The 144,179-nt window shown below is 34.5% G+C and overlaps 4 protein-coding genes across 10 annotated transcripts; all 4 read left to right on the forward strand.

Annotated features, from left to right (window-relative positions):
* The first annotated feature begins 9,426 nt into the window (after positions 1-9,426).
* LOC127174318 (QRFP-like peptide receptor) lies at positions 9,427-10,988 on the forward strand. The gene has a single exon (XM_051124701.1). It carries the CDS (start codon positions 9,427-9,429, stop codon positions 10,705-10,707), a length of 1,281 nt encoding a protein of 426 aa, XP_050980658.1. The 3' UTR covers positions 10,708-10,988.
* A 14,906-nt stretch (positions 10,989-25,894) lies between these two features.
* On the forward strand, positions 25,895-45,234 carry adam8b (ADAM metallopeptidase domain 8b). Its single transcript, XM_051124804.1, has 23 exons — positions 25,895-26,033; positions 26,674-26,756; positions 26,881-26,987; positions 27,125-27,203; positions 28,018-28,094; positions 28,229-28,412; positions 28,503-28,565; positions 28,738-28,809; positions 28,940-29,109; positions 30,989-31,070; positions 31,198-31,340; positions 31,681-31,858; positions 32,024-32,113; positions 35,519-35,714; positions 38,503-38,605; positions 38,761-38,929; positions 39,013-39,093; positions 39,178-39,262; positions 40,324-40,438; positions 41,028-41,187; positions 43,630-43,677; positions 44,599-44,673; positions 44,828-45,234. The coding sequence occupies exons 1-23, from the start codon at positions 25,943-25,945 to the stop codon at positions 44,882-44,884; spliced, it is 2,508 nt and encodes an 835-aa protein (XP_050980761.1). The 5' UTR covers positions 25,895-25,942; the 3' UTR covers positions 44,885-45,234.
* A 5,339-nt stretch (positions 45,235-50,573) lies between these two features.
* Positions 50,574-118,056, forward strand: exoc6 (exocyst complex component 6). 7 transcript variants are annotated; one of them, XM_051123847.1, is made up of 24 exons: positions 50,574-50,760; positions 64,971-65,142; positions 69,569-69,616; positions 69,749-69,839; positions 70,326-70,371; positions 74,202-74,406; positions 75,754-75,903; positions 76,925-76,993; positions 80,490-80,573; positions 80,649-80,695; positions 81,566-81,686; positions 87,409-87,480; positions 87,646-87,743; positions 87,828-87,933; positions 88,310-88,419; positions 92,652-92,763; positions 92,852-92,986; positions 95,236-95,415; positions 96,003-96,032; positions 101,847-101,988; positions 105,838-105,911; positions 114,656-114,768; positions 115,041-115,052; positions 116,956-118,056. In XM_051123847.1, the coding sequence occupies exons 1-24, from the start codon at positions 50,579-50,581 to the stop codon at positions 117,086-117,088; spliced, it is 2,532 nt and encodes an 843-aa protein (XP_050979804.1). In that variant the 5' UTR covers positions 50,574-50,578; the 3' UTR covers positions 117,089-118,056. The 7 variants fall into 7 exon arrangements, with proteins under 7 accessions (XP_050979804.1, XP_050979805.1, XP_050979806.1 ...); XM_051123851.1 differs by lacking the exon at positions 50,574-50,760 and adding an exon at positions 52,504-52,654; XM_051123848.1 differs by lacking the exon at positions 115,041-115,052.
* Positions 118,057-127,598: 9,542 nt separating this feature from the next.
* Positions 127,599-130,188, forward strand: LOC127173832 (cytochrome P450 26A1). Its single transcript, XM_051123854.1, has 7 exons — positions 127,599-127,861; positions 128,001-128,225; positions 128,505-128,786; positions 128,865-129,020; positions 129,105-129,239; positions 129,331-129,483; positions 129,570-130,188. The coding sequence occupies exons 1-7, from the start codon at positions 127,673-127,675 to the stop codon at positions 129,906-129,908; spliced, it is 1,479 nt and encodes a 492-aa protein (XP_050979811.1). The 5' UTR covers positions 127,599-127,672; the 3' UTR covers positions 129,909-130,188.
* Positions 130,189-144,179: the final 13,991 nt, after the last annotated feature.

Raw genomic sequence — 144,179 nt, forward strand, 5'->3', positions numbered from 1 at the left:
TTTGCCATTTGTGTTGTGTTAAGATGTTTAGTATTAGTCTTTTGGAGCCACAAACTACTTAATTAAATAAAAGTAACCAAAACTCAAATATGAAAAAGAAATCCTACTCCTAATGTTCAATTTGAACTTCCAATTTTACCATAATCGCCTCAGAGCCTCAAAACTGTCAGTTCCATCAATCACAGTATTGATTCTGGAGGCAGTCACACATCTGGACAATTTGAGTTTGCTATAAATAGACCCCTTGGGTGATTCTCAGTAGATGTGGGTGAAGATGGCACACGCCTTTTAGGCATCTTGTCTATTCTCTCTATGAAATGAAAAATGTATACCCATCAAAAAGCAATCCAGAAGGTTTTGTGTCTCTGGCCTTCAGACCAACCCCAGTCAGCTGTCACTTTGCACTCTGGTGTTATTCTAGAGAACGCAGATGTTTCAAGCCGGAAGATTACTCATGTCAGCGATTCTCTTCTGACTCCCAGCATTTGCAGGAGCTCGGCACAGCACAGCTTGCCAGGATGATAAACACAATAAATGACTCACCACTAAAGGTATTACCTTGTGAAAGAACCAAGCGCCATCTCACCAATCGAATCCAAATATCTTGTGGTGCTTTCAGATGGAATCTTTGAAGAATAATGTGTGAAAGAAGCAGGTGGTGAATGAAAAATAGAGAGGGTGGCATTTTCAAGCCACAAATAGTCTTGAAACTGTCACTGGATGTTGAATAAACTGAACGCTGCTGCTGGTTTATGGTTTGAGGTCACTGGTCTGTGGAATGAGACCATCTGCAGAGATGAAACCTGATCACTCAAGACTTATAAAACAGGAAATCACAGCAGGAAACAACTGATATCATTTAATTTCACATGACCCTCTTGACTGCTGATTGTGCTTCTCTTTAGAGTGCTGGTTCAAAAAAATGATACTCCTGCACTGCTTGACATATAATTAGGTTTTTGACATTGTGTAGCATAAAGTTGCATGACAAATGTGCCTTTTTTGAGGGTCAGTTTTGCATGCATGTTTAACGTCAGTTCTTCAGGCTTTTTATGTCATGACAAGCATGAATTTTGTTTTTTTATCATTCATAATTTTTCTTTTTTTTTTTGATGCATGGTCAAGTATGGTGACCCATACTCGGAATTTGTGCTCTGCATTTAACCCATCCAAGTGCGCACACACACAGTAGTGAGTACTGAACAAACACGCACACGGCGCCCGGGGAGCAGTTGGAGGTTCAGTGCCTTGCTTAAGGGACTCACCTCAGTCGTGGTATTGAGGGTGGAGAGAGCGCTGGTTATTCACTCGCCCCACCTTCAATCCCTGCTGGACCTGGGACTCGAACCCGCAACCTTTCTAAAGAATGTAGAATGTACAAGAATGTACACTACCAGTCAAAAGTTTTTGAACAGTAAGATTTTAAATGTTTTTTAAAGAAGTCTCTTCTGCTCACCAAGCCTGCATTTATTTGATCAAAAATACTGCAAAAGCAGTAATATTGTGAAATATTTTTGTTATTTAAAGTAACTGGTTTCTATTTGATTATATTCTTCAGTCTTCAGTGTCACATGATCCTTCATTAATCATTCTAAAATTCTGATTTGCTGTTCAAGAAACACTTATTATTATGATCAATTTTAAAACAGTTTAGTAATTTTTTAGGATTCTTTAATGAATAAAAAGATCCAAAGATCAGCATTTATCTAAAATAAAAAGCTTTTGTAACATTATACATTATACCATTCAAAAGCCTGAAGCCAGTATATATATATACACTGACCAAAATTATAAATGCAACACTTTTGTTTTTGCCCCCATTTTTCATGAGCTGAACTCAAAGATCTAAGACTTTTTCTATGTACACAAAAGGCCTATTTCTCTCAAATATTGTTCACAACTCTGTCTAAATCTGTGTTAGAGAGCACATCTCCTTTGCCGAGATAATCCATCCACCTCACAGGTGCTGATTAGACAGCATGATTATTGCACAGGTGTGCCTTAGGCTGGCCACAGTAAAAGGCCACTCTTAAATGTGCAGTTTTACTGTATTGGGGGGGTCCCAGGGGGTCCGAAAGCCAGTCAGTATCTGGTGTGACCACCATTTGCCTCACTCAGTGCAACACATCTACTTTGCAAAGAGTTGATCAAGTTGTTAATTGTGACCTGTGGAATGTTGGTCCACTCCTCTTCAATGGCTGTGCGAAGTTGCTGGATATTGGCAGGAACTGGAACACGCTGCCGTATACGCTGATCCAGAGCATCCCAAACATGCCCAATGGGTGACATGTCCGGTGAGTATGTTGGCCATGCAAGAGCTGGGATGTTTTCAGCTTCCAGGAATTATGTACAGATCCTTGCAACATGGGGCCGTGCATTATCATGCTGCAACATGATGTGATGGTCGTAGATGAATGGCACAACAATGGGCCTCAGGATCTCATCACAGTATCTCTGTGCATTCAAAATGCCATCAATAAAATGCACCTGTGTTCGTTGTCCATAATATACACCTGCCCATACCATAACCCCACCGCCACCATTGGCCACTCAATCCACAACGTTGACATCAGCAAACCGCTCACCCACACAACACCATACATGCTGTGTATGACGCCATCTGCCCTGTACAGTGAAAATCGGGATTTATCCGTGAGGAGAACACCTCTCCAAAGTGCCAGACCCCATCGAATGTGAGCATTTGCCCACTTAAGTCGGTTACGACGACGAACTGCAGTCAGGTCGAGACCCCGATGAGGATGACGAGCATGCAGATGAGCTTCCCTGAGATGGTTTCTGACAGTTTGTGCAGAAATTCTTTGGTTATGCAAACTGATTGTTGCATAACCGGTTGTGAGGCCGGTTGGATGTACTGCCAAACTCTCCAAAATGCCTTTGGAGACGGCTAGGTACAGAAATGAACATTCAATTCACAAGCAACAGCTCTGGTGGACATTCCTGCAGTCAGCATGCCAATTGCACGCTCTTTAGAAAACTTGCGACATTTGTGGCATTGTGCTGTGTGACAAAACTGCACATTTTAGAGTGGCCTTTTATTGTGGCCAGCCTAAGGCACACCTGTGCAATAATCATGCTGTCTAATCAGAATCTTGATATACCACACTTGTGAGGTGGATGGATTATCTTGACAGAAGAAGTGCTCACTAACACAGATTTAGACAGATTTGTGAACAATATTTAAGAGAAATAGGCCTTTTGTGTGCATAGAAAAAGTCTTAGATCTTTGAGTTAAAGCTCATGAAAAATGGGGGCAAAAAAACATTAAAAATCTTACTGTTCAAAAACTTTTGACTGGTAGTGTACATTTTCAAAACTGATTATAATTTAGCATTGGCAGCAATCTGTTCTAGAACAAAAAAATCATGGCTGTGTCACTGGACAGGCACTGTTACAAACTATAAATTTTATGTCAATTATGTTAGTTAGGTAATGCAAGTATATTTTCTAAAATAACAACTGTACCTGCATGCTGTAACATTTAGCAACAAATGTGATTTGAAACATACTTGCATTATTTGCTACTGAATTATAATGTTCTAATTACATGTTACAATGAAAAAATGTTTGAAGGGTAGTTTAAGGTTATAAATCTTGTGTATATTTGAGATGTTTTGAAGAATGTTGGAAATCAAACAGTTGACAGTATTGACTTCCATAGTATGTTTGGTTACCAACATTCTTCAACACAAAAAAGAAACTCATACAGGTTTGAAACAACTTGAGGGTAAGTAATGACAGAATTTTCTTTTTAATGATATGGAGATTAAGATATGGAGCAATAAAGAAAAAAAAATCTTCATTGTGCTAACCTTGATTAATTTTCCCGCAGTCTGATTGTTATTCATGTAGACCTTAATTATACTACTTCTAAATCAATAACATGCTTTGCATATTAGGAATGAGATTTGTTTTTTCAAACTCTGTCAAATTTTAAACAGTTTGCTGTTTGTGAGACACAAGGTTTGATTCTGTTCCTGTGTGAAACTGAAATGATAATTTAAAAACACACACCCAAATATGGTGAGAAAAATCTTTTTTTTTTTTGTCTCTTCACATTAGCAGATGCATTTTAGTTGTTAAAATCAGTACTTGGCTGTTCTCAGCATATACAGAAGACAATAATACATACACTTCAGACTTTAAGCAACATAGTATAGAACTAACACTACAATATTCATATTACAGACAAGAACTTGTTGCAAATGTGTAATTTCAGAAACACTTTCTCAGTCATGATACACTATATTATGACCAAATTTACCTTACCACCTTGTTCTGGCACTAGTGATACAGTGTCATTTTCCTTGCAAGATTTAATTTTAGATCAATTTCTGAAAGCCAAGATGTCAGCCTCTCATGTGTAATTTGCCCATGAAATTGTTTGTAGTTCAGGAAAATCACATTTCTAACACTAACATTTGAAATCAAATAGTCAATATCTTGCAATAAACTGCAAATAGTGAGCTTCCTATTATAAAGTTTGGTGCAGATGAATTGTCTTGTGAAAGTTTTTCTAGTGTTTTTCTAGTTTGAGTCTAGAAAAAAAAGTTTTTTAAGTAAAAAGGTTACATCTGTCAACATTAGTTAATACACTATATAATAATTTTACAGCATTTACTTTTCTTGGTTAATGTTAATTTATGCATATTCTTTACTAATACATTTTAAAACGTGATCTTGTATTTTAACATTAATTTAAGTTTATGCCAAATTAATTTATTAAATGTCAATTTAATATGTTTTCGTAAGGTTTTACCTTCTTACCTCATGTTGATGTATGCAGTGAATACTGCTTTCAATACTATAGAGTATCTCACAAAAGTGAGTACACTACTCACATTTCAGCAACGTTTTTAGTATATCTTCTTAAGGAACAATACTATAGAAATGAAACTTGGATATATTTTAGAGTAGTCGATGTGCAGCTTTTATAGCAGTGTATATTTACTGTCCCCTGAAAATAACTCCACATACAGCCATTATTGTCAAAATAGCTGGCAACAAAAGTGAGTACACCCTAAGTGATAACAGCAATATGTAATTTAACCATGCAAAGCCACATGTCCTATTCATCATGTTCATGTTTTTGTCTGCTTGACAGAACCATACAAAGTTGTATATCTTGTATCAGAGCAGTTAAAATTTGGTGCTTTGAGTACAATTCTCTCATACTGACCACTGGATGTTCAACAAGGCACCTCATGGCAAAGAACTCTCTGAAGATTTGAGAATTAGAATTGTTGCTCTCCACAAAGATGGTCTAGGCTATAAGAGGTTCAGTAACAACCTGAAACTGAGTTACAGTACTGTGGCCAGGGTCATACAGAGGTTTTCCAAGACAGGTTACATTTGGAATAGGCCTTGCAAGGGTCGATCAATGAAGTTGAGTGCTCGTTCTGTGCGTCAGGTGCAGAACCTGGCTTAAAAAAACAGATGCATGAGTGCTGCCAGCATTGCTTTAGAGGTTGCAGAAATAGAAGGTCAGCTTGTCAGTGCTCAGACCATACGCTGCACACTGCAACAAGTCGGTTTGCAATGGCATCATCCGAGAAGGAAGCCTCTTTTGAAGCTGGCTTACAAGAAAGCCTGCAAACAGTTTGCTGAAGACAACCTGTCCAAGAGCATGAATTACTGGAACCATGTCCTATGGTCTGATGAGACTAAGATAAACTTGTTTGGCTCAGATGGTGTCCAGCATGTGTGGTGATGCCCTGGTGAGGAGTACCAAGAAAATTGTGTCTCTCCTACAGTCAAGCATGGTGGTGGTAGCATCATGGTCTGGGGCTGCATGAGTGCTGCTGGTACTGGGGAGCTGCGGTTCATTGAGGGAAACATGGATTCCATTATGTACTGTACATTTCTGAAGCAGAACATGATGCCTTCCCTTCAGAAACTGGGCCGAACAGCAGTTTTCCAACATGATAATGACCCCAAACACACCACCAAGATGACAATTGCCTTGCTGAGGAAGGTGCAGGTGAAGGTGATCTGACCTGAACCCTACTGAGCACCTATGGGGCATCCTCAAGCGGAAGGTGGAGAAGCACCATGTGTCTAACATCCAGCAGCTCCATGATGTCATTATAGAGGATTTGAAGAGGATCCCAGCAACAACCTGTGCAGCTCTGGTGAATTCCATGCCCAGAATGATTAAGGCAGTGCTAGATAACAATGGTGCTAACACAAAATATTGACACTTTGGACACAGTTTTGACAAGTTCACTTAGGGTGTACTCACTTTTGTTGCCGGGTGTTTTGACAATAATGGCTGTATGTTGAGCTATTTTTAGGGGACAGTATATACAAGCTATATAAGCTAAACAAGCTGCACATTGACTACTCTAAAATATATCCAAGTTTAATTTCTATAGTATTGTCCCTTGAGAAGATATACTAAAATGATTGCTGAAATGTGAGGGGTGTACTTACTTTTGTGATATACTGAAAAATGCTATTGAGAGAAAAATGACTGAAAATTGCATCAAACAAGTTTAATAAAGTCATTTAGCCAGTGATAAAAACTCTATTTTTCCAGGATGGCACTTTTATTATTATTAACAGCAGAACACAATGAGAAAAATAATCATTGTGACCCTTAAAATGCATTGAGCTTATTGAGAAAGGGACAAACTGCACCACTGCAGTGCATTTATATCAGGCATTGCTTTGTGATGTAGGTAAAGTAATAAATATGTGGGCTATTTGTTGCGTCAGATGTGTTGGAACTTGTCGAATGAATGTGTTCGCAAGACGGTGACGCTCCAGTCACATCATTTGCTTTCCTATCGACCTTAGTCAAGCAGTGTTCTTCTAGTGTCTAATATGATGATCAAATCATTATTAGTTTCCATATTAGTCATGCTGTAGGTTGGAGCTGACATGTCAGCATGATGTGAATGAGTGAATTAAAACACTTTGACAGCAGGCCTGTTATGTAAGTCTGCTCATCCGTGCTGCTTGGTGGATTGGAACACAATGTGTTAGTTTTGAGGTGTGTGAAGAAGAAATTATAAGGCTATTTTCCAACCCTTTTTTCCCCTGTTCAAAATATTAACAGTTGCAAAGGCAATTTGGGCAAATGTATTATTCATCATATATAAAATAAGACAACAGTAACAGAAATTTCTTTTAGAACACATCATATTGACTGTAACCTGTGGCCTCGAGTGGCTTTTATAAACAGTGGCAGCAGTGATATGATAAAAGACACAAATGTTCAATAGATAATTACATTTATTCTTAATGAACGATTCTTCTGCCAAAAGATATAGCTCATTAGCTTCCGACTGGAGCTGTTTATAGCAACGGCTTCGAACATGACCAATGCAATTAGATTTTATACACGAAACTATTCATTTTATATGTTTTTCTGTTTTATAAGTAGCTCTTTTAAATGCGCTGAAAATAACAAAGCTGCAAAATCACTGTAAAAAGGCAAAATAAGCAGCTGACTGGCCTGGTTTGATGACCTAATATTGATTCAGCCCTACAAACGGTTAATTTAGTCAATAGCAAAGCCAGTAAATTTAGACAATACCACTAAGTGCAAAGCATCATTAATATAAAGACAGCTGCTTTGAGTGTGTTAATCTGAAAACATGTACGAATCAATGCGGATGAGAAGATGACGCCTGGTGCTCATGACAGAAAATACATTTTCATGATCTTGTTTATTATACATCTCTATATTTGGGTAGTAACACAGAGAGAGAAGTGAGAAAGAGAAAGCGAGAGAAATTAGTGTGTGTATGTGTGTGTGTGTCCATAATTCTTCCTGTGTAGCGGCTATTTGCCTTTAATGGAGGTGCGGAGCAGTAATACACATACACACATTTATTTAGCTATCTGAATGAGGACATTTCATAATTGTTTTTATACAAAGCTAAATATACAATTTTGTGCATAGTTAGGACTAAAAACATATATATATATATATATATATATATACCAGTCAAACTAATATTTTTTTAAAGAGATCTCTCCTGCTTACCAAGCTTGCGTTTATTTGATCCAAAATACAGCAAAAGCAGTAATAATGTAAAACATTTTTACTATTTAAAATAACTGTTTTCTATTTGAATATATTTTAAAATGTAATTTATTCCTGTGATCAAAGCTAAATTTTCAGCATCATTACTCCATTCTTCAGTGATCCTTCAGAAATCATTTGAATATGCTGATTTGTTGTTCAAAAACCATGTATTATTATTAATATTATCAATATTTAAAACAGCTGAGTACATTTTTTTCAGAATTCTTGAACAGAATGATGAATAGAAAGATCCAAAGATCAGCATTTATCTGAAATATAAAGCTTTTGTAATATTATACCGTTCAAAAGTCTGGAGTCAGAAGGACAGACATTAATACTTTTATTTAGCAAGGATGCTTTAAATTGATCAAAAGTGATGTTAAAGACATTTATAATGTTACAAAAGATTTTTATTTCAGATAAATGCTATTTTCTGAACTTTCTATTCATCAAAGAAACCTGAAAAAATAAGAATAATACATGTTTTTTAAGCAGCAAATCAGAATATTAGAATGATTTCTGAAGGATCATGTTACACTGAAGACTGGAGTAATGATGCTAAAAAATCAGCTTTGAAATCACATGAATAAATTACATTTTAAAATATATTTAAATAGAAAACAGTTGTTACAAATAGTAAAAAATATTTCAAAATGTTACTGTTTTTGCTGTACTTTGGATCAAATAAATGCAGGCTTTGTGAGCAGAAGAGACTTTAAAAAAAACTGAAAATCTTACTGTTCAAAAACTTTTGACTGGTAGAAAGTATATATAATTTATACTGAAAACATGCATTATACATCTAACAGCATGTGAAATGTGAGGTACAGCAGTATAGATAGATAGATAGATAGATAGACAGATAGATGGTTAGATAGATAGATAGATAGATAGATAGATAGATAGATAGATAGATAGATAGTAAAATTAAACTATTTTATTAATAGTCAAATCATTGTCTTGAATGAATAAATATATGAATGAATATTTATATTTATATTTTACACTGTAATTTATTATATTCATATTCATTCAAAATAATTAATTAAGGAATATAGGCTACTCTGTAATTTATACTTAAAACATGCATTAGACAACAGCATGTGAAATAGATAGATAGATAGATAGATAGATAGATAGATAGATAGATAGATAGATAGATAGATACCCAAAGACATTCGTACAGCGAAGCTGCGTTCCATTGATTCTTTTAATTACCTACACGCGTTGTTATTTGAGATGTAACAAGTTTTGGAATATTTGAGTTTTTTTCTTCAGTGAATCATTGCTCTTTTATCATATTCCTGAGGGTGGGGGCGTCATGGAGATCCTCAAGAAGCGGATGGTCAGATGAAATGGCACACAGAGGAAACATGAACACCTCGAGCGTTTACAGCACATTCGGACGCTTCTTCCCCAACAACTTTTCTCTTTGGGAGCACCTCCAGAAGAACTGGACTACTCGTGATCTGACGCCCTTCTCCATTGATTTTCTGTTTGCGGGTCATGAACCAGATACTATAGTTTTAATGGTGATGTATGTGATATCTTTCGTGACCGGACTGGTGGGGAATATCATGGCTCTGTGGGTCCTGACGCGCCGGAGGAATCGCTTGTCTGGAGCTTCAGCCACCAGGAGACTCCTGGTCAACCTGGCGGTGTGCGACATGATGGTGGTGTGCGTCTGCATGCCAGTAAATTTAGGACACCAGGTGTATAACGCCTGGGTGTTCGGAGACTTTCTGTGTCGAGCCGTGCCGTTCGTTCAGGCGGTTTCAGTCTCCGCGAGCGTTCTGAGTCTGGCGGTGATCAGTTTGAACAGATACTACAGCGTCCACAGCCCGCTGCACGCCAGGTCTTTCTTCACAGCCAGCAGAATGATATGCATGATAGCTGTGGTGTGGGTCGTGTCTTCTGCACTATGTTTGCCGTTATTTTTCATGAACACAACTAAGACGCTTTCCCTTCTGGACGGGCTGCACACAGTGACCGTGTGCGTGGAAAGCTGGTCTAAAGTCAAACTGCGCCAGGGCTACAACTTTTTACTCTTCTGCGCGTTGTATGGATTCCCGGTGGTCTTTAACCTAATCATTTGTTTCCTGACCGGATGGAAACTGAGTAGAGGAGGCACAGCATCAATATCAGATCCCAACCAGCTCGCTCTGACCTCTTCTTCCACATCACGCCTGAAAACGCGCAAGAGGATCGCCAAAATGGTCTTCGCACTCGTGCTGCTCTTTACTTTCTCCTGGCTGCCACTGTACGCCGTGGACATCTGGATCGATTCCAACATTCCCAGCTCTCCTGATCGAAACGACGAGCTGAGCAACGTTGAGCATCATTGGATTCTCCAGACCAGACCCTTTGCGCAATGGCTGGGTCTCACCAACTCATCACTCAATCCTCTCTGCTACTGTTTTATTGGAAACTTGTACAGATCGGCCAAAAGGTTCAGAGAAAGCTACAGGGAGAAGATGTCATCTGTCTTGAGTCTGACCAATAAATCTTCAATTAGGAATTCGGCGTCTAGTAAAATCCAGCAGCGCAGCTCTGGCTCATCCAGGAGATTTGCTTCGGAAACAAGGAGCTATAGTGTTTTTAAACTGACCAGAAGTAAAAGCTTGTCTTCGACGACCGTGTGTGAGAGTATTTGACTTGGGGAGCATGAGAACGCACAGAGAAGACTTGAAACAAATGGAAATGTTAATAGGGTGATGCTTTATAATAACTTTAATTGATAAGTCATTATCAAACATCATATGCTGCTTAATAGAATAGTAGTTTTAAAAATATTTTTTTAAACTTCATTTGCCTGCTGTATGAAACAATGACATGCGTCTATTATGCATTTATTTATTATTTGCATTTTTATAATTAAATACATTTTTCATTAAAAAATTGAGCATAATTTGAATGAAAAGATGAATATTTTGTCATGTCCCCCTTTTCAGTGTTGACTTAGACTTATAATGCATAATGTAAAATTCTTAATAAATTAAAGATGTTTTAAAAAGTTATTAATTAAAGTTATTATAGGGTGTTAATGTAAATTATATATTTATTTTGGCTATTTTGTTGTTATTAATTTCAGTTAAATAAATGAATTCCAGATTTGTTCTCAGTCCGCATGAGTGGAAAATTGTGGTCCGATTTACAGGGACAAACCTAGAGCGTGTGGATCAAGTCAAGATTAATGCTACCGCTGAGAGGCTTTAGCCTAACGTGTGGTTGTCTGTTATTCCCACCAACTCCTCGCTGGCAGAAATCTGAAGAGCCCTGAATAATAAATATTCCTACTGTTATACATTTTGACTGTATCACTGCACCATGTTTACAGTCTTCCTGAAAACTGAAGTCACACATTTAATTTCAAATTAGAGTTATATAAAAAAGAATAATGCTATTGTCCCGGTGTTTGCTGTCACACAAGAAAATGGCTCAGTTGGAGATTAATGGATTTATTTAAGATAATTTCCTTATTCTGCTAGCGTGACTAATAAAGATGATAATTTGTTGTCACTTAGATTGAGCACAGATCTACACTCTCTTAATGAAGGGTATAATTTTGACAAACACATCTCTACGATCTTCTGTGCAATTCAATTAATTTAACAATAATCCGGACAAATTGCATTCTAAGATTATCATCAAGTGCAAAAGATTTACTGTGCATGAAGAAATGATCTGTGCAAGCATACTGTCTATATTTCAGAAACTATAATTATGCCAGCTTCGCATCATTAACTGAAAAATGACTGTGCATAATTTGCTTAGAAATGAATCTTGGCAAGATAGAGGTACATTACAAATGTGTGCTAAATGTTGTACATTTGACATAGGCATCACTTTAAATGCAGAATCTATTATAAATACACAAATAAGCAATGTAGTTCTCTGCATTCGGCTCATTTTATTGTTTTTGAGACAAACCTTAGTATTTAACTTTCAATTAACCAGTAAACCGATAGTATTGCCATCTAGTATTGTGTCTCAAGCTTAAAATGTGCACACATCGATAAAAGGATAGATTTTGATATCTCTGCCTTGCAAAGCTGAAAAATGCTGTGCTTGAATGTAAAAACATTGGGTTTGAATAATGTACCGTCTCATTTTTCAAACAATTTAAATGTAAAAGCTCATCCGAAACACTAAAAAACTATCTCTGCATTTTTTTGCAAGTATATTACAGCTTTTTTCTCTCATTCTCATTATCAGTATTTACATTTGTTACTGTTTATAGCAGTGGAAATAGAGTGACTAGGGCCTCTGTTTTGCTCTAAAAGATCTCAAGAGTGTCCTATGATTACATTTATTTAAACTGAATGTCTAGTACAAATGGGCTCCTGTCAGTCATTGAAAACAAATGAGTGCCATAATGGATGTAGTGCCTCTGTTAATAACCTCAAAGAGCCTGTGCCGTCAACAGTTCAATCTTGTTTCAAAGCAAAAGGAATGTCAGGGGACAGAACACATCAGTTGGTGTGGCTTTAAAAGAGTATTTGAAAGTCTTATTTTAAACCGTTACTGCATCTTAATAATTCACACCTGATGTAGTGAATAAATGGCATGATATTTAATATTTTAGGCTGCTCATGTGCATAGACAGTCTATGAATGAACCGAAATTTCCTGCGATAACCGAAGTCAGTGTTATTCAGTGCGGTTGTTCATTGCTGCCACATTCGCTTTGTAGTTTGCTGATGGAGGTGAAACTTGTGAGTACACTCAATAAATTATAGTTTGCTTTTCATTGGATTTTGGCTGCAGTTAGTCTGTCTCTCTCTCATCTGGACATCTAAAGCTATCCATCTGTAAAACACGAAATGGGCTTCCTACCTCATATCTCTTCAGTCCAGCTGCTGAGTCTAATTTAATGTGTCAGTGCTCAGTGGGTTCTTTTCAAAGGTCCTTTTTATATCTGATCAGTTTAATTGTCCACCTAAAATGGAAAGAATGGGTTTGTAGGTAAGTTTCTAAATGAAGAATATTCAACAACAACACAAAAGACTTTTGAACCCTCTGTCATTAACTGACCAGCTAAAAGGCAGCAGAGTACAATGACACTAAAAGACAATTTTAGAGAAAATTTGCAGGACACTTATTTACCCTCAGGCCATCCAAGATATATATGAGTTTGTTTCTTCATCAAAACAGATGTAGAAAAATGTGGTACTATATCACTTGCTCACCATTGGATCTTCTGCAGTGAATGGGTGCCGTCAGAATGAGAGTCCAAATAGCTGATAAAAATATCCAGTCGATGGACTGGAGTCATGTGGATTACATAGACAGGATGTTTTTATCAGCTTTTTGGACTCTCATTCTGACGGCACCCATTCACTGCAGAGGATCCATTGGTGAGCAGGTGCCTAAAGTTTATGTTCAGTAAAAATATTTTTATAAATTTATTTATTATTTTGTTTAGGCAAAATTTGAGTAAAGAGAAATAAAAAAGAAACTTGTTTTTATGTTATATATGTGACCCTGGACCACAAAACAGTCGTAAGTAGTACAGGCAGCAATGGCTGACAATACATTGTACGGGTCAAAATGATCGATTTTTCTTTTATGCCAGTAAAGATCATTTTCCATGAAGATATATTGTAAATCTCCTACCATAAATATCTCAACTTAATTTTTGATTAACATGTAAAGGTTATTATGGCAAAAGGCTATTGTAATAAATACAGGGTCAAAAGCCCAACATCAAGAGGCTTTTAAGTAAGACTGAAGGGCTTTATTTTGCAATAACAACCAGATGGATATATTATCCCACTTAGTACATGGCTACTTGCCACAAAACTAAATAATTAGACATGAAACATTGATTCAGTTGAAATATTTGAACACAAAACTTCTGTGAAGAAAGCCATTGCTAGCAAGTGGCAAATTCAAACTAGACGGCATTTCACCACATTAATAATTATAGTGATAAATGACATTGATTTAAGATTAAACTGATTTAAAATCTTACATGTTTGTTTTATCTTACAATCCATTACAATCATCGCAAAATGGCAGCAGCTGCGTTTGTATGAAACGAGAGAGCGGGTCTGCAATACCAGGATGACATAATTATATAACTGTAGTCTACACAGAATATTGATTTAGTTTAAATATTTTATTATCCAACCAAACGAAAAGCTTCCATGAAGAAAAATGTTTTGTGTGAAAGTGAATAGTGCCGACTGCAGTTACCCGGATGAATCTCTGTGTTATTAGTTTTTACCGGTTTTACCGGTTTTACCGGTTGTCGGGGAATAACATTCCTTGGAATGTGTTGACTGACCAATCAAAATCGAGTATTCCACGGAGCCGTGTAATAATTTGCAATAACAACCAGCTGGATGTAGATTATCCCGCTTATTACACAGCTGCTTGAGACCAAAAGTAAATAATTAGACATAAAAGATTGATCTGAAATATTTGAATGCAAAGCTTCAGTGAAGAAAGCAGTTGCCAGCAAGTGGCAAGTTCAAACTAGACGGACATTTAAGGGATAAGGTGCAGTTATACAAATTATTACACAACATTTCACCACTTAAATAATTATGGCGATAAAAGATATTGATGTTAGACAAAAATAATCTCAAACCTTGGAATGTGGTGACTGACCAATCAGAATCGAGTATTTGACGGAGCCGTGTAATAATAGTTTATACAGGTTGTAATCAGGGAATAACCAGTGCTGGGGAGTAAGTAGTTACATGTAACGCAATTACGCAATTTAATTACAAAATAAATGTAATTGTAATTAGTTACAGTTACTGAGAAAAAATGTGTAATTAAATTACAGTTACTTTTGAAAATGTTAATGATTACAAAGTGGGCTACATTTACATTTTTTCACACACACAGATTTAATTGACTTCTTTCATAAATTGCGTTGACTGCTCTAAAATGAGACACCAATGTTTCAGGAGTTTAGAACAGAATAGGACACATGCTTATTCGATAACTGTTTTATTTCCTATTTGGGTTTATGCGTATGCTTTATTTGTTAAAATTGATTTATTTTGTCCAAGGCGCTGTTAGATGGCAGTGTTTCCTGTCATAACTATGCAAACTTTTGATTTCAAAACCAGTATCATAGCTATTAAACTATTTCTTGTTATGATTTTAAATCTGTATTTAACCTCAGAATGATCTTAAAATAAATAAGAGGTGTTAAGTCTGAATTTGTGGTGGCTGTGCTTTAAAATTAAAATATTACACGGCTCTGTGGAATGCTTGATTCTGATTGGTCAGTCATGACATTCCAAGGTATGTTATTCCCTAATAAAAACTGGTAAAAGCTAATAACACTGACTCATCCAGGCGCTATACGCTTGATTTTGTTTCTGGTGGAAGCTTTGCGTTTGGTTAGCTAATAAAATATTCTATCTCAATTCAATATTATGTGTACAATTTCTTAATTCTGTCATCCTGGTATAGTGGACTCGCTCTCGTTTCATACGAACGCAGCTGCTGCCATTTTGTTTTGTACACTGTAATGGTTTATAAGATAACTAACAAACTAGTACTGTTAATACTTAATTATTTATGTGGTGAAATGTTGTGTAATAAAAGTGGTACCCCTGCACCGTACCCCTTAAATGTCCTTCTAGTTTGAACTTGCCGCTTGCTAGTGACTGCTTTCTTCATGGAAGCTTTGCGTTCAAATATTTCAACTCAGATCAGAGTTTGTTGTTTATTTACTTTTGTGGCAAGAAGCTGTGTAATAAGTGGGATAATGTACATCCAGCCAGCTGTTATCGCAAAATAAAGATGTATATTATCCCTTACTTATTAAAATCCTAATTCAAGTGATGAGGGATTTTGAAAATCACAATAATCAGTGTTATAGAGTGCTACTAAGGTTAACACTGCCTGGTTTAAATGTTTCAAAGAGATTAACAGTTGAAAATATTAGAAATTTAGAAAAGTAATCAAATGTAATAAGTTACATTAATAAAGTAATTAAAAGTTACACTACTTATTACATTTTAAACAGGGCAACATGTAATCTGTAACCTATTACATTTCCAAAGTACCCTTCCCAACACTGGGAATAACACACCTCCAACATTAAGTGTTTTGACTGACCAATCTGAATCGAGTATTCCACAGAGCTGTGTAGTAATTTTAAATAATATCCTTTCACATATTATTTACTGTTGATTTAAAGACCTCATAAACATTAACTCATAAACAAGTCTAACTTAAAATATCCATGATATTTTCTGGGATTCTCATTAGTTATGAATCTGCCACATGTAAAAAAAAAAACAAAGTCATTAATTGTTAATGTTTCATTTTATTGCATGCAGTGACTTCGTGGATCAGGTCAGTTTTGGAATATAGTGACAGACACTTGTTTATGAAAACGTGGTGGTGTTTTTGTTGTCATTTGTTGCCAGTTCTTGTCTGTTTCAATACCAAAGCTATATTCTCAACAAACTGCATTTTGATCTCTTTGTCCCCAAACAAACTTTTTCCCATTTTGAAAGTCACAGTGTGTTTTTTTCCTAATCTGTCATTTATGTTCATTTCACTTTTCTGGATCAATCCAGAATAATTGCATAGCTTCATTACAACAATCACAATTGGAAACAGTGTCTAAACATGGGACATAAGAGTAATTAAGTCAAAAAAAGAGGTGCATAGTTTATGATAATTTAACCTGAGAGCTGTAATCAACCATAACAGAGTTGGAATCATTTGCAAAGAGCTGCACAGAAGCAGGAGAATGAGGTATATGACACAAAGGAGTAGATTTGCATATAAATGTGAGTTTAATAGTAAAAGACAGGCACATTTACATAATTGCACATCATTATTTTGTGCTATGTTTATTTAATTTTACAGTGATTATGTTATTATGCCTTTGCCTGCTGAATATATTACAAGTTAGCTTTATTTTTTGACCTAAATACTTCACTTCTTTTTATACTTTACAAGTTCACAAAATTTATTTTGCCAAGAAATTAATTCCCAGAAATGCACTGAGCTCTATTCCCACTGAAATGCTTTTAAATACAAATGAATGATTCTTTCATCAGTGCAATAATTTCTTCCGTGTTCTAATTTTAGAACAAACAGGGTTCTTAATGTGTCAGGTCATCTAAAGAAACAGCACACTAAAACATCCATTGCCTACTTTTATAGTGAGAAGCTGATATGAAACTGTATATATTTCAAATCTGAAATGGAATGACTCACACTCAGGAATTTAGTCATCAATGAAACAAACTGATGAATGTTATATGGCATTGCAGTCCTCCTGGTTCAGTGTCAGGGACATCTAAATTTGCAATGTGTTTTTTCCGCAGCATAATTGCTTATGCTTGGCATCCTGGATTCCCAGTGAGTGCAATAGAAGGGTAAAGATGAGTGGGTCATTGATGGGGGCACATCTCATTTTGTTGGCTTGCCACAAACATGTTAAAATGAAATGATGGGCATTTTTTGAAATAGAGGGCAAAACTCTTGTTTTGAACTTGTGCACTTGAGACATCTTAAGATACAGAAGCAATTTCAGCTGTTAGATGAACAGCAGGTGTATTTTCTTGTGAAAAAGACATACACTGTATGACATTTTACAACAAGAGCACTTAATATGAAAATATAATTTCAAATATATAAAAAAAAAAAAAGACCAAAAAATGTCAAACTTGATCAAATTTCACACTGAACTCAAAATGGACTGGACAAAATTATTGGCACATTGTCAAAACTGTAAGAAATAATTGCTGTTTAAGCATATGATTCTCCTGTAATCTGTATTTAGACACACCTGTGGCAAGTAACTGGCGTGGGCAATATAGTAATCACACTTGCAGCCAGTTAAAATGGAGAAAAGCTGACTCAGCCTTTGTGTTGAGCATGGAGAAAAGAAAGAAGTGTAAAGAGTTGTCTGTGGATTTGAGAGAAAAAATTGTGGAAAAACATGGACAGTCTCAAGGCTACAAGTCCATCTCCAGAGATGTTCCTGTGTAAAAAGGGTTTACAGTCCATGGCACTGTAGCTAACCTCCCTGGACGTGGACGGAAAAGCAAAATTAATGAAAAATTACAACAAAGGATAGTTTGAATGGTGGATAAAACCCTGATTAACTTCCGAAGCTGATCTGCAAGCTGATCTGCAGACACACAGGGTACAACAGTGTCAGCTCGCACTATCTGTCGCCATTTGAATGAAAAGGGACGCTATGGTCGGAGACCCAGGAGGACACCACTGCTGACACAAAGGCATAAAAAAGCAAGACTGGAGTGTGCCAAAACTTATGTGACAAAACCACAATCCTTCTAGGAGAACGTACTGTGGACAGATGAGACAAAAGTAGAGCTTTCTGGTAAAGGACATCATTGCACTGTTTACAGAAAAAGAAATGAGGCCTTCAAAGAAAAGAACACAGTCTATACAGTCAAACATGGTGCACTGTAAAATCCAATAGTTTACCTTACTTAGATATAATTAGTTATCTTTACTTAGTTGCTATACTTACTAGGTTTTATTAAGTTACAGCTACTTTCAAGCGAGTAAAACAATTTACTTACTACTTTGAGTGATGCTTACTTAAAATATTCAAGTAGCCACAAAGGAACCAATGACATTAATAAACCAGTGAGAGGCAGCAGTGCACTAATATGTTGCTAATTTGCAAAATAACAACAGAAGAAGAGGAAAATAAATTTTTTGAGGTGGCAGTTGTTAATCTGCAGTTATTTTTCACTAGTTACATTCACTCATTTCCCAAAGTCATCCTGAATGTTGTTTCAATACAACTATATATTTGAGAGGACATCACATAAGCTGACTTCATTAATGTTGATTTTCGTAAAATGTTGTTTGTGTGTCTTATTTTATTTATTTATTTATTTATTTATTTACTTACCATTATAGTGATTAATGTTCCGTTTGGTTGGGCACTTGGAACTTTGTTTTTCTTATTATGATTTTCTTTCTATTGATGCAGCAATGCAACATGAAGTCATAACTTTTGATTTCAAGAGAAGAGAAGTAATAAGTAGGTTGCTTTTAGAATGTAACCTTCTAATTCTGATGTTTTGATTAGCTAAATATTTTAATTCTTTAGCTAATGTATTTTTTTTATTTATTAATGATCTTTTATAATTTATTGTTCTTCATAAACACCTTGCGAAACTTTATTGGGTTGAGACAGTCCTTTAATATTTGTGGTAATGTTAAGGCTCAAGTCACAGACTTCAACATTCAGCACGTGAATCACAACAATGGTAACAATTCAATTGTATTTATTTTTATTAATTGTGACAATAACCATTATATTATTTTATTTTCTCTTTTTGTTGTGCTACTACTGACACAAGTCAGTAAATAAAATTAGCAAATAAAAACAACAACAGTAAAACAAAGCAATTGCATAATTTATTCATGCCGCAATGCACTCTGGGAGTCAGTGAGTAGCTATACTAAGTCAAGTGTAAGCCTAAAGTAAATGATTAAGTACCCCCTACAGTTCTTTTTTAGTTACTAGAACTCTTGTGTAAGTAAACTATACTAACTAAGCATTTGTCAGTACGACATACTATTCCTATTTCACTTTTGCATGCTTTTTTTAAGTAAGCCCAACTAATTAGATTTTACAGTGTGGAGGTTCAGAGATGTTTTGGGGTTCTGTGTTGAATTGTATCAGATTTGACTTTTCTTCTCTGTTTTTTGTGTTGTTCCAATACAAACAAAAACAAAACAAAAAAATAAATAAGTAAACGTGAGTACCAACACATTTGGCAACTGCAACAATTTTCTGAGAGAAGAGAGATAATCCATCCACCTCACAGGTGTGGTATATCAAGATGCTGATTAGACAGCATGATTATTGCACAGGTGTGCCTTAGGGTGACCACAATAAAAGGCTACTCTAAAATGTGCAGTTTTATCACACAGCACAATGTCACAAATGTCGTAAGTTTTGAAGGAGCATTCAGTTGGAATTCTGATTGCAGGAATGTCCACCAGAGCTGTTGCCCGTAAATTGAATGTTGATTTCTCTACCATAAGCCGTCCCCAAAGGCGTTTCAGAGAATTTAGCAGTACATCCAACCAGCCTCACAACCACAGACCACATGTAACCACACAAGCCCAGGACCTCCACATCCAGCATCTTCACCTCCAAGATCGTCTTAGACCAGCCACCCAGACAGCTGCTGCAACAATCGGTTTGCATAATCAAAGAATTTCTGCACAAACTGTCAGAAACCATCTCAGGGAAGCTCATCTTCATGCTCGTCGTCCTCATCGGGGTCTCGACCTGACTGCAGTTCGTCGTCGTAACCATTCATTCACATTCAATGGCGTCTGGCACTTTGGAGAGGTGTTCTCTTCACGGATGAATCTTGGTTTTCACTGTACAGGGCAGATGGCAGACAGTGTGTATGGCATTGTGTGGGTGAGCGGTTTGCTGATGTCAACGTTGTGGATCGAGTGGCCCATGATGGCGGTGGGGTTATGGTATGGGCAGGCGTATGTTATGGACAACGAACACATTTTATTGATGTCATTTTAAATACACAGAGATACTGTGACAAGATCTTGAAGCCCATTCTTGTGCCATTCAATCACGACAATCACCTCATGTTGCAGCATGATAATGCACGGCCCCATGTTGCAAGGATCTGTACACAATTCCTGGAAGCTGAAAACATCCCAGTTCTTGCATGGCCAGCATACTCACCGGACATGCTCTGGATCGGCGTATACGACAGCTGTTCCAGTTCCTGCCAATATCCAGCAACTTCGCACAGCCATTGAAGAGGAGTGGACCAACATTCCACAGGCCACAATCAACAACCTGATCAACTCTATGCGAAGGAGATGTGTTGCACTGCGTGAGGCAAATGGTGGTCACACCAGATACTGACTGGTTTTCGGACCCCCCCCCAATAGGCCAGAAAAGGCACACCTGAGCAATAATCATGCTGTCTAATCAGCATCTTGATATGCCACACCTGTGAGGTGGATGGATTATTTCGGCAAAGGAGAAGTGTTCACTAACACAGATTTAGACAGATTTGTAAACAATATTTGAGAGAAATAGACCTTTTGTGTACATAGAAAAAGTCTTAGATCTTTGAGTTCAGCTCATGAAAAATGGGGGCAAAAACAAAAGTGTTGCGTTATAATTTTGGTCAGTATATATGTATATATATGTGTGTAAAAACATAAATCACATTTGAAAAAAAACATTATCTGTTTTCTATAACATGTTTGAATGTGAACATATAACACATCTGAATAAAATTCAGCTAAGAACATGCATTACAATTGTAGGCCTATACATAATTTTGAAATATATTTTGGTATATGGGGGTTGAATCTAAATATATTATGTGTATATATAATGTATGTGATTCCATATGTTTTTAGGAGAGACAACAAAAGTATAGCTTCTCTGGTTTGTAGCCTAAATCCTCAAGGCTGCAGTTTTGGAAGTCTTTGCCCATCTGTGGAGAATGTGATGTCCTTTTAATCCCGCTGTCAGGCACACGGGGCCTAGGCCAAGCTGGGAAAAGACTCCCAAAACTCCAGTCTCCATAACACACCACATGACAAGCAAATCAGGAAGTATCCTGAAATATATCATCGCACTGGACGTTTTTTTGGACGAGCAAGGCAAGCCAGCAATGACCACTATCTGAGGAAGGTAAACAATGCTGATAAAATCATTTAATTTAAACTTTCCTTGATTTTAGATGCCCTGTCCATTAAAAAATAAAAATAAAAAAGGTAACACTTTAATTTAAGGTGTCCTTGTTACACGTTACATGTATTTACTATTATAATAACAATTAATTATGCATAATTACATGCAAGTACATGCTAAGCCAACCCCTAATCCTAACCCTAACCATATAGTAAGTACATGTAGTTATTTAATATTACTCAGTGCTTAAATACATAATTACACTGTGCCAGAACACCTTAAAATAAAGTGTAACCATAAAAAACACTATAGGTTACAAGGGATCCATTAAACTGCAAGCAACTGTAAGTAATTTTAGAAACAATGCAAGTGCAAAATAATTAATAGAAATAATTTAATATAGAAGAAGTCCAGTAGGTGGAGGTATTGCCCTAAACGTTTGCTTACATTTTAACAACCAGCAGTAAAACCCGTTGTTTCTGACCCTCAAAAACGCTAAAAACTCAGTATTTCAGACTGGTCTAGCTAGTGTGCATGTGAAACAAGTAAATGCTGAGGGGAAACCCATTTGATTTGCGACTCGGTTCCTAAAAACATCGAAGAAAATTTCACACGACAATTCTGAAAGAGGCGAACCCTGGTGAAAAAACCAGCATGTTTTGATGCTGGGATGCTGGTTAGGTATGTTTTGGTGCTGGTTTAAGCTGGTCCTTTGCTTTTTTATGCTGGTCCTTTGCTGGTTTATGCTGGTCCTTGACCAGCAACGTGACCAGCATAAACCAGCAAAGCACCAGAATAACCAGCTAAGGACCAGCTTAAACCAGCATCAAAACATATCTACCAGCATATGCTGTTTTTTTCACCAGGGAAAAACAGCAGGAGGATTTAAAATGAGCCAGTGAGGGCAAAGAAGAATAAAAATTGTGAAAAATGTATGCGTAATGTTTAATAAGAATAATTTTTATATTGATATTAGCCTAATTTTTCAAGATGTACAATTACTAGATTATCCATGCATCATGTTGAAATGGAAATATCAGGCTTTTGAGGAACGTTTATTTGTCACATCTCTCACATTATTAGTCTTTTTGCATTGCATTGTTCTGCACCTCACAGTTAAAGTTACAGAACTCTGAATAAAATTAAGCATTAAATATCAGCTGTATTTTCCAATCATAGGCTAAAACATAGCCTATGATTGGAAAATACAGAGTGACATCTGGTATTTATATGCATTTTTTATAAGTAGTCTGCTATAGGCCTACTTTTAAAAAGATCTCAATGATTTTTACATTACAAATCTTAATTTTGCCCATATAAATACCATGTTTGAGACTATTGCTTGGTTTAGACCTCTGAATAAAATGTAGGTGTCTTTTCCTTCTCAAGTAGAGCCTGAAAAACATTATTTTGTTTACTTTTAGGTAAGTAATTTTGTGTATGGGTGCCACTTGATATATCAAGTAAAATCTGGCTCCTGAAGTAAAACCAGTCAAGAAGCGCTAATCTAAAGTGCTAACATACTGGCCGTGAAATAAATACACACTGCTTTTGTGAACAGTGTGAAACAGGCCTGAGAACCAACACTTCCTCTGTGACAGTTCTGTAGCTGCGCCACAGAAGATGATCAATACAGTCTGAAATTATATAAAGGAACTACTAAAAGCTTTAGTGACAGCACTAACACCACTGTTTTGTTTTTTTTTTAGAATCACTGAAATACTATATATATTTAAACAGTTTGAATTAGTTTTTGTTTTTGTATTTTGTCTTTTTTACATTTCACATTTTTACATGTATTTTAGTCATTTTGTTATGTTTTTGATTTTTTATCTAGTTTTTAATAGTTTTTTCTTTCTTTCTTTTTTGTTTTAGTTATTTTAGTGCATGAAGTTAAAGTAAATAAAAATGAAAAATGTTGTTTTGGCAACCTGAAATAACTCTGGCTCACACAAATATACTTCAACTTGGGAGAGTACATATTACTCACCGTGCCTTCCGAAAGGATCATTTCCATCTGCCATAATATGATGCATCGTATTTTTTATTTCTGATATCAGCAGGATTTGTGCGTATGATGGACTGCTCCTTAAAAAGGACCATTTGTCTTCTACAGCCTGTTAAACAGACTTGCCTCTGATTGCAAAACTTTGTGTAAATTAAGATGACACATTCTACATTTAATGAGTCAGTGAATCACACAAGCAACCATTGTGAACGCCAGCTGCAATTTCATGCTAATTATTGCAATTAAGGAAATTGAAAAAAATCCAAGCTTCTGGCAAAGAGACTGACTAAAAGGGACATTTATATAAAAACATTTTGAAAAAGCATCTATTGACAGCATAATTAACTCCTCAGAAATTCATAGCTGAAGCAATGTAACCAACTTTTGTGAACATAATGCTTGTGCATAATCTATTTTCTGTATTATTTTTACAAGTATTTTGAATTTTACACTGCATTGTGTTGTGTTTTAGATTTGTCCATCAAATTAGTGGATAACATCCCAGTAATGAGCCGCCAGTGCTTTTTCTGTTATTTTACGTCATTTTGTTATTTTATTTATTTTTTACAGTGTAAAATTGCAGACTCTTTCTATACCCATCTCCCATTTTAGGGAGATAATCATTACTTTTTGATTACAGTGCCGCATCAGATTATGTACATTAATATTTATATTTTTCCATGAAGTTTAATTTATAGTGGAACTACCCGTTTTTTTGTTATTTGCCTTTCTGCTTTTTGCTTTACTGTTGAATGATTCTCTGGCATGGAGTATGGAAATCCAAAAAATAATCTTGCTTTTCACATCATTCACAGAGTATGATTTTTGGTACTGGTCCACTGCCCCAAGTTGATATTCTTCTAAATCTGGTTATTTCCAGCAATCTATAAGAAAACAAGAATTTAAAGATGAAATGTCAAATGCAAAAATGTCAACAGCAAAAAATATCAAGCAATTTTGCAAGAAGAGACGCTGTAAATAAATACATTGCGAATTAATGTGCAACGCCTGTAAAATGTTTTATGGCTGAATGAGACCCGTAAGGTTTGCATAAAGTACAGCATGGCAGAAATATGTCTATGTGTATATGATCTGTCCTCTAGTGGTTGTGATATGCAAGTGAAATATAAATTTGTCGTCAAGATCATAATTCCTTATTTTATAGGCTTTAACGTGATGATGTATAAAATAATTATAATATTATATTATTAAACAGAAAATGTAAGTGCAATCAGGTCACCAATTAAACAATATATGCGTTAACTTGTTTAGGCTCCATTAGGGACATTTATTTTGAAAAATAAATAAATACAAACATAAATAAAAACTAGACACTATAATGTCCAGAAGGACATTTGGGTTTATTTGAACCTTAATTTCAGTATTGCAGCAGTACATTCTGCTATTACTAAGTAACGCAAATTACTGTTCGGTTCTAAAAGCATAAATATTGTTTTTAAAACACACTTTATGCATTAAATCTACAATATACATCAATTACAGAACAATGAGGAGATATGTATGAAATAAACGAAATAAAAATCTATAACTAAATGTTAAACCGACGCTTTAATACGTGACATGTGGTTCCTGTAATGTTGTGAGTCATTGTCATTACGGGATATGTTGCGGTTTGTCCCGCCGGGTGGTAAGTAGGAAACACAGCTGAGTTCATGCAGGGGCGCTCGGAGGCACCAGTAGGGAGGCCCAGATCAGCGATTGCTCTGTTGAGCAGCATTCAAATCTCAAGTCGTGTTTTGCACACTAAAATCTGAAATATTTGAATTCTATACATTTCAAATATTGTAATCTTTCATTTTTCTAACACGAAAATATAAATTCACCCCAGCGGCCTATAGAAAACAATTTTTAAAACACATTATCGTATAATCACACTCGAATGTGATTGGCTCTCCAAGACCAGCGCTGAGAAAAGTATTAGCTACCACGTGACAACGTCGTCAAAGATGTATTTCAGCAGCGGTACGGACAACAATTTACACATACATAATAACACTGAGAAACTATATTTTGATATGGAATTAAAAATAAACTGTTAAATTAAAATAATAATTATTTCGATTCTTCGTGACGTCTGTAAGCTCCGCCCCCTTTGAAACTTCTGTTGCATGCTATTGGTCATTCTACTTGCTAATTCTGTTTGTGGGTTTGTTCTGATAAAGTGAAAATTCGGCGGAACTCAGAAGTTATCTTTTGGCATGTTGTTCGCCAGACATGAACACTACCGCACAGTAATCATGCCGTGTTCTGCCTTCACAGCTCTTGTGCTTTGCTGTCTTTGCCTTTGGGGTATGTATCATATTCCGTTAATTATGTAGAAATATGTTTTATTCCTTAATGCATGTAATTCTAAAGCAATCTGAAATCTTAAATCTGAAAGATTTAACTGGTCGCTTTTGTGTATTTTATGATTTTATGTATATATTTTATTTACTTTGCTGCGATTGGAATACTCATAAAACGGTATATAGTGATGGAGGAACTTTTCTGTCCTTTAGGTTATTTTATAGAAAATGTATTTTTATTATTTGTAACTTTTTATTTTGGCCATTTAATTACTGTTTTTCCTATTTGTAAATGTGGGAAAATGTTTAGAAGAACGCAGTAATTTTCGTAGTTTGGCCTTGTTCCAAGTAGGTTAATTAAGTATTTAAAACGTTTAAAAAGTTTTTTATTAATTCTTATTATTTTGTTCTGCACTTTGAAGACCAGAAATGTTCATTTTAAGATTTTTACAACTCCGCATGATTTGTAGAGTAGTTGTTACCAAACCATTTTGTAATATACACTTAACATACAGACACTGTTTTATGGCTAGTAAAGTTTTTTCTTAGATTTAGGCATCCTGTTTGTCTTTACAGAATGCTGTTAACTTTTGTGGATGGTATGAGTTGTGCATTTATCAAAATATCTTCTGATTCTTCATCAGGATGTGTGGCAGAGAGTATGCGTACATTACCTCATGTAGAGCAGTTTGATGTGGTGACACCTAAAAGACAGAGCGTCAGTAAGGTACCTCTATTTGCAACTTGAATCTTACTATTACAGTCTGAATAAAACTTTTTATTTTTAGTTTTAGGATAAAGGCAACTATAAGTGCTGTTTATTTGTGGATTAACACATCAGTCTTCTGCAGGTACAGTCTGATAAAAGTCCACAAAGCCATGAGACGTATCCTGACAGACTCACGTATAAATTATTCTTTGAAGGGAAAAACCATGTGATTCATTTGGAAAAAAACAGGTGAGCGCTGCGTTTGGGCGTGTAGTATTCCAAAGTCTTCCCTGGAAGCTTTCTGTACATTTCATTTTGATGTGTAATAGTGTGAAAAACACCATTGTACTCTACGTAGTCCTAAAAAAATATTTGCTGTGATTTAGGGAACTCATTGGACATAATTTCACTGAATTTTACTATCAAGATGATGGACTGATTGTGAGCAGAAATCCAAATTTAAAGGTAATACTAGCATATGTTCCATACCATTCATATAGTATATAGCATATACAGTTGAGCCTGCAAAATGTTAATCATTTCACCAAAATAAGAGGGATCATACAAAATGAATGTTATTTTTTATTTAGTACTGACCTGAAAAAGATATTTCACATAAATTATGTTGACATATAGTCCACAAGAGAAAATAATAGTTGAAATTATAAAAATGACCCTGTTTAAAAGTTTACATACACTTGATTCTTAATACTGTGTTGTTACCTGAATGATCCACAGCTGTGTTTTTTTGTTTAGTGATAGTTGTTCATGAGTCCCCTGTTTGTCCTGAACAGTTAAACTGCCTGCTGTTCTTCAGAAAAATCCTTCAGGTCCCACTAATTCTTTGGTTTTTCAGTATTTCTGTGTATTTGAACCCTTTCCAACAATGACTGTATGATTTTGAGATCCATCCTTTCACACTGAGGACTACTGAGGGACTCACATGCAACTATTACAGAAGGTTAAAATGCTCACTGATGCTTCAGAAGGAAAAACGATGCATTAAGAGCCGGGGGTGAAAACTTTTGAACAGAATGAAGATGTGTACACCTTTCTTATTTTGCCTAAATATCCACTTTTTTCATGTAGCACTGCCCTTAAGAAGCTAAGAAGTGTGAAAAAATGGCAAAATCATACATTTTGCAGATTCTGCAAAGTGTATGTAAACCGTTGGCCACAACTGTATATTGCAAATTGTGTTAGTATTTTATTGAAGCTCCCTTATTTAAGCTGGATGTAATATGATCAGTATTATATCATAATTTTGTGTCTTTCGTAGGAAAATTGCTACTATCATGGCCATATTCAGGATTTGGAAGATTCCTCAGTCAGCGTGGGAATCTGTTCTGGAATGAGGTATCACATGCTCCTTTTGCATCAAGTTCATTACAAGATGCTTTTCATACATTTCCTGATGGAAATGCACAAGCATTAAAGGTCATGTTTGTATGAATGTTCTTGAGCAGCAGCATTATATATTCTGTCCACAGAGGTTTTGTTCGAGTGAAACAGCAAGTATATCTGATTGAGCCCCTGACCAATCACACTGATGGAGACCATGCACTTTATAAGCACGAACATCTGAGGTGGAAGAGAAGCTCTTGTGCTGAACCAAGCACCACAGTTTATGACCATGAACCACCAGTGGCAGCCCCCTTAAAGTCTAGCACATGGGTAATAATAACATTTTCCGTCACAATTCTAGCTGCTCTGCATATGAATGAAATGATGCATGGATTTTAATTTGTTGATATATCCTCTTAGAAAACAAAGCAGTTTCACACTCCAAGATATGTGGAATTGTTTCTTGTGGTGGATAACACTGAGGTAAGAATTTAAGCTTGTACATGTGCTGTATTTGTAAGCAGTCAATTGTTATTGTTTTTCACTGACTGATGGTGATTCCAATACACTTCATTTTTTGAAAATTTACATAAAATTGAGTGAGGCCACTACTACTGGTTAATACAAAAGCTAATAGGAAAAAATTCTCTTATAGTACAGAAACCATGGATCGAACATGGACATTGTCAGAGCCAGGATGCTGGAGGTTGCAAATCATGTTGACAAGGTATATATATTCATATATTTTAATCTAATAGAGTTAACCCTACAAATATAATGTTTACTTGTGTAATATGTGAAAAGCAGTTTAAAAATGTCATAAGGCATGCAAGATGAACATTTTATTCTTTGCTCAGTTGTATCGACCCCTTAATATCCGGGTTATGCTGGTTGGTCTTGAGGTCTGGACGACACAGGACCAAATTGTGGTCAGTGTGAGTTCGGATGACACTCTCAGTCGGTTTATTGAGTGGAGAAAGAGCAATCTGCTTAAAAGAGTCAAGCATGACAACGCTCAGTTTGTGACGTGAGTATGACCTAGTTACCCATTTACTCTGCTGGATGACTAAGACCTTCACCATGCTCTAGCGTAGCAGAAACTAGACTACTTTACTATAATGCTGACACTTTACTACATTTCTTGTCATTAGTTAATTACATTGGGTAAGATGAATTAGCAATGAACAGTAGTACTAAAGCACTTATTAATCATAATTAATGTAAACATTTGCCACATCTGTTTTATATCTGTTAACATTAGTTTATGCGCTGTGAACTAACCAGAAACGACAATGAATGATTTTTTAAAAGAAGTCTCTTCTGCTCACCAAGCCTGCATTTATTTGATCCAAAGTACCACAAAAACTGTAAAATTGTGAAATATTTTTACTATTTAAAATAACTGTTTTCTATTTGAATATATTTTAAAATGTAATTTATTTCTCTGATTTCAAAGCTGATTTTTTAGCATCATTACTCCAGTCACAGGATCCTTCAGAAATCATTTTAATATTCTGATTTGCAGCTCAAAAAACATTTATTATTATTATGAAAACAGCTAGAAGTAGAATATGTTCAGGTTTCTTTGACGAATAGAAAGTTCAGAAGAACAGTATTTAACTGAACTATAAATCTTTTGTAACATTATAAATGTCTTTATTATCACTTTTGATCAATCTAAAACATCTTTGCTAAATAAAAGTATTAATTTCTATAATCCCACCCCCCAAGCTTTTGAATAGTATAGTGTATAATGTTACAAAAGCTTTTTATTTCAGATAAATGTTGATCTTTGGATTTTTCTATTCATCAAAGAATCCTGAAAAAATGTACTCAACTGTTTTAAATATTGATAATGATAAAAAGTGTTTCTTAAACAGCAAATCATAATATTAGAATGATTTCTGAAGGATTGTGTGACACTAAAGACTGGAGTAATGATGCTGAAAATTTAGCTTTGATCAAAGGAATAAATTACATTTTAAAATATATTCAAATAGAAAACAGTTTTTACATAGTAAAAATATTTCAAAATTGTACAGTTTTTGCTGTACTTTTGATAAATAAATGCAGGCTTAGTGAGCAGAAGAGATGTCTTTAAAAAACATAAAAAATCTTTTTACACAAAACGTTTGACTGGTAGAGTATATTAACAAAGAATAATAAATGCTGTAAAAATATAGTTCTCATTATTATTTCATGTTAGCTTATGCATTAACTAATGTTGAGCATATTCTAAAGTGTAAAAATATATGGATTTATTTTACATTAGTATACTAATAATAAACCTTTTATTGTGCTGCTTTATTAGGCTTGCCACGATAGACGGTGTTGACGGTGTTACCGGTTTTAAGACGCAACACCGGTGACATCACTTTTCCACCGTGACACCCTCCCCACATTTTTTTTTTTTTAAGTATTCGTTTTTTTATTAAATATTTATTTGAATTAAATGGAAAATATAATTCTAAATAATTTACTTAAGACGAGAGCATGCACTATAATTAAAAACTGAACATGGCTACAATGCGTCATATTTCATTTATCACGTGAGGAGAACGAGAGGAGTCGAATTTACAGAAAGAGAATGGCGTTGTGTTTTTTTTTTTCGTTATGTTAATAAAAGTTCTGTTTAATATCAGTGATTTTTTTTTTTTTTGTACTTTCGTTGTCGTCCATTCAAACAATTGACGCCGAATTGCCAATTCCCGCAAAACTGAAAGTGAAAGTATAATACGCACGCATTTATAAGCTATTTAAACGCAGGAAAAAAGAGGAAAAGAGGAAACCCCCACCCCCACGGTGATACCGGTATTACCGGTGTTGTCACGTGTCGATTAACCGGTGGGGAAATTTCCTCATCGTCACAACCCTATGCTTTATATGTTGCTTTTTTTTTCTTTCAGTGGAATTGATTTTTTGGGCGACACAGTCGGGCTGGCAAACAAATTTGCAATGTGTGCCGAAAGCTCAGCAGGAGTCAATCAGGTATTCATGATCTGAGTTAGTGATGATTTTCTGTTAGCAAATTATCTCCTATATTAAAACAATAAAGATTCTTTCTTTAAAGACATGGTATAATTGGTATAAATGTTTTTATGTTGTTATTTTTCAGGATCATAATCAGAATTCACTGGGCCTGGCATCCACGATCGCTCATGAGATGGGTCACAACATGGGCATGTCCCATGATGAAAATCACTGCACGTGTGGCTCATCAGAGTTCAATTCTCTCTGTATCATGACAGAACGTGTGGGGTAAGCCGACCACTCTCTCTCTTAGCAACCACAAAGTAATGCCTATGCAAATCAGTAATGTCATATTATCTGCACATGCATTTTTTTAAAATATACTTTTAAGATTTAAAGAACACTACAAGTGCACATTAAGTGTAATTAAGTGCACTACTTCACAAGGGTAGTAACACAAGTGCATGAAAATCTTTTAACCTTTTAATTTCACTGTCCTGAAAACACAATGTGAGCCATCTATTGCAGTTAGATCAACAATCAACAGAAAAGTGGGGTTTATTCTGCCTAGTACCAGTGTATTGTATACACTGTACAAAAATGACATACTCTGACCTTGTCTACCTAGCACGCAGTTCCCGGAGCTGTTTAGTGACTGTAGTCTGGAGCAGCTGAGTGTGTTTCTAGACAACGCCAACCCCAGCTGCCTGCTGGACACCCCCAGCTCATCCAGACTGTACAGGGGATCTGTCTGTGGTAATGCTTTCCTGGACCCTGGAGAGCAGTGTGACTGTGGAACAGCGAAGGTATTACACACACACATCCTCTGAGTCTGTAGTGACTCAATCTAGCCCAGCTGATGTAGCTCAAATGATCCTGTTTTAATGACATCATTAATGCATTAATGTAGGTTTATCTTTGACTCACATCTGATGTCTCACTAATGACTGTGATTTAATGTCTTGTGTAAGGAATGTGAAAATCCATGCTGTGATCCCATGACCTGCAGGCTCACTGAAGGCTCACAGTGTGCTCATGGAGACTGCTGTGAGAATTGCCAGGTAATGTCCATAATGTTCATGTCTTTTTTGGCACTATGAAAATGGCATTATGAACGTACATTTTACAGTATATGTGACCCTGGACCTCAAAACCAGTCATAAGGGATAATAGGACAATGTTCTTTTAAACTATTTGAAAATCTGGAATCTGCAAAAAAATCAAAATACTGAGAAAATTGCCATTAAAGTTGCCCAAATGACCTTCTTAGCAATGCATATTACTAATCAACAATGAATTTTGATATATTTATGGTAGGAAATTTACAAAGTATCTTCATAGAACATGATCTTTACGTTATATCCTAATGATTTTTGGCATAAAATATTAATTTTGACCCATACAATGTATTGTTGGCAATTGCTACAAGTATACCCATGCTACTTAAGACTGGTTTTGTGGTCCAGGGTCACGTATCTGCATTAAAGGAATGGTTCACCCAAAAATGAAAATTCCCTCAATTTACACTGCCCTCCAAAAGTTTGGAAACACCCCTGGCACATTAGTGTTAACAACACTAGTGTTGTTATGGACAATATCAGCATAAATCCTTATCATTTTTTGGTGCAAATACATTAAAGTAACTTGACATTATCATTAAAGACCAGCAATAATAATTTTCATTTTGATTACATAATAATGCCAATATATACACATGTCAAAGTCAGAAATGCCCCTTTGCCAGCTGTGATGCCTGGTTACTGGTTTAAACTTGGCCCAGGTTTTTAAAATATTTTTGGGTCAGCACACTTTAATAGCTTCAACATTTGATTGCCAATTAAGTTTAGAATACAATGAATTTAGGCCCAGATAATGCAGAGCTGTAATAGCTGCTAATGGTGGATATTTTGATGAATTGAAAATGTAAGTTTTTTCTATGTATAAACTGTTTTATGTAATAAAATATGTTTTTGTAGTTTGTGTTGTCCCTTATCAGTGCAAAATGATCACAAATTATCGCCAGTATTGTCCAAAACCCCACATTTCTAGGACGTTTCCAAACTTTTGGAGGGCAGTGTACCTTCCTTCAGAGCAGAGGTTTAGCAGAATGTTCATACTGTTCTTTTCCATATAACAGAAGTAGATTGGTCAAACTGCTAAAAAAAACACCAAAAAATACCATAAAAGACTTATGTGAAGGACAGATTGAATATATAAGTTGTTATTCACTAAAAACTCTAGTGTAAGTAAAAGTGGGGGAATAAATAATTGTCTTAATTACTTACTTAGTACTTAAACTCAACATTAAACAGCATTTGGAAGAGATTTTACTATCCTAATTTGACATATTTCTAGGTGAACCAGCATATTTCATGAGAAACAAATATGTAAGGATGGGACAATCTTCTTCTATCCCAGTTTATTGTCCAGATACAATTACAAGTGAACGCAATCAGCGATACTATCTGTGCGACCAATGAAAGTTTTAAAGAAACAATTTGAAAACAGTCATTGTTACTGCATGATTACTGTTTTTAATTGCTGGAAAACCATGTTTCTCAAAGGCTGCATTAGAGTGGGATTTCCTGTTTGTTAGGCGGCAACCCTAACTAAGTTAATTACACAGCACCAACATATAGTTTTCCCTAGTGGCAGATGGAATCACTAAAAGGCATGCGTTTTCAAATATCAGACAAGCTTTTGTATTTTTGGGATGGTAGGAGTTCTCATGACTCTATCCAGAGCCTACTCTAATGTCTTTGTTGGACACTTGGATGATTTTTCTTCCTGGCTTTTGTATGACCAGCACTGTGACAAAGAGACTTTCTTATGTATCAGCAGAATAGAAGAACTGAAGCACTATTATGGCCTCTTTTCCTAGAGTGAGAGAGCAAAGTCACTGATAGAGGGTCAGCATTTGGGTTTTGAACCCTGGATGTGTAAATCAGACTGGACTGCTGGCTTTGACTTGACATATAGCGTGGGTGGCGTCAAAAAAATTTCAAATGTCATGCAGGCTTCTCTTTTAGGTGTTTTTTGCTTTTAGGGTGGGAGGAGGGTGGTGCAGAATGCACTCACAAAATTGCCAGAAGTCACGCTTGTAATGGAATTGGTGGACTTCCTTTCCTAAAGTGAGCCAAGAAAGTCACTGGCAGAGAAGCACCACTGGGATTCAAACCCAGAATCTGCAAATCATAGGTTTGAGTCGGATTTGAACCTAGAACCTCATGTTTACGAGACACGCATTCGAACCAACTAAGCCATGGTTGCTAAGTGTTATTCACCTTGCATAGAAGGGTAACTCAGACGAGCAAAAAATCAAGGAAAGTGGAAAAAGGGCCATTAAAGGACTAGTTCACTTCCAGAATGAAGATTTCCTGATAATTTACTTACTCCATGCCATCCAAGATGTTCATGTCTTTCTCTTTTCAGTCAAAAAGAAATTAGTTTTTGAGGAGAACATTCCAAGATTTTTCTCCATTTAGTGGACTTCAACAGTCACCAAGGGGTTTAAGGTCCAAATTGCAGTTTCAATGCAGCTTCAAAGGGCTCTACACAATCCCAGCTGAAGAATAATTTTCTTAAAAAAATAAAATAAAATTATACTTTTAACCACAAATGTTCGTCTTGCACTAGCTCTGTGATGTGCATACACGTTGGAGAAGTTGTGTGCGATTAGTTCTTTGTCTGTGTATTTCGGTTAAAAAAGTAATTTTCGGTCATTTTTTCGGACTTTCTTTGCACTTTCACTTTGTAAACACTGGGTGGGTAGTTCCATCTACATGAGGTCAAGCTAGTGCGAGATGAGCATTTGTGGTTAAAAATATCAATTTGTATTTTTCTTAGAAAATGACAGATTCTTTTGCTAGATAAGACCCTTTTTCCTTGGCTGGGATCGTGTAGAGCCCTTTGAAGCTGCACTGAAACTGCAATTTGAACCTTCAACTTGTTGCCCACCACTGAAGTCCACTATATGGAGAAAAATCCAGGAATGTTTTCCTGAAAACCTTAATTTTTTTCGACTGAAGAAAGAAAGATGTGAGCATCTTAGATGATATGGGGGTGAGTAAATGATCAGGAATTTTTTATTCTGGAAGTGAATTTCTCCATTGAAGAGCTTATAAGTGTTTGCAAATATCAAACAAGACACACAAGAGGAAGAGTGGCAAAGAGATTCTGGCGGGACACAAACCCTCAGCCGTTGAACAGCCTCATTTTACAACCTAGAATTCCAATCTGTAAATCAGACTCAACTGCAGGACTTGACTTGTTATATATTGTGTGAGTGGCATAAATGTAATGTAAGCTTCTGCTCTTGTTAGTTTTTTATGAGGGGGGAAGAATCACTCATCAAATTGCCCAAAGTTATAACAACGATGGGACTTGAACCAGCAACCTTTGCATGTGTAGTGTTAACAGTAACTCTAGGTGAGGTTGTGATTTTCTGTTCTCTCATTCCATGCCAGATAAAAAATGCTGAAAGCTTGTGTCGAGCAGCTGAAAATGAGTGTGACGTTCCAGAGTACTGCACAGGGCTGTCAGCGCAGTGCCCAGAGAATGATTTTAAGATGAATGGCGTACCTTGCAGCTCTGGCCCGGGTTACTGCTATAATGGCCAATGCCCCACTCACCTCCAGCACTGTCAAAGACTTTGGGGAACAGGTAAGCATGAGTTTCTTGTCCAAAATTCCAAAATTTCTCCAAGATCTATGACTTTTACAAAACAGTATTCCTGGAGTAAGTACTTTGATCAGAAGTTTAGATCTGTGTTGCCAAGTCTGTAGTTGTTTTTGATGTCCACAAGTAGAAGCGACCCCAGTAATGTCATATTTAACCCCTGGGATGTAAATTTATCAGGGGAACCCAGACAAAAAGCATGTATTTTGCACCCTGGAACCCCTGGATTTTTAATGGGGGATCCCCCTCGAAATGCAATTGGGCGCGTTTTATTGTGAAAACCTGGCAACCCTGGTTCAGTTGTAGGTTGTAGTTGGAAGTACAATAAACTAGTATTATATACTGTATACTACTATATAATATATGATTATTATTGATTAGGTATTGTTCATTGATCATGCTCACTAAATCAGTTGGAGTGATTATCACTGAACCATGATTTATTACTATTGTTACGTCCAAATGAAATAGTTAATCTAAAGGGATAATTACGCACCCTCATATTGTTCCAAACCCATAAAGCTTTTGACCCTGCATAGACAGCAATGCAACTACCATGTTCAAGTCCCAGAAAGATAGTAAGGACATTGTTAAAATAGTCCATGTGACATCAGTAGTTTAACTGTAATGTTTTGAAGCTACGATAATACTTTTTGTACAGGAATGCTTTTTATATCCAATTTAATTTAAGTGTATAATTTGGGCCAATTATTTTTAAAGTACTAAACGAATAGTTAAAGTGCTCCTATTATGCCATTTTAAAGGTTGCTAATATTGTTTTATGACTCTCCTAAAACAGGTTTACATGTATGCAAGGTCAAAAAACACTTTAGTTTCCTCCAAAAATTATTTAATTTAATTTGACCTCATTTCTAAATGATTCGTAAATGACTCGTGCGAAGCAGTTCGTAGAATCAGTCTCTCTAAACCCCTCCTTTCTGTGAGGTCAGATGGTGCAGTCTTTTATGATTTGTTTACCACGTACTGCGCGTGTCGGGAAAACGAAACGTCCATTGCCATAACTGAATGACAGCCCTGGAGACTTGTCAATACATAGAAAGGATGGGATCGATTTTACCATACCAATTCGAGCAGGAGTCTGACGATGTAACGGCTGAAGTGGCTGATCGACAAGTTAGCACGGTCTACCATGGAAAGTGCTCGCAATTCGCTTATGTAAGCGAACCGGGCACACCTCTATGTTGTAAATTTCAACATTGTATAATGAATTAATGCGGAAAGCTGGCCACTGGGTTCAGTGCAGCCCTTCAGAGCGCAGCGGCAAAAGTTCAACTAATTTGAACTTTGAGCGTGGCTTGTGCTTGCGCTTTGGTCGACGCAGAAACAAGCCGTCCTCGCGGAGAGGTAAATAACTGCAGCTCCAAATGGGGGCGGGAACTCCAAAACAGGGTGGGCGCTCCAAAATAGGGCGTGGCTTCCTCCCTTTGACAGACAGGCACATGACATGCATGTGCAATTTCCCCCCTCAATCCACTTCAGCGCAAACTCTGCCCCACATCTGATTTTAAAGATTTTATTGGTTGTGTCAATCGCAGTGTTGCTTAACTGGGACGGCTCGCGGGAGAGCTCGTTGGTGATTCCCGTTATCATTAACACCTGGCCACAAGCTTTGGGGCTCTGCTCTCACAGAGCATATTTATTTATATAGCATAGTTTATTTTATTTGAGATCAACTACAAACTGTTTATTTTATAAAGTTTAGTTTTAAAATGTAAGTCAATAACAATAGGCTGAAGCCAGAGCCAATGGGGAAAGTCTTTGCGTGATGAGACCCCGCCCCATTTTTGAGGTTCTGCCCACTTTTGGAGTTCCTGCCCCATTTTGGAGATCTCCAGTCTGCAGTTTTATATACTTGTCCTCGCACGGCGCAAGCAATTGAAATGAATGGGTTTCATAGCGCAGCACTTTCCGCATTTGGTGTGAAAGCCGCTTCGTGCAGCATCCTTTATAATTACTTCAACTAATGAGACAGACAGACAGTCAAGCTGCATCCATCACAAATTTTTAGACTACAGTGGGCCCACAGCTGAACAACAGAACTACACAAGCGTGAGTTAGCCGGTTGGAAGTGAATATAAAACAAATTTACTCTCACAGCGTAGAATACAGCGTTTTCTCAACATGACGTAAACCACATGGAAATTTTACTGTTTGTGGGCTTGCAAGTTTGCAACGTAGAACGTGGGCGGACATTATGCAAATGTGTTACTTTGTGACGTATAGCCGTAACAGGATAAGATTCGAATACCTGACGACTCGTTCAGGCGATTGTAAGCCGACTCTTTTTTTTGATAGACAATAACTTTATTTATCACGCACTGTCGGCGTCACAACTTTGCAGATAGTTTATGTTCACATACAGCTACGTGACACACTGCATGAAAGGTCATATTTTAAAAGGCATAATAGGAGCACTTTAATATAATTAAGGCTCCAAACCATTTAAAGTGCCCCAAAATGTCCAAACAAGTCAGTGTTCACCAAAACTGCATGGTTGCCAGCATTCTTCAAGTCTGAAACAGTATGAGAATGAATAAAGACTTTTCTTTTGTGTGTGTGTGAAACAGTGTAATTAAATTCCATATGATTCCCACAGCCAAACTACTTTACTAAAACACTAGCGTTTGTTAATTTTCACAAGCTGGGTTGATTTTCTCTACCTTGTTATTTTAGTATCCTGCTGTACATAATGACTCATATCAACACAGTATAGTTATCTGATTCAATGTTGTGTGTCTGATTATTTCCCTAGGTGCTAAAGTGGCTGCTGATGCGTGCTTTCTTCAAAACACATTTGGAAAAAATGATTCTCACTGTGGAAAGACCAAAAATGGCTACAGAGCCTGTGCAAAACAGTATGTCATCTTTTTTCATTTTCTGACTCAAAATAGCAAGTCATTGCAAAATGACTTTTTCCAGCATCAGTATTTATCATAGCACCCATTTCTTTTAAGACTAACCTAATACATCAAGCATAGATTACATTAAATGTGCTTTTTCCCTTATATAGAGACATGTTTTGTGGGAAGATATTTTGCGATGGAGGAAATGAGTACCCCGTTACTGGTCAGAAAGCTGTTATAGTAACATTAAGGGGGTTTTGCAACATAGCTGGGGACCAATCAAAAGAGGATGCGCTTAGTATGGTTCCTACTGGCACAAAATGTGGACACAATAAGGTAAGCGAGTAAGAATGTTATTTAGACTGTGATGGCAGGACTTGTAGGTACAAATATGAAACCTCTGAGTCGTGTTTCAACAGGTTTGCTATGATTATATGTGCCAAGACCTGAGTGTTTATGGTGGTGATGAAGACTGCTCACTGAAATGCAATGGTAGAGGGGTGAGACCAAACCTCCACTTCATTCCTTTTAAAAGAATTTAATAATAAAAAAAATAGAGTGTCATTTTTGTCTTATTTTTGCAGATTTGCAATCATAAAAAACAATGCCATTGTGAGCCTGGTTGGGCACCTCCTTACTGTGAAGTTAGACATTCTGAATTTAAACCAGGTAATCAAACACGCTCCTTTTTTTAAGAAAAGCATAAAAATGGAGTTAAAGGAGAAGTCCACTTCCAAAACAAAGATTTGCATATAATGTACTCACCCCCTTGTCATCCAAGATGTTCATGTCTTTCTTTCTACAGTCATAAAGAAATTATGTTTTTTGAGGAAAACATTTCAGGATTTTTGTCCATATAATGGACTGATATGGTGCCCCGATTTTGAACTTCCAAAACGCAGTTTAAATGTGGCTTCAAACGATCCCAAATGCAGTTGTAAACGATCCCAGCCGAGACAGAAGGGTCTTATCTAGTGCAACGATAGGTTATTTTCATTAAAATAATACAATTTATATACTATTTAATATCAAACGCTCATCTTGTCTTACTCTGCCTGGACTGTTTTTTTCTGGTTGATGACAGTTAGGGTATGTCGAAAAACTCCCATCTCATGTTCTCCCTCAACTTCAAAATCATCCTATATCGCTGTTTTACCTTTTCTGTTAAGGGTGTTTGATCTTCTTTGCATGTTCACTTTGCAAAGACTGGGTCGGTACTTCTGCAGCGATGTAGGATGATTTTGAAAAGATTTTTGAAGTTGAGGGAGAAAATATGATTGGAGTTTTTCGACATACCCTAAATGTCTTGAGCCAGAATACACAGAACGTTTAAGAATAAAGGCAAGACGAGCGTTTAAGAATAAAAAGTATTTGTATTTTTTTTTTATGAAAATAACCAATCATTTCACTAGATAAGACCCTTCTTCCTCGGCTGGGATTGTTTACAACCACATTTGGGGTCGACTGAAACCGCATTTAAACTGCATTTTGGAAGATCAAAATCAGGGCACCATAGCAATCCATTATATGGAGAAAAATCCTGAAATGTTTTTCTCAAAAAACATAATTTCTTTATGACTGAACAAAAAAAGACATGAACATCTTGGATGACAAGCGAGTGAGTACATTATATGTTAATCTTTGTTTTGGAAGTGGATTCTCCTTTAAAATAGAGTACCTATAGTAATGTACTATTGTGACAAATTCTACTCTTCTTTCCAATTTTTTAGGACAAGCAAAGATCATTGGCATCTCAGTAGCAGCTGCAATCGCTCTACTTGTAATTGTACTATGTGGAATCTTGCTTTACCGTAAAAAACGGAAAACCATCATCAGCCACAAGACGTGAGTTGTCTTGATTGAACTGCAAGTGAACATTTTACAGCCAGAAATTTTTTTGTTGGCCATAAAAATGTTTTGCTAAATTTTTCATTTTAAAAAATAAATGTTAAGAATTTTTTAAAGACATTTTTTTCCTGTTTTGCCTTAGTTTGAAGAATGGATAGATTGTTTTTGACTCTATGACAGTGGGATTTTCTTTGCATGTTTGAAACAAACAGCACAGCTCATATGTAAGATCATCATCTGTGCCAGTGATGAAAATAGGAAGTTTCTTATTTAGTTTCAAGAAGCTGCTTCACTACATGGTTCTAGAGAACTATGATTTTCTGAAGAAAAACACTTTTTTTTTTATCTTAAAAAAAACATGATGATAAATCTTAAAATATTCACCTCATTTGACTTTTTTATGCTTTATGTGCAAAACTTTTTAATGAAGGAATATATTTAAAAATGCGGCGTGTTGCATAACTACCATCCATCTGATTTCTTGTAAATGTCTTGCAAATGTATTAGTTAGAAGGTGTGAGTAGCTGTGAGTAATCTAATTATAGTAGTCTGTGCATTCATGTCGCATCCGTTTGCTTGTCTGCAGAAAAACTCCATCTTCAGGGCAGTTGAACCTTCTTTTTGAGAACAACAGTGCCAAGAAGGACCGTCCTGAGATCAGCCAGCCCATATTCATGGGGACCACCATAACTCAACCTTGCACCCCTGTAACTGCTAGATTGGGCCCGACCCGTCCTGCGCCCCCAGTTAGTAGAACCTTCATTATAATACTGTCCATTTATTATCATCTTAACGTCAATAACTCTTTTCTCACTAAATGAAATTTAGATTTATATGTGACCCTGGACCACAAAACCAGTCATAATTATTAAAATTATAGTTTTTTCTTTTGTGTAGTAAGTAAAGTTCATGTAAAGATCATGTTCCATGAAGATCATTTTTAAATTTCTTACCGTAAATATATCCAAACTTATTTTTTAATTAGTAATATACATTGCTGTGAACTTCATTCTGACTTTAAAGGCGATTTTCTCAATATTTCGATTTTTTTGCAACCTCAGATTCCAGTTTTTAACATTGTTGTATTTTGCCAAATATTGTCATATACTAACAATCCATACATCTATGGAAAGCTTATTTATAAATAAGCTTTTTATAATTATTATTATTAAAAAAAATTTGACCCTGTGACTGGTTTTGGTTTTGGTTTTGGTTTTGGTTCTGGTCCACTTTGTAGTTTATTCTAGTTAGGAATGCCCATCTAGATGAAAGGAGACCTTTTGGCAAACATGTAATGCTCTCAGTTTGTACATGCCGTTCAGGGCTGGGAAAATCTAAAATGATTCATACAGTAATAATAGACTGGCATGGAAAAACCTGTCCAGACACATGAATGGATCTGGAATAAGAATTTCTGTCTGTCTAAAAATGTTAAGTACTAATTATTTCTTGAGCAAGTTGTTAAGGCAGTCAGCTTACAAAGTGTTTTGCAGTCTGGTCTATAATATACAGTTGAGGTCAAAAGTTTGCATCCCACTTTCACAATCATTAAAAATGTTAATTATTTAACCAAAATAAGAGGGATCACACAAAATGCATGTTCTTGTTTATTTAGCACTGACCTGAATAAGATATTTCTCATAAAAGATGTTTACATATAGTCCACATGACAAAATAATAGTTGTATTTATAAAAACGACCCAGTCCAAAAGTTTACATACGCTGGATTCTTAATGCTGTGTTGTTACCTGAATGATCCACAGCTGTGTTTTTTTGTTTAGTGATAGTTGTTCATGAGTCCCTTGTTTGTCCTGAACAGTTAAACTTCCCGCTGTTCTTCAGAAAAATCCTTCAGGTCCCACAAATTCTTTGGTTTTTCAGCATTTTTGTGTATTTGAACCCTTTCCAACAATGACTGTATGATTTTGAGATCCATCTTTTCACACTGACAACTGAGGGACTCATATCCAACTATTACAGAAGGTTCAAACGCTCACTGATGCTCCAGAAGGAAAACGATGCATTAAGAGGATGGAAACTTTTGAACAGAAAGAGAATTTGTACATTTTTCGTATTTTGCCTAAATATCATATTTTTTCATTTAGTTTTGCCCTTCAGAGGCTACAAAATATACTTACATGCTTCCCAGAAGACAAAATAAGTTAAATTTACCCTGATCTTCAAATTCAAAAAGTTTCCACCCCCTGGCTCTTAATGCATCATGTTGCTCTCCGAAGCATCAGTGAGTGTTTAAACCTTCTGTAATAGTTGCATATGAGTCCCTCAGTTGTCCTCAGTGTGAAAAGATGGATCTAAAAATCATACAGTCATGGTTGGAAAGGGTTCAAGTACACAAAAATTGAGAAAAACCACAGAATTTGAAGGACCTGAAGGATTTTTCTGAAGAACAGTAGACAGTTTAACTGTTCAGGACAAACAAGGGATTCATGAACAAAACACTAAACAAAAAAAAACACAGATGTGGATCATGGAGCATTTAAATATAAGATAAACAAATTATTAAAAGCAAATCAAATTTGTAATCATGTGTAAATGTAGTTTTTTTACTGCCATTATTATCTTTAATAGTGTTATTATATGTAATTGTAAATGTTAGTGTATGTTTATGCGTGATTACTTACTGTGCATCAGATTTTAGGTTGCCTTTTTAAAATCTGGCAAGGGGCAACCAATGAAAATTAGCCATTGGGGCTAACTCTGGCTTATTTACAGTATTTTACTGTTGATTAATGAGCACTGACCCTATTAAATAAATAAATGAAATGTAGGTAACAACACGGTATTAAAAATCAAGTGTATGTAAACTTTTGAATGGGGTCATTTATATAAATTCAGCTATTATTTTCTCTTGTGGACTATATGTAATATATCTTTTATGTTAAATGTGATAAATGATATTCAGGTCAGTACTAAATAAACAATAACATGCATTTTGTATGATCCCTCCTATTTTGGTAAAATAATTAACGTTTTTAATGATTCTGAAAGGGGGATGCAAACTTTAGTCCTCAACTGTATCAGGTATATGAACAGGTCAAAGCTAAGGATAGGGTTAAGTACTTAGTAGTTTTACCAATTATGTCCTTCTAGGAAGGATGAGAATTAAGCAGTCTTTTCACCTTTCTGTAGAAAAAAATAAAAATACATTTGTCCTCTTATTCCTGCAGCCTCCAAAAAAGCCACCATCACCATCACAGCAGACCATAGTTAAACAGGTAAGATCAATTACTGATAGGATAAATCCACTTTTTTTTGTATTATTAAAAATACAATTAATGATATTTAAAATAGTTCACCTAATAATGAAAAGAATGAAAATTCATATGGCAAAATAATAGATTTTCAGATTTTTAAATATATTTCCATATATATATATATATATATATATATAAATATATATATATATATTTTTTAACATATCTCCAGTCTAAATATATTTCAATTATTCTATTTTATTTTTTAAAAACAAAATATGTCCAGTTGTTTTTTCAAGATTTTAAATGTGTTTTGCAATATATTTCAAATCGCATTTGAAAGTTTAAATGAAATGTATTTTCTATTTAAAAATATATTTCCTTAAGCCAAACTGTTTACATATATATTTAAACATTTATTCTGGTCAAATAAAAAATATATTTTTTTTAATGCCATATAGAAATCTCTACAAAGTCAATCAGCTTAAAAAAAACATGCACTATAAATGTATCATAAAAGTAGTATAAACAGTAGTATATTTAGTACTTATTAAACATTGCTATTTCCAACTAATATTGAAACTGAATACATGTTCTCTTGTTCAGTTTACATTTTCAAAGAACGTGCATAAAACCTTTTATTTAGTTGATGTAGAATGCATACAATTACAGGTCATCTAGGGTCAAGTTCATCCAAATGCATTAGTTGAGTCATCTGTGGCTTCCTGTTCATTACCACTGAAATTGATTTCCGCTCATCCTCTAGTTTGTAAAAGCTTGTATTTTTGGTATGATACAGTGACACAATTAGACACAGTATCCACCCAATTTCAGTAGGATGTAGGTTTTGTAACAGAGCAATTTCTTGTTTAAGTGGTTTCATTGTGTTTGTGAACTTGTTGAAACATTCTCTCGGCTTGAAAATTGTCTGTTTAATTGTAGGGGATCAAGCCGACTCCACCTCCTGTTCCTCCATTCAAACCATCTTTAGCAACAGGATCTTGGAGGACAGATCAAGTGAGTTTCTTACATTTACTGTGACAGTAATATTATCACTTATGCTTACATATAACAGTTTATCTTGTGAAGTCAATGTGATGATTCATTTGTGAGCAGCCCAAGTGCTTCAATATCAGTATAAGAAATCATACATTCACTTTTCACAATGCAGGTCACAGGAGACACAGTGAAGGTTGTGTTGAGACCACCCACCATTCCAAGAAGATGACTAGATGTGCAATCATCATGTGACTCATTTAAACAAATTACAGTCCTTCTTGTTCACTTTTATAGTGTGGGAGTGGCAATGCTTTAAACAATGCTTTAAAAAACACACACATACACTGTTGGGCTTGGCCTTGAGTAAGAGCTGTTGTCTGTTAGTGTATATATGATGATATATTGTATATGTAAAACAACTGAATGTATGGCTGGAAAAATAATCAACAGGCCAAAATGCTTTATACTGTAATTAATTTAATTTAACATTTACAGACTATTGTGACTATTGTCACTATTGAAGTGAATGTATTTAACACTTTTTTTTTTAACTTTTTAAATAAAAGTTTTTGTATTTCCTGCCCTGCCTTTGTTTTAAATTACTTGCAAATGGAGAATCTAATGTCACATGCAGAATATTAGTAATAAATGCATCTTATATAATAAAGATGCAATGTTTTTTTATGTTAACAAAAAATGACTATACACTGTGAAAACTGATTTTTCAGAGTTGTAAATAAAACAGATTTAGTCTTTCTGCTTCAAAATTTCATTTTTAAGTCAATGTGAAAATTACAGGTTTAATTATTTGAAAAGGTCACATTAGGCATTTCACATTAGGCATTATTGTCATATCAATAAATGGCTCTTTAGTTATAAGTTAAAACGGAAAGCTTCAAACGGCTCAAAGTTTTTGTTGTTAAACATTATTATGATAATAACTAAATCTTATTAATGTTTGCTAACAATAAATGTTTCTAATAAACTGCAATGAAAGAGTTCATTTGCAAAAACAGATTCTTTGTTTTTAACAAGTTTCAAAAATGATGTTTTTTGCATTGTACATTTCAATTAATCTCAGTCAAATTGCAGTTGGGTTATTTTGATTAAGTAAAAATAACAAAAAATGACTAACACAATAAAACAAAAACATGACATAAAAAATTATATTTGAAAATAAAAAAAACAGAGTAATCTGTTTGCAAATATATTCTTCAAATATTATATTTTGAGGAGAGAGAAAAACTTAAAAAATAAGTTTACTTTCAGAATAAAAGTTTCCTGATAATACTCACAAGATGTTCATGTTGTTCTTTCTTCAGTCGAAAAGAAATTAAGGTTTTTGAGGAAAACATTCCAGGTTTTTTCGCCATATAGTGGACTTCAATGGTGGCCAACATAGTCGAAGATCAAAATTGCAGTTTCAACGCAGCTTCAAAGGGCTCTACACGATCCCAGCTGAGGAATAAGGGTCTTGTCTAGTGAAACAATCTGCCATTTTCTTAAAAAAATATAAATTTATATACTTTTTAACCCCAAATGCTCATCTTGCACTAGCTCGACCTCATGCATTACATAGTCACGTTGAAAAAGTCATGCGTGACAAAGGCACAAATACATAGCAAACATGCAAAGAAAGTCAAACGACCTTTACAAAGGTAAAAACAGCAATTCTGGATGATTTTGAAATTGGAGGTAAAAATGAGATGGAGCTATCTTTTTGAACTAATGTACACTAATTGTATTTTTTATTTTTTTCATAAAATGATCAATCTCTTCACTAGATAAGACACTTATTCCTCGGGTGGGATCGTGTAGAGCCATCTTAAGCTACACTGACACTGCAATTTAGACCTTCAACCCATTGGCCACCATTGAAGTCCACTTTATGGAGAAAAACTCCAGAATGTTAAAGGAGAAGTCCACTTCCAGAACAAAAATTTACAGATAATGTACTCACCCCCCTTGTCATCCAAGATGTTTATGTCTTTCTTTCTTTAGTCGTAAAGAAATTATGTTTTTCTGAGGAAAATATTTTTCTCCATATAATGGACTTCAGTGGTGCCCCAAGTTTGAACTTCCAAAATGCAGTTTAAATGCAGCTTCAAATGATCCCAAATGCAGTTGTAAACGATCTCAGCCGAGGAAGAAGGTTTTTAAAATTCTAAAAATTCAAAAATTCTAAATATTGAGAAAATCACATTTAAAGTTGTCTAAATAAAGTTCTTCACAATGCATATTACTAATAAAATTTTTTTTTTTTAGGAATTTTATAAAATATCTTCATGGAATATGATCTTTACTTAATACCCTAATGAATTTTGGCATAAAACAAAAATCTAAAATTTTGACCCATACAATGTGCTACAAATATACCCCAGCGACTTAAGACTGGTTTTGTGGTCCAGGGTCACAAATTTAAATTATTACGACAGATGTGAAGGGGGAGAAGAATTTATACATGCGTCATGTTTAGTCGATAAAACACTTCCGCAAAGGATACACCTGTGTATCCTCACTCATGACTCCTCAGGAAGCCTCCTCCATCCTCGCCTCCTCACGGTACAATTAGAGAATTGAGATGTCCTACAAGATGGCTGAGCTCGATCGGTTTCCGGGTCATAGGATGAAGGACGGAGGAGCGAGGAGACGAGGAGGGATATTGTGAAGCACCCCTCGTGTTGTCTTGTTCTGCCTGAACTGTTTTTTCCGGTTCAAGAAAACCGGTGTTTTTTCCGGTGTGTGTTGGCAGTGTATGTACACATCTACCCTATAATGATAAAAATCCATGCAGTGGTTTTTAATTAATTGACAAGTTGATTGACAATTTCCTCAGACCAGCTGTCACAGTCCAGTAACTTTCCTTGTTTCGATGCCGAAGCAGGGATGTAAGTTAGACAACAATATCTCAGATTGAGTTGTGTTGCTGAATGTAATAATGAACATAGTGGTCGTCATTTACTCCCGACATCTGATCCGCTGAAGATGCAGTAGATTATATTTGTTTGTGAAGGGAATGCGCCTCCCGATCTACATATATCCGTCTATGTTCGCTCAAATCATTCGTGATCCAGCTTCACTTACAGCAGAAGTGTGTTTAAGCATTTTTTAATGAATCTTTGCGGTCGCCTTTCCTTATAATGTGGTAATTAGGAAGTTTAGCGTCTAAACGCTGCTAAATGCGGCTAAAGTAAACAAGATCGTCTTTCCACAGAGAGAAGAGAGGGGCGGGGGCGAGCAGAGCTCATTTGCATTTAAAGGAACAACCCCTTAGAATGAGATGATTTTTGCAGAGCTCATTTTTGACAAGGTAAAAAGGGTATTGTTTTACAAAACGATTGAGAATTTTTAATCAAAGTATATTAGAGACTTTTCATTAAGACCCTAAAGAATTATATCAACTTGTGGAAAATGGGCATCAGATGACCCCTTTAAAAATAAAGGTGCTTTAAAAGGTTCTTCACAGCATAACCATTTTTGGTTCCACAAAGAACCATTCAGTCAAAGGTTCTTTAATGAACCATCTCTTTCTTACCTATTATATTCTGAAGAACCTTCTTTTGTCACAAAGAATCTTTTGTGAAAGTTTCTTCAGATGTTAAAGGTTCTTCATGGAACCATTAAGACAAAAAACGTTCTCCTATGGCATTGTGAAGCACCTTTTTTTAAAGAGTGTACGCGGAAGTACCAATTCAGTCTTTGCAAAGTGAACATGCAAAGAATATCCAACACCCTTAACAAAAAAGGTAAAACAGCAATGTAGGATGATTTTAAAGTTGAGGGAGAAAATGAGATGGGAGTTTTTCGACATACCCTAACCGCCATGAACCGGAAAAACAGAGCTCATGCAGGGCAAGACAAGACGAGCGTTTGAGGTTAAAAAGTATTTATTTATTTTTTTTTAAATAACCAATAGTTTTGCTAGATAAGACCCTTCTTCCTCGGCTGGGATCATTTACAACCGCATTTGGGGTCGTTTGAAGCCGCATTTAAACTGCATTTTGCAAGTTCAAACTCTGGGCACCATAGAAGTCCACAATATGGAGAAAAATCCTGAAATGTTTTTGTCAAAAAACATGTTTTCGACTGAAGAAAGAAAGACATGAACATCTTGGATGACATGAGAGTGAGTAAAATAACAGGAATTATCAACATTTTTATTCAGGACGTAAACCAATCCTTCAATAAACAGCCAGAAAAAGAGCACAGTTTGCACCCGTAATGACCTTACACCCTACTCCCTAACTCCTGACCGGCTCAGATTAAACTGCACTTGTCTGATCCTGTATTTAGTGCTAAATTTTCCCAGACCTTTCTGACGGGCCGTACACTGACTCACGCGTGGCTTTTTGATTCTTTCTGATGTGTGTTTAATGACTCACTGTGATTCACAGGTGCAGCTGTTTAGTTATCCTGTGTGTGAACACGGAAATACTGCACATCCTGGGCTCCTGTGAGAGGATAAAGTGATGCACTTTAAAGTGGTCTATGGTTGTCTTGACATTGTGGTTAGATACCTGACATCTGAGTAAAAGAAAATATTTTTGAAGTTCATAAAACAGATATTCAAAGAAAAGCCAGTGGTGTAAAAAAAAAAAAACACTAGTGACATCACACCTCTGTCATTGTACTCTGTCATATGAAGTCATGTGATTCAGCTATTGTCTTAACACAAGATTTCATTATCTTCACTATTTCAAAGTGACTCAATTTTTTTCTTGTGTTTTGTAATTAAGAACAATGTTTGTTCTGCTTCTATGAGAAAACTTTCGCAGTGCTTTTCATTTTGAAATTTCTACTCAGTTTCAAGTCTTTAGAACCACAAAAAATGTGTTCTGGATTGCACAGAAATATTTCTTTTTAATAAGAAGAAATGTTTCTTGAGCAAATCAGCATATTAGAATGATTTGTGAAGGATCTGTGACACTGAATACTAGAGTAATGATGCTGAAAATTCAGCTTTGCATCACGAGTAAATGAAATTTTAAAATATATTTAAATAGAAAACAGTTCTTTTAAATTGTTGTAATATGTTACTGTTTTTATTAATAGTATCAAAAAGAAAAGAGGTTGCTAACTGATAATGAAAATGAGACAAAGCAAACACAAGCTTTTTTTTGTAAAAAAAAAAAAAAAAAAAGTGTTCATCTCGTTTCCTGGTTGTTAGGTCAAAACCTCTTCTTGTTGTTTTGAAGCAGAGAGGAAACCGTTTGTTAAGACATCAGTTTGCAAACAGAACAGTGTTTTGTAATCTGTGTAATTTGTAAGATGATTCCTCTTATATGTAATCAAACAGCTGATGGTGTAAATATTTTTTATTTTCCTGTTGAGTTCTTCTTTTGTTAATTTCTCATGAGCAGTATCCAAGTGCAAATATTTAAGACATGTTTTACGATTTGAGTGTATTCTTACACTCTTAAAAATAAAGGTGCTTTAAAAGGTGCTTTTAAAGGTGCTTCACAGCGATGCCATAGAAGAACCATGGAGTCAAAGGTTCTTTAAAGAACTATTTCTTTCTTACCTTTTTTATAATCTGAAGAACCTTCTTTTGCCACAAAGAACCTTTTGTGTAACAGAAAGGTTTTTCAGATGTTAAAGGTTCTTTATGGAACCATTTAGATAAAAAAGGTTCTTCTAAGGCATCGTGAAGTGCCTTTATTTTTAAGAATGTACGAATGGTTTTAATATATTTATTAATGTATAGCGTGTATTTACAATACCACACTTCTGAGTCTTTTATTGTAACTCAGATACCATAAAAATTCAGATCGCGGTCTAGTAGTGTGATAAATCTTGAGGCACAATTGGGAAATATTTAACAGGACAGCACTTTAGCCTGTTTTGTTGGATTCAAAGTACTAGAGATCACAAGGTCTGTCCCTTTTCCTTAGTTGCAGTTTTCTGCTGACCATAGTATATGTGTATGTCCTGCTGGAAGCACGATTGTCCCAGTCTAACACACAGACTAGCAGATATGTACGGCAGCAGCAGCAGTCTCAAGATTCCCACAAGTCCTCAAGAAGAGGACAAAGGAGAAGGAAAGGTGTATGGGAATGTTTTTGCAGAACTGGAGTCAGTAGACCTGCCCCTAGGAACAACTTTAAGGTAGAGTGATTGTTATGTGTTATAAAATGTGACCACGGACCACAAAACCAGTCATAAGGGTCAATTTTTTTAAATTGAGATTTATACATCAAACATTGATGTATGGTTTGTTAGGATAGAATGATATTTGGCCGAGATACAACTATTTGAAAATCTTGAATCTGAGGGTGCAAAAAAATCTAAATATTTTGCCGTAAAAGAAAAATCAATAATTTTGACCCATACAATATATTGCTGGCTATTGCTACAAATATACTTGTGCTACTTAAGACTGGTTGTGTGGTCCACGGTCACAAATAATTGTGTTTTTGATGGATGCTTTAACCATATGTGGTATTTCCCCACAATTATATGTATATAGTATGACTTAGGCCTGTTTGTTAGGCAAAAAGCAAAGTAGTATTATATTATATATCAAAGTAGTATTATATTAGTAATATAATAAATAAAATATAATAATATTAAATAAAATTATATAAATTAAATAAAATTGTACAATTATGACAAAAAAATAAAACAAAATAAATGTTTTTAAAACAGCTTCTAATATATTATTTTCATTTTTACAAACTGGGAATATACTGCATACAATTAAGTAATTACAAAAAAATGAGTTATAAAAATGTTTACTGGTAGTGTATACAGGCATATGAATATATACATATTTAATACCCCATATTTTAGTTGAAGATATATTATAATAGCAGTACTGTGAATTCAAAATGAATGTATTTACTATGGGTTTGAACCTATGGGTTTTAATGAATATTGCAGATGTCTAAAATGAAATAATTCGTAAATACTGAATAATAGCCCCATGAATTACAGTAAGCATCATATTAAAATTATATTAATAATAATAGGCTATTAACACTAGTAAAAACAGAAGTCTAATTTTATTTTTTCACTTAAAAAAACAATAACATAAAATAAAATAAAATAAAATAATACAATTAAATAAACACTACCAGTCAAAAGTTTTTGGACAGTAACTCTTCTGACTATCTGCTCACGAAGTCTGCATTTATTTGATCCAAAATACAGCAAAAGCAGTAATACTGTCAAATATTTTTACTATTTAAAATAACTGCTTTCTACTTGAATATATTTTAAAATGTAATTTATTCTTGTGATCAAATCTGAATTTTCAGCATCATTCTCCAGTCTTCAGTGTCACATGATCCTTCAGAAATCATTCTAATATGCTGATTTGCTGTTCAGGAAACATTTATTACTATTCAGTATGAATTTTAATTTATTTATTTTTATTTTTTGGGAGAAAGAAATTATAGATATTAATACTTTTATTTAGCAAGGATGCTTTAAATTGATCAAAAGTGATGATAAAGACATTTACAATGTTACAAAAGATTTCTATTTCAGATAAATGTTGTTCTTCTGAACTTTCTATACATATATATACACACACATTAATAATAATCCTAATTAACGAATAAATTACACAATTTTACATAAACTTTACATAAAATTACATAAGGGACTGACTAAATTTTACAACTGTTGATGTTCAGATAATATTCAGATAGATATTTTTCCACCTAAGGTCAAGAGTAGACACCCTTGCGCACTTTTCTATAACATTCGACTTGTTTTAGCTCTGCATAGCCCTTAGCTCACTGACAGAGTCCCAAAACAGTGACCTCTATCCAGCTTTTTGTCTGGCTCGCAACCCCCGTGAGCTGCCGGGCTGCTGCAGCTCCACCTATCGGTGGACCCGAGTTCCTGCATCTCTGTCGGCATTGTCACAAGTGAACACTGTGACGATTAGAGCCAACATGGCGGAGAGCGAGAGCTTGGAGACTATCACCGAACATGAGCGAATATTACAGGAGATCGAGAGCACGGACACTGCGTGCGTGGGGCCGACGCTACGGTGAGAGATGAGCATCGTCTGCTCTTATTTACCGTTCAGATGGTGATGTGATGTTTTCTCCTGTCTGATGGATGGAAAGCAGGCCTTTGTTTGCTAAAGATGCAGCTCAGCAGGACTTTATGTCAGTGCTGGTGAATCTATCAAATAAAGTGGTGATCGAGTCGATGTGAATTTGTGTTTTTCCGGTTGAATTCGTTGAATGATCGCTGTATGCTGTACTGACACTGCACACAGATTTCAAACACACAGTCAATGACACAGGCTGCTGCTTGCTGTTTTCCTGTCATTCATCGAGTACGATTGGAGGATGTTTTGTGTGAATTATCTAACTATCTATAATAATTTGCTTAGCATCTGCCTGTCTGTTTGCTTTAATAAAATAAGCTGTAAACATCTGAGGTGAAGCAGTACAGGCCCAGTGACGGTGTCACTGCGTTATAAATATGATGGAGCTGTCGACAGGTGGAAAGCTCCAAGCAAAATAGCTTTAGTTTTGCCAAATGGACGTCCGTTTCAGGTTAAATTCTTCTGTGTACAGCCCATTTCCTTTTCCAAACTCATTTCAGCTGCGGAAGAATGAAAGCTGACAAAATTTGAGTGGGTGTGGCGTTAGTAAATGAGTCTGGGTTGAGCCGGACATTAATATTCCGCCCTGAGCTCAGGTTTATCTGCTCATGTGATCTGTGTTTGTATAATTTCAGTATGGCTCTGACAATTTGATGATTTCAGCACAGCTGCATTTCACCATGTTTTTTTTCGGTAGAAATCGTGACTTCATGATGATGCTTTTTTATTTCAGTAAAGATTTGCTGTCTTTGGCTTTATGATTTTAGATGAAATCATGATTTCGGGAACTGTTAGCTATGTCCCAATATGATTTCAGATACAATCATTTTGCTAGCGTTCATCTGCATCCCATCATTAGATCTTTGGCTTCATGATTTCTGATCAAATTATAATTTTGTTAGCACTTAACTATGTCCCATCATTAAAGTCTCTGGCTTCATAGTTTCTGATCAAATTCATGATTTCATTAGCACTTAGCTGTGTCCATGAAATCTTTGGCCATGATTTATGATCAAATGATCATTTTATCCCACTAAGGCAGGGGTGCTCAACCCCGGTCCTGGAGATCTACCTTCCTGCAGAGTTCAGCTCCAACCCTGACCAAACACACCTGAACCAGCTAATTAGGATCTGAAGGAGCACTTGATAATTACAGACAGATGTGTTTGATTAGGGTTGGAACTAAACTCTGCAGGAACGTAGATCTCCAGGACCAGGGTTGAGCACCCCTGCGCTAGGGAATCTTTGGATGTATGATTCGGTAGCACTCAGCTACATCCCATTTCATGTCATCTTTGGATTTACGATTTCTGACAAATTTATGATTTCGGTGGCACTCAGCTATCCAATAATGAGATGTCTGACTTCATGATTTCAGATCAAATCATGATTTTGGTAGCACTTAGCTGTGTCCTGTTATGATCAAATCACGATTTCGGTAGAGTAGTTGCCAGTAGATCATTGGCTATATGATTCCGTAGCACTCGGCCCATATCCCATCTCATGTCATCTTTGGCTTTATTATAAAATGTATAATTTTGGTAGCACTCAACTCTCTCCAGTAATGAGATCTTTGGCTTCATGATTTAAAAAAAAATCATGAATTTGGTAGCATCATGACTTTGGCTACATGATTTCTGGTCAGATAGTCATTTTGGTGGTGTTTGGTTGTGTCCTATACATGATGTTTTAGAATTAATTTCTGAGGATATCATAGTTTTGGTAGCACTCGGATATGTCCCATCATAACATCATTGGCTTCATGATTCTCGTCAAATCATGATTTTGGTAGTGTAATCTGCGTTCCATCGTGACATCTTAGGCTACATGATTTCTTGTCAAATGATGATTTTGTTAGCATTCAGTTGTGTCCCATACATGATGTCTTTTGAGTTTTTGTAGCACTCATCATGATATCATTTTCTTAATGATTTCTGATAAAATCATGATTTTGGTAGCACTCAGCCATGTCCTGTAATAAGTTTTTCAATATTTCTGAATATATATTTGTAAAATTGTTTTAAGTAGCACTCAAATGTCTCATGACATCTTTGTCTTCATGATTTCTGATAGTAGGTAGTGTTAATCTGCATCTCTTCGTGACATCGTCACATCTGATAAAATCATGATTTTGGTAGTGCTCAGCCATGTCCTGTAATAAGATCTTTATGATTTTTTGATCACGTTTCTGTACAAATATTTTAGGTAGCGCTCAACTGTGTCATGACAGCTTTGTCTTCCTGAATTCTGATAAAATCTTGATTTTGGTAGTGTTCATCTTGTGGCCCATCATGACCTCAGTGGCTTTGTGATTTCAGATAAAATCATGATTTCGGTAGAGCTCATCATGCGTCCCATCATGACATGATTTTTGGTCAAATCATGATTTTGGCAGTGTTTGGTTATGTCCCAAACATGATGTCTTTTGACTTAATGTTTTGGTAGCGCTCAGGTCCCATCATGACATCTTTGGCTACGTGATTTCTCGTTAAATCATGATTTTGGTAGTGTTCAGTTGTGTTCCATGATGTCTTTGAGTTAATGATTTCTGAGGTAGCTCTCAGATATGTCCCATCATGACATCTTTGGCTACATGATTTCTCATCAAATCATGATTTCAGTAGCGTTCATTTGTGTCTCATACATGATGTCTTTAACATGATTTATTTGAATATCATGGTTTTGGTGCTCATATTTGTCCCATGATGACATCACTGGCATTGTGATTTCTGATAAATCATGATTTTGGTAGCACTCAGCCATGTCCTGTAAAAAGATGTTCACGATTTCTGATCTTATTTCAGTTAAAATGTTTTAGGTAGCCCTCAACTGTATCATGGCATCTTTATCTTCATGATTTCTGATAAAATCATGATTTCGGGAGTGTTCATCTACGTCAGATCATCTTGGTTAAATGATTTTTTTTGTCAAATCATAACTTTTGTCACATTCAGTTGTGTCCAATGCGTGATGTCTTTGACTTAATGATTTCTGAGAAAATCATTGTTTTGGTAGCGCTCATATATCTCCCATCGTGGCATCACTGTTTTCATAATTTCTGATAAAATCATGATTTTGGTAGTGCTCAGCCATGTCCTGTAATAAGATCTTAATGCTGTGTGTTAAAATGTTTTAGGTAGCGCTCATCTGTGTCATGACGTCTTTGTCTTCCTGATTTCTGATAAAATCGTGATTTCAGTAGTGCTCATCATGCATCCCATCATGACATCCTTGGCTACATGATGATGGTGCTCAGATATGTCCCATGATGACATCACTGGCATCATGACTCTGATAAAATCATGATTTTGGTAGCACTCAGCCATGTCCTGCAATAAGATCTTCATGATTTCTGATCATGTTTCTGTTCAAATGTTTTAGGTAGAACTCAGTTGTGTCATGGCGTCTTTGTCTTCATGATTTCAGATAAAATCATGATTTCGTTCGCGTTCATTTGTTCCTTTGTGTGCCATACATGATTTATTTGACCTAATGATTTCTGAGAAAATCATGGTTTTGGCAGCGCTTAGATATGTCCCATCATGACATCATTTCTGATAAAATCTGATTTTTTTTTTTTTTTGTAGCACTCAGCCATATCCTGTAGTACGCTCTTCCTGATTTCTGATAAATGAATAAATCATGATTTCAGTAGTATTCATCTGTTTCTCATTGTGATTTCTGTTCGCTATTTTTGATCATGATTTCTGTTAAAATGTTTTAGGTAGCAGTCAACTATGACATCACTGTCTTCAAGATTTCTGATGAAATCATAATTTCAGCCATGCTCAGCTTGATTATTACAGTAGAAATCATGATTTCAGCAGAAATACATTGACCTTTTGCACCGAGTTGATTCCCTCGTCTAAATCTCTAGACATATTGAGAAGAAAACTATTAACTGTCAAAATACTGCTAGCCCCTTAGGCTATAACCTAAACCTCTAGAAGCCATGATTCACTTTGTCAGTTGTTGTAAATAAAATGTTTTAAAATGTTTTTCTCTTATGCAACATTAGTTCTAGATGACTTGTTGTAGATGGTTAATCTGTTGATATTGAACTATGTAACAGTAGTGAGTGATTAATTCATTTAGACAGAAACCATACCAGCTGTTGATAAAGTCCTAGAAAGCAGGTCTTCAGGACATGCAAATTTGTTAACATTCCAGCACACACAGCATGTCCTGAGGCCACACGTTCCGTGCTGACAGTCACGCTGATCGTTACAGATATGACAGCTTTTCTCATTCCACAGATTTCAGATATGTTACCTCCTAGCACACATGACATGTTGTTTACATACAGTAATGGAGGCAAGTCTTTGAAGAAAAGGCTCACCTGCTTTTTACAGTTATACCTCGTAAGCTCAAGTCTTACAGTTGTTTCCCAGGACACATTTGATTCAGCTGACTGAATCAGAATCATATTAGATTAAAATTAAACCTTCATTGTTTTTAATTTCATGACTCCATGAAGGTCCATCAAGTAAAAAGTATAATATAAAAGAACATTTTATTATATAAATATACACAGTGTACGTAACCATTACTTAAACGTTATTTAAAACCATAACCACTATTTAAAATATATATAAAAGAAAAGTTTTCAAATCAAAGACACTTTTTTTTTAAACATATATTGAATATTTTGTAATATTGAGTTATGTTGTTATAATATTGTTATTCCAGTCGACACTCTGCACCTTACCATGTGATAATTATCTGTTAACATTAAAATTAAAATTCACCCATTATATTTTCTAAATGCATATTTTTGATATAAATATATAAATTAATTCCTTGAACTGCATTAGGAGTTACTTCGCATTTACATTATTTCAGAACACCTAATATCTGCAAAAACCCTGGAATAAACCTTATTTCCTGTGCCTGTTCAACTTAAGTGCATGTCAACACAGTGACTGACCCTCATTCAAGCTCATGTTACAGTAGGGTGTGGTTTGGTTTCATTTACTGCCCTGTGGTTGTTGTTAGATGTATGCAGACGTGTAATGATCTGTGTTTTGTGTTTGAGCTGTAAGAGGAGAGGCTTGACTTTTACTCGCTCTGTATTTCAGTTTCCTTCAGTACCTCCTGGCAGTTGTCCGGAACTTGCTGCTCTTTGGTCTGTTGAATTCAATAACAGGAAGGAGGAAACTCGTTGTGAACGTGGTCCTGCTGATAGTAGTTCTGTGTGCATGTGTGCAGATTCGCAGAAAGGATATCCCATTATGGGGCGTAATATGACCTTCTGAAAAGCAGTGGAAGTGGGTACCGATTTTAGAAAGCTTAGTTTTCAGTAGAAATTGACCCTCAGCATTTTCCATTTGGGTGGCAGGAAAGGGCTGACCAGATAACTGCGCTGCAAAAAAAGTGCAAATGGTTTTGTAAAGCTGAACATATCTTCATTGGTCTATAATTTACATACAATACAAGCACAGTTTTCCATTTTATAGTAGCTTTTTATAGTAATCCACCTAGCTAGGGTTGTCAAATTGTGTACTTAGGAAAAGTATGCACAGTTTTACATCTGAATTAGGGCTTGGCGATAAACAAAATCATATTGAGATCACTGATAAGCTGTGGACATTTTAATTCTATATGAATAAATCTAACAGCGTGTCACAAGGCAGAAATAAAGCTGAGTCACAAGCTTTTAATGGCTTCATTTGAGAAAATCGACAGGGTCTTTCCGTGTCAAATCAACCAAGTTTTAAAAACTCCCCCGGCTTAAATTTTTGATTTTGAAAATGATTTTCACCTGAAATTCAGTCAATACAGGGGGGTAAAAATGACTTCAGAAAGATGGCAGCATCATAATGTTATTTTTTTTCACAGAGATTGGTAGTTATATTAGTAAAATCTGTTGACTTTATCAATCTTGTTGCATTATGTGCCCATGGTGACCGTTCAAAAATGGGGAAACAGCACTTTTCAAATTTTTCTCCAAAGTTTGCATGCCTGTAACTCAAGAAGTATTAAAGATATCATAATGCCCTTTTAGATATTGGGTCTTTATCAACTTTCCTTTTGGCATCTTCATTTTTAAGGCCCTGTGTGATTCGGTTCCAGAGATATTGGAATTTCAATATGGCTCCAGGAGTAAATCGTTAAAAGGTACACATTTTCAGTAGTCTAAAACCAAATGTGGATCATTTGGTTTTCGACTACTGAAATGGGTAACATTCAACAATCTGGACATGGAGCCTCATTGAAATTCCCATTGAGATCTATGGGACTGAATGATGTAGGGCCTTGAAAATTAATTATTATTAACAACTAGAATTTAAAATCATATTGCAAAATCTTTAATACCTCTAGAGTTATAGGCACGTGAAGCCTGAAAAAAGAATATTTATGGCGCTCAGACAGGTATGTTCAATGCAGTTGTCTTGACAGAAAGAAACGAGGTACATCTCCAGTTTCAAGATTATTTGTTCTCCAGACATTCCTTTTTAAAAAAAGTATCATATTTTTTCAAACTGATCCACATTTGGTTTTTAACCACTGAAAATGCCAGAACAACAATTTACAAATAATGTACTCACCCTCTTGTCAACCACGATGTTCATGTCTTTCTTTCTTCAGTCGAAAAGAAATTATGTTTTTTGAGGAAAACATTTCAGCATTTTTCTCCATATAATGGACTGGTATGGTGCCCCAATTTTGAACGTCCAAAATGCAGTTTAAATGTTTTCCTCAAAAAACGTAATTTCTTTACGACTGAAGAAGGAAAGACATAAACATCTTGGATGACAAGGGGGTGAATACATTATATGTGAATCTTTGTTTTTGAAGTGGACTTCTCTAAGATCTTTAATACTACTTGAGTTACAAGCATGCAAACTTTGGACAAAAACTGGACAAGTGCTGTTTCCTCATTTTTTAATGGTCACCATTGGCGCATAATGCAACTAAGATTGCTAAACTCAACAGATTTTACTAATAGAACTAACAATCTCTGTGTAAAAATAAGATAATGATGCTGCAATCTTTCTGAAGTCATTTCCACCCCCCTGTAACTTGACTGATCTAAGGTGAACATTGCCATTTTGTCCTCCCTTTACAAAATAGTGGATTACTTAGTAAATATTTATCCATGACATTTAATATTTTGGCTTTCATCACTATACATGTGTATCTTTCTTCAGAAAAAATAGTAGGAAAATCAAAAAATATGAGCCAGGGACCTCTGGTTGAGTTCACACGGAATGACCAAAATATAGTCAAATACACACTAAAACTCGAGATCTTCACAGCAACCCACCAAAATAAAAGTATGGTTTGAATTAAAGTAATTATGACGGAAATATATTGTCAAAATGTACTTCTCAAAGAAATAATACTAAATAAAGTTTGTACTGTTATGATTCACCTTGTAGTTGGTTGGCTTGGTTTATGGCTTCTAAAGCTTTAACAAAGATCAAAAACGATATGTGAAAAATACTTCTGGGATAAACACCCCTGAAAATGTGGACAGACACTAGTGCAGTAAACTATACAAGCATTTTAGCAATATAACATGATATATATATATATATATATATATATATATATATATATATATATATATATATATATATATATATATATATGTGTGTGTGTGTGTGTGTGTGTGTGTGTGTGTGTGTGTGTGTGTGTGTGTGTGTGTGTGTGTGTGTATATATATATATATATATAAGAAATATTTACAAGTATATGTAGTTATTATAATTTTTATAGTATTTATAAATAAAAATATTTTGTACGTAAATGACATATTTCTCTTAAATATATACAGTAATTTGTGTGTATTTATATATACATAAAATTATACACAGTACACACACATATATTAGGCAAACTCAGACTTTTATTTTGTATGCGATTAATCGTTTGCCAGCTGTAGTTTATATATATTCATTACCCCTTTTGTGTGCTGTGTATTTTTTGGAATTCTGATAGATTGTAATTTTGAATTTTTGGACATATTTCATGAATTTCACATTTAGTTTCTCAGCCCTGCTAGCAATCGCTCAGAACATCCTAGCAGTTTTATCGCAATGTGGTAAAAGCACTTAGAACTAGCAACAGCTAGTTGTGCCATTTTAAAGGTTGTCATTCACAGTCTAGACGTTGAGGCTGTGTTGCCAATGGCAACCTGGATTTCATCCGAACCTTCTGCTCAGCATCTGAAAGAGAGCCAGCTGGCCGTTTCTCTAGCAGCGAGCCATCCAAGACTTTGCTACTTTGTTATAATGAGTATCTTTATTTTTTATGCTGGTTGAGATCGTTTAATATGAATCTCATGCTAATTGCTGTGACTAATCACTAGTAGTTTTACAGCAACTTCTGCTTTTGACTAACACGCCTGTCAACAGAGGAAGTACCTGCTTTTACATGCTGGTGCTCACGTCAGAGTCGAGGAGAGATTAACTATTTATCCGGTCTGAATGAATCTTTGAACATATGTTTAAAAGTAAATCTTGGAAATTTCCAGTTTATTATTTTTATTGTGATTCATAATGTTTTATAATGAGCTAGTTAATTTTTTTTCAGGTAATTTGTTCACCTCTGTAAAACAAGTAAGCAAAACTTTGTTAGGCCAACAGCATGTTACCAGGCAAGCAGCGTGACATAGGGCCCTATGATTTCCACGATGCCAAAAACGCAGACGGAATCGCAGAATCCAGTCATAAAAATGGAATTTACTGAATAACGCGGAATGTCACGGAATTTGTTTGAATGAATTAATCAAATTAATTAATCAAACCACAATATGGACTAGTATGTGTAAATATTACACCACAAAAATACCATTTAAATGTGAATCCTGCATGTTCTGCGTGTCTCTGTTTTAATGAATGGAGCGGACGAGTTGGTTTTGTTTACTACACACACTGAAGCGCGTGTGACGGTGATTTTTAGCATCTGTGGTCTCACTAAATGAGGACATAAATACGTGAACAATATCTGCTGAGTCACTTCATGAGCATTTGACTGTTCCATTTTAAGAAAACTAGCCTTATATCATATACACACTGAAATGTAAAGGTAGACACGGCAACCCGTCAAAATAAACGTCTGGTTTAACTTGAAGACATTGTGCCCGATATATATTACTACTATTACTACTACTACTAAAATGAAACAAACATTATTTTTTAGGGTATAATCACACAACATTTCTTCCATGTTTTAATTTTTCATAGTAAATTCCCCTTTGTTTGCCAAAAAAAAAGTTTGCTTAATTTTTAATAATTAAAAGATAAATGAAATTAATCTTTTATGCCTTCATTTGATAACCAGAACATTTTAAATACACAAAACAGAATTTCTGAGGGTAAAAAAAAAACCTTCCATAAGGCTATTTTAAGAATAAATGTGAATAAATTAAGTATGCATTCAAATAATTAGACATGCTAAAACACAGAATTTGATAACAATAAAACATATGGTGAGAAAAAATAAAACCTTTCATAGGGCCCTAAACATGTCATTTTTGTTAAACCTTAATTAAATTGATGTGACATTGTATAAGTTTCATGATTTTATTTAATTAGACATGCTCTTTGATTAATAATTTTATTTAACCATTAAAAAAGGAGTTGAGAAAAATTAAAACGGGAAAAAACAGAATCCAGAAAAATTAAAATGGAAAAAACTGAATTTGGAAAAAAAATAAAACGGATTTCATAGGGCCCTAGTGACACTATGTTCTGTTAATTTAACATTTTAACATTATTTAAATTATTTGTTGTGCTATTCTAAAACAGCCTGTGAAAAGTCAGCTTTTACATGGATTTCTAAAAAAAAATCTTAGTGTTGCTCTGTTATATTCTATATGACTCATATTTGTACACGTCACAGGTATGGAATTAAAAAATTATTAATGAAAAGAAATGCGATCCTCTTTTTCATGATAAGCTTCAATGCTTTCCCATTGAATAATCTACATCAGGATTGTCAAATGTGATTCCTGAAGGGCCACAGCCCTGTAGAGTTTAGATTCAACCCTAATTAAACACACTTAATCCAGCTAATCAAGTCCTTCAGGCTTATTTGAAAACTACATGGAATGTGTGTTGGAGCAGGATTGGAACTAAACTCTGCAGGGCTGAGGCACTGCAGGAACTGAGTTTGATACCCCTGGTCTACATCATTATAACACTGATTAACATTGATTTTAAGATTGTTTTATTATTTTTTTTATTTTTTGGTTCATGTTTTGGGTGACCATTTCATATTCAGTGTAAACCACATGAGAGGCACTGCTCTATGGCTGCTGGTTTGGTTAAAATATTTGCATGTGCATCGATTCAACATGCCCTGTTCCCTTGTTGGCCACAGGGTGGTGCACTTGGAGAACTATTCATGCATTTCTCCCAACTGCAGTACATTCTGCACTCTAGTGGTTTTGTGTAGTATGTAATATATTTTTTTCATAGTTATTTCATTTTAGTCCAATGTTCATAATTTGTTTTGTGTGTGTGTGTGTGTTTTAATTACTAATGCCAAGGACCCCCAAAAAAGACATTTTATTTTATTTTATTTATTTATTTAATTTAATTTAATTTAATTATTTTATTATTATTTATTTTATTTTATTTTATTTTTGATGGGCCACTTCCTAAAATATATAGGCTGCTAAATTGTCTCATGTATAAAATATATGTGAAAATAACAATTCATATATATTGTGTGGAAAAATGTTATTAAGTGTGATATTGTAAAGACAACTAAATTTCACAATTGTTCAATTGTTCAATAATGTTTAGTCTTATATTGTCATTGTAACAGTTTAATTTTAATATTATTGATAAACTTTATATTTTATTTTAAGTTTTAGTTATATAGTTGTTTTTCTTTTTACATATATTTAGTTTTTATTTATTTTTATTTTAGTTGTAATTTGATATTTTAGTATACCAAGTTAAAATAAATAAATATGGAAAATGTTGCTATAATAGCTAGCTGAACTTTTTTTGTAAATGATTTATTTCAGTTAATGGTTATTTTTAAAGTAAGAGAAATTGTATTAGTTAAATGCAATAAATCTGCAATGTACTTTAGAAATTTGTAAGTTAATATTAATATCATAAAGACATAGTTCACTCAGAAATTAAAATTCTGTTATCATGTACCTTATCTTCATTTCATTTCAAAACATTGACTGACTTTCTTCTGCAGGACACACAGAAAAAAAGATATTGTGAAGAAAATTGGTAACCAAACTGCTTTGGTGACCATTGACTTCCAATGTATGCGCTAAAAAAACACTGAAACATTATCAAAGTATGTTTCTTTTAAAGTTATACAGATTTAGAATGACATGAGGGTGAATGAATGATAACACAATTTCATTTTTGGGTGGACTCTTCCTTTAAGATTATTAGAAGACATTATTAGAAGAAATTTTTCAAAGATCCTCTAGAAAAGTTTTACGACCCCCTAGCGTTTTGCAGACCTGAATGTGAAAGCCCCATATCTAAACACAGCGGCTTTTCCGCTATGAATCATGGTAATACCATGGCATTTTATACTATTTTCTGAATCCAATCAATCACTAAAGGCCTTAACATTTTTTGAACATCCTTTTTTGAAATACTTTATGGAAGTGAAATAGTCAGTTAACTGTTTTATGTTGATAAGTAATGCAGTACAGTGTCAGCTGGTACAGTTCCATCCGCACTTCCTCTCGATCTGTGTCAGGAAGTGAGTGAAGACCCTGAATCATCTCGGACTGTTCTTCTTCACTGAGAGAGACGGCTCTCATGGCCATCTGGAGCAGTGAGGAGGGCAATACACTCTGTGATCTCGCAACACACTGAAGAAGCGCACCATCTGTTGGCTTCACCTCGCCAGCTCTCACTGCTGTACAGAGACACCGAGGCCAGCACTAGATAACACAGCTACTGATACACACATGCTCTTCGATTGATAACACCGTACGGGAGACACCTGCAAAGTATTGGTGTGTGTGTGTGTTTGTCTGTGTGAGAGAGAGAGAGAGAGAAGGGGAAACACAAGGTGTGTGCATTGTGATTGCACAAAATAATAAGTATCTGTTTGACTGGTGAAATAAACATTTGTGGTCAGACAGTTTAGAAAAGTGATGGATATTTGAAACCATTCAAATTTGATGTTCTAAAATGTGTGTTATGTATTAAAAAATGTGCGTTGTCACTTCAGTGTGTTCCAAAATCTTTAAAGAGGATTTCTGCACACTGTTGTTTGAATTAATTTAATGTTTTTGATGTTTGTTTTATAGATCCGTTTACGATGATCAGCCCAATGCACACAAAAGGTTTATGGAAAAACTTGATGCCAGAATACGCAACCATGACAGAGAGATCGAAAAAATGTGCAACTTCCATCATCAGGGATTCGTGGACGCCATTACAGAACTGCTGAAGGTCCGAGCAGATGCTGAGAAACTAATGGTATGTGGAAATCATAACTAAAATTATATTCTAGGGATTAGAAACATGTTATACATTGTTATTATTGAGAAAGAATTGCTTTTTAAAAAATATGTAAATAATAGTGCTGTCAATCGATTAAAACTAATTGATAGCACAATAATAAAGTTTTTAGATATACTTTTATATTCGTATAACTTTACATTCAATCTTCAAATTAATGTAGAAGCAACATAATGACAGTATATTATTAATATTTGTTAAATATTTTTTTTATGGCCGAAGGTGGGAATCACCAGATACCAAATTCTTTTTTTTCCCCCCTAATATTTAACCATTGACTATAGCCATTTAACATTACACTATAATTGACAGCTATCAATTGTAACATTTATTAGACTTTAAAAATAACAACTTTTAATTTAAGTGAACTTAAACTTAAATCTTTACAAAAACACATTATTTACCTGTGCCCTTCAGCAAGTCGGAAATATACAGAAATTGAATGAAGTTGAATAAAGTCAGACACTACCCTGATAGCACACGTACATCTCGGAGACGTCTATTTGACGCCTACATTTACATTTACAAGATGTATTTTGTAGAGTGTTTTCTCCTCTGCAATCTGTCTATTAGACATTTCCTGATAGATGTCAAATAGATGTCTATTTGAGATGTCTTTAAGATGTTTATGATTTAAAATGTATGTAAAACTGATATTTTAAGTCTGTCAGATGTTTGTGCACAGCAGATGCTTTCCAGATCAAGTGATCTTTAACAGACATCTTACAGACGTACTTGTGCTATCTTGGTAAATACTAAATAGCTTCCTAGTCCTAGCTTGTCCCTGCATTAACTGTGTTAAATATTTTTATGGCCGTTAAACTGGAAAAATTAATCACCTCGCTAATTTTGATAGCATTAATAAACAGTTAATTGTGTCTTGCTAAATATTGTGGCAATACCATGGTAGAGTAATAGTATCAGGAATATATATATATTATACCATTATATAAAATAGCGCTGGGTTGTATATAGAAAATTCACAACATGTTCACATCGTTTTTTCTCACAATCCAAAATGTGCAAAAGTGAACATTGCTGTTCACAAGTTTTTTAAATCCTGTTGAAAAGTGTTTCATTAAAAGAGAAGTCCACTTCCAGAACAAAAATTTACAGATAATGTACTCACCCCCTTGTCATCCAATATGTTCATGTTTTTTTTTCTTTAATTGTAAAATAAATTGTTTTTTGAGGATTTTTCTCCATGTAGTGGACTTCTGCCCCAAGTTTGAACTTCCAAAATGCAGTTTAAATGCGGCTTCAAACAATCCCAAATGCGGTTATGAACAATCCCACCCGAGGAAAAAGGGTCTTATATAGCGAAACGATCGTTATTTTCTTAAAAAAAATAATACAATTTATATACTTTTTAATGTCAAATGCTCGAGTTGTCTTACTCTGCCTGAACTCTGTTTTTTCCGGTTCATGACAGTTCGGGTATGTCGAAAAACTCCCATCTCATGTTCTACCTTAACTTCAAAATCGTCCTGTTTTACCTTTTATGTTAAGGGTGTTTGATCTTCTTTGCATGTTCACTTTGCAAAGACTGGGTCGGTACATCTGCAGCGATGTAGGATGATTTTGAAATGATTTTTGATTGGATTTTTTCGACATACCCTAACTGTCTTGAGCCAGAATGCACAGAGTTTAATGAGAACAAGACAAGACGAGCGTTTGAGATTAAAAAGTGTTTAAATTGTATTATTTTAAATGAAAATAACCGATCGTTTCTAGTTTCTAGACCCTTCTTCCTCGGCTGGCATCGTTTACAACCGCATTTGGGATTATTTGAAGCCGCATTTAAACTGCATTTTGGAAGTTCAAATTCGGGGCACCATTGAAGTCCATTATATGGAGAAAAATCCTGAAATGTTTTCCTCAAAAACATAATTTCTTTACGACTGAAGAAAGAAAGACATGACCATCTTGGATGACAAGGAGGTGAGTACATTATATGTGAATTTTTGTTCTGGAAGTGGATTATTAGAAATCATTTACTGTGTTTTAGATTTTTTAGTGTTTTCATCTTGAACCTCTTTGGCCATTTTAGAGTATATTATTATGATTAATATTATTAATTATATTTACATGTGATGAGTACCTTTAGAAAGCTGACATAATAATCTCAATATTGTTTGTATGTAATGTTGTTAGTACTCTAGCCCTAATACAGAATGATTATCATATGAACTCTTTCCCCACCAGCGTTTTTGAAAAAAGTTGAAGTTGAAAAAACAAAAACGCTAATTTCTGCATCTTGCTCATCTGTGTTTTTGATCAGGAGATTGTGGTCTCATTCAGAACATGTTTAATAGTTCCCCCGAGCGTATGACAGTGAAAACATGGAAGGCCATAAAAACTCGTCTTTGGGAGGGAAATGTTTTCTCATAAAAGATAAGACAGTTTGTCAATAGGTGGGGAAAGAGTTACTATATCGTAGTTTACTGCAAAGAATACCATTATTGTACCACGCTACATGTACTATTTAGTACTTTGTTAATGTGGTTAATGACTTAATGACAATCATTTTAAATGCATGTATATTTTTGAACAGTAAGGTTTTTAATATATTTTTTTAAAGAAGTCTCTTCTGCTCACGAGCCTGCATTTATTTGATCCAAAGTGCAGCAAAAACTTAAAAAAAATTGAAATATTTTTACTATTTAAAATAACTGCTTTAAATTTTAATATATATGAAAATGTAACTTATTCCTGTGATCAAAGCTAAATTTTCAGCTTTATTACTCCAGTCTTCAGCGTCATGTGATCCTTCAAAAATCATTCTAATATGCTGATTTGCTGTTAAAGAAACATTTTTAAAATTATTATTATTGTTTTTTTGATTCTTTGATGAATAGAAAGATCCAATAATCAGCATTTATCTGAAATAAAAAGCTTTTGTAACATTATACACGATACCATTTAAAAGCTTGGAGTCAGTATAATTTTTTACATTTTTTTTAATTTTTTTTGGGAAAGAAGTAATAGAAATGAATACTTTTATGTAGCAAGGATACTTTAAATTGTTTAAAACTGATGATAAAGACATTTATAATGTTACAAAAGATTTCCATTTCAGATAAATGCTGTTCTTCTGAACTTTCTATTCATCAAAGAAACCTGAAAAAATTCTACTCAGCTGTTTTCAACATAATAATAATAATAATAATAATAATAATAATAAAGCAAATCAGAATATTAGAATGATTTTTGAAGGATCATGTGACTGGAGTAATGATGCTAAAAATTCAGCTTTGAAATCACAGGAATAAATTACATTTTAAAATATATTCAAATAGAAAACAGTTGTTTTAAATAGAAAAATATTTCAGAATTGTACTGTTTTAGCTGTACTTTGGATCAAATAAATGCAGGCCTGGTGAACAGAAGTCTTTAATGTCTTTAAAAATTAAAAATCTGACTGTTCAAAAACTTTTGACTGGTAGTGTACAGTATCTTCTTTCTAGGACTTTAAAAAGGCTTATGCCTGAATATAACGAATGCCCCAATGTACTTCAAGTGAAATCGAAGAACGAAGAACTGGTATGATGCCATTTTGTTCAAAATCAGACCGAAATGAAGTTCATTTGGGGTTCAGACCTCACGCTGGAATCGCACGCCAATTCTCTTTAGCTCCCTTTCCACTTCCCAGAGTGAAATATGGTGACCAAACGGCACAGGAGTGGCTCACCAATCCTCATAATTAGACCCACATTATATAAAGCATATTCAGATAACAAGAGAGCACATACGGCATCAATGAGGTCGCTGGGCCCTCTTTGTTCGCGGATAAATGAGATTTTTAATAATCTCCAAAAGCGGTTCCTTATTACGATGACCTAATGAGACTTAATATGTGGGAAAGTCTGCGGTCATGCGGTCCCTGCACCTGGGGCACTGTACTGGCGCAGTGGTGTGGAGGTCTTCACATTTGATGTTAATCAGCCACCCAGCGTTTGTGTCCAACCGAAAAAAAAAAAAAGGAAAAAATGAATGTTTAATTACCAGAAAATGCTATCCGCATTTTGCCCCAGACAATGAATGGCACATAGAGCTCATTGAAGTTACCAACAAGGGACCAGTGGTCAATTGGGTCATTGATTTGAATTGTTTGACAGAGCCAGAGGAACAACCAAAGTTCAAAAATCCCAAGTAAAATTGAGAAGTTTGTCACAGAATCTGTTAGAAAGGGCTGTCAGAAGCGATTACCGGCCATAAAAGCTCCCCGCCGACCAAAAGTTCAAGTTCCCGCTGCACATTTAATTTGAATTTGCATGCCTTTGTTCTTGACTCCTCATGAAGTATGATCTGATTACAAGGGTGAGCAGTTACAACAGGGAATCGTGGGCTTATTTGTCTAACAACAGTGATATTATGTTTTAAGGGCCAAGTGAGCGACACCAATCGAAGACTTCAAGACGCCGGACGGGAGGTATGGCACAGTCTGGCTTTGTTAGCATGTCTGCCGTTAGAAGAAAGAATGTAGATTATCAAACAATAGCGCAGAGAGGACTGTCTCGTTAATTGAGAGGGCTTCACACTCTTTGACCTTCCCTTATGTAAGGTGACGGCCCAAACGGAGGAGGTCATCCGCTGCCGAATTCAACAGAGGAACATGGCCACCACGGTGGAGAAGCTGCAGCTCTGCATTCCCGGTGAGATGGCGCGCTTGCGTAAAGATCTCGCCGTCTGACCTGGAACCGCCACGTTTTTGTTCTCGTTTCCCAGAGATTTCATCGAAAGACTATTAAAAGCAATCAAGATAGCGTAAACGCCAGTGTTCCCAGGTTTCTTGTTACAGTAATGAGTCCAGGTCCTCATTAGACAGTGCTCTGTGTTTATATCATACGGTCTCTCTGACTTAAAACTCGATACAACACTTCCTAGCCGTTGGACAAACAGAAAGGGAATTGGATGTTTTGTTTTTACAGTGGTTTAATCAAGAAACCTATTGGATGATTCTGTAGATAAATGTAGTTAGGCTGTGGTTTCTTTGGTCTGTGTTTTTTTTTTAAAAGAAATTATAGAAATTTAGGAAGTGGTTACAGTTCACTGAGTAAAGAAAATGTTTTTAAGTTTGATTTCTTTTTAATACGTTGTCCTTTTGACTTGAAATCACACTGTCTTTTTTGTTTCTGCAGTCCTGGAAATGTACAGCAAATTGAAGGAGCAACTTGAATCCAAAAGGTAACTTGTTGCTTATTTTGAGTTATGTGAGTTTTTATCTTTATCGCAAATCAATCAAGATAGGTTAGAATAGAAGTTCATTGAGAGGTGCTGAACCTTTAGACAGTGTTTTTGCATATGAGATTTATACATCATTATACATTACACATTATACATCATTATAAATCTGAAAGCTGAATAAATAAGCTTTCCGTTGATGTATGGTTTGTTAGGATAGGACAATATTTGGCCGAGATACAAATATTTTAAAATCTGGTAACAAAGTATTGAAAAAAATCACCCTTAAAGTTGTCCTAATGAAGTTCTTAGCAATGCATATTACTAATCAAAAATTAAGTTTTGATATAGGTATGGTAGGAAATTTACAAAATATCTTCATGGAGCATGATCTCTACTTAATATCCTAATGATTTTTGGCATAAAAGAAAAATCGATAATTTTGACCCATACAATGTGTTGTTGGCTATTACTACAAATATACCAGTGTATGTCAGTATCTACCTAATAAAGGTTGGTTTTTAGTTATTGACAATCCTAAACTTCCATAAATTAAAGAAAATATTCTTTTGATCAAGTAATATCTACAGTATGATAATAACTGAATGTGTGAGCTTGATCAATGTAGTCAGCAACACACCAGAAAAAGTAATGAGACAATTTAAAGTTTTCTGTAAAAAGGGTTGGTAGTTGTTAATAAAAAAATCCTGCAATTAATGAAATTTTGGGACATTTTGCGCTTAAATTATATTTGTATATACACTGACCAAACTTATAAACGCAACACTTTTGTTTTTGCCCCCATTTTTAATGAGCTGAAATCAAAGATCTAACACTTTTTTTTTTTTTTTTTTTACACAAAAGGCCTATTTCTCTCAAATATTGTTTCAAATATAATCCATCCACCTCACAGGTGTGGCATATCAAGATGCTGATTAGACAGCATGATTATTGCACAGGTGTGTCTTAGGCTGACCACAATAAAAGGCCACTCTAAAATGTGCAGTTTTATCACACAGCACAATGCCACAGATGTCGCAAGTTTTGAGGGAGCGTGCAATTGGCATGCTGACTGCAGGAATGTCCACCAGAGCTGTTGCCCGTGAATTGAATGTTCATTTCTCTACCATAAGCCGTCTCCAAAGGCGTTTCAGAGAATTTGGCAGTACATCCAACCAGCCTCACAACCGCAGACCACGTGTAACCACACCAGCCCAGGACCTCCACATCCAGCATCTTCACCTCCAAGATCGTCTTAGACCAGCCACCCAGACAGCTGCTGCAACAATCGGTTTGCATAACCAAAGAATTTCTGCACAAACTGTCAGTAACCATCTCAGGGAAGCTCATCTGCATGCTCGTCGTCCTCATCGAGGTCTCGACCTCACTGCAGTTTGTCGTCGTAACCGACTTGAGTGGGCAAAAGCTCACTTTCGATGGCCTGTGGCACTTTGGAGAGGTGTTCTCTTCACAGATGAATCCCGGTTTTCACTGCAGATGGCAGACAGCGTGTATGGCATTGTGTGGGTGAGCGGTTTGCTAATGTCACCGTTGTCGATCGAGTGGCCCATGTTGGTGGTGGGGTTATGGTATGAGCAGGTGTATGTTATGGACAACGAACACAGGTGGATTTTATTGATGGCATTTTGAATGCACAGGGATACCGTGACGAGATCCTGAGGCCCATTGTTGTGTGTTGTGAGCATGTTTGGGATGCTCTGGATCGGCGTATACAACAGCGTGTTCCAGTTCCTGCCAATATCCAGCATCTTCGCACAGCCATTGAAGAGGAGTGGACCAACATTCCACAGGCCACAATCAACAACCTGATCAACTCTATGCGAAGGGGATATGTTGCACTGCGTGAGGCAAATGGTAGTCACACCGGATACTGACTGATTTTCGGACTCCCCCAGTACAGTAAAACTGCACATTTTAGAGTGGCCTTTTATTGTAGCCTTATATTGTTTATTGTTACCTGCGTGTGTGTGTATTTATATATACATAGTAAATATACACAGTGCACACACATATATTATGTACACAAAAACTTTTATTTTGGATTCGATTAATCACGATTAATCGTTGGCCAGCATTTCTAAAAATGCATTTTATAAAGTGTGGGGATGAATGAAGGCATGGATGTAAGGTCACATTGAACTTGAAAATAATGACCCATCTTTGTCCATTAATGTCTACCTAGTCAGTCATAACACGTCACGAATAAATAAACTATTCAAACGCAAAGACAATTGACCTTGTGTGTGCCCTTCTTCACAGCACTGCCCTGTACCAGCAGGCCCATGACAGGCCTCCTCCAAATTGAGGCAATTAGTGCAACGTGTTTTTCCATTAATCTGTGTGTCGCCACTGCGCGCTAATGACTAGGCTAGGACATGGTCTAATCAGGCAGGGATTCTTTCGCAGTTCACATGTAACACTCGCTGGGAAGGGCGCCACTTTGGCCTTCCACATGGACGCACGAGCACTTCAGAGCGGTGAGGTCAGGGAGCATTCAGTGGCACCGGCTAGTGTGGTACAAGTTAATAAGTGTAGAAGTACGTTGAATATGGACAGGCACAGATCATGCATTGTGCATGTTTGGTATTTTTGAGCCCATGTTGCATATATACTACCAGATATTTTTTTATTATTTGTAATATTTTTATGCTATTTGAAGATGTTTCTGATGCTCACTTCAAAGTACAGTAAAAAATACTTCTATGAATTTGGCCACCACACTAATTGTAGTTATTCAATGCTGATAAACTCCCACCTGTGACCACAAACTTTATAGAGATGCAGCAAAGTTGCAACATTGCTTATCAAAGCAATTAAACTCTATTAAACTCTAGTCTGTAGTTAACTATAAGAACTATATTACTTATAATATAGTAATATAGTGAATAACTCACTCTGACAGCTGTAGTAATATTTTGAGTCCAATAATCTAAATCAACAGCATTTGTGGCAACAGAAAATTTGTCTATTGTTTTCTTTAAAAATGTTACTCTGAGGCAAAAATAAGTAGGGCATGTTTTTGTAGAAATGTCAAGCTTATAATTTTAAAAACAATTTAATTATTTTTTTCAAACTTGTTAGAGCTGTAAAGTTCTTATCATTTTTACAGTAATTTTAGGGTTTTATGGCAACAACAGACTTGTGAAATTTAATATGATGTTACACTGAAAAGGTTAGTAAGCAATTTTCTTCACACTAAAATCAAGTTGATGCACATATGGTTTACATCTTGTGGCTGAACTATTGAAACAGTCATGATATGATCTGACATTGATTCTTAGCCAGAGATACAATTTTTACAGATATCTCAAAACATGCTACAGTGCAATTACAATTTGATTAGATTATGATATTACATGCTTATTTTACACAGTTACATTTTTATTAACTCACATATGCAACCAAAATATAACATGAACTTTGAATTGAACTCCCTGAAAGTTGCCAGTTCCAACTGGTGGTTATAATTTATCAAGTATGTGATGACACCTCTGTGAAATGCATAGAACAGTCGATGAACATGAGTTTCAAAACAGAGGTGCTTAAAAATGTATATATTGTTATTTGTGTGTGTTTTGTAAATGCATCATATCATTAGTTATTCTATCAATGCATTAATCCATATCGATGTATCATTGTAGCCTTTGTAAGTGCTTCACTGTAACCCAGATTTTTGCTTTTTTAAAGAATATTGAAACCATCTAAGCCTTTGTTGACCATCATATTGCTATTATCGTATTGATATTTCAGTGACTAAAGGGGGGTTTAGGGACTAGTAAACTGGTGCCTGACATGAATCTTTTCCTTTTCAGATACTACTCTGCATTGAAGACCATGGAGCAGCTAGAAAACATTTATATTCCTAGAGTGAGCCAGTACAGGTTCTGCCAAATCATGGCTGAGACGCTCCCTAAACTCAGAGAGGAGATTAAGGAAATCTCCATGTCTGACCTAAAAGACTTCTTGGAGAGTATCCGAAAGCATTCGGATAAAATTGGTGAAACTGCAATGAGACAGGTGGGATTTTTATTTTTATTTTATTTTATTTTTGCTTGCTGATCGCATGTTAATGCTGCCTACCTTTTGTAACAGCCTGAGCAAAACTGTGATGCCTAAAAATGGTCTATGTGGGCGACTGACTAAGTTTTAAAATGGAGATAATGTGTACTAAATTTGTTGCGCACATACAGTTAAAGTCAAAAGTTTACATACACCTTGCAGAATCTGCAAAGTGTTAGTTGTTTTACCAAAATAAGAGGGACCATACATGCATGTTATTTTTATTTAGTACTGGGCTGATTAAGATATTTCACATAAATGACATTTACATATCTTGAATTGATAAAAATGACCCTGTTGAAAAGTTTACATCCCCTTGATTCTAAAAACTGTTTTGTTACGTGAATGATCCACAGCTGTTTTTTTTTGTTTTTCCTTTGTTTAGTGATAGTTGTTCATGAGTCCCTTGTTTGGCCTAAACAGTTAAACTGCCCGCTGTTCTTCAGAAAGATCTTTCAGGTCCCACAAAGTCTTTGGTTTTTCAGCATTTTTGTGTATTTGAACCCTTTCCAACAATGACTGTATGATTTTGAGATCCATTTTTTCACACTGAAGACAACTGAGGGACTCATATGCAACTATTACAGAAAGTTTAAACACTCACTGATGCTTCAGAAGGAAACACGATGCAGTGTAAAGATGTGTACATTTTTCTTATTTTGCCTAAATATCATATTTTTTCATTTAGTACTGCATTTAGAAGCTACAGAAATGTACATGTTTTCCAGAAGACAAAATAAGTTACATTTACCCTGATCTTCAAATTCAAAAAGTTTTCACCCCTGGCTCTTAATGCGCATTGTGTCTATAATAATTTTTTATGATGTAAATTATTTTTTTTTTCCATTGAAAAAGAGTAGAGAAAGATAATTTTTTTTTGTATAAAGAAAGAAAATCGGAATCTGCAAAAATCAGTGTCGGCAAGTTACACAAAAATCGGAAATCGGAATCGGCCAAGAAAATTGCAGTCGGTGCAGAAACACATCTGTGGATCATTCGAGTAACAAGTGTATGTAAACTTTTGAACAGAGCCATTCTTATAAATTCAACTATTATTTTCTCTTGCGGACTATATGTAAACATCTTTTATGTGAAAGATCTTATTCAGGTCAGTACTAAATAAAAAATATCATGCATTTAGTATGATCCCTCTTATTTTGGTGAAATAACATTTTGCAGATTCTGCAAGGTGTATATAAACTTTTGACTTGAACTTTATCATATGGAAATCTTAAGTTGCAGTCACTGGCATTAGAGGCTGTTGATGTTATTGTTGGTCTTCTCTCCATCACCCTGTTCTCTCAGGCTCAGCAGCACCGTACGTTTAACAGTGCGGTGCAGAAGCAGGTGACTCTGAGCTGTGCCAAACCTCTGTATGGTCTGAATGGACGAACACCCCTCCATCACAACGGCCTGAGCACGGAGGGAGCAGATGAAGAGGAGATGGATGAGGAGGTATGACCTACAATCAAAATTTGCCTATACTGTAGCTCTATTTTATGTCTGGTATAAACATCCAGGTCTCCCAGATTTATTCCCAAAATTATAGTTGTCAAAGAAAACTGCAAACAGCTGCAAAAATGGAAACATTTCCCCCCTAAGCTTGTTAATGAATATTTAATTCATTATGGTTTTATAATTAAAACCAGCATAAAAAGGTGGTACACTAACATTGTAAAAGCAGTACAACAACTCCCATGATGCATAAATGCTTGAATTATACTTTTAAAAATGCTCATTTGCTTAAAATGTCTGGTCTTCCAGATTTTATCCCAGAATTATATTTGACAAAGAAAACAGCAAACAGCTGCAAAGACTGCAAACATTTCCCCGATGCTTGTTAATGAATATTTAATTAATTTTTAATTTATTTTGGTTAAAAAGGATCCTAAAATAAAGATTTTTACTGTTAAAACCAGCATAAAAAGATGGTACAATTGTGTAAAAGCAGTGCAGCAACTCCGATGTTGCATATGCTTAAAATATTAGGTTAGTAGTTATTTATTTTATAATATAGAATATATTATTATAATTGATTTAATTATTGATAATTGTTTATTACTTATATACTTATAATTATATTTATGCCATAATGTATAAAAAGTTAATTAAGCTTAAAGTATAATTTAAATATAACAGTATGTATTTGCTTAATACTTATATTTTTTAAATTTTATTAATTATTGTATATATTGTATTAATAATTAAAAAGTATTGCTAATTAGTTTTTAATTTGTTATTCTTATACCACGATATATACAATTCTAATTATTTTTTCTAGTATAACAAACCAATAATATATGCTTTAAACAGCCTGTGTTCCTGTGAAGGAACATTTAATATTTTTTTATCTTTATATGTTGTTTGATCTCTGTTCAGTTCAAAGATCATAAACATATTTGAAGCATCACAATCCTTTGCTAGTAAAACCACTCGGGTTAAGAAATGTTCTTTTCTTGTCTTTTTCCTTTTTAAGGTCTTGACGGCGCAGGATCTGGTGGATTTTTCTCCAGTCTACCGATGTCTTCACATCTATACTGTTTTGGTAATTCCCAGCATCTCTTTTACTACAGATGTGCCGTGCACACAGTGAACAACCGATATATCAACAGCCCGTCTCCATAACATGTTATGAAAGCCTGTTTGGGTTCTGCAGTAGAACCAAATATGTGTTTTATTGAAAAACATTCCTGTAGGATGTGTTTCTAATAGGCCCCCAGCCTCTGAGTTGACAGTACGTTTTCATTGAAACGTTTTTCTCCCAAGTGGCTCCTCAAACATTAATGGCTTATACAAGCAAAGGGATTTCCAGAGTTTTGACTGTCATGCCATCAATATTATTTTTGCTTTAAACCAAACGCAAACTATGAAGAGGTGAGATCGAGTTTGTTAGCGCTCGGTGCCATCGCTCATCTGGTCAGAACTAATCCCGAGTCCTTCAACACGCCAACAAAAGGGGTCAGACTGCAGCATCTAATGGGACTGACCGAGCAGTAACCCCCTTTTCGCCGTAAAAACAAAGCAGTGAAAAAGTTCTTTCGCTTCGGCATTCAGATTGTGCACAAACTGCGGTGCATTCACTGGCCGCAGGATGAGTCGAGGGCTTTTCCCTCAATGGTTCAGTTAATGAGAACACGAGCGCTTTTGACCGCTGTGCTACCCGAGCGCTCACAGGTGCTGGCAAGTGCTGAAAGCCACTCTTCAGCCACACACACAGAGAGAGAGGGGTGCTTTGCATGCACAGAAATTGTATGTTTTAACCAACCTAAGTTCCCTGGAAATAAACTTTGCCTAAACATAAATGCACCTATTATGTTTGTGGTATGAAATCGATGCGTTGCGATTCATGGAGCACTTCTGAGGTTTTATACATTGCAATAGGGGTGTGCGATATACATCATCTGCGACAATATCATAATTGATGTTTCAAAGATGTTGAGTTTGACATTATCGATTATTTAGCAAAAAATATTCAAAACACCTACCGAGTGCGGTGCACGCATTACGTGAAGTCTAGACTAGTGACTAGTGTCTAGACTTACAATTCAGTCTATTAAAATGCATTTAGAATGATCACAAATTCAAGACATGGGGACAGAAAATGTATAGATTTATTTCACTTCATTGATCAATATCACTCGAAAAGTGACGTTTTCTTCTCCAAAAATTACCATGATTACAAATGTGATTTTGATTTTTCTTTTAACAACAGTTTAATTGACAAGAATTAAGAGACTTGCGTTTTAGACACCGTTTTGTCTGTTTTTGCTCTTTTGCACAGCCAGGGCACTGTTTTGCATCTCTAAGCAACATGAGGTGTTTTGTTCCTGAATGATTCAACCATTTAAATGATTTGGTTCAATCGCAATGACTCACTTATTAACTGTGACTTGCTGCCACCTAGTGGCGGTTTTAATTCCACATTTAAAGTATCTTTGTGTTATTTAAATAAATTCAATTCAATGTTTTATGTTTAAAATATTAAACCATTATTTATGCATTGTAACTGCAGGTCAGATGCATTTATGATGCATCTAAATGCCACTTTAGATTCAGCTTATGTGTTTCCTCTGCATTGCAAAGACAAATTTTGGTGATACTGATTTCATTTGCTTGGTAACAGCCCAAATGTAAAAATTCGACTAAAAAGATAATGTACACTTTTAGAAAAAATGGCTTTTTAAAGGTTAAAATGCCCATAAAAGGTATAAACCAATTAAAACACTGCGAATACCCTTGTATTTAGCTTCAACCTTTTCAAACTTTATGACTGATTATTTTAAAGGAGAAGTCCACTTCCAGAACAATAATTTACAGATAGTGTACTCACCCCCTTTTCATCCAAGATGTTCATGTCTTTCTTTCTTCAGTCGTAAAGAAATTATGTTTTTTGAGAAAAACATTTCAGGATTTTTCTTCATATAATCGACTGATATGGTGCCCCGAATTTGAACTTTCAAAATACAGTTTAAATGCGGCTTCAAACGATCCCAAATGCAGTTGTAAACGATCCCAGCCAAGGAAGAAGGGTCTTATCTAGCGAAACGATTGGTTATTTTCATTTAAAAAATACAGTTTAAATGCATTTTAATCTCAAACGCTCGTCGTGTCTTACTCTCCCTGAGCTCTGTGCATTCTAGCTCAAGACAGTTAGTGTATGTTGGAAAAACTCAACTTTAAAAATCATTTAAAAATCATCCTACATCATTGCAAAAGTACCGACAGAGTCTTTGCAAATTGAACATGCAAAGAAGATCAAACACCCTTAACAAAAAAGGTAAAATATAGGCGATATAGGACGATTTTGAAGTTGAGGGAGAAAATACGGTCAGAGCTTTTCAACATCCCCTAACTGTCTTAAGCTAGAATGCATAGAGCTCAGACAAGACGAGCGTTTGACATTAAAAAGTATATAAATTGCATTATTTTTGTGAAATTAACCAATCGTTTCGCTAGATGAGACCCTTCTTTCTCAGCTGAGATTGTTTATAACCGCATTTGTGATCGTTTGAAGCCGAATTTAAACTGCATTTTGGAAGTTCAAACTCGGGGCACCATAGCAGTCCATTATATGAAGAAAAATCCTGAAATGTTTTTCTGAAAAAAAATATTTTCTTTACGACTGAAGAAAGAAAGACATAAACATCTTGGATGACAAGGGGGTGAGTACATTATCTGTAAATTGTTGTTCTGGAAGTGGACTTCTCCTTTAAGTTCAAGTGTGTGTAAGAAATTGGAAGCAGTGAGAGTACGGCAGTTTCATGCAGTACCATCTGCTGTTAAAAACTAAGCTCAGGAATTGATTCTGGAGAGAATCGCGATGCATTTGGAAAAACCTCAGAATTGATCCACAAATCGCAATGCATCAATTGTACATCACAACCATAATAGGTGCGTTTTTGTGATTTGGCTGAAATTTTGGTGAAAAAATCAATGCAGAATAATTTCTCAATTCGCAATGCATCGAATTATCATCAAAACCCTAGTACCTACACATACATTTCACTGCAGTTTTCAGTTGAAATGAACACTAGATGGAGCAAAACGCCAACTACTTATTATTCCTTTTTCCACAGAGGTTTTTGCACAATATTACATTTCGACCTCAAATTACTTGAACCATAGTGCATGATTTGTAATCTTTTGATATTTGCATTGCATAACCTGCTTCATATGAATGGCTTTCAGATATTGTAAACTTGCTTGATAGCGCACCTGATACAGCACTGCACTTGATGCACTTGTGAAACACAAGTCACGAGACGCCACAAAAGAGCTTAATAGAAAGCGCCGTTAAACAACTACACAAGTGAAATTGAAAATTAATTGCTCAGTCAGTGATGATACAGTTGACTGGTTTGCATTAGAAAACATTCTGTGTCTTGTGTGCCCTAACCTGATTAATTACAAATGCATTTTCCTCTCGGGTAAAATGCACAATTACATGCTGTGCAAGTTGAATGCTCTTGCATAAATTAAATTTAAATTTATGTTAATTTGTTTTTAATCACAATTTAATGCCATATTCTGTTTCTTTATAGGGAGACAGAGAGACATTTGAAAATTACTATAGGAAGCAAAGAAAAAAACAAGCAAGGCTAGTACTGCAGCCTCAGTCTAACATGGTAAGTATGTTTTGCTCTTTGAGCAATCCTGTCAATTTCATTTCATATTTTTTAACTATATGTGTTTTACTACAGCACGAGACAGTGGAGGGCTACAGGAAGTACTTTAATCAAATTGTTGGGTAAGTTCAATCTGAATTTATTTGTGAATTTATTTATGTAAGCTACCAGTTTAAAAGATTTTTAATGTTTTTTAAACAAGTCTCTTCTGCTCACCAAGCCTGCATTTATTTGATCCGAAGTACAGCATAAACAGTACAATTTTGAAATATTTTTACTATTTAAAATAACTGTTTTCAGTTTGAATATATTTTAAAATGTAATTTATTCCTGTTATTCCTGTTAAGCTGAATTTTTAGCATCATTACTTCAGTCACATTCTGAAATCATTCTAATATTCAGATTTGCTGCTCAAAAAACATTTACTATTTATTATTAATATGTTGAAAACAGCTGAGTAGAACTTTTCAAGATTTCTTTGATGAATAGAAAGATCAGAAGGAAAAAAAAACTGACTCCAGACTTTTAAATGGTATAGTATATAATGTTACAAAAGCTTTTTATTTCAGATAAATGCTGATATTTGGATCTTTCTATTCATCAAAGAATCCTGAAATGTACTTAACTGTTTTAAATATTGATAATAATAATAACAAATGTTTCTTGAGCAGCAGATCAGCATATTACAGTGATTTCTGAAGGATCATGTGACACTGAAGACTGGAGTAATGATGCTGAAAGTTTAGATTTGATTACAGGAATAAATTATATTTTAAAATATATTCAAATAGAAAGCAGGCATTTTAAATAGTAAAAATATTTCACAGATTATTACTGCTTTTGCTGTTTTTTTTTATTAAATAAATGCAGGCTTGGTGAGCAGAAGAGACTTCTTTAAAAAAACATTACAAATCTTACTGTTCAAAAACTTTTGACTGGTAGTGTAGTTTTGATGTACATCAAATAATGCCAACTCCCATCGTGCTTTGCAGGTTCTTTGTGGTGGAGGATCACATACTACACGCCACACAAGGCCTGGTGACCAGAGCCTTCACAGACGAGCTGTGGAACATGGCCCTGTCCAAAATCATTGCAGTTCTCCGCACACACTCTGTGAGTCCCGCACACACACGCAATCGTCCCGATCAGTGTGGGGGATGCACTAAGGAGTCTCATGCAAGGATTTGACATCCCCCTCTCTTTCTGTCTCCACTGTGCTCTGGCCCAAGTCTCTTTTTTGTGATTGAAAGTTAGCTAGCAGTGGGAGAGAGCAGGCTTGACCCCTTTGTTCGGGCCGCAGGACTCAGGCTGTGAGCTTCAGCCACAGGGTATTTGCATAATCCCTCACTGATTTACAACTGACTGGCCCTCCAAACACACTCTCAGCCCCAGCAGTTTAGAATATTCACAGTTAATCTGCTGTTATTGTTGCAATCTGTCCTCATTAGGCCCAACTGACCTCTCCATTAGATCAGATTGAATGGATCGCCACTGAAAGGGCTCACCAGGAAATGCTTCCAATTATCATTCCAAATGCCTTGTTTTGAAAATAAACTTCACTGAAAGACACGACTAAAGCCCTCTTAGCTCCTGCGCTGCCTGCGCTGAAAAAAAATTGGTGTAGGGTTTACTTCAATACTATTTTTGTTAAGAAATTCTAGTAAATTTCACAAATAATTGCAGAGAAACAGCATGGAGCACATTGAATTAAACATGAAATTCTGAAGTAGAACGACTAAAATAGTCTTTTCTTTTGAAATGTACTCCAATAATCTGTTATATTTACAATTTTGAAACAAACGGTTAAAATTTGAAAGTAAAAAAAATGATTTTTGTCTCCTTATTGTGTTTTTTTTACAGTCATTTAAATTCCAAGATTTGATACTTGACACTAGAAATCTCGATAAAATCATTTTAAATAGTAATACTATCTTATTAATCTTAATAGTAATAATTAAAAAAGGAAAAGTCATGGTGATTCACTGATCAAAATGAGTGGGAACCTTATGCGTGTAACTCAGTTACATACTTTCAGGCTGAAATTATACACTCACAAAAGCAATTTTCTTGATTTTTTTTTTTTTAATTAAACTAACCAAAAATATGACTAATGTGATGATATGAAAATATGACAAAATATGTTAGTTTAAAAAAAATCATGTTTGTATGTCAAGGAATATCTTGAATATAATTTGTAATTTTTAGTGCTGTCAAATGATTAATCGCGATTAATCGCATCCAAAGGTTTTTCTTTACATAATATATGTGTGTGTACTGTGTATATATGGTATTTATATATAAATAAACACACGTGGATGTATATATTTTAAAATAATATGTTATGTTTATATATTAAGTAATTTATATATAATATCAATTATATAAATAGAAATGTATACATGTATGTACATGTAAGTATTTTCAAAATATATAACTGTATGTGTGTGTTTTTATATATACATAATAAATATACACAGGACACGCACATATTATTTAAACAAAAGCTTGGAAGCGATTAATCTTTTGACAGCACTAGTAATTTAAATAATTAGTTTTTAATGTTAATTTAATTTAAATTATATTAGCCGTTGTTATCTTCCTTATTTATGTTAAACGAGTTCTAATTGTATTAGATTTTGCATAATTATATTATTTAAATAAAAAGTAAATAAACATAAATTATTTAAATATTAATTATGAGAATTATAAGTAATAATAGTAGACAAATAATTTAAACAAATTATATTTTTAAATAATATCATTATTAAAATATATTCAAATTACTTCATAACATAACATTATAGCTTATTTAAACTAATTAAATTTAAATAGTATCCAATGAAATACTCTACGGCCTTGTATTATGTTGTAAGGGGTTATATATCCACAAGTGTGTGTTTGTGTTCTCGTCCACATGCTTGTCAATGAAGTACATCATGTCCTGAAGTGTGGAGTGACGGCGTGTGTTGCAGCCTGACCAGTGCTTATTTAACCGTGTGATTTACGCACTCACTCCCCACGTCTGAGAGGCAGGCCACTGCGCCCTATCTAAATGTTTAACAAGAGAATCACACTAGTGCAAGGGGCTGTAAATCAAACCTACAGCTCCTGTACAACCACCCTCACTATCAAACCCCACCAACCTTGAAGAGACTCGTCTGGCTCATGGTTAAATGTTCTTTGGGGATGCTAAAGCTGCTGCCAGCCATATGTTAATGTTGATAGTGGTTTCTCTCATAGCGTTAGGATAAACTCACATCTGCAGTTCACTGTAAATCATTAACTAGTTAAACACTTATCAGTAATTGACTGGGAACTGCATTAGGCTGGCAAAAACTGGGACAGCAACATGTTTCTAGTGCCATTCCAGCTCAAATCACTATATGTGTGTTTGTGTGTGTGGGTGTGTGTGTGCACCTGGTATTTAGGTCCCCAAATGTCCCCACAAGGATAGTAATACCAGTAAATTTGGACCTTGTGGGGACATTTTTTAGGTCCCCATGAGGAAACAGGCTTATAAATCATACAGAATGAGTTTTTTTGAGGAAGTAAAAGTGTGCACAGTCTCCTGTGAGGGCTAGATTTAGGTGTAGGGTATGTGTAGTTGTAGGGTGATAGAAAATACGGTTGGTACAGTATAAAAACCATTATATGAATATCCCCATAAAACATAGAAACACAACGTGTGTGGGTGTTTGCGTTAATGCTGTCAAGTCAATTAATCGGAAGTATTTTTTTATATATATATATAAATTATTATTATTATTATTAGTAGTAGTAGTATATTCACATATAAAATATACACAATTACATTTATGTATATATACACACACATACATTATATAAATATTAATATCACAAAATGAGTTTGTATTTACATAATGTGTGCTGTGTATGTGCGTGTGTGTGTGTGTGTGTGTGTATATATATATATATATATATATATATATATATACGTATGTGTGTATATATATATATATATATATATATATATATACATATATAAATATTTTATATGTAAAAAATATGTATTTAAATTAAAAATATATTATTATGTTATAAATTATAGATTTTATATATTTGTATGTATATATATATATATATATATATATACATACACACGCACACATTTTTATATATATATATATATATATATATAAAATGTACACAAAATGTCAGTACATTTTTATTGTTTCTTTTTTTTTTTTTTTTTTTTTTTTTTTTTTTAAGAAATTAATACTTTTATTCACCAAGGATGTATTAAGTTAATAATTAAAAGTTTCTTAAAAGTTAATAATAAATAATTTACATTGTTATAAAATATTTATATTTTGAATAAACACTGTACTTTTTAAACTTGTTATTCATGAAAGAATCCTGAAAAAAAAAAAAAAAAAAAATCACAGGTTCCAAAAAATATTTGGCAGCACAACTGTTGATATTATCCAACATTGATCATTCTAATAATAAATCCGCATATTAGAATGATTTCTGAAGGATCATGTGACACTTAAGACTGGAGTAACAGCTGATAAAAATTCAGCTTTTCATCACAGGAATAAATTCTATTTTAAAGTATGTTAAAATAAAAAACATTATTTTATATTGTAAAAACATTTTGCAATATTACTGTTTTTTTTCTATATTTTTAATCAAATAAATGCAGCCTTGATGAGCATAAGAGACTTCTTTAAAGACTATTACAAGTCTTACTGACCCCAAACTTTTGAACGGTAGTGTATATACACAAATACATGCAAATATGATCAAAAATATTTATCATTTTAGTATTTTATATATTATACTTACATATAATATATGCACAATTACATTTATATATATAGTGTTTTACAGACACCAAATATATGTAATGACCCTCTTTTTATTTGTATTTGTACTATTATTATTATTTAAAATTATTACTTTTCTATTGTTATATATTCAAATGAAAATGTCTATATTTAAATCATTATGTAGTTACATTGAGATTTACTATTATTTATTTACTTTTTATTTAAATAATTAACATTTTGCTTATTTTAAACAAGTTCCAATTTAAGTATGCAACAAAGATAATAAAAATCGAATTAACATTAAAAAGCAAATTATCATTAAAATATTATTAATTATATAGCACAATAGCACAATAACGACATATTACGGTGCTTATAGTATTCTTTATAGTTTTAATTACCTAATAAAATGAATAAAGTAAATAGTATGTATTAAAAGATGGTAATAACAAAAGTTTATCAGTACGTCTTTAACTTGGGGGCTGTTCTTCTTTTAAGAGTCTCAAATAGTTTTGTTTTTTAATGATGTGATGGAGTGTGTTTTGAGTTTGAACACTTATCACATGACAGATCCTCAGGGATTGGAGCGGTGCCGTACGGTGCCGTGGGGTTTCATACGTCAGTGGGTGGGCAGGCCTGTGTGCTCAGACATTGACTAATCCTGTCAGTCATCACTCCCCTGCCTGGGTCAAGCACTGCTCTCTTCTATTTAACCTTACGGACGGGCCTTCTCCATCAGCGGCGGGGGAGGGCCGGACGGCCTTATTTAGATGCTAATGTAACCTACAGACTCATTAAGACACAAGTGTATTTGATCAATGAGTGACTGGCTGTGAGTTACCCATTTAGAGGGAAATTCTGAACCTAAACTAATCTGGTCCTCAGAAATGTGATTCAGTGAATCTTGGATCCTCAGTTTGAATCAATGGATAATACAAGGTTTTATAGTGCAGTTGTAGGGGTGAATCAAATGAAACGCTTATATTTCACACCAAAATTAAAAGAAGGATAATTAATAGATACTATTATGATACTTTTGCATGGTGATGTCATTGTCATGATTAAGTAAAATTTATGGGTGTGTATACACTACGTCAAACGTTTTTGAACAGTGAGATTTTGAATGTTTTTTTTTTTTTTTTAAAGAATTATCTTCTGCTCACCAAGCAGCAAAAGCACTAATATTTTGAAATATTTTTACTATGTAAAATAACTGCTTTCTATTTGAATATAGTTTAAAACGTAATTTATTCCTGTGATCAAAACTAAATTTTCAGTATCATTACTCCAGTCTTCAGTGTAACATGATCTTTTAGAAATCATTCTAATATGCTGATTAGCTGTTCAAGAAACATTTTTTATTATTATTATCAATATTCAAACATTTTCCTCAGGATTCTTTGATGAATAGAAAGATCCAAAGATCAGCATTTCTCCGAAATAAAAAGCTTTTGTAACATTATGCACTGTACCATTCAAAAGCTTGAGTCAGTTTAATTTTTAAAAGAAATTATAAAAATTAATACTTTCATTTATCAAGGATGCTTTAAATTAATTAAAGGTGATGATAAAGAAATGTATAATGTCACAAAAGATTTATATTTCAGACAAATGCTGTTCTTTTGAACTTTCCATTAAAGAAACCTGAAGAAATTCTACTCAGCTGTTTTCAACATCATCATAATAATAAATGTTTTTTGAGCAGCAAATCAGAATATTAAGAATTGTTTGTAATGCTAAAAAATGCTAAAAATTCAGATTTGAAATCAGAAAACGTTTCATTTAAATAGTAAAAAAAAAGTTTAATTACTTTATTGCTTAATTTTTTGTGTGTGTGCATCATGGTAAAATTGGCTTTCATTTTAAAATCTTGTAAAATCTTTTTGCTCTGTGTGTGACCTGCACATTTCTGCACATGACCTGAGATTTTGAGAGATCCACAGATGCCTAATATTCTAAACACATTGTGAATAGTGCTAATGTGAAAATGCACCATTTTGTTGTCATTCTTATCATTATTATTGATTTTTTTGACCCTCTAGTCTTACTGCAATGATCCTGACCTGGTCCTGGAACTGAAGAACCTGATAGTTATATTTGCAGACACTTTACAGGTATTCTTCAACCATGTTTTGTTTAAAGCATGTCTGTTGATTTCCAATCACGTTATATTACATTATATTAACCATTAATATGTCAAGATGTCTATATGCTCTACATTTTAAGAGATATGCTGTAATATCTGCTGCTTACTCACTGTAACTGCATTGGTTTTGTAGGGTTATGGCTTCCCTGTGAACAGACTTTTTGACCTTTTGTTTGAGGTTAGAGATCAGTACAATGAAACATTGCTCAAGAAATGGGCCCTGCTGTTCAGGTGAGCTGAATTACAACTGCATTGAATTGATATGGCTAGATTCTGCATTATACAGTGACATCTGTGTTTCCTCTGCCGAATCAGGGATATTTTTGAGCAGGACAACTACAGCCCCATTCCAGTGGAAAATGAAGAGGAGTATAAGGCCGTGGTCAGTCGCTTCCCCTTCCATGATGCAGAGATAGAAAAGGTTGGAATAATTATGATTTTTATGTTTATTACATTAATATATTTCATATATTTTGAAATGGAATTTATTCCTGTGATGATTTTTTAGCAGCCATTAATGCAGTAATTCAGAAATCAGTCTAACATGCTGATGGATGTTCTGACAGATTTTTTTTCCCAAGAAAGCCTTTTTGGCAAATTAATTGAGATGATTAGTGCCTTGTATGGTGTCAGAATAGTCTCAGGGAAAAACATATATGTACTAGTGTGATTCACAAGTGAACAACATGATTCACAAAAGCAAGTGTAAGTGTTTCTCGGAAAATGGGTTGTGAATGTCTTTTCCTATTGACTGGACATGAATCACCTTTTATTGTCTGTCTTGCTTTATTAAACAGCAACAATTTCCAAAGAAGCTGCCCATGTCCCAGTCAGTGCCTCAAATCTACTCTCAAGTGAAGGAATTCATTTACGCCAGCTTGAAGTTCTCAGAGTCACTCCATCGCAGGTGAGCCGAACCCAAAACACCCATGAATCCACATCAACAGACAATCAGCTTTGGATGCAGAATCACCCTTGTTAGCAAAACAACCAAACGGAAGACATCTAGAAACAGAATTTGTCACTTTGTCAGTATGGCTTGTGAAGCTGTTATCGTGACATGACCTTCTCCATGGGAAGCCCTCATTTACGGGTCTGAACTGTCTTTAAAACCAGCACCCTCCCCTCCACCTCCAGCCATCTCTTCTGCCAATATTTGTTCTCTTTAAGCTCTGTGGCATTCGGCTGGTCGTTGTGAGGGGTCTGTGTTGTGCTTGTCACTGGCACCCCAAATTCTTTCCCAGAGGGTTAGAAGTGCACATAGCTGGAGGATTTTACCTCCCACCGTCCCTCCGAGGCGAGTAGCCGCTGTTGCTCAGCTTAGAGATTAGTGGTTGACCAGTGTATCGCCACCAATGCTGATATGCTGACCAATACTTGGCATTGTTTAAAAGTTTTTGCCCAACAAGTGTCGAAAGTATGACTTTTGGCAATGCTGAATGTATATCTCAGAAATATTCAGTGCCACATACCTTGCAAACTTATAGATTCCAACTTTTAGATTCTCTTAAAGGAGAACTCCACTTCCAGAACAACAGTTCACAAATAATTTACTCACCCCCTTGTCATCCAAAATGTTTATGTCTTTCTGTCTTCAGTTGTGAAGAAATTATGGTTTTTGAGGAAAGTATTTCAGAATTTTGAAAAATGTAGTTTAAATGCAGCTTCAAAGGGCTCTAAACGATAAGAAGGGTCTTATCTAGTGAAACGATCGGTCATTTTTTTCGGAAAATAAATTTTTATATACTTTTTAAGCACAAAAGCTTGAGGTTCTGGGATGCGCGTTCACGACGCTATGTACTATTGAATCACATCGAAAGATCACGCGGAACGTAGGCAGAACTACACACCCAGTGTTTAAGACTAAGAAAGTTTCTGTTGTAAACGCTGTTTACAAACAAAAAGGTACTACGATGTCCTCCTCTTAAGTTGTAGGAGAAAATAAGATTTTTCGCCATACTCAGTACACAGACGATGAACTTACACATGATTCGTAGTAGTGATGGGAAGTTCGGATCATTTTACCGATTCAGACCTTTGAGTCTCGTTCAGCAAAATGAACGAGTCTTTTCGTTCATTTTAGCAAAATATAATTAAAATGTTATGTGATACTTCCCTAACACATCTACTGCTTACACAAATGTTGATCACATTACAAACAAGACAAAACTATAATGCTATAAGAAACAGAAAAAAATTATTCATTGTTTACCTGGATCTTTAGTCTGTGATTAGCTCACCTCACCTCTTATCTGACAAGTTTTCGGGTTTGAGTCGTTCGTTCATCACGTGACAGCCCCTTAAGATGAATGAACAACTCGAAAAACTCGAAGACTCGAAACAGGTGAAATAATTCCAGTACAGAACCTAATAGGATGTTGCGCATGCGCGACTGAACGAATCACTCCCCGAGATGACTCGTTCTTCCAGAGTCACATTAAAGATTCGTTCAAAATGAAAGAATCGTTCAAGAACGACCCATTACTAATTCGTAGCATCGTGGATGCGCATCCCAAAGCCTGTGCTACATGAGTTTTTGTGCTTAAAAAGTATACAAATTTTTATTTTTTGAAAAAAAACAAAAAAGACCGATCATTTCGCTATCCTCGGCTGGGATCATTTAGAGCCCTTTGAAGCTGCATTTAAACTGCATTTTGGAAGTTCAAATTCAGGGCACCAATGAAGTCCATTATATGGAGAAAAATCCTGCAATGCTTTCCTCAAAAACCATAATTTCTTCACGACTGAAGACAGATAAATCTTAAAATTTATAAAAATTTTCATATTTATGCACGTTTTCAAATTATTTCCAATTTAGTAAATATTATGTAAAATAAATTTCAATACATGTTATTTTCTATCTTTAAATTGAAGTCATATCTTTCAGATACATCTTTTAATTTTTTTCATATTGATGCACATTTTCAAATCATTTCTAATTTAGTAAATATTATTTAAAACAAATATGAATGTCACTGCAGTGATGCAAAAATGATTTTTAATTTAGCAAATATTATGTAAAATAAATATACATTTGCAAAATGTTATTTACTTTCTTTAAATGAAGTAATGTAATTATTATATTCATATTGATTCATTTTCAAATGATTTCTAGTAGAAATCATTTCAGAACAATTTAATCTAATAAGTCTTCAGTGTCTGATGATGTCTCATGATTCTTCAGAATCATTCTAATGTGTTGATTTATTATGATTGCTGGAAACAGTTGTGCTGATGAATATTTTTTGGAACCTGTGGTATTTTTTTAGGATTCTTTGATAAGTAAAAGATTAAAAAGAACAGCATTTATTTAAAATAGAAATCTTTCGTAACAATATACACTACCATTCAAGTGTTTGTGGTCAGTAAATTTAATTTTTTTTATTTTTATAGTAATACTTTTGTTCTGCAAGGATGTTACAATTATAAAAAGTTATAGCAAAGACTTATATTGTTAGAAAAGATTTATATTTTAAATAAATACTTGATTAGAGTAAGAATCTTTTTTAAAGAGCAAGTCTTACTGATTCCAAACTTCTGACTGGCACCGTATATTGGCTTTATGTTGGCCATCAAAAAACATATCAGTCAGCTGTCTTCTCATTGCAATGGCTGAGCCAGGCATTTTCACAGACATCTAGCCAAACCGTTTTTGCTTTGAGCCCAAGAAGAGTGTGAGGAGACCCACATGAGGCTGTCATAGCACTTATGGATTGATCTAACACACTCTTTTCCCCTCCTGTCCCTCGGCTAATCAATGCAAACGACTGGAGATTTCACACTCCTCTCTAATGGTTTCTTTGTTATTTAAGCAAGCGATAATGAGCGACCTCTGCACCTCTTCATGGAGCGTTTCCCACCTGATCACTCCCTCCTAATCAACACCTCACACTGAGACACACAGTCCCCAACCGCAAAATCAACACCAACCAGCAGTGTCCTGTAAACACTCACACCTTACAAGCGTGCTGGGCAGCAGTAGGGCTAGTCACGGACCCGGTCATTACTAATGGGTGCAGACAGCAAGCAGGTTATGCTTGGTTAAAGAAAGTACAACAAAAAAAAAAAAAGAAAAGAAGGAAATTCTGTCATAATTTACACACCTTTATTCACAAAATGTTTTTGTCCATACAATGAATGTCAGTGGTGTCCAATGTTGTTTTAACATTTTTTAAAATGAATTATTTTGCATTCTGCAGAAGAAAGATCATTTTGGGGGCATAATGTACCAAAAATAGAGATGCAAATACATTTTTAATGTTTCTTATTGGCTCAGTTGTTTTCAAAACAATGTAGCTTTTTGCTAATAAGCTAAGCTAAGTTTTTGCACTTTTTTTATGTTGATGTAAAATGTACCCCTACTCTTTACGAATAAAGTCGATATGTTTTAAGAATAAAGTTGAAATTACAAAAAAAAAGTTTAAATGTTTCGAGAATGAAGTCGAAATGTTTCGAGAATAAAGTCAATGTTTCGAAAATAAAGTCAAAATGTTTCGAGAATGAAATCGAAATTGTGAGAATAAAGTTGAAATATTTAGGAATCAAGTCAAAATTACGAGAATAGTCAAAATGTTTTGAGAATAAAATCAAAATGTTTCGAGAATGAAGTCAAATTGTGAGAAAAAGTCAAAATGCTTTGAGAATATAGTCAAAAGCACAAAGTTGAAATGTTTCAAGAATGAAGTCAGAATGTAAGAATAAAGTCAAAATTGTGAGAATAAAGTCGAAATATTTAGGAAAAAAGTCAAAATTATGGGAATAGTCAAAATGTTTCGAGAATGAAGTTGAAATTGTGAGAATAAAGTCGAAATATTTAGGAATAAAGTCAAAATTATGAGAATAGTTAAAATGTTTTGAGAATAAAGTCGAAATGTTTCGAGAGTGAAGCTGAAATTACGAGAATAAAGTCAAAATATTTAGGAATAAAGTCAAAATGACAAGAATAGTCAAATGTTTCGAGAATGAAGTTGAAATGGTGAGAATAAAGTCAGAATATTATGACTTTAATCTCGTAATCTTTTTTTTTTTTTTTTTTTACGTGGCACTAAAACGCCGCCATTAAATATAGTATGACACTTAATTAGAAAATGAGTCTTCATGCAAAGATTGAACAGATTTCTTGGTTAACTTTCATTTCAGCTCAACCGAGATTGACGACATGCTCCGTAAATCCACCAACCTACTGCTGACAAGGACGTTGAGCAGCTGCTTGCAAAATCTCATCAAAAAGCCACACATAGGATTAACTGAGGTAACGTTAACGTGACCGATCGCCTCATTCTGTCTGCGTAGCTCAGTTTGAAAATAACATACAACTTCCTTCCTGTTATGTTTTTCAGCTAGTTCAAATTATCATCAACACCACCCATTTAGAGCACGCGTGTAAATACCTGGAGGATTTTATCACAAACATCACCAATGTTTCTCCGGAAACGGTTCACACCACAAGACTGTACGGGCTTTCCACCTTCAAGGTAAAAGTCATTCACAGACATGTTCTTTAATTACACATTTCACTTAGTTGTATAACCGCCACAGGCACACTATGATCAGAGATCAGCCGTCTGGAGTGGTTCACTCAGAGTAAAGCTGTCATCTACAGCACAGGACAGGAGCCGCCTCAGGCTTCACCAAATCCTTACAGAGCTTGTTTTGATGCCACTGTGTTAAAAGTAATCTAAACGGAGGTGTTATTGGATGACCTCTTTTTGAGTCATTAAACATGCAGCAGCGTGTAAGCATTGCTCAAGTTTGATTACAATGCATTGCATAAGAATTCACCCCTCCACTTTTTGTTGTTTTACAGTGTGAAATTGCATTTGAGAAGTTGTTGTTGTTTTTTTTTTAACCATTTAAGATCCACCACAGGTTTGCCATTTGATATGCATGCAAAATATTTTTAATTGTTGCATGAAAAGTTAGCACTGGGGTTATTGGGTGACCTTTTTTCACTCATTAAACACGCAGAAGCATGTTGATTGCATTGCGTAAGTATTAACACCCACCCTTTTTTTTCGTATTTTGTTGTTTTGCAACTTGGAATTGCATTTGACAGATAATTATTACCTTTCGATGTCTGTGCAAATTTGTTTGATTGTTGCATGGTGATTTAGTGGTTGCAAAATTTATTGCTTGAACTGGCAATTGATTACCAGCGCAACTAGAGATTTTCCATATTTTGCTGTTTTTGAATCATTATTTGCATTTGTTAGGAAATTTTTACAATTTGATATGCATGAAATGCTTTCCATTTGATATGCATTTGAATATTTTTGATTGTAGTGTTAAAAGTAAAACAAATAACAGGCATTCGTTGCACAGTTTGTTTCTGTACTGTTTAAATGCTTCCCAGGATTTAATTGAAAATTGGTCATACTAGTGTTTATACACTTCCGGAGGAATTTTCCGAATGTTGTTTTCCAATTTTGTTTTCCAGTTTTTAAATTTATTTTATTTTTTTGTGTTAGAAGTTAACCTAAAAAGCAGACATTTATTGGTTGCAACATTTATTGTTTCAATACTGTTTTAAAAAATCTCAAAAATCTTTTAGCAGTTGGTTGTACCAGTGTTTGTATAATACGTTTTCCAAATGTATTTTATTTTATTTTTTTAATTTAATTTTATTTCATTTTATTTTCCACATTTTATTTGTATTTTATTTCCAGATTTTATTTTATTTTACAAATATTATTTTATTTTATTTTCAAAATTTTATTTTATTTTATTTTTATTATGAGAAGTTAACCAACAAAGCAGACCTTTATTGGTCTCAACATTTTCGTTCCAATACTTTTATTTGATCTTATTTTAAGTTAAACAAAAAAGCAGACATTTATTGGTTGCAACATTTATTGTTTCAATACTGTTTAAAAACATCCCAAAAATCATTTATTTTATTCTTCTTTTTTTTCCTTATTTTGTTAAATTGTATTTTGCAAAATATATTTTCCTTCCTCCTGGAGGAATTTTCTAAATTGTATTTTATTTTATGCTTTTTTCCAAATTTTATTTAATTTTAATTTCCAGAACTTAAAAATTATTTTCCTAAATTTATTTTCCTCGTTCTGGAGGAATTTTTCAATTTTTATTTAATTTAATTTTTTTAATGATTTGATTTGATTTGATTTTTAATTTTAATTAATTTTATTTTATTCTATTTAAACAACAAAAAAGCAGACACGTTTTTCAATTTTGTTTTCCAATTTTTAAATTTATTTATTTTTTTTTGTTAGAAGTTAACCAAAATAGCAGACAATTATTGGTTGCAACATTTATTGTTTCAGTACTGTTTAAAAACATCCCAAAAATCTTTTAGCAGTTGGTTGTACTAGTGTTTGTACGCTTCTGGAGGAATTTTGTTGTTTTACAACTTGGAATTGCATTTGTTTTTGTTGTTGCTGTTTTTTTCACATTTATTTATGTATATATGTATGTATTTATTTTTTTGTTTTATTGGAATTTGGATAAATTTTCCAAATTTGTTTACAACTTGGAATTGCATTTGTTTTTTTGTTGTAGTTTTTTTTCACATTTATTTATGTATAGATGTATGTATTTAATTAATTTATTTATTTATTTTTTTTATTTCTTTTGTTTTTTTCTTTTTGACAATATTTATTGTTTTAATACCGTTCAGTAGCATCCCAGGAATCGTGTAGCAGTTGGTTGTAACAGTGATTTTCCACTTCTGGAGGAATTTGAATGTATGGTTTATTATTTTTAGGACGCCAGGCACGCAGCTGAAGGAGAAATATACACTAAACTCAACCAGAAGATTGATGAATTCATTCAGCTGGCTGATTATGAATGGGGCATGGCAGAATCAGACGGCAGGGCCAGCGGCTACCTCATGGACCTCATTAACTTCCTGCGTAGCACCTTCCAGGTCTTCACGCACCTTCCGGTAAGTTCCAGTCTCGCCATGATTCCGTGGTCATTCTTCACCCGTGGGTTCATGTAATGTGTGTTATTGCATGTGTGGCGTCAATCAGTGTTGCATTTATAGGTGTTTAGATGGTCAGTCTAGTTCTAGGAGCCAACACGTTTTCCTAGTTTATGCCCCTCTTTTGACTTTCACTGTTAGGTGTAAATCAATACATAAGTGCACAAGAATGTCGTGTTTGGTGTTATAGGTGTCATAAAACATAAACATAAGACATGCGTTCCCAAAACCAATCAAATCTCTGTCTATTCCTGCAAATAATCAGCACAGATAACTCCCAACCCATCCATTCACTGAAAACAATACAGCTTGCCTGCGTTTCTCTTCAGCTGCCCTGTCCTCTTAAACAAATTACTTTAACCTCCAGTTTAAGTTGGTTATGCTTTGGTTTCTCAACAGTGTAACATCTTTCCTGTAAGTGAATGTATCCTTTGATTTATTTTCTGCCAGGCATGCTTGGTTTTTCTGATTTTCCTTTGTCTGTCCATTTATTATCGCTATACTTTCTTTCCCTGTCCGTGTTTTATTTTCTTGGGGTTTCCACTCAGAATAACAACAATGATCATGCTGCAATGTCGGTAAGTAAAACCTCTTCAAACCCTAGAGGAGGAAGAGAAAAATTACGATAATCTAAAAGCAATAAAAGACATTAAAACTGCATGTTCATGTCAGCTCTGTGGACTTGCTGCCAGCCTTGTTTTGCTTCCCTTTTCACGTGTAATGCAGAATGTAAACCAGATCGATTGGCATGCTGCCCCATGATTTGCTGCCCATGATTGTCTGACGCTGATACCAGTATCTGCAGAACACATGTGCCATTCTTACTTGAGATTCACTAGTCACAACATTTAAAGGGACAGTTGATCCAAAAATGAAAATTCGGTCACCAAACCTGTTGTCTGGAAAAGAAATTATTTTGATGAACATTTTTGCCCATAAAATGAATGTCAATGGGGTCCAAAACCTCACTGACTTTGATTGTGTGGACAAATTTTTTTATTTTTATATTTTTGTTTTTGGCTGCTTTTTGGGTAATCTGTCCCCTAAAGATGGTAGTCTCGATAATGAGTGTCTCTCAATTCAGAATGCTGCTTTATTAATAACACATTCTAACCTACTACCCTGTTAGGACCACAATATGTCATTATATACTGAGATGTTACATAATCTGAATGTTAGTGCAGCTAACTCACTTCACACCAATTCATTTAATATAAGTTGACTTAGTGTAAACATAGGCTATAAAAAATTGTATTTGTGGTTGAAAGAGATGTGAATGCCAAAACAGGGATTAGAACACAGTCGTTCAGCTTGTGTTTTAATAAAACTTGCACATTTTTCTAACACAATAGGATGAGACGTATGACAAGCCATTTAGTTAATCACCATTTCCGGTTCCTGTTTTATTTCTGGTGTTGAGATAAGTCCCGCCCACAGTCAAATCTCATTGGTCCAATAGTTGACTTCAAGTCAGTGTTTTTTTTTAGTATCGTGGAGATGCTTAATTATTAATGTATTATTCATATTGTAATTAGTTTTTTAGTTTTTTTGTATATATAGTTTTTAGTAATTTGTGTTTTAGTTTTAGTTCTACAAATTAAATGAATTGAAACTGAGAAATGTTGCCTTGGAAGCTATGGGGATTTTTTTTTTTTTTTTTTTTTCATTTTATTTCAGTTAACATTCATTTTATTTCAAGTAACGATTTTCATGTTTTTTTATTATTAAATATAATAATCTGCCTCTTGCCTGGTTATGCACATTTGTGGTGCAACATTTTAGGGGTCGACCGATATGTGTTTTTCAGGGCTGACGCTGATTATTACAGATCAAGTACACCGATAACCGATATTTTGAATCAATATTTTTGGTGTAAAAATGAAAATTAATGTCAGAGTTAAAAATAACAAGGGCTATGACCAAAACTTTTTAAATGCTTTTAAATTTTTTGAAAATAACCGATAACTAAAAAAATGCTTAATATCGGTTCTGATAATCGGTCGAACCCTGCAACATTTACACTTTTGTACAAAATAGTTACATTTATACAGTCAAACAAACAATTATTCAGACACCAGGTCATTTTTTTTTACTAGCAGGACACTATAGTTCATTTATCTTTGTGAGGATAGCAAAATAAAGTTAACTGTGACATATTATACCCCCAAATTCTCCATACAGTGCTCAAGTGTTTTTTCTTTAATTGGTAATGCACCTTTTTACACCACAGACTGAACAAAGTTAAGCATTTCTTGGTAATTAGTCAACAAAGTATTGATAGTTGTGTAAATATTGTCATACTAACAGTTGTTTGTAATAATCCATTACGACTTTGATTTCTGTCAAAGTTATCTGACATTATCAAGATAAATTTGTTATGACACAGTTTAACACTGAGTCATATTTTATTACCATTTTCTAAACTGTAGCGAATAAACTGTGATAATGTGAGAAATGTTGAATGTGTCTGAATACATTTTGGTTAATCTGTATAAAAGCCTTTTTTTAAGGATGGAATAGAAATTCTTAGATTTTTTTGGTCTCACAGAGCATCTCAGAGTTTTTTAAGTGATGATTTTCTAGGGGCCTGCTTTTATAGTCTTAATTTTCAAAATGTTTTTACAACTCTAGAAATGAAGAATGTTCGGCTTTGTGTTTTTTAATTATGCATATGCTTGTTTAAAAGGATTGGTTGTGGTGCTTGAGTGTTTTATGTTGCTTACACATAAAATAATATAGGTGAATTATTTAGTCTTTTTTTATAGGAAACTGTGATGTGTCTAATGGATATCAACACTGATAATGACGGGTGTTTTTTGTTTGCATTTTTTGCTTTGGATAGAATAACCAAATGGAATTGTTTATTCCTTTCTTTGCTAGTTGTCAGCATGTACTGGTGGAGCAGCTGTTGCATGAGTTTTATGTGTGTTTGAGTGTGTTTGGCGTCTGGTATTGCCAGGTTTGACTGGTCTTTCACCTTTTTCCTCTTTACAACCCTGCTCCTTTTGAGCGTGTCGGCTTGCATGAGTGTCTGCTGTGGATATGAGACTAGATGTTACCGTGTGTCTGTGTCTGAACTGAAATCCATCAGATGGTGGATTTTCCAGAGTTGGAAGATCTTTGTCATCTCCATGTTGCATCATTACTTCCACTATTTAGATTTTAGGTATTGTTTAAGAATGGCTTTATGAATTATGGTTGTATATTTGGAAATGACTCAACATACACTTGCAATAGTATCTCTGTGCTTTTACTTTAATACATTCACCCAAAAGTAGTTCAATTTTTCTGTCATTATTTACTCACTCTGATGTTGTTCCAAACCCATATGTTTTTCTGTTCTCAATGGAACAAAAAAGAGGAATTTTTAAATAATAACCAAGCTGATCTTTTCAAAATTCATTGAATGTGAATGGTGACTAGAGCTGCCAAGTTCTAAAATGACAAAAAAAGCAACAAAAGTATCAAGAATGGCAATTAGGATTTCAGTCTGTTCATCAGACAAAGCTTTATTATGATTGTAAGACTGTCAAAAGATTAAAATAGAGAGTATGAATCATATAAAGCACTTACTTTATTCTCTTTATTGTCTTTTAGTTCTTGACAGACCCATTCACATTTACTTTAAATATATGGAAATAAGCAGTCAATATATGTAGAGTGAAGTTTCTCTAAGTTTTGAGAGAAAAAAAAACTGAAATTTACTTGCAGTTTTTGAGTAAAAATAGTTTTAAAGTAAATCCTACACCTAATGTTTTTCTGTGTATGTATAAATTCCTGCGATATTTTTTTTGCATTGTTTTGGAGTGAAAACACACCAATAATCATGATGCACTTTTGTAATTAGTAACTAGGGTTCGTACAAGGAGCTTAAAATACTTGAATTTGACTTTTTAATATGTAAGGCCTGGAAAACCCTATGAAATAAGTGTTTCATTTTGTCACTAAGCACATATTTTTTCACATAAAATTCACACCTTTTTAGCCTATTTCAGTTAATGTCAAAAAACAATTGAGGTAAGCAAGTAGTAGTGCTGACAGCATCTTGTAAACATGTCTGAAGACGCAAAAAGAGGAACAGATTAATCAAATCTATCGAGTTACTTACACTGGAACCGATTCAACCGATTTTGAAACGCTCCAACTGTATCGCATATCGCAAATATTTTGTCTCAAATCAGGACTTCAAATCATGTATCGCAAATCATTTGATTCAGATCAGGACTTCAGAATGTGTATCACAAATCATTTCAATTATATTGGAACAGATTTGTGAATCATTTCATGAATCGAATGATTCAAATCAAATGGTTTACAATATGCAATTTGAAGTTCTGAACTTAATCAAATGATTTGTGATGCATGATCCGAGTCCTGATCTGAAATGATGGTTCACGAATCATCGGGACTTTGGAGCGTAGATCACGAATCATTTGATTTAGATTGGAGCTTTGAAGCACGTTCACGAATCATTTGCTTTAGATAGGAACTCCAGAGTGGATTTGCAAATCGTTTGCTTTAGATCGGAACTTAGAAGGGTGGGCCACGAATCATTTGATTCAGATCTGGACTTCGGTGTGGGTTTCATTTGATTTAGACCAGAACCTTGGAGGGCGGATCACAAATTATTTGATTTAAACTGGAACTTCGGAGCGGGTTCATGAATTGTTTACTGTAGATAGGAACTCCAGAGTTAGTTCGCAAATCCTTTGCTTTATCTCAGAACTTCGAAGGGTGGACTGTGAATCATTTGATTCAGATCTGGACTTCAGTGTGGGTTCGCAAATTATTTGCTTTTGATCAGAACTTCGGAGCGTGGATCGCAAATCGGTTGATTTAGACCGGAACTCCAGAGCATGTTCATGATTCATTTGCTTTAGATCGTACTTTTGGAGGGTGGATCACAAATCATTTGATTCAGATCTGGACTTCGGTGTGGGTTCGCAAATCATTAGCTTTGAATCGGAACTTTGGAGCAGGTTTGCGAATAATTTGATTTAGACCGGAACTCCAGAGCGGGTTCGTGAATCGTTTGCTTTAGATCAGAACTTCAGAGCGTGGATCACAAATCATTTGATTCAGATCTGGACTTCAGTGAGGGTTCGCAAATTGTTTGCTTTAGATCAGAACTTCGGAGCATTGATCGCAAATCAGTTGATTTAGACCGGAACTTCCGGGCGGGTTTGCGAATCATTTGCTTAAGATGGGGACTTTGGAGCGTGGTTTGCAAATGTTTTGATTTAAATCAGAGCTTTGGAGTGTGGATCACAAATCATTTAATTTAGATTCGAACTTGGGAGCGAGTTCACAAATTGTTTGCTTTAGTTAGGTACTTCGTAGGGTGGGACGCAAATTATTTGATTCAAATCTGGACTTCAGTGTGGGTTTGCAAATTTTGATTTACCCCGGAACTTCAGAGGGCAGATCACGAATCACTACATTTTGATCAGTGTAGGTTCATGAATCGTTTGTTTCAAATCAGGAATTCGAAGCAATTTAGCAAATCTTTTTTTCAGATTTTAATTTTTTCTTCTTAAACAATAGAAAACATCAAGCCATTAAGGCAGTACAGTTATAAAAACAAAACAGAAAAAATAAAGAAAGTATATACATAACATATAAGGTTTAAAAAATTAACCATGGTTTTACTATAGTAAAATGTAGTATACTTTGTAATGCTTTAGTAGTAATACTTTGCATGTACATTCGCCATTTTTATTAGTATATTTTTATGAAGTCCTGGAAAATCAAAAAAGTAGTGCTTGAAAAATCCTTGTAAGTCCTGGAATTTCATTTTACAGTATCTGTACGAACCCCTATTAGTGTTAATGACAGTAAGACGAAAGTAAAAAGTTTCTGGTTTTCCATGCAATGATGTTGGTGACATCAGCATTTAAAATACTCATAATTCTGCTTTTCTTAATATACATAATTGTGCCAGACACAATAGATTGCACATTGTCACTGAATCAGCATTTAATAAGTCACGCTGATGATATATTTTGCATGTTAAATTGAATAAATGATTATTTCAAGTTTTTACAATTTACCAATTATATTGTCTGTCGTTCATATTGTCTAAAATATTTAAATTACGCATATTCAGCCTTTATTGGACTCTAAATTATGTATTTTTATTAGCTAATAGTTTATAAGAAGATTATTTTTCAAAAAAATCATATGGGCTTGGAGCAATATTTCAGGGTGAAACTGCTTAGAGACACTTCTAAATTAGCCATTACTTTCTTCCTAGAGTGGCACAGACCCTGATACTAACTTTGGTTCATGCTCTAAATTTATAAATTCTTTGAGATAGAAAAGCACTGATGCCGTGCTTAGCTGAGGACACCTGACGTAACGGTTTGTTGGTGTGTTTGTGTGCCGTTCCTCAGGGTAAGGTGGCGCAGACGGCGTGCATGTCTGCCTGTAAACACCTGGCCACGTCACTGATGCAGATGCTGCTGGATACTGAGCTCAAACAGATCAGCATGGGAGCCATTCAGCAGTTCAACCTGGATGTCATACAGTGTGAACGTGAGTAGTGCGTCTTGTACACGCCTCCATGTATTGTTCATTTCAATAGTCCACCCAGTAATGAAGCATCTGTCATGATTTGCTCACCCTCTTTTCATTGTAAGAAAAAGATCAGTGTAATTTAACAAGGTTTTTACAGTACCATTTTTACAGTCTTCCTTATTAAAATTATGATCATTTTCACACTATAAAAGTGGTCCATATTCTGTATTGTAAGTCTTTTGAAGCCATACAATAGCTTTGAGCGAAGTCTAATTTAATAGTAACCATTTATAGAATGCATCTTATCTGCTGTAAATCATTAATCAACCAGACCGTTTAGAAACTGTATCCATTCTGAAAGTTTGAGCATTACCATAAACTGTTTTCAAAGCAGAATATTGCTAATGCACTAACAGACAGGCATGTCAGAGTATTATGCTCTGTGAAGCGCAGCATGGCGGTAGATGCATTCATGCAGCAGGTATTATTGATATTATCAGCTGTTCTCAGAAGCAGTTATCTGAGTTGCACTCTTTCAAAGAACATTCCTGATTACCCGCACTCCACCTGCTCTTGGAAATCCACACCTGCTCTGATATGAGCTGATATGGAACAGTTTAGAGCAACATTAATCGCTTATCCATTTGAACGTTCATTCATCTGACATGTGCTGCATTTGCATGCATTAACCACCCGTATTAGGCATAGCTCAACCAAAAAAAAAATCATTTACACCCTCATGCAGTTTCAAAGTCATACGACAAAACTGTTGAATTGAATATTTCAATTATGAAAACAGTCACAACCATTCACAATGTTACTGCCCATACCTAAGGCAAAAGATCCTCAAGTCCTTACAATACGCTCTGTTTTTTTGTGAAATGCAGAATCTGATCTCATTGAGTTTTCATCTCTGATACCTCCCTGGGGAACCCTAAAAGCCCCTTTGGTTCTGAATGGCACAATAGAGATGTCAGAGCACAGTGTTCATCAATAACGTTAATATGTGGACAGCTCTTTGGTTCTACCATCGCATCTTCTGCTCCTTAGACATTTAAGGTTTCAGTCACACTACATCACTGTCAGCAGAAGTGGCCTCAGGTCATAGGTGTCTAGAGCTTGTGAGGGTTCGACCGTACAGGTATGGCAGGGAATGTCTAACCATTCTCTGTGGTCTGAATGGTGATCGTCTCATTAGCGGCATCATCTTACGCTAGTCAAAACACATACAATTAAGATGCACCCATAGGAATACTTATCCCAAGTTGTACGTTTACAGTCTGATTTTTGCTTGTGATTAATAGTGGGTCAGTGGATAGTTGACAGGGAAGTGAAGGAACAGAGAGGTCACGTGCATGTGGGACATGATCAAGGTCTAAAACACTAAAACAGTTACTATAACAGTAACAGTTTGTAAAATGTTTAAAACACTTTACTCCAAATGAAATCTTACCAGTCTTGTTTCTGTAATTTGAGACCACAAGTGCCCTTGGTGCACTTGCTATGAAGGACAGGGGTGACATGCAACATGAATTTAGTTCTTAAAATATGTCATTTGACATCTTGTATCCTTGAAGACTACAGCTTGACTATGCAAAAAAAAAAAAAAAAAAAAAGAAACAAACAACATCAAACACTGTAGATCAATTGTAAGTGCACATGAACACATGCTGACTGATTGCTTAATCTCATGGCTCATGGTAGGTCTGTTATCGTTAATAAAATCTCTTTGAGGAAAATGTCTTTCCTGGCTGGCTGCACAAACTTGAAACCAGTGTAGTTCATTGTCTGAACAGCACAAATTATTCTTCTCATAAACCGTTACGCTTTATGAAGCTCTCTGGAATACCTGATTCTTATGGTTGATCTAGCATTCAACAGAAATTTGTACAAAATGATAACTTATTTGCATAAATGACAGTTTTTCAGAATAGCTGACCTAGTTTTGTATAGATAGATAGATGAATGGATGGATGGGTAGATAGATGGATGGATGGGTCAGTGGATAGATGAATATATGGATAGAAATATAGATGATGTATGGATGGATACATATATAGATAGATGGATGGATGGATGGATGGATGGATGGCTATATAGAATGATGGATAGATGGATATATAGATGGATTGATGAATGAAAGATATGGATGGTAAATTGGATAGATATATAGATATATGGATGGATGGATAGATATATAGATGATGGATGGATATATGGATAGATGGATATATGGATTGATGGATATATGAATGGATGGATAAATATATGGATAGATAGATATATGGTTGGATTTATGGATGGATAGATATATAGAAGATGGATGGATAGATAGATGAATGAATGGATAGATATTGGATGGATGGATGGATAGATGGATGGATATATATATATATATATATATATCGATGGATGGATAAATAGATGCTTGGATGGATTGAGGGACGGATATATGAATGTGTGGATATATGGATAGGTAGATGGATGGATAGATAGATAGATGGGTGGATGGATATATAGATGGGTGGATAGATATATATATGGATAGATGGATATATGGATGATGGATATATGAATGGATGGATAAATATATGGATAGATAGATATATGGATAGATATATAGATGATGGATGGATAGATAGATGAATGAATGGATAGATATTGGATGGATGGATGGATAGATGGATGGATATATATATATATATATATCAATGGATGGATATATAGATGCTTGGATGGATTGAGGGACGGATATATGAATGTGTGGATATATGGATAGGTAGATGGATAGATAGATGGGTGGATGGATATATAGATGGGTGGATAGATATATATATGGATGGGTGGATGGATAGATATATAGATGGTTGGATGGATGGAGGGATAGATATATGGATGTATAGATAAATGGATAGGTAGATGGATGGATATATATGAGTGGATGTATATATAGATAGATGGATGGAAGGATATATGGATGATAAATAGATAGCTATATATAGATGGGTGGATTTACGGATGGATAGATATAGATGGATAGATATATGGATATATGGATAGATGGATGGATGGATGGATATATATGGGTGAATGGATAGATATGGATAGATGGATGAATGGATGCATGGGTTTATTAGATAAATGGTGGTAACTCACCCACTAACTCACCCACTCATTGACTAATTGAGTAAGATATGATCATCCAGTTTTACAAAACCATAAATAGAGTAAGTTAGTTATTTAGTTCTGATCATCTGGTCTTAGAGAACCATAGAGTGAGTGAGTGAGTGGGTGAGTTAGTTAGTCATCTGATCTTGGAAAACCATAGACAGAGTGATTGAGCGAGTTAGTCCTGATTTTCTGATTTTGGAAACAGTTAAATAGTTAGTTTTGATCATCTGGTTTTGGACAACCATAGACAGATAGTTAGGAAGGGCATCCTGCGTAAAACCTGTGGAAAATGCTGGAAAATTCTACTGAGGCGACCAGGAGCAGCTGAAGGAGAGAGAGAGAGAAATAGTTATTTGGTTAGGTAGGTAGCTAGTTTCAAAAAGTTTTGGAAAACTGTCAAGTCAAGTTAAAATATATACAGCAACACAAGTCAGAATAGTTTGAACCGAGTTTAGTGGATGTAGCTTAAACATTTTAGGACACGTTTTAATGTTAGAAATTTTAGTCTTCGAAATGTCGTAAGAATAAATGGTAGATCAATATGTTTGCTTTACCAAGCACATGGTATATGGTTAAAGTTTCAGGGTAACAAAAACACTTTGTATATATTGTTTCAAGAGTTTAATTTAATGTCTTTAATGTCACAACACATATCAACAGTTTTTTTTAAATAGTATTTTCCTGTTCCTTTCGCAGTGTTTGCCAGTTCAGAGCCCGTGCCAGGATTCCAGGGGGACACGCTGCAGTTGGCCTTCATTGACCTCCGACAGGTACAGACCTCTCTGCAGACATGACTATTCTTGATCCGCAGTCCCTGCAAGTGTGCCGAGGGGAAGGGTGGAGAACATACAGCATTAACAAGCACTAATGGATTATCCCAACCTGAACACACTTACCTTCAGGAGGGGAAATCACTTAGTCGCAGTGGGGTTCATTATGCTATCAGGAGCTCCTTCTTCGTTTGGTCCTGTTTTTGTGCTGCTTGGAGTTTGAACTTATAATCTGGGCCTGAGGTGCTTAAGGTGTAAAACCGAGGTCATGTCAAGGTTTCTTCTACAAAGGTATGTCATATAAGAAAGCATTATTAGGGTGTGGAGTTAATAATGCTCAGTTTAAAATCCCTTTGGTTTCTAATACCTCTTTTTATGCTCAGCAGAAAGCTGAATGTGTCTTCTAATCACACATGCTGCAGTATTCCAGATAGTCCCTATGATGCATCTGTATGATACAAGTTTTCAGGATGCTGTTGAAAAATTACATTTCTGTCATCATTTACTCACCCTTTTAAGACATCCTGGCTGTTCTATTCCATATAATAAAAAATTAAAGGGGACTGGGATTGTCAAGCTCTTAAAGGGATAGTTCACCCAAAAATAAAAAATCATGTCGTTTCATACCTATATGACTTGCTTTCTTCTGGAGAACATGAAAGAAGATAGTTTGGAAGAATGTTGGTAACTAAACCGCTTGGTGATCATTGACTTCCACTGTAAATCATGAAATATCTAAAAGTAGATGATATGACTTAATTAGACGGTTAGAGTTCATACAAGATGCTTAAAGCGCTTGATGCACTTGAATTTGACGTTTTGAAATGTAAAAAAAAAAAAAACTGAAAAAACCCTTGAAAATAGCAGTATTCCTAAAGAGGTACTTGAAAAGAGCTTGAAGTACTTAAAGACAATGTATCAATGAAATGAGCGTTTAATTTTGTCAATAAGCACATATCTTTTCACGCAATTCAAAAAACATACCTCTTTTGCATATTTCAGTTAATGTCAGAAAACAATTAAGCTAGGCAAGTAGCAGCACTGACAGTGTTGTGTAAACTTGGCTGAAGACTTGAAAAGAGGAACAGATGAACCAAATCAATTGAGTCATTTATGTTGGAACAGCTCCGATTGATTCAAACTCGTGACTTCACTAGCAAAAACCAGATTCAAATTTCAACATAGTGCATAATGATTTTAAAAAGCACGTATAGTGATGAGTGAAATGGAGCTTTTCGAAACTCTGAATCAATTAAACCAATGCGCCGCAAAATGATTCACTTTTTCGAAGTACTCCAATCGGATTGCATATTGCTAATCATTTGATTTAGATTGAAACTTCGCGTATTGCGTGTAATTTGATTCAGATCTGGATTTTAGAGAATGTTTCGTGAATCATTTGATTTAGATCGGAACGGGTTTGTGAATCATTCTGTGAATTGAATGATTCCAATCAAATGATTCACGATGCTCGATTTGAAGTCCTGATTGAAATAAAATAATTCGCAATATACAAAGTTCCAATCTTAGTCAAATGGTTCGCAACCCATGCTTCAAGATCACGCTTCGCAAATCATTATTCAGATCGTAACTTCAGAGAATGGATCGTGAATCTTGTTTTAGATCAGAACTTTGGAGTGTGGATCGGTACTTCGGTGCAGGTTTGTAATTAATTTGTTTCAGGATTTCGGAGCTATTTTGTACATCTTTTTTTTTTTGTTGTTTTTTTTTTTTTGTTTTTTTTTAAGATTTTCCCTAGAAGACATCAAACCATTAAGGCAGTACAGTAATAAAAACAAAAACAAAAAAAAAAACAGAAAAAGTATACACAAATACAAAAGTAAGAAAATTAACCGTGGGTTAACTATAGTAAAAGTGTAGCAAACTTCGTAATACTTTAGAAGTTATACTTTGCATGTGCTTCACTTTATGTTTGCCATTTTTATTGGTATATTTTTATTTATCTATTTCACTTTTTTTTAGAATTTGAAAAAGAAGACTTTGTTCAGTAAGTGAGAACTGTATAGAGAACTAATATAAGGACTGATTGCAGTCCTTGAAAATCAAAAAGTAGTGCTTGAAAAGTGCTTGAAAGTCCTGAAATGTAATTTTACAGTACATGTACGAACACTGTTATAGTACAATGACTTCTTATACGTCCAAAGATTAAGGGAATTTTGATTTCTCAGTTCATGACCCCTTTAAATTTAGCTCTTGACAGCCTCAGTCCTGTTTTACATTTTTTATAAAAAGTGGCCACTATATCCACATTTCCAAGGTTCTCAGTAGCAGAAGTCGTCATAGTTGGGTAAACAGAAACTGCAACAAATATAATTTTTGCATTTGCTTCAGTACAAAAGGACAAATCCACAGTAGTATTTCTGTGACTTACAAAAAGAGCTAAAAAGTTTTGAGAGATTGATTACGGTGGTCAGAAAAGAGAGTTGTCAAAATTGCCTTTACTCCCATCTGCCATTGTGGAAACACTCATACAGCTACTGTAACTGCACAAAATGTGTTATCAATGTCTGTTACATTTAAAACAGCATTAATGAATGTGGACTTGCATCATCACAGTCTGTGAAATTGGCCCATTCTTAAGAAATTCACCTTTTGGTATTCCATGGAAGAAAAGGAAGTGATAGGAGTTTGGAATGACATGAGGGTGAGTAAATGATGACAGAATTTTATTTTTGGGTGTAATTTTGGGTGCAATTTTAAACCACATGCTGAATCATATACACCACCTGTTCATGGGAAATGAAGAAACACGCCGCTCTGGCTTGATCTGGTGTGCCACGCACCGGTCGGGGTGGCGTCTTTCAGCGTGTCACGACTGCGGCCGCTCGCCAAGACCTCTCGATTACCATTAGCATGACGCCGCTTTGATCCTCGCCTGGTTTCTTGGAGGATTTGCTGACAGCTTCTCTGTAGTGCTCTCAACGAGCTTTGGCTCCGTGTCGGGCGGAGCGAGCTTGGACAAGGTCAGAGATAAGGAGAGTGGTGCGCGTTGGCCATCAGAATTTACCTGCTCACCCCGACCCCCCGTGTAGATAACCTTCCCATCATGCGTTATGACACAGATCTGCCCTACAGCTCTTATCACACTCCAACACTTTGATGTTGAGTTGATGCCGGGCTACCGTTTTTTTTTTGAGCATGTACTGACACCAAATAGAGAGGTCACAGTCTCCCTGCCAATCACGCAGCGGCTTAATGGAGACTCTTGTTTACTCTGTTGTGTTTTAAACGTTTTAAGTTCTTGTTGTCTGTAAAGTGATACTGCGCAGGGCTGCAGATGCTTGTACTAATACTAGTAAAAATTTAAAAATTGTTCACATCACTTAAGAGAGACGTGAATGTCTGAAGGCATATTTTTGAACATGCCAGGTTCTTCACTTTCACCAGCATTGCAAGTATGTATCTAAAAGTAGCGATGCTGCTAACTTGACTCCTTTTTTCAATAATGTGACAATAGATCAGTTGTTCACAGTAGTACAGTATCAAGTAACTATCAACATTTTGCAACAGTTAGCAATTAAAACATTTAAAACAAGCTGTTTAAAGTTTGTGTTGCGAACTTAGGCAATAGTCAAAAATTCTCTTATTCTCTCATATATATAGCATTAATTTTAGGTATTTAGTTCTTTCTTTCTTCATACTGTATGGTTTTAACTACATTAATGTTTGATCATTAATACTACTGTTTGTTTTTTTATATTTTTGAAAGAAGTCTCTTATGCTCACCACTCACCAAGGCTGCATTTATTTGATTAAAAATACAATAAAAACTGTAATATTGTGAAATATTATTACAGTTTAAGATAACGGTTTTATATTTTTATATTTTGCAAAATGTAGTTTTTGCAATATTGTAAAGCTGAATTTTCAGCATCATTACTCCAGTCTCCAGTGTCACATGATTCTTCAGAAATCATTCTAATATGCTGGTTTGTTGCTCAAGAAACATTTCTTATAATTATTCATGTTAAAAGAAATTGTTCTGCGTGAAATAACAAAAGAACATTTATTTGAAATATAAATCTTTTGTAAAATTATAAATGTCTTTCTTGTTGACTTCTGAGTAGTAGTGTATACATATAAATGAGGTGTGTTATAGTGAATAAGGGTGCATTTAATGTCAAAAGTAATGCTGTCATCCTAATTGGAATTTAATAATTTAATAATGCAGTTCTGAATAAATGCTCATTGCTATGTATAGTTTCATACAGTTGAAGTCAAAAGTTTACATGCACATACACGTTGTAGCAAAATAAGAGAGGTTGTACAAAATACGTGTTTTTATTTAGTACTGACCTGAATAAGATATTTCACATATTCACATATATGTTTACATATAGTCCACAAAAGAAAATAATAGTTACATTTATAAAAATGACCCTGTTCAAAAGTTTACATACACTTGATTCTTAATACTGAGTTGTACTTTTGAATAATCCACAGCTGTTTTTTTTTTTTTTGTTTAGTCATAGTTTTTCATGAGTCCCTTGTTTCTCCTGAACAGTTAAACTGCCTGCTGTTCTTTAGAAAAATCCTTCAGGTCACACAAATTCTGCGTTTTTTCAGCATTTTTATGTATTTTAACCCTTTCCAACAATGACTGTATGATTTTGAGATCTATCTTTTCACACTGAGGACAACTGAGAGGCTCATATGCAACTATTACAGAAGGTTCAAACACTCACTGGTGCTTCAGAAGGAAACACGATGCATTAAGAGCTAGGGGGTGAAAACTTTTTTAATTTGAAGATCAGGGTAAATGTAACTTATTTTGTCTTCTGGAAAATATGTAAGGATCTTCTGTAGCTTCTGAAGGGCAGTTTTAAATGAAAAAAAAACTATGATATTTAGACAAAATAAGAAAAATGTACAGATCTTCATTCTATTCAAAAGTTTTCACCCCCTGGCTCTTAATACATTGTACATCATACAGTCATTGTTGCAAAAGGTTTAAATACACAAAAAAAAGCTGAAAAAACACAGAATTTGTGGGACCTGAATGCAGTTTAACTTATTAGCAACTTGTTCAGGACTTATGAAAAAACGACAACTGTGGATCGTTCAGGTAACAACACAGTATTGAGAATCAAGCATATGTAAACTTTTAAACAGTCATTTTTATAAACTCCACTATTATTTTGTCCTGTGCACTATGTGTAAATGTCTTTTATGTGAAATATCGTATGCAGGTCAGTATAAAAATAAAAAATAACATGCATTTTGTATGATCCCTCTTATTTGGTAAAATAATCAACATTCTGCTGATTCTGCAAGGTGTATGTAAACTTTAGACTTCAACTGTATGTCCCCTTCAACTGAACCTTCAACTCCTCTTCAACTAAAGCATTCAGAGGTGAACTTTTTTTGTAGATTACTCACTGTGAACTCTGTCAGGTCATGTTGGGCTTGTGAGTCTGTAGCGGTGAGATCTGTAAAAGGTCATGATAAGTGCTCCAGTGACTAGTGCACTTAGACTGGAGCTGCCCTGTGGGAGAAATGCACTTTACTGGGATTACAATAATCCCAGATAAGGGCACACAAATAATGTATAGAATGTCTGATTAGTGACTTATTGATAGTGCAGAATCAAAGATATTACTTTAATATTTTCACTTTAGGATCCCACCACTTTTCAAATATTCACCAAATCTAGTTCGCAACAGCCTGAGCTAGTCACGTATACCTTGAATGACATTTAAAGGGGTCATAGGATGCAAAGTTCACTTCTACGTGTTGTTTGTACATTAATGTGTGTTGGCAGTGTATGCACACATCTACCCTATAATGATAAAAGCCGCTCCTATGATAGTTGATTGACATGAGCGTCTTACCTCAAACACACCCTAAATTAGCAGTAACAGTCCGACCTCCATTGTTTCGATGCCGGAGCAGGGATGTAGGTTAGACAAGAATATCTCAGATTGAGCGATTGAGGTGTTGTGTTGCTGGATGTAATAATGAACATAGTGGTCGTCATTTACTCCCGACATCTGAGCAGCTGAAGATGCAGTGGATTATGTTTGTTTGTGAAGGGAATGCGCCTCACAATCTACATAAATGTGTCTATGTTCACGCAAATCATTCGTGATCCAGCTTCACCTACAGCAGAAGTGAATATAAGGGTTTTTTAATGAATCTTTGCAATCGCCCTTCCTAATAACATGCTAGTTAGCAAGTTTAGTGACTAAACGTGGCTATATGTGGCTAAAGTAAACAGGCTCGTCACTCCACAAAGAGAAGAGAGGGGCGGGGCGAGCAGAGCTTGTTAACATTTAAAGCAACCTCGACCAGAACAGGATGATTTTTGCAGAGCTGATTTTGGCAAGGTAAAAAAGGTGTTATTTACACTACCACTGAGAAATTTTAACCAAAGTATATTATAGACTTTTCATTAAGACCGTAAAGAATCATATCAACTTGTGGAAAATGGGCATCCGATGACCCCTTTAAATCAGTTTTGGATAATTGATTTAGCAGTATCTGCAAATATTGACATTTACAAGCACGGTCTCGTTGGCCGTGATGCTCCGCGGGGTCTTGGTGTGTTTAGTGGCAATATTGTCCCAGCCCAGCAGGAGTAGCAAACAGCTCTAAATAACGGTCCGAAAAACAGACCTCCTCAATACGGACCACATAGTAGGTGTGAAGTGCTATTAGCCCCCCCGAACCCTCCTCTCCCGGCCCTCCATAATGAACGAGCCATCCAGGAATTGTCCCCCATTGATTGATATTGATTTGCATACATAGAGGTGAGTGATCTGGCCCTTCTCCAGCAAATTAAGTTCAATGTGTCCAGAGCCTTGCTTTGAATCAGAGTTGCAAAGTGGCAGGGAGCCCACTGACCAGAGCACCGTGGAGCCAGGATTAGCTCCTCTGTGGGTTATCTGGAGGTCACGGAGGGATTTCTCTTCCTTTTGCATTTAAAGTGCTCCCAGCTCCCCAACAAGTGCCCTGCTAACCCCCGCCATTAGTCGATGACCTCACACACTTCTCTTTGGGCAACTTTTTTGACTTCTCATATTGTGTATTTGTTACGATCATGGTTCTGACAAGTTAAAAATATCTGAAAATTTCCAGGACAGTGTTATTTTAGTATCATTAAGATACTATTAACATTTTTTATTAATATTTTCAGGTTTTTTTATTTATATATTTTCATACTTTGAGTAATTTTGTTGTGTGTTTTGTCTTTTTTTGTATGTTTATAGTTTTATATATAAAATATTGGTTTTATTCATTTTTATTTAGGTTTTAGTTATTTTAGTACATAAAATTTAACTCAGTGAAAGTATTGCTTTTAGGAAAAATGTATCACTTCTATTTCAGTTAAAATGTCTTTGTTTTTATTAAATGAAAATGTTTTTATGGTTTTAGTTAACTATAATAATAAATAATGAGAATCATTAGTCATGAGAATAAATAAAATTGACCCAATTGTACCCAATAAATTACAAAGACATTGTTATTTTAGTATTATTGATCATTTTTTATTTTTATGTTTTGTTTTGTTTAGTTTTTTAAGTTTTGTCATTTAATAATTTTTTAATATGTCTGTAGTTTTATATATAAAAACTATAGAACTCTAAAATGATTATTTTTAATAATATTTTTTATTTTAGTTTTATTTCATGAGCCATGAGAATAAATAAAATATTGATTTTACCCAATTTTACCTAATAAATTACAAGGACATTGTTATTTTAGTATTATTGATCTTTTTTTGTTATTTATTTATTTATTTTTCTGTTTTTTTTGTTTGTTTTTTTTAAGTTTTTGTACGTTTTGTCATTTAATATTTTTTTTATATGTCTGTAGTTATATATATATATATATATATATATATATATATAAACTATAGAACTCTAAAATTATTTTTTTTATACATTTTTATTTGAGTTTTATTTATTTTAGCACATAGAATTTAAGTCAGTGAAACTGAGAAATGTTGCTTTGGCAACTAGATGAAATAAATTTTGGGAAACAAATTGTATAATTTATTTTACTTCAGTTAACATTTTGTTTGATTTCATTTAACAAATATGTTTTTATGATTTTACTTAAAAACTATAGAACTCTACCAATATTGTTTCTATTAATTTTTTTGTTTTATTAATTTTAGTACATAACATTTATCTCAGTGAATGTTGATTTAGCAAATTACTGAAATAACTGTAATTTTTTGGGGAAAAAATGTATCATTTATTTTATTTCAGATGAAATTTCTTGGATTTCATTTAATGAAAATGTTTTTATGGTTTTAGTTTTGGTTAACTATAATAACCCTGACCAGGCCTGGAAAAGTCATGAGAATAAATAAAATATTGAAAATGTAGTTTTTTTCCACTTTATTCTCAGCTCTGATATATTTTGTTGGCTTATTATGTATGCATTCTCTGTGAAATAATATGTAATAATCTTTGTAAATGTATAATTTTATACATTCATTGGAAATTCCTTGATCATGGAATGTGGCAGTCCTGATTATTAATATTTTGGTTGTTTTTATGCAAAACTCTCTTTGCATAATAGTGTGTGCTTAATGAAGACATGCAAAATACACTTATTTTTATTCTTCTTCAGTGTTGTTTTACAACCTGTTCTATTGGTTCTGCTTAAAGTTCGGTTAAAAAAAAACTTGATTTAAACTGTATGAAGTTCTGATTTGGGTTTATTTTTTTCTTTTAATCATTGATTATGTGTACAATTTGTTTCTTGCGTTTCAGCTTCTAGACCTGTTCATGGTGTGGGACTGGTCCACGTACCTGGCAGACTATGGACAGCCCACCTCAAAGTACCTGCGGGTGAACCCCTCCACTGCGCTAGCACTTTTGGAGAAGTATGTGTTTTTACTCCTTCCTTCAGCCCAATGCCAATATCAAACTCCACTGAAGTCATTTCAGCTTCCTGGAGTGCTTTACAACACTTACGTTTTTGTACTGTGATGGTTATGATGTTGCCTTTGAAGGCAGCTGGCGGCTCACTGGTTTCAGAACAGAACCTCAAACATAAAATGGAGTGATTTGAAGCAGTGGAGCTCTGTTTGTCTTTTAAACTTAATATATGTATAATCTTCGTCCTCTTTCTTTTTTTATTACTTACCAATGCCAGAGTCAACAGAGGGTATGTAGATCCTATGTGGATTTCTCTCTCTCCATAGTAATGTGATAAAGCTGCATGAATAGACTTACATGTGGAATATCATTTATTTCATCATCATTTATTCATCCCACACCCACTGCAGCATGCATACTGAAAAAAAAGTATATATGTCATGATACATATGTCACAGCCCATTATATCATTACTAATTCATGATTCATGATTCTTTCCGATTCTTGCCGCATTGAAAATGTCTGTTTGATATTTAGTGTATTCACATATTTAATGTGTTTTGATCTGTTCAGGATGCATATGCAGAATAGAATCAGCATCTGATATAGCATCTATATCATGAAAAAATGTTTTATCTAATCATTTTTAATTGGAGCACAAACTATTTTTGCAACCCTTTTGGTGATGCTATTGCAGCAGAAATAACTTCTCTTTTAAACTCATGTAAAAACGACAACAATTAAAACAAAATTAAAATTTAAATTGAATTTCAAAATAACTTAAATTAAAATAATTAATACTAAATTTATCAATATAATAGTATATAAAAATATAATAAATATAAATTTTTTTGGCTAGATGCCAGGGCATTTTATTTTTTCATTTAAAGTTGAAATACTAAAATAACTAAAACTAAACTATAGCATATATATCATGAAAAATATGCATTACACAGTAATTTTTGTAATTTTTACATTTTTAAAAAAAGAGTTTAAAAGAGAAGTTGTTTCTGTACCACTAGCATCACCAAAAGGGTTGCAAAATAGTTTGTGCTCCAATTAAAAATGATTAGAAAAAAAAAAGTTATATATATAATATATAGTATAACATAATATAATATTATTAGTCCTAATTTAGTTAGTCCTAAAATCAATTATTTAATATTACATTTGTAATTAAAAAAAAGTAATAATTTAAATTAAATAATTATTACATTTATTTATATAATAGTATAATATATATATATAGTTGAAATATAGTTGTATAGTATATAGTTGATATGTATGTATGTATATATATATATATATATATATATACACACATATACATATCAACTAGATGCCAGAGCATTTATGTTTATAGCATATATATCATGAAAAAAAAAAAAGAATTGACAATGGAATTGCTGTAATTTTTACATATGAGTTTAAAAGAGAATATATATATATATATATATTTATATATATATATATAGTTTAATATGTTAAATACATGTATTAATATAATATTATATAAAAAATATAATAAATTTTATATTTAATATATTGAAAAATATATTTTTTAAATAAAATATTTCAGCTAGATGCCAGAGCATTTATGTTTTTTATTTAAAGTTGAAATACTAAAATAACTCAAACTAAACAAAAACGGTAGCATATATATCATAAAAAAATAAGCATTTACACTGGAATTGTTGTAATTTTTACATATGAGTTTATTTCTTTTCTTAAGTTATTTCTGCACCACTAGCATCACCAAAAGGGTTGCAAAAATATGTTTCTGTATTTGTGCTCCAATTAAAAAGGATTACTTCAAAAAAAAAAAAAAAAATAAATATATATATATATATATATATATATATATATACATATATATATTAATATGATAGTATATAAAAAATAGTAAATATAAAATTATTTTTTTAATAAAATATTTTAACTAGATGCCAGAGCATTTATGTTTTTCATTTAAAGTTGAAATACTAAAATAACTCAAACTAAACAAAAACTATAGCATATATATCATGAAAAAATAAGCATTTACACTGGAATTGTTGTCATTTTTACATATGAGTTTAAAAGAGAAGTTATTTCTGCACCACTAGCAAAATTTTTAAATAATAATAATAGCTATTTTCTGACCTGTCTGCCATATATTTGACTAATATTATGTCTTCATTTTGCTTTTCCAGAATGAAAGACACAAGTAAAAAGAACAACATCTTCTCCCAGTTCAGGAAGAACGACCGCGACAAGCAAAAGTTGATCGAGACGGTGGTGAAGCAGCTGAGAAGTCTGGTAAATGGAATGTCCCAGCATTCCTAGAGTTGTCCACATGAACTCCAAACACTGGGCTGGGTTTGACAATGTAACTATATTATACTTTTTGCTTTGGCCCCCCTTTTTTTTTTCAAAATCCAATAACTCGCTGTAAGGTAACTACTTTCAAAGTACTGTGGTATATTTTGACTGCATCCTCCATGTCTTCTGCCAAAATATTCACCACTGTAGGTTAATAATGTAAATATAGGGCAAAAAATGAAGAGAAAAAAAAAAGTGAACAGATGAAGTTATGCAGTAATTTTTTGTAATGTATTTTTAAAGGTCGAGAATTATGTTTTGTACGTCGTGAAAGTGCAATGACTCTTAACACTACACTCGAGAGAGCGGAGGTGTGTATGTGACTGGTGATGCCGATGGTCATATTGCAACCTGTATGAAATTCTCCCTGGTGTAACATGGATGAAGTTTTTATTGTAAATATTTTGAAGTATATTTAACACTGCTATGGAATCATGCTTCCCATCGGTCTGCCTTGAGTTGAAGTCGACTCAAATTAGGTAACTTATAAGTGATAAAAAAACATTTGCATGAGAATGCATCATTTTTCTTTTACGTTGGCAGACTTTGTTCAAACTTATGTGCACAGACAGCACTTGTTTATTGAAAAGAATCTAAAATTGTCAGCAGCATTTCACTGAACGATGTACAAATGCACCGCAGAATTATATTTAATTTTTATTTTCTCAGGGTGAAATGAAAGCTTTGGGTTCAGATGCTTTAGAATCTCATTTTTAGATGAAAATAAATAAGCAATAATTGGTCCAGCTCTATGCTCTAGAAAAATTACCAGTTTCATTTCTTTATCCACATGGTTTTGTTTCTTAAATTAGTTTTGAACAGGCGTTTTGCACTGAAAATTATTTAAGTTTGCCTTTTAACAAGCAACTGTATGCTTATGTATTTAAAGTACCACTGTATATACCATCATATTTTATTAAAATCGGTAAAAATGGAATGTAAAGATAAAACATTTGTCATCTGAGGGTGTTTCCATATTTCAGTTTCCTGTTGTCTCATGGCTGTAACAACACTAATATTGGTTTCACTTTAAAATAACTCTCATAACTTTAAACGCATGCTTAACAAATCAGTAGGTCCTTTACAGATGAATCAAACTAATGATCTGTTAAGCATTACTGAATGTTTGTTAATATTAATAATGAAAGTTACTGTAAAGTGTCACCCAGATATTCAACATCTCAAAGAGGCAAACAGAATCACGATATCCGAGAATCTCTAACTGGCATTACCTGGAGTTACGCAAACCCAAGTGACTTCAGTTGTTTTCAAGGTCTACCCATTTTTATTTGTGTGCTTTAATAAAATATCACCACAAACAAAACATTTGATCCATTGTTTTTTTTGCTTCTAGTTTCTTTACTGCCAGGGTTGGGGAATGTTACTTTTAAAACTATTGCATTACAATATTGCATCACTTCCAAAAAAAAAAAAAAAAAAAAAAGTAACTAATTAAATTAGTTACTTTTTATAGATTTTTAAATCTGGGCAGGACTTGCTTGTTTTTTAATATAAAATATTCAATATTTGGCAAATGTAAAAGCCCTTTAAAAATAATAATAAAGCACAAATGTTAGTTTATGTAAAAGTAATTTTTGCTTATTAGTATGTTTGAATTGCATTATCGAAGGCCAGCAGCAACCACATTGGTTAATAAAATGGGATTAAATACATAAAGGATATTTGTGTTATTTAATTATTGCAGGTTTGCATCATATTCTCAGTTTGCGTTTGCATTCATGTTGATGAATACTGAATCTGGTTTTTTTTTTTGTTTGTTTTTTTTGAGAGTGTGATAAATTAATGCATGTTCACATTTAGTTTAGAACTACAGTAACAGCATGTTTAGACACTACACCTCTGCATTTACTCCTGATTTTTCTTAACATGGGGACAGGAGACTTGTCAGTAAATAACTGGGAAAACAAAGTAACTAGCATTACTTATTTGAAGAAGTAACTTGCATATTTTCTTGTAAATTAAAAGTAATGCATTACCTTACTATTACTTGAAAAAAGTAATCTGATTACATAATTCGTTTAGGTCCTTGCACACCGAGTCCGAAATTTTCGTATGCATTTTTTCATGTTTGTCAAAATTCGTCACACACAGAATGTCACAGTGGCTCAGAATTGTGAAAACACTTTTTAAAATGCTTGCTACGGATCCGAAAAACAGTAAATTGAACCCAATCCGAATTTTATGATGAACAAAAGTTTCAGATGCAGTGTGTGAACATGATGAACACAACGTGAGGTCATATTTATTTCTGAACAGATGAGAATTTCAGGCTCAGTGCGCAAGGACCTTTACTCTATATACAGATAAACTCATCAGATTAAAATAAAAAGAATTGTGTAGATTAATGTGTAATTTTAAATTAAATTATTATTTTAAATGAAATTAAGATACTCAGACGTGTTAAATATCTTTTTGGTGCATTGTCCTATTCTACTGTTGTGTATATACAGTTGAAGTCAAAAGTTTACATACACCTTGCAGAATCTGCAAAATGTTAATTATTTTACCAAAATAAGAGGGATCATACAAAGTGCATGTTATTATTTTTTATTTAGTACTGACCTGAATAAGATATGTCACATAAATGATGTTTACATATAGTCCACAAGAGAAAATAATAGTTGAGTTTATAAGAAATAACCCTGTTCAAAAGTTTACATACACTTGAGTCTTAATACTGTGTTGTTACCTAAATGATCCACAGCTTTTTTTTTTTTTTTTTTTTTTTTTTTTTTTGTGAAATTTGTTCATGAGTCACTTGTTTGACCTGAACAGTTAAACCGCCTGATCTTCTTCAGAAAAATCCTTCAGGTCACACAATTTTTTTTTTTCAGGATATTTGAGTATTTGACTCATGTGCAACTATTACAGATGGTTCAAACACTCACTGATGCTTCACAATGCATTAACTTTTGAACAGAATGAAGATGCATACATTTGTCTTATTTTGCCTATATATCATATTTTTTCCACTTAGTACTGCCCTTCCGAAGCTACAGAAGATTTGACTAAGAAGATTTAGAACTTACATGTTACCCAGAAGACAAAATAAGTTAAATTTACCCTGATCTTCAAATTCAAAAGTTTTCACCCCCTGGCTCTTAATGCATCATTTTTCCTTCTGAAGCATCAGTAAGTGTTTGAACCTTCTGTAATAGTTGCATATGAGTCTCTCATTTATCCTCTCAAACAAGGGACTCATAAACAACTATCACTGAACAACAAAAACAAAGCTGTGGATCATTCAGGACTACATGTGGACTACATGTAAACGCCTTTTATGTGAAATATCTTATTCAGGTCAGTACTACATAAAAAATAACTTTTCTTGATATTTTGTATTATCCCTCTTATTTTGGTAAAATAATAAAATTTTGCAGATTCTGCAAGGTGTATGTAAACTTTTGACCTCAACTGTATTATTTTAATATTGAATATTAATGTTAATTATGAAATATTCAATGTAATTGTTTTAATTGTTCAGTATGTCATCACTGAATGTGGAATATAGACACCTCCAATATTTATAACGAGCATTACCAATGATCTTGGGTTAACCAGTCGTCGTTCTGTTTACTGCATCATTATAAAATCTAAGGAATAAACATTCATAACAGAAATCTCATCATTCTCTGGCGCACAAGCAGCTATCCTCTCTTTTTGCTGATGCAGTAGCACTCAGCACCCTTTACAGCACTGGATCCTGAAGACGTGCCTTTGGGACATGGCGATTATGTCACTGCTGGTGATCACAAGGGTTTCAGTGCTGATGGTGGTGGTCCCTGCTGACGGCAGCTCTGGGCCCTGCGTTGGTCCATCACACAGGATGCTGAGAGCCGTCTGCTCCTCCCCAGAGTCTCTGTGTGCTGGCCCATCATTGGAGAGATGCTGTGCTGGCTCTTACAGGTACTTCAGCATCTCTTGCATCTCTTTTCAGCAAAAATAATAGTTTGTTGATCAGTATTTTATAATAAAATCACTTGGGATGTTTCTTCTGTGTCCTAAAGGTATTGTTTTTTTAAATGAAAACCAACAGATATCTAGTTTTCCTTTTTGTGATGTGTAAATCGCAATAAAAGTGACAATTATTCCCTTCTTTCATCCTTTGTTTTTGTTGATATTTTAGTGCATTACTCTTACCACTGATCCAGACTTTCAGTCTTAAACTTTGAAAATCCATAAAATTGTAGTAATTTAGAAATGTATATACACGACCCAAATAAAAAAAGTTACAAAAGATTGAAGCAGACAGTTTACAACAGACATTTAAAGATTGTTCAAAAACACAAAAAAAGGAAGAAGTAAAATGTAAAAATGTAATCAAGTTTTGAAGGTTATGTCAGACCACAGTATTAGAGCTTAAGATGAAATAAGGGGCCAGACTCACTGGTCAACTTCTTGGGGGACCTTCACAAGAAGAAACAATAAGAGACATTACACCAAATAAAAATAATCTCTTAATCAAAAGATTCTTAGATTCAAGATTGTTATTTGGAGCCAATACTGATCTAACAGATGATGGTAAAGGCCTTCAGTCACACAATTTGGAGAGCTACATTTACTCATAACAATAAAGATTCTTTATTGGCATCTATGGTTCCATTAAGAACATTTAGCATTAATTGAAACCAATTCCACAAAGGTTCTTTATCCACCTTATGTTTCAGTGCAGAAGTAAGCCATTTTCTGTGAATGTGCAAGAATTCCATTTCATTATCCACTGTAGGGAAATAACCAGAAGAATAACACAGTGCAGTAAACGGTACAAACCAGTGTTTTTAACAAGTTAAGATAATATGGTAAGACACCAGTTTGCAATATCAAGCAGAAAAATTCGCTATTTTGTACAGCTAAAAATGACTTGAAGAGAATGACACCCTGGAAGCTAGACACGTTAAATTTGCAAATGTCCACACCCACTCTTACGGGAAAAATATGGTGGATAGTGAAAAAAAGTGTTTTTGAACTTTTAAGAGCTGATCACTGAAAGGTTTTTTGGGGAACCAAAAATGTTTATTCTATGCTAAAACTCATTGTGGAACCTTTACTTTTAGGAGTGTTCCATATCTGAAAGATCTGAACGTTTTTTGCAGGGTTTCCAGATCCCAAAGAGTGTTCTATACAGCATCAGAGAAATTCATAACACTGATCCCATTTACCATTTGATCCTGACCGCTTTGCGTCATAAAGAAGCAAGGGCAAATCAGGATGTTTTAGTTACATCCCATTTGGAGGTGGAATGAGGAGAGGCCAAGATCATAATAAAAACTCTGTTGCTGTTGAACTAAGCGCCAGCTCAGAATTAAAAACTGGCTACCAAGACAATCCCAAAGATGCAAACAGTGCCTGTCATTTACCCTGCCAATGGACTTCATGTTCATTTTACATCCTCTAGCCTTGATTTTCAAACCTATTTGATTTTTTACCAGAGTGCACTTAAAAACATATGTGACCCTAGACTACAAAACCACTCATAAGGGTCAGTTTTTTAAAATTGAGATTTATACATCTGAATAAATAAGCTTTTTATTGATGTGTGGTTTGTTAGGATAGGACAATATTTGGCTGAGGTACAAATATTTGAAAATCTGGAATCTGAGGGTGCAAAAAATCAAAATATTGAGAAAATCACCTAAATTTGTCCAAATGAAGTCTTTAGCAACACATATTACAAACCAAAAATTAAGTTTTTATATATTTACAGTAGGAAATTACAAAATATCTTCATTGAACATGATCTTTACTTAATATCCTAATGATTTTTTGGCATTAAAAAAGAAAAATCGATCATTTTGACCCATACAATGCTCGCTACATCTACAAATATAACCATGCGACTTATGGTTTTGTAGTTCAGGGTCACATATTACACTTCAATACTCTATGTAAAGAATTCCAACCTTGCAGAAATTATTGTAACTAAAATTATTGTAAATAAAATGCAGTATTTGGCTACTGTTTTTTTGTGTGTATCTTAAATGATCAAATTACTAAATATAAATACATTTATACAGAATTAATACATATAATTAACATGCTAAATAGCATAATTGTTGAATTTTTTTGCATTTGGAAATTGAGGCACATATAATCATTCAACAGATCTGCTTTACTATAAATCTATCTTCTACTAGCTTCAAAAAATAAAACAGTTTTCCATTTATTAAAAAAATCTCATGTTTTGTTGGGAATCATTTTAATTAATTAACATTTATTATTTTACTTTTTTCTGTATCCACATTTCAGGTTTCTATTAGTCAACATTTTTATGGGGATTTAACAGCTCAAATATCATCAAGAGCTTGTTACGAAATTCAGCTTCAGAATGTAACTTCAGAAGATAAATCAAAGTGAACATAAAGTAAATAAAAGCATAAGCAATTACAACATCAATAAAGTCACTCATGTCTAAACTTTGGCTACAATTGTTTTTTTAAAAATACCAAAAAATATTTGTTGACGCAGCTTATTTTGGACGTAATCAATGCATAATTAATAAAGTTCCTGGTTTTGTCCACTTTTATTGAAATACTTCTAATAACAACACAAGCATTTTTTAAAGGAGAGTTCAAAGCTACTGCAAAACCGAAGTGACCGTTCAAGCTCTTTTCACCCATTAGTGACCCAGTTAGGAACATTTTATATATTCCGCTATCTAATCGTTTTGTTTTGTTTGGCGAGGAAAGCGCTTTTAATAGCAGCAGTATTTTTAAATGCAAATAAAAGACGGAATGAGGCTCCAGAGGCTGGAGGTTATATAGCTTAAAGTCAGTCTTCAGTCTGACCCTTTAGTGAACTGTTTGGCTGTGCTCTCGTGACCCCCTCCTGCGGTGCTCACGGTTCAAACTGCGTTCGCGGGTCTATATGTCATGTAAACTCATAAATCAAAGACAAATTCACTACCTATAGCTGTGCCACGTGTCACTAATGTGAGTCATTTTATGCGAGTAAACAACAACAACAACCGGTAGCTCCGACAGGCTGCGTCGTACACGTCATCCAAGGTAAAGCAAAGCGCGGGTTGTATCAATCAAATGTTGCCTTTTCTGGAACAGCTGACAATGAATATTTTATATGATCACAGGGTATATAAAGTAATTTACCCAGAGGGCAGAGACATTTTTATACATGGCAATCAAAAACGATTTCTTTCATCATGGGTGCGAATTATGTGGGGATGGGGGGATCTGACGCCCCTAATTACGGCTTGGGTGCTCAAGTACTTTTTCCGTCTAATTATATGTACATTTTCAACAATAAAAAGTTAGATTACAAGTAAGGGCGCACTAAATAGAGGCTTGCGAACGAGTCACGTTCGCCTGAGGAGGTAACAAAAACAGTTCCCTGCTGGAACTCGATAAAACTGCGTTATTTTTCTATTTATTAAACATTTACATTGATCAAAATGTGAATTTTAAACATTTCTCAGATGCTTTTTCCGTGCGCAGCAACTCACAGTTTGGGTTGTGCGAAACGAACCCTCATATTGCATTAATTAATATTGCATTAACCCTTCTTAAAGCCTTTTTAAAACAGCTTCTTATATGTCTAAATATAGGCAGGTCTCTGTGATGAGGTTGAAACGGTGATAAAAGCGACGATCTACATCCAAGGCTCCAATTAAAACTCTCTCTCGCGCAACAGTGAAAGGCTGTTTATCTCTTGACCCAATTAGAACATTACTGTAAGTGGCTTTAATGATGCCCTTGATTTGATTTTTGTGATGGACAGCGCAGAATAGATGGCAGAGTGGATAATTACTGCTGCTCAGGCTGCGTATCTCGTTATTTGATGGACAGTGAACTTGGCGAGCTTTGCGCCCAGAGTTCACAGAGATGTCAGGGTCCGCGCTGCAGGGTCACCAGCGGGTCACCAGCGCTCGGGAACAAGCACTGAGACCAACACAAACTCAGCGCTGGATATTACAGCTCATACGTGCCATGTACGCTCAGCGGTGACTCAGAATATTACTCTCCAGAATTGCTAAATAAACATCGGAATGAGAAATAAATAGCGAACGGCATGGATGCAGAGCGTTTAGGCAACTCCCTTTGGAGTAATTTTAGTAGTAAAAAGTCCGATTGCATGATTAAGACCAATTTTGTGGTGAAAATAATTATCAGCGCAAAGTGAACGTGAATATTTAGACTGAAATGATAATGAATAGAACAATAGGCACTTAAGATTCACTTCCGTTCATTGTTTACTTTTATTATCAGGACTATTAGTTTTAATCCCACAGTATTCCCAGCCCAGCTAAATTATCACGTTTCTAGACATGTACATGACATTATGTAACCAACACACACACACACATATATATATATGTGTGTGTGTGTATGTGACCCTGGACCACAAAACCAGTCATAAGGATCCATTTTCTGAAATTAAGAGTTATACATAATCTGAAATCTTAATAAATGTATATGTTTGTTAGGATAGGACAATATTTGACAGAGATACAACTATTTGAAAATCTAGAATCTGAGTGTGCAAAAAAATCTAAATATTGAGAAAATCACCTTTAAAGTTGTCCTAATCAAAAATTAACATTTGATATATTTACAAAACATCTTTATGGAACATGATCTTTTCTTAATTTCCTAATGATTTTTGGTATAAAAGAAAAATCAATTATTTTCACCCATACAATGTATTGTTGGCTATTGCTACAAATATACCATATATTGGCTATTGCTACAAATATATATTTTTTAAGTATTTTTTATTGCATCATTATATTGTCTGAATATGTAGTGGTCATGATTTTTATGAGATAGAGTAATCCTAACAATACATTATTAGTTGAGATGATTCCATTTATGGATCTATGACATAGCCTGTATCATATCTTCAGAGGACAAAACTGGAATAAACAGCTTTAAATGTTGACATAAAATCTATTTTATTTACAGTTGACAATTCTTTGTAAAATATTTAAACAACTCAAACTCAACAGAAAGGTTTGTCACAAATGTTGCCAGTGGATTAAATTAGTTGAAGTACAACACTACACTGGATAATATCACTGTTTACATAGAGGATATAATCGAAATAAAACACTATTTGAGAGCTATAAATAGGAAGAATTTATACAAGTTTTCTTGGGTGAACTATCCTTGAACTTCAGGTTGCATTGCTCTTGGCTCAGGTTGAAAGAGTTTATTAGGTTCGTCAAAGCATTTCACACACTGCTATGACTCTTACGAGGGAAAACAAGTCTCATAATTGCACAAATTCACAAATAAGGCCAAGTTTGAAGGATTGCTTAGGGCATTTGGCACGGTCGGGTCATGTCGAAGAATAAATATGGCAACGGTTGTGTAATGGGTTAACATATGAACGCGTTGCTTACATAGACACATGCCTAAAATACCCTCAAACGCAGATATGTCACGCGTGAGCTTTCCCCATCCCATCACACAGGATGAAAGGTGAAATGCAGGGCAGACACACATCAAAGAATGAGGAGAGGGAAAAATTTGGAGCCATTCTGTCTCTTTAACTGACTGACTTCCCAGCTTGTTTTTTCCACGTTATGGCTGTCGTAAAAACAGTAATTCAGACTGTGGGTGTTTGCTCTTCATGTACCGGTAACCTTGCTCTGCTCCGTCACTTTTTAAGCTGACCCGGGATTGAACCCGCAGCGAGACAATGATCACATTTATGATATTACTGCACACTCGGCTCCACATGAAAACAGGGCATAACAGCTATGGCACTGTTCCAGGTTAAAGTCTAATAGGAGATCAGATCCAGCAACACAGCCCTGACAACACATAGAACTGTCATAACTTATTTCAATCACTGACCTCAACAACTTCAAATATACTGTCTAGTTTGATATTGCACACAGTGTTTACAGATTTCTCAGTTGTATGCTAATGTATAGATGTTGCAGTCAGATCCTTGATAATAAGACCCAAAACACACAGTCTACAGAGAAAAGTTCTATAAAAATCTATTTAATTTTTAATATCAAAATGTTATTTATAGGTAGATAAGCTTTTTAAATTGCGTAATTGCTTTTTAAGGACCCCCGCGCCAAAGAAGGACAAAAAGAGGGACATTTAAGGGATTTAAAATGTAAAAGTTGAGCTTCACAGTTTAAGCTCCTCAATTAAATCCTCTACGGCATTTCTGATGGCACACAAACCCAGAGTAATGAGTGTAAACGACGGGAATATTGGCAACAAAAGAGCCTCGGATGCTTCCTTTTGTGTCGGGGGAATTAACACCTTTTCAAAGTGAAATCTCAGGATTGTCTGCCTTCTACAGGAGGTGGTATTAAAATGCGCCTATAACAAATGGTTGAGAGTTTGGAGCAGCTTCTGCCCTGTGGGCGGGGCGAGATGACACCACAATTAAAGATGAACTTTGTGTGAACTAATTTATCTGAGGAAGGTAACAGGAGGAGACCTGCGCGCAATGGATATATAAGGGCGCACAGGCGAGGACGCTCTCAGTCTGCGCGTAAAGACGCGTCTCCTCTCCAGAAGCTCTTTTGCGATTTTTGCGCGCTTTACCATGGGGCTGTACACGCTCATAGTCACCTTTCTCTGCACCATCGTGCTCCCCGTTTTGCTCTTTCTCGCCGCGGTTAAGTTGTGGGAGATGTTACTGATTCGCCGGGTCGATCCGAACTGTGGAATCCCGCTGCCGCCAGGTACCATGGGTTTACCCTTCATTGGAGAAACGCTCCAGCTTATCCTCCAGGTAGGCACTGCGTGCGCTTGTTCGGCTGAATGTACTTAGTTGCTAGCTACATGTTTTGTTGTCTTAATATCGGATGCATTTAGAGTTAAATGTGCGTTTGGAACCTTTGTGACAATAACGCGTTGTTCCTTACACACAGAGAAGGAAGTTCCTTCGGATGAAGCGCCAGAAATACGGATGCATCTACAAAACGCACCTCTTTGGGAACCCGACTGTCAGGGTGATGGGAGCTGATAACGTGAGGCAGATTCTGTTGGGCGAACACAAGCTGGTTGCTGTTCAGTGGCCAGCATCAGTGAGAACTATCCTGGGCTCTGACACGCTCTCAAATGTTCATGGCACTCAACACAAAAACAAGAAAAAGGTAAGGATGCTAATACTTTTGTGTTTTGTATATTACATTGCATTAATATTAGAAGTAACTTCTCTGAGGAACTTATGCAAAAACATTTAAAAGGCACTTGAGATGTTCCTTGATTAAACAATGGAATTTTTGAGGCATCTTCAAAAGTTGTAGATTTTCAGAGGAACCTCTGATGTTCCTCAGTGTTAAATCTGTAAACCTCAGCTTTAATATTTGCATTTGAAATGGAAAAAAGTTTGAAAAGATGTACTGATTTTTCTATTAAAATGTTCTGTTTAGGCTATTATGAGAGCATTCTCAAGAGATGCTCTTGAGCACTACATCCCAGTCATCCAGGAGGAGGTGAAGAGTGCCATACAAGACTGGCTGCAAAGAGATACATGTGTGCTGGTTTACCCTGAAATGAAACGACTCATGTTTCGCATAGCCATGAGAATCCTGCTTGGTTTCGAGCCTGAGCAAATCAAGACAGATGAACAGGAACTGGTGGAAGCTTTTGAGGAAATGATCAAGAACTTGTTCTCCCTGCCTATTGATGTTCCATTCAGCGGCTTGTACAGGGTAAGTTATTGCAGGATGACAGTCTGAAGATGCATGAAATAAACTTCATTAAATAACAACCTGTAATTTGTCTGGCAGGGTCTGAGAGCACGCAATTTCATCCACTCCAAAATCGAGGAGAACATCAGGAAGAAAATTCAAGATGATGACAATGAAAACGAGCAAAAACACAAAGACGCTCTTCAGCTGTTGATTGAGAACAGCAGGAGAAGTGACGAGCCCTTTAGTTTGCAGGTAACTACTTGTCAGATTGTTTCGCTTCTAGAAGTGACATCCAGTGAGTGAATATTATTAATAAAGTGTTTGTTTTCCCCTCAGGCAATGAAAGAAGCAGCTACTGAGCTTCTGTTTGGAGGTCACGAGACCACCGCCAGCACTGCAACCTCACTGGTGATGTTCTTGGGTCTGAATTCAGAAGTGGTGCAGAAAGTCAGAGAAGAGGTTCAGGAGAAGGTATGATCTTAAACATTTACCTTTGAGTTTTTTCAATCTGATGGCACATCTAAATCAACGTGTGGGCTAATGTACAAATTTGTATGCACAGGTTGAAATGGGCCTCTATTCACCTGGGAAGACTTTAAGTATGGAGCTGTTGGAACAACTAAAGTACACTGGATGTGTGATCAAAGAAACTCTCAGAATCAACCCTCCTGTACCTGGAGGCTTCAGAGTGGCTCTCAAAACCTTTGAACTGAATGTAAGTTGAACTTAAGATTCTTCAAAATGCTCTCCTATATGCTCTCCAAGTCACTTGACGCTCAACTTTCTTTTGTTTCCCTTCAGGGTTACCAGATACCCAAAGGATGGAATGTCATTTACAGCATTTGTGACACACATGATGTTGCTGAGGTGTTTCCTAACAAAGATGAGTTCCAACCAGAGAGGTTCATGAGCAAAGGCTTGGAGGACGGCTCCAGGTTTAACTACATCCCCTTCGGAGGAGGTTCCAGGATGTGTGTGGGCAAAGAGTTTGCCAAAGTGCTACTCAAAATCTTTTTAGTTGAGCTAACACAGCAGTGCAGCTGGATTCTTTCAAACGGACCCCCAACAATGAAAACGGGCCCAACCGTTTACCCAGTGGACAATCTCCCCACCAAGTTCAGTAGTTATGTCAGAAATTAGTCCTGAACTAACATGAGCTTTGTACATATGTTTTGTAGATGAGCTGTGATGTATTGGATATTTTATATTTTGTTTATATAAAAGATGTGTATATAAGTATATACAAGAAAGCAAAAACGAGGGCACTACTTTGTCATGGATCACTGTAATTCTACAAAGTGTCTGTGATGTATATTTATAATGTAGTTGTGTTATATATAGCTTTTGTACTGTATGCAACTTATTTAACTTGCTCTTTATCGTATGGGTTTTATTTAATAAAACAACTTTTAAATTTCAACAGTTGGGTTTTTTTTTGTTACTTGCAATAGGTTGATGCTAACAAGCCTATGCATATGCAAATTAAGACAGAACATTCTGGACCATGTCCTGATGCTTTCTCATGTAAAAATGTAAATCATATGTTATCTGAGGAACACTGAGATCTCTTTAGCAACTAAAGCATTATGAAATGTAAAGTACCTGGAGTCCTGACCTTAAAGAAACAGACCAAATGTGAGTTTAGATAAGGATGATGGTTTTGGAGAGAACAGCAAATCACTGGCAAATTAGATTAGAACATCTAAACAGCTCTCTGTGTCTTGAAGTAGATGGATGTGGAACAACTTTTAGATAAATCATGAGTTCCAAGACATTAATAACACACCCTGCTTGCAATTATACTTAACCCTATAAAGTTTACGGTGTCATATTTAATATGCAAATTTCTAAGGCCTCTATATTTTCAACTTGATCAAAACTTTGCTGAAAAACCTGTCATACACAGTATGTTAAGCTTTCCATTGATGTATGGTTTGTTAGGATAAGACAATATTTGGCCAAAATACAACTATTTGAAAATCTGCAATCTGAAAGTGCAAAAAAATCGAAATATTGAGAAAATTGCCTTTAAAGTTGTCCAAACAAAGTTCTTAGCAGTACATATTACTAATCAAAAATTAAGTTTTGATATATTTACGGTAGGAAATTTACAAAATATCTTCATGGAACATGATCTTTACTTAATATCCCCATGATTAAAAGAAAAATCAATCATTTTGACCCATACAGTGTATTGTTGGCTATTGCTACAAGTATTCCTGTGCTACTTACGACTGGTTTTGTGGTCCAGGGTCACATTCAATACATGCTTTCTGTTGTCTGATTGATAGATTATACTTTTTCACAAGTAAAGTGCCTTTTAGTAAGTAAAATTGAGACAATGTCCACTTCAGGTCGTTTAAAGAATGTTTTTAGTAAACATAACTATTGTATTACTAGAAAAATTTGCAAGATGATCACTTACTGGATTGAATTAATATTTATATATTATCTTACTAAGTCATTATTGGGACATATAATGACAATCTAATATACTGTTACAAATATCTACTTGAGTTACATTACAAACAACCAGAAAATTTTGGTCATAAATATCAGCAACTGCACAAAATTGCATATTTTTGTTCAGTCTGGGCCTCTAAATAAAAGTAAGGCCATTCTTTTTTCTTGCTTTTTCAAAAGCCTGTTTCATAAAATAATCAATTTTATTTTATTTTATTTAATTTTTTCTCTCTTTTTCTTTCTTTCTTTCTTTCTTTCTTTCTTTCTTTTTTTCATAAAGTGTTCTTTTCATAACGTGTTCCATAAAATAAACAATTATTTCATATGTCAGGCTTTACAAATTTATTATTTTTTAAATATTTTAATTTAATTATTTTATTTTATTTTATTTTATTTTATTTTATTTTTTTCTTTCTTTCTTTCTTTCTTTCTTTCTTTCTTTCTTTCTTTCTTTCTTTCTTTCTTTTCATAAAGTGTTCTTTTCATAAAGTGTTCCATAAAATAAACAATTATTTCATATGTCAGGCTTTACAAATTTATTATTTTTTAAATATTTTAATTTAATTATTTTATTTTATTTTATTTTATCTTTCTTTCTTTCTTTCTTTCTTTCTTTCTTTCTTTCTTTCTTTCTTTCTTTCTTTCTTTCTTTCTTTCTTTAAAATCTGACCATTATTTCATATGTTAGGTACAATCTAAATACAAATGTATTTTTATTTTATTTGTTTTATTGTATTTGATTTTTCTTTCTTTTATTTTACTTATTTAACTTTTCTTTTATATTCTCACTATCATTAGCCATAAAAGCCTGATGTATCAAACATGATACCACCCCTCATCCCAAAAAAAAAAAATTAAGGGGAGAAAAAAAAACATTTTTTTTTTTAATTTGTCTGAAGGTTCAATAGACTGTTCCATAAAAAAAACTAACTATTATTTCATATGTCATGCTTTACAAATGTACCTATTTTATTTTATTTTTTAATTTTATTGCATTGCATTGCGTTTTATTTCTAATTACTGGTACTGTTTCTCTGCCACTATTGTTTGGAATGATAATGTTTTGTAAAGTACTTGCAAATGTTACAGTACAGTCATCTTTATTGTTGTCCTAGCTCATCTCAAAAGCTCATTACGCTGCTGTATGGTTGTTCTAACGACCCCCATAGGCGTCCCACGTAAGCTGTTGCAAATTTGCACAAATGCATTTACCCCCGTTGGGGGCGCGTCTCCCAGCGCACAGGGGTCATGTGGAAGGGACTTGTCCTTGTGTGACACGGCATGGGAGACAGAGAAGGCGGTGAGATGCTGGCAGATGCCTCTCTCGGCCATTTCTCCGCTTTTCTCTGCCGCTGATTTACATGCGTCCCGCCGCAGGGCTGACACCTTTATGTTCAGCCACCCTATCGCTGCAGGTCCAGTCCTTGGGAGAGATGCAGCTGAACTTTTCCTCCTATCACCTTGTAAAGAACGTCTGTCCGGCCTATTGTTTGACATCTAGGGGCGACAACAAAACTTTTTATTCCCAGAGCCATTTTTCTCGAAATTTGTGAGTATATACACAGAATTTATAGCGAGCAAATGAAAGAGGCCTGTTTTTATTCACTCCCTTGAACTGAACACAGTGTAAATCAGCGTAATTGCAGGGTGTTTTCCCTCAAGACACTGAACTGCTTGTTGTTTAGCGTAAGCGAAGAGGACAGAAGAAGCATTTTTAGCTGAGAAGTCTGCTTTTTCTGTACAAAATGTAAGCGATGCCTGCTAAGGTGTTTAGAATTGTTTTTAGTGTTGCTATGTGGTTTCTAATGCAATTTTATTTCTTATATGTGACCCTGGACCACAAAACCAGTCATAAGTAGCACAGGCACATTTGTGGGTCAAAATGATCATTTTTTCTTTTATGCCAAAAATTATTAGGATATTAAGTAAAGATCATGTTCCATAAAGATATTTTATAAATATATCAAAACTTAATTTTTGATTAATAATATGCATTGCTAACAACTTCATTTGGACAACTTTAAAGGCAATTTTCTCAATATTTAGATTTTTTGCACCCGCAGATTCCAGATTGTCCATACATCCATGGAAAGCTTATTTATTCAGCTTTCAGATGGTATGAAAATAAAATAAAATAAAAATAATTTAAAAAATGGACCCTTATGACTGGTTATATCAAATTTAAGTAATTTGTTCACCTGTTTTATCGTCCACCAGACAAATATTGAAAAGTTGATCAATTAAATTAATAGGGTTTTAAAAAGTAATATTCAGTAATATTACTGATTTAACAGCACTGACGCTATTAGATGAGAACAAAATTTCAAGCACCATTGCCTTCCATATAGCTGAATTGAACTTGTTTCATAGGGCTATCAAACGATTAATCACGATTAATCGCATACAAAATAAAAGTTTGAGTTTGCCTAATATATGTGTGTGTACTGTGTGTAATTATTATGTATATATAAATACAAACACATTCATGTATATATTTAAGAAATATTTACAAGTATATGTATTTATTTGAATTTTTATATAATTTAAATTATATATAAATAAAAATATTTTGTACATAAATAACATTTTTCTTAAATTATTTGTGTGTATTTATATATACATAATAACTACACAGTACATACACATATATTAACCAAACTCAAACTTTTATTTTGTATGCGATTAATCGCGATTAATCATTTGACAGCCGTATTCATAACTGATAAACTTTATAGCAGTTATTGAACTGAAGTGAATCAACACTGAACTGACTTGAACTGAATAATGACACTATTGTCTTCTGTAGAGCAGTGACATCGAATTTGTTTTATAAATTCTGCTTTTACTAGTTGTGTAAATTGAGGCATTGTTCATTTCTCTTACATAATCTGTTTTATACTTAAGATTCATTTAAAAAGACGTCATTTCGGCTAAACTTACTCCGCAGGAAAGTGTTAAAGATGTCTGACTGATACGGCTCTCCAACACTGAAGTGAAAATGACTTTTTCATTACCACGAGGGTCAATGAGAACGTTTCTAAAAGCATTTACACGTCTGCTGCCCTCTTGCCCTCCTGCCGAATCATATCAGACTTTTCCAGCTTTCAATCGGATTAACTATTAGCAGCCCATTGCTATTATTTATAATCAAAAGGGGGCTTTTCACGGGTCCCCAGGGTCAGGAAAAGTTCAGTCATTTACAAAAAAGGCATGACCTCACAGAGACATTAATTTATCCATTTCTTGTGAGCTAGAAGTTTTGCAGGTCTGTTTCAGTACCGCTGATGACGAAAACAAGCTTATAATAGCACGCGAAAGCCACTTGTACAAAGAAAAGAGTAAAAGAAGCAAGTGATGTTATTCATGTATAACGTACATCATTCAGAAAACATTTACATGCTTATTTTTAGATTATTTGTGAACATTTGTTCTTGTTATTGGTGTAAAAAACTAAAACAAGCATCACTATAACTTTTGGTCATACTTGGATTTTTAAAACTGTTTTAAAGCAGCTTCACAGGTAAACAGGAAAAAAAAATTATAAAATTGATTAATTTTGAAATGTTTGAAATTTTGAAAGTTCTAAAAAGTAAAGATTTTGTCACCCTCACGCCATCCAAGATGTAGATGAGCAACGATTTGAAGTTAAAAATGCCTTAATGATGAATTTGTTTTTTTACAAAAACACAGCTTTTTGCTTCACAAGATGTTATTTGATTGACTGGAGTCTTGTGGATTATTGTTATGTTTTTATCAACTGTTTGGACTCTTAATCTGACGGCACCCATTCACTGGACCCATTGGGGAGCAAGTGATGTAATACTAAATTTCTCCAAATCTGTTTTGATGAAGAAACAAACTCATCTACATCTCGGATGGCCTGAGGGTGAATACATTTTCAGCAAATGTTCATTTTAGGGTGAACTATTCCTTCAACTTGCATGGGACAGTAAGCAACCACCCACATTTTCTCCATAAAAATATCCCAGTCTACTTAGTTATGATCAAAATATAGTCATAGCACGTCTGACATCACAGCAAACAAAGAGATGAAAACCTCTCTCTTTGATGAGATCCTATGAGCTTTTGTCAAACAAGGTATCAGAGTGAGAAGCTGCGCTCAAAGCTAATGACGAATGATTTCTCTGTTTGAGCGTGTATACATCCACACCCGACACAGTTCAAGAGGCGGCTTTACTCTGGTCAAGCAGACGCGGCTCATGTTTCTGACTCGACCAGCAGCGTAAACAGTAAGCATGCACCATTTAGTCCTTAGAATAACAGCGAGCCCGTGAATGCTAGCATCCAGCAAGTGAAAACAAATTCCCTAAATCTTCTGGAAAGAAGACCTCATTCCAGTCTGGGCAGCTAAATATCAGGAGTCTATTGAAAGTGAAGATGATTTATTGCTTTTACCTGTGGCTTTCAGGTTGAGTTGCACGACTATAACCATTAGTGAGGTTGTTTTGGCTTTACACTACCAGTCAAAAGTTTTTGAACAGTAAGATTTATAATGTTTTCTAAAGAAGTCTGTTCTGCTCAGCAAGCCTGCATTTATTTGATCCAAAACACAGCAAAGCAGTAGTATTGTGAAACATGTTTACTATTTAAAATAACTCTTCGCTATTTGAATATATTTTAAAATGTAATTTATTCCTGTGATCAAGAAACATTTTTTATTGATATTATCATCAATATTTAAAACAGTTGTCAGTATATTTTTTTTTTTGGAAAGTAATTATAGAAATTAATAGTTTTATTTAGCAAGGATGCTTTAAACTCATGTCACAAAAGATTTCTATTTCAGATAAATGCTGTTCTTATGAACTTTCTATTCATCAAAGAAATCTGAAAAAATTCTTCTTAGCTGTTTTCAACATAATAATAATAATAAATGTTTTTTGAGCAGCAAACCTAAATATTAAAATGATTTCTGAAGGATCATGTGACTGGAGAAATGATGCTAAAAATTCAGCTTTGAAATCACAGAAATAAATTACATTTTAAAATATATTCAAATAGAAAACCGTTATTTTAAATTGTAAAAATATTTAAAAATTGTTACTGTTTTTGTACCTTGGATCAAATAAATGCAGGCTTAGTGAGAAAGAGAACATTAAAAAATTTTGACTAGTAGTGTATATTAAGTTGGGGGAACTAGTCTGAGATTTTAACTTTCCAAAATACAAGCTAGTAATTTAAAGTAGTACATGCTATCTTTTAGAGAGGTAGTTAACTAAAGTAAAAAATTACTAGGAAAATGAAGCCAAGTGTATTTAATGGACAAGATTTCATGCTATAACTTTTGGATGACAATTTGCAATCAATGCCGTATAAATAAAACTAATAAAATTAGACAGCAGCCTAACTTATGCAACTGTTAAAAAACTTTGATTAACAGCAGTGTTCAATTAAAAACACATAACAGGTATGATGGGATTCAAATGAATCAGTGAATCATGTTTTGAACTAGTTAACTGAATTAAACAGTCTGAATGAACTGATTCACTAAAATAATTCAGACTGCATGTAATAAACTTGTTGGTAACATTTTACAATAAGGTTCCATTGGCTACCATTAGTTAACTACATTAGTTAGCATTTTTCACAACAGGGAAAAATATCTTTAAAACATTTAGTTCATATATTATTAAAATCAAAAGTTGTCTGTATTAATATTATCTAATGAATCAGAGATGACACGAACTCAGAATGAAAAGTAACTGTAGTTAACAAAGATGAATAAATACTGTATTGCTTATTGCTAGTTAATGTTTTTTAATGCATAACAAACTTTAACTAATAGTGAAGTAATTAATGGAACTTTGATAATTAATAATAATAAGTTAAGTTAAGATAAATAAGTAATTAATAAATACTTAAAATATAAACAATTACGCAAACGTTAGAATTAAAAAAAATGTTCTTGCGTAATCCTTGGCAAAAAGGCATAACAAATTGTAATATACAAATGCAATTTCTCAACAGTACGACGAAAACAGCAATCATCCCAATGTTGAATCCACTTGCCTCCCAAGTACATTTGTTTTTGACACGAACTTAAAACACTTCAAGACATCAAGTCAAGACGTAAGACAACCAATTACAGTGCGATCCGCTGAGGTGGGAACTAATGATTGACTTTCTGAGACAACATCTGCTATTATAGCCCTCTGACGGCAATATCTGACGCACGTCTAAGACAAGTTCAAACAGTCTTCAGAGTTCATGCCTCACAGTGGCCTCAAGCTGAGGTTTTGCGGCGTCTCGTTGCCCTACATATAAACCTGAACAAACGTACATTAGTGCTTTAGTTTCTCTTTAAAACATATCTGAGTTACTCAGCCAGCCCTGAAAACACCCATAAAACCTGAAAAGACTTATTTTCCCGCCTTTTCAAAAATCCTTTAGGAGAAAATCTCAAAAATAAAGATGACAGTATTGAGATTTTGACTGGAAAAGGTGCTTAGTTACCATTAAAATAATGACGTAAGAAAAATAAATTGTAATAATCTAATTCATGGCTGAGTTTTGGGGTTCTGAGTAAAGTTTTAAGTGCCTGAGCTCAGCTCTGATGAATGCCAGCAATAAATCTTTAGGGATGTTTGAGTTTTGTAGATGTTTAGCCCAATGCACTTGGCATTCAGTGGCAAATCAAAGGCTGATAACCTGTGAGATCATTGTGAGACCTGAGCAAATCTACTACTGCGTCTTAATGCTACATGTCTAAATGTTTGATTTGGACTCCAGCACAAAGCCACATACCACTGAAAGTTCAAAAGTTCAGTCTAGCCATGAACTTTGTCAGGACTCAAGTTGTTCTGCAGTCGCAGTATTTTCACCCACGCTTTTACACAGTTTTCTGTGGAGAACAGCGATAAAATTACTGTGTAAGTAATTACACGGGCAACGTTCCATTTCATATAAATGCCTCTTTGCTTACTTCTCTGAAAAACAAATCCATTTCAGTACATTCTGTGAGATGGGCAACCAAACAAATAGTTGGTAATTAAAAACAACAATAAATGTGTCATAGTGTTTTATCTTCTAGTGTTTTATGACCCTGCACACTTCAAAAGTGGAACAGGTAGGGTTGCTTTGCGGTCACAGGAGCCATAACAAGGCCAAACTTCATTCAGATAAGATGTGGAAACCTCTCCCTTGTCATATAGTCATGAATGAGAGGAGAAATATGTTAATAACAACTTCAGTGGCTATAATATTTCTAGGATATATACTAAGTTATGACCTCAAACTAATCAGTGGCTTCATATTAAAGGAGAAGTTCACGTCCTAATCGTTTACTCATGTCATCAAGATGTTCATGTCTTTCTTTCTTCAGTTTAAAAGAAATTATATATGGTGAACTTTAATGGTGATCAGTGGGTTGAAAGTCCAAACTGCTGTTTCAATGCAGCTTTAAAGGTCCTTAGCTGAGGAATAAGGGTCTTATCTAGCTAAACGATCTGCCATTTTCTAAGAAAAGTACATCTTTATATACTTTCTAACCACAAATGCAGATTGAAACCGATCGTTACGCTAGATAAGACCCTTATTCCTCGGTTGGGATGGTGTAGAGCCCTTTGAAGCTTCATTGAAACTGCAATTTGGACCTTCAAACCATTGAAATCCACTATATGGAGAAAAATCCTGGAATGTTTTCCTTACAAAACTTTCTTTGCTACGAAAGAAAGATATGAATATATTGAATGGCATTGGGGTGAGTACATTATCAGGAAATTTTCATTCTGGAAGTGAACTTTTCTTTTAACATTAAATGTAATATCAAATTACACTATGGTAAAGCGCAAAGGATAACATTTCTTCTTATTTTAAATGTCAAACTTGTATATTTCTGTCATCTTCCAGGCATGTTTCTTTCAGTCAGAATGACAAAAGCATTGCAGGTTCATTTACACATCTTGACTTACAAGCAGTTGGTCTGATTCCTTCAGGCCTCAGGAGACTGAGAGCAGACGGAGAGTCTTCAGCAGTCCTGATAAAACAGACTCTAGTCTGCGTGTCTCTGTGTTGAATGTCTTCTCACAAGTCACAAACCCCTCCTTCAGACAGTTTATTGTGCATTGGGTGACCCACAAAAACCATGTCTGTTCACGTAGCTCTTAATGACCTGTGTTTTATTCTCAGAGTGCCATTACAGAAGATTTTTAATGCTAAACCTATGACAGATTTTTGGATATGCGTACAGGGACATTAGATTAGATGTTTTTATTTTCAGATTTTACCACTGTGTTACATTTAAGAAAATACAAATGTCAGTATCTTGGAGATATTTTAAGAACATTTCAACGTTTCAACAAGACATTCATAATAGTGTAATCAGTGGATGTGATTGATGAGATCCAAAACTTTTATTATTCTTTTATTGCACTTGTAACCTTGTTGACTTTTTAAACTTTGTATTAGAGGGTTCTTGTAACAGAAAAAACAAAGATGAGATTTAAAACAATGGAAATAGCTGTAAAATGAATGTCGATTATATTGCTCAGATCATTTTGTCTTGAATAAATATGATGGAAAGTGTTCATGTCAAAATTTCAGCGTATGGCGTCTCTAAGGTCTGCACAGTGTGAGACATTAAATGCATCCCAGTGTGCGTACTTATGCACTTTTGTAGTATACAGTGTAGTGTAGTTACTGTAAACTTCAGGAAAAAGTGCATTTTGATGATGATTCAGATAATTACTTGATAAAATAAGTGCGGAATGTTTAATGAAAAGTGTGCAACGTTTTAAAATTTAGGGATGTACCCGAGTCCGAATGCCATGTTCTGAAAGGAAATGACATGTACTATGGAACCTAAAGTATAAAAGCCATTTCCGCCATGTAAGAAAAAATCATTTTTTTAAAAAGTCAAAATTATGACATACTTAACTCATAATTACGAGATAAAAAGTTTTTGAAGAAGAGATCAGATGAAAAAATTATAGTCAAAAAATAAAGTCAAAATTATGACTTTAATAGTCATAATTATGAGATAAAAAGTCAAAATTGACTTTAAAAGTTGTAATTACGAGATAAAAAGTCAAAATTATGATTTAAGTCAAAAGTTGAAATTATGACTTTAAAAGTCAAATGCTTTGAAAGTCATAATTAAAAGATGAAAAGTTGAAATTGACTGTGAAAGTTGTAATTGTAAGATAAAATGTCGAAATTATGACTTATAAAGTTGAAATTATGAATAAACTCATAATTACGAGATAAAAAGTCAAAATTATGAATTTAAAGTCGAAAATTATGACTTAAGTCATAATTACTAGATAAGTAGTTTAAATTGACTGAAGAAATGATGACTTTAATAGTCATAATTATGAGATAAAAAGTCGAAATTAACATTAAAAGTTGTAATTCCAAAAAAATAAAAAAAGTCAGAATTATGATTTAAGTCATAATTATGATAAAAAAAAAAAAAAAAAATTATCACTTACCAAGTCAAAACTGACTTTAAAAGTCATAATTATGAGTTACAAAATTAAAAATGACTTTAAAAGTTGTTATTGTGAGATAAAAAGTCAAAATTATGACTCATAAAGTTGAAATTATGACATACTTAATTCATAATTACAAGATAAAAAGTCCAAATTATTACTTTTAAAGTAAAAATTATGACTAAGTTGAAATTGACTTTAAAAGACTTAAAAAGTTGAAATGATGACTTCTAAAGTTGAAATTGTGACATACTTAAGTCATAATTACGAGATAAAAAGTCGGAATTATGACTTTAAAAGTTTAAATTATGATTTATAAAGTCGAAATTATGAGATAAAAAGTTACATTTGAAATTGACTTTATAAGTCCATTTAGACTTGTAAAGTCATATTTTCGATTTTTTTTTTATTTTTAATTTCTACTTTTTATTTCGTAGTTATGATTTAAATCATAATTTTGACTTTTTATCTTATAATTTCGACTTTATAAGCCATAATTTGGACTTTTTAAGTCATAATTCAATTTCTTTATCTTGGAATTATGGTTTAAGAAAATCATAATTTGGACTTTTTAAGTCAAAATTTCTTTTTATCTTTTTATTTTGACTTTTTTATCTTTTAATTATGATTTAAGTCATAATTTTGACTTTTTATCTCATAATTTCAACTTTATAATCCATAATTAGAACTTTAAGTCATAATTTCAACTTTTTATCTCGCAATTATGACTTTTAAAGTTTATTTCTCTTTGCATTATATCTTGGTTAATTGTACTGTACAGAAATTGCACACATCAAGGAGCAGCTATTAATATATAGGGCATTGCAATCACTTTTGAGTGCATGCTCGCTTTTTTACTTTTACTTTCGAGTTTCGCAGTCACACATACTCATACGACGGAGCGGCAGTGCTTACTACACATTTTACAAGATTAGATGCTTATCAGTGGTGCTCAGGATCTGCAAATCATTCAGTCCTATCAGTCATCTCTCCCTACTCTGTTTATGTGGTAAGTGAAATTTTATGTTCTGTAATGTAACTACAGGCTAGAACGTGTTATTCGTTTTCTGTGCCTTTTCGAATATAGATTTACTATCCGGCCACATCCCGATAGAGGGTTTGCACTTATGTCATGATTTGGTCAGTTACCTTGATGAGCGCCCATACTGGCAATTCTCAGATGTAAACAGCATGGATGGCACAGTTAATGTACTACGGAATATGTTGTTCTGCCAATTTATGCTGTCTAAACCACAGAAAAATTGTGTAGAAGCTGTTAAATAATATAGAGAAGGACCTAGTAAGCAGGAAAGGCTGCAATATTTTGACAAACTAAAATTAATATGGGGTAAAGATACGTATAGGGAGTATTAATTAAGACTTTAGCTTAATATTTCACCTACCTGACTGTAAATGATAAGAACAAACACGAATGTTGTTAAGATTCTTGCCCTGGAAATCCTGCTTCAGTCTGGCCAACTTCAAACGCCTTTTGTTCCTCAGAGTTTTTTTACACTTTTCTCCTTGATTTGTTAAAATTTTTGGCAGTCTAGTACTCCAAATGATTTTCCTGGTCTGACCGATTAGTACAGCCCAAAACATGACAATAATTAACCATTTTCAGCAGCAATAATTAGCAAAATATGCGAGTTTTGTTTGGTGGCATTGTTTATGTTCATTGCCGCTAACATGGCCGATTGATGACATGTCATAAAACACTATTAAAATTCATGCGCTATACATGCGGAGTTCATATACATGCATAATTATGTTATTTGGGGCACAACTATTGCTGCAAACTCTTCTGAAACACACTATTTCACTATTTAATCTCATTCTTCTTCTTAAAGGGATAATTGTTGCTGTTCTATTCAGAGACAGAAAGCTGTCGGATTTCATTAAAAATATTTAATTTGTGTACTGAAGATGAACAAAGGTCTTACAAGTTTGAAACAACATAGTGAGGGATTGTTAACAGAATTTTCATTTTGGGGTGAACTATCCCTTTAACTGAGAAATGCAAGAGATGTCATGAAACTCTCATTTAGCGAAAAGTGAAACACCTGATGCTGTTGGTTTCTACCTCTTCATTTAGTCATGTCCTCCCCCCTCCCCCGTCCTCATTCGTTTGGCCTGTACATGAACCCTCGCTGACTTTTTACCCTTCACTCCCTACCTGCTAACACACAAGCAGCTGTTTTTCTCTGTCCTCATAGGGATGCACTGAAATGTTAAAATAACAATAGCTTCTACATCAAGAATCCCATTGTAAAATCCGATTGCAATGCACTGGTATTTAGCCTAAAAAGGAAAACTGTGAAGATTTGTTAGTAACATTTTAAAATAAGGTTTATACAAGATTAATACATGATTGTATCTATTAATATTATTTAACTGAGCTAAGTAGTTTATGAACTATAACATTAACAAAGATTAATAAAAATTCTAACAAATGAATTACTGTGTTAGTTAATGCATACTAACCAGCTGATATTATTTCACATATTTGCTCTGGTACAAAAAGAAAAACAGGTAAATAAATAGCTGTGAAATATTGATTTGAAACTAGAAAATCAGTTGCGGCCCGACCAATCAAAATCAAGTATTCATAATGTAATTTGAATAAAGCGATTCCATTATAAGGAAACGAACATTCTGACTCTTTAGTGCCGATAGATACGTGACGCTTTTGTTTTCTGAGGGTACTTTACGAGGACGTTTCTCAAAGTTCAGTGATGGGTCTGGCCCGTAATGAGTTTGCTAATCCTGTAAAGAGCACAATATCACAGGTAGAGGTATGTTAAGTTGTTTCGGTATGTGGAAACAGATAGCGGCGGAGCTTCCCACAAAAGCTCGTAGCAAAATGATTAATTTGCTGCTCCCATCAGAAGGACGGTCTATGAACAGCTGCTATGGACTCTGAAAGCAAGTGAGGAAGACTGGCCCAGTTCATTGGGAGGGCAGAGGCGATATAGAGTGGTATGTCTGTGACATTTGTGCGCACACATGCACACACACACACACACATATGCTGAAAGAGTTACCTCTGTATCTCCCATTACCTCCTTGACGAGAGCAACGCTTCGCAACATTTCACCCTCATCCAACCTGCCATTATCTTCTCCTCCAATACTCTTCAGGTTCATTCCCATGCCAGAGCGAGCAAGCAGCGGCATTTATTTTCAACATCCGTCATTGCAAAAAGAAAACACAGATTGGCTGTACTGGGGAGGCTTGAATGCCTCCTAACACCATCTTCTGACTTAATGATCAAAAACGATGAGTTATTACTTGTACGCTGAGGGTTTGAAGCGACGGGGGATGCTTTGGAAGTGTAACTTATCAGTTGTGGAAAACTCTAATGGTGGATAGTTTTACTTGGCTCCTCGGCCACCTAATCCTTCATTCGGCCCATCCGTCAAGAGCCGCCTTTGTCCCTCCGTTTCAGTCCTGTCTTTGATTCAGCAAAGTTCAGTGCTGAGTCTTTCTTTACACTATC

Source organism: Labeo rohita, chromosome 12 (genome assembly GCF_022985175.1).
Source record: "Labeo rohita strain BAU-BD-2019 chromosome 12, IGBB_LRoh.1.0, whole genome shotgun sequence".
In the NCBI taxonomy this organism is placed as follows: domain Eukaryota; kingdom Metazoa; phylum Chordata; class Actinopteri; order Cypriniformes; family Cyprinidae; genus Labeo; species Labeo rohita.

What these genes read in the sequence shown, in the direction of transcription:
- LOC127174318 (XM_051124701.1), top strand. Translation starts at nt 9,427, where the DNA reads ATGAACACCTCGAGCGTTTACAGCACATTCGGACGCTTCTTCCCCAAC.
- adam8b (XM_051124804.1), top strand. Translation starts at nt 25,943, where the DNA reads ATGTTGTTCGCCAGACATGAACACTACCGCACAGTAATCATGCCGTGT. An exon ending in ACTGCTGTGAGAATTGCCAG is followed by an intron (nt 32,114 to 35,518) that starts GTAATGTCCATA and finishes ATTCCATGCCAG; the next exon opens with ATAAAAAATGCTGAAAGCTT. An exon ending in AGCAGACCATAGTTAAACAG is followed by an intron (nt 43,678 to 44,598) that starts GTAAGATCAATT and finishes GTTTAATTGTAG; the next exon opens with GGGATCAAGCCGACTCCACC.
- exoc6 (XM_051123847.1), top strand. Translation starts at nt 50,579, where the DNA reads ATGTCCTGCTGGAAGCACGATTGTCCCAGTCTAACACACAGACTAGCA. An exon ending in CAGTTCTCCGCACACACTCT is followed by an intron (nt 81,687 to 87,408) that starts GTGAGTCCCGCA and finishes TTGACCCTCTAG; the next exon opens with TCTTACTGCAATGATCCTGA. An exon ending in ATGATCATGCTGCAATGTCG is followed by an intron (nt 96,033 to 101,846) that starts GTAAGTAAAACC and finishes GCCGTTCCTCAG; the next exon opens with GGTAAGGTGGCGCAGACGGC.
- LOC127173832 (XM_051123854.1), top strand. Translation starts at nt 127,673, where the DNA reads ATGGGGCTGTACACGCTCATAGTCACCTTTCTCTGCACCATCGTGCTC. An exon ending in ACGAGCCCTTTAGTTTGCAG is followed by an intron (nt 129,021 to 129,104) that starts GTAACTACTTGT and finishes TTTTCCCCTCAG; the next exon opens with GCAATGAAAGAAGCAGCTAC. An exon ending in GAGAAGAGGTTCAGGAGAAG is followed by an intron (nt 129,240 to 129,330) that starts GTATGATCTTAA and finishes TTGTATGCACAG; the next exon opens with GTTGAAATGGGCCTCTATTC.